At 40.9% G+C, this 144179-nt stretch overlaps 5 protein-coding genes across 10 annotated transcripts in view; 2 read left to right on the top strand and 3 right to left on the bottom strand.

The window, feature by feature from the left end:
- Positions 1 to 21350, bottom strand: part of usp48 (ubiquitin specific peptidase 48) — a 21566-nt gene extending 216 nt beyond the window's left edge. Inside the window, exons 1-28 of one of the 5 annotated variants that reach the window (XM_079296989.1) lie at positions 21225 to 21350; positions 20599 to 20736; positions 19939 to 20059; positions 19632 to 19773; positions 18798 to 18925; positions 18195 to 18319; positions 16871 to 16979; positions 16405 to 16538; positions 16203 to 16288; positions 15669 to 15848; positions 15242 to 15379; positions 14877 to 15026; positions 13484 to 13684; positions 10430 to 10541; positions 7754 to 7893; positions 6374 to 6448; positions 6116 to 6240; positions 5536 to 5658; positions 3908 to 3969; positions 2899 to 3009; positions 2536 to 2666; positions 2227 to 2333; positions 2041 to 2148; positions 1438 to 1611; positions 1178 to 1303; positions 1012 to 1060; positions 891 to 917; positions 1 to 441 (exon numbers count right to left, since the gene is read on the bottom strand). The exon at positions 1 to 441 is cut by the window's left edge and continues 216 nt beyond it. In XM_079296989.1, the coding sequence (XP_079153115.1) occupies positions 419 to 441; positions 891 to 917; positions 1012 to 1060; positions 1178 to 1303; positions 1438 to 1611; positions 2041 to 2148; positions 2227 to 2333; positions 2536 to 2666; positions 2899 to 3009; positions 3908 to 3969; positions 5536 to 5658; positions 6116 to 6240; positions 6374 to 6448; positions 7754 to 7893; positions 10430 to 10541; positions 13484 to 13684; positions 14877 to 15026; positions 15242 to 15379; positions 15669 to 15848; positions 16203 to 16288; positions 16405 to 16538; positions 16871 to 16979; positions 18195 to 18319; positions 18798 to 18925; positions 19632 to 19773; positions 19939 to 20059; positions 20599 to 20732 (3141 nt within the window). In that variant the 5' untranslated portion in view covers positions 20733 to 20736; positions 21225 to 21350 and the 3' untranslated portion in view covers positions 1 to 418. Of the gene's footprint in view, positions 442 to 890; positions 918 to 1011; positions 1061 to 1177; positions 1304 to 1437; positions 1612 to 2040; positions 2149 to 2226; positions 2334 to 2535; positions 2667 to 2898; positions 3010 to 3907; positions 3970 to 5535; positions 5659 to 6115; positions 6241 to 6373; positions 6449 to 7753; positions 7894 to 10429; positions 10542 to 13483; positions 13685 to 14872; positions 15027 to 15241; positions 15380 to 15668; positions 15849 to 16202; positions 16289 to 16404; positions 16539 to 16870; positions 16980 to 18194; positions 18320 to 18797; positions 18926 to 19631; positions 19774 to 19938; positions 20060 to 20598; positions 21069 to 21224 lie in introns of those variants that run through there. The other 4 variants (XM_079296988.1, XM_079296987.1, XM_079296990.1 and 1 more) reach the window with 4 other exon arrangements.
- Positions 21351 to 25756: 4406 nt separating this feature from the next.
- Positions 25757 to 38226, top strand: camk1ga (calcium/calmodulin-dependent protein kinase IGa; the record flags this gene model as incomplete). Its single annotated transcript, XM_079266299.1, has 11 exons — positions 25757 to 25863; positions 29639 to 29764; positions 30038 to 30112; positions 30526 to 30664; positions 31122 to 31245; positions 32328 to 32403; positions 32695 to 32807; positions 35910 to 35988; positions 36113 to 36200; positions 37179 to 37525; positions 38163 to 38226. The coding sequence occupies exons 1-11, from the start codon at positions 25778 to 25780 to the stop codon at positions 38224 to 38226; spliced, it is 1317 nt and encodes a 438-aa protein (XP_079122425.1). The 5' UTR covers positions 25757 to 25777.
- Positions 38227 to 40441: 2215 nt separating this feature from the next.
- Positions 40442 to 67388, bottom strand: lamb3 (laminin subunit beta 3). The gene is made up of 23 exons (XM_079265889.1): positions 67287 to 67388; positions 67149 to 67197; positions 64546 to 64700; positions 59160 to 59274; positions 56739 to 56812; positions 56386 to 56577; positions 54899 to 54962; positions 54633 to 54823; positions 53816 to 53936; positions 53140 to 53328; positions 52858 to 53013; positions 50611 to 50804; positions 50369 to 50465; positions 49228 to 49603; positions 48903 to 49063; positions 47189 to 47400; positions 46703 to 46909; positions 46447 to 46591; positions 45908 to 46115; positions 43186 to 43327; positions 42903 to 43079; positions 42241 to 42403; positions 40442 to 41939 (listed from the first exon to the last, which is right to left on the bottom strand). Exons 2-23 carry the CDS (start codon positions 67171 to 67173, stop codon positions 41800 to 41802), a joined length of 3504 nt encoding a protein of 1167 aa, XP_079122015.1. The 5' UTR covers positions 67174 to 67197; positions 67287 to 67388; the 3' UTR covers positions 40442 to 41799.
- Positions 67389 to 71171: 3783 nt separating this feature from the next.
- LOC306797814 (G0/G1 switch protein 2-like) lies at positions 71172 to 72712 on the top strand. Its single transcript, XM_079297248.1, has 2 exons — positions 71172 to 71231; positions 71513 to 72712. Exon 2 carries the CDS (start codon positions 71554 to 71556, stop codon positions 71923 to 71925), a length of 372 nt encoding a protein of 123 aa, XP_079153374.1. The 5' UTR covers positions 71172 to 71231; positions 71513 to 71553; the 3' UTR covers positions 71926 to 72712.
- A 21181-nt stretch (positions 72713 to 93893) lies between these two features.
- On the bottom strand, positions 93894 to 125445 carry ldlrad2 (low density lipoprotein receptor class A domain containing 2). 2 transcript variants are annotated; one of them, XM_079265246.1, is made up of 5 exons: positions 125359 to 125445; positions 117590 to 118075; positions 99519 to 99668; positions 99155 to 99295; positions 93894 to 94860 (listed from the first exon to the last, which is right to left on the bottom strand). In XM_079265246.1, the coding sequence occupies exons 1-5, from the start codon at positions 125387 to 125389 to the stop codon at positions 94556 to 94558; spliced, it is 1113 nt and encodes a 370-aa protein (XP_079121372.1). In that variant the 5' UTR covers positions 125390 to 125445; the 3' UTR covers positions 93894 to 94555. The 2 variants fall into 2 exon arrangements, with proteins under 2 accessions (XP_079121372.1, XP_079121373.1); XM_079265247.1 differs by having other exon boundaries at positions 99155 to 99292.
- Positions 125446 to 144179: the final 18734 nt, after the last annotated feature.

Here is a 144179-nt window from a genome sequence, read left to right as displayed (position 1 = left end):
AGAGCAGTTATATTTGTAATAGTTGACAGTTACTCGTGCATTCTTTTGACAAACCCGAAAACTCTGCAGTGAGAACACAGCTTCAAAAGCTTCCACAGAATGGAAAGAAAAAACATCAATTTGTCTTCTGCCATAATTTAAAAGTCAAAAACAAAGCCCATTTCATTGAGCAACAGTAGACTGAAGATCAGATTCACTACCACACAGTCCTTCAGAATGATTAGGAGTCTTAAATATCAAAGGCCAGCTAACGTTATGTAGAGAAAAACAGCGGCTTTGCAACAGTCAGTTTTATTAAAGAAAGCCTACTCAAAACGTAAAAAAAAAATGAAAGCACTTATTTATATATGCACACTTGACAAATTCAAGCCTTTTTGTTTTAAAATGTCATCTGTCAGCTGTCCAATTCAAGCTTTCCTCAGTGCCCCAGAAGCCCAGTGCCTGCAGAGAGGAGCAAAAATGATGAGATCAAATCAGAACACAAACACACTTTCCACCGAAACATAAATAGATTTAATTTACCACATAATCTGATTATGAATAATCAACTTCCTGTGCTTGTGTTATCAAAACTCAGCCCTACACAGTCAGTATTCAAAAAGTGTTTGGGTTCAAGGCCAAGGCCTAAAAATAAGGATCAAATGATATGATGTGTGATCCACAACAACACTATGTTAAAGGTGTATTGCCTGTCGCTCGGTTTCAGACCTCCAGATGGGTGCCTACATCTCATTTTTTTCAGCCAATAGAGTCATAAGGTGAATTTAGTCTCATTATTGCAGTAGTCCCTCTAAGTTAAACGCATTAGAGGGGATCATAGAGATCTTCATTTCCTGCTGGGTGGAAAAAAACCAAATGGTTCAAAACAATTGTAGAAAAAGCGTGCTCACCTTTAAATCCCTCTTCAGGCATTCTCACTGTTAAGGAAGACGAAGAGAAACATGTTTATCATAATCTATCTTTTCTCAAAGTAAACATAATATAAAAGGAGGTGAAGAAAAGAGCATTTACCCTGATAGACATCGTCCATTGCAGCGTAGTCTGCTATTGGCTCATCGGCCTGTCAAGAAATAATATTGAAATTTAAGGGGAAATGTCTGTAATCACCATGAAAAGATGTGATGGGAGATGTGATGGGATTAAATCTGCAGTGGTTAAGATTTCTATGTCAAAGTACCTTTAGACAGATGATGCTTTCGGGGATGACGCCCAGACTCCCCAGTGTGGCCGAGTCGTCCGTCAGACTCTTTCCATCAATGGAGAGGTTCTGGTCAAACGGCGCCACGGAGAAGGCGTGCATAATCTACAGGGTCAGAAGCACAGCACAGTCAGCTCTGTGAATAACGACTACTCCCTGTAGAGTACAGTAATTACATTACTTCTATCTCAATCACATGTGGTTCTAAAGGCTTCCGGCTAGTCATCTAGAGCTCTTACCTGTATTTTTAGCTCTTTGAGTGTCTGATTAGCTGAAACGATGAGGGCTTTCTCCCCTCTGAGTTTCCTGTGCCGGGTGCTTCTCCTGATTCCGCCTAGTTTGGTCATGTTGGTCACAGGAGCTGCTGCTGTACTGTCGTCACTCAACTTGAGCCGCTTCGCACCATCTTGTGACTGTAGAAAGCAGTGTGATAGAGCTTGATGTTAGCTATTGGGGCTAACAGTGCTCGGTTATCATCTTTGCTAACTCAAAAAAAGTCAAGACAAAATTTTTCAAAGTTTAAAACCAAGAATGATCAAAGATGAAGCGAAGCTGTGTGTACTGCTAATTTTATTAGTTTTACTGTCAGCCATTACCCCGGTAATGGGCTATTGATACTCCTCACCCTACTAGTATTATTAATACTTATTCACACAGGAACATAAGTATAACTAAAGGAAACAGAAATTGTGGTAAGAGAGAAAAGACAGAAATAAAAAAGGAGGCAACACACGCAGTCATGTGATATTTTAGGCAGTTGATGCAGGACAGGGTGAAGTCTGTACTTTTTTTTACACTTTTCTTTTACTTTCACTATAGCAACAGCATGGTCATGGATTTACCTGACTGAAATCTGGGTCTCTCTCTCCTTCTACCTTTGGAATTTCTTCCTTCTCCTCCTCTGCCTCAGAGCTGCTGGCGTTCAGCTCCGGAGCAGCCTCCTTTGTCATCTGTGCAGAGGACAACAATGTTCATTCTGTGGATCTAATTTCAGACATTGTGTGGAAAAATACAGTTCTTGTTCATACCCTCTGGTCTTCGATGACTTTGCGGATGTAGATGGTGGCTTGGGTGTACTCTCTGAGGTCCCTCTGCTGCTGGAAGAGGAAGCTCTCTCTGCACTCCCAACAGATATCTGAACACATGAACACCACCACATCAGTATCAAAGAAACCAAGGATGCTGAGAAGCCAAAAAAGGTCAAAGCATCACTCAAAATATCAAACTGTCGGAGTGTTTTGATTTTTAATCAGCGTTAAACTAGTGGAAGCCGTGAATATGTGAGGTGAACCATGTTATATACCTCTGGTAAGAGGTATATAACTTTTACCTCTTACCAGGCTGAGTAGTGTACTGCGTGGTGGGACCAGTCAGTGTGGTCTCTTTGAAGCAGTGGATGGAGATTGGCTGGTCCACAATGAAGAGCCTGCTGATCACTTCCCATTCGCTGGGCCAGAGCAGAGCTACACTGTGCAGGACAAACAGCACAACACGAGACCACAGCAGCATCCAATCACAAACACACCAGTTCAGCTTTTCAGGGTTTACATGACATCCACATTAGAACTTTGACTTATAATGGACAGCAAAGTTTAATTGCTGTTCTATTTGTATACACTGTTAGAAGTATAACTATCATGCAAATACAATTTAGGTGAACAGCAACTATTAAATATAGTATATAAATAAGCAGAACTCACTGTTGTCCATCTCCGTTGATGAGCGAGTCATAGGTGAACATGAAGCCTCCGTGGGGACACAGCAGCAATGTGTTGCCAACATTAGACACTGGAGAGGATTTAGTGGGCCTCCTTCCAAATACACACACACAGATGGGAGAAAAACGACAATTTGAAAGTTTAACATTTCTGCCAGAAAGAGTTTATTTGAATCCCAGACTCACTAAACCTAGGAAGATTTCTGGCAGAAAGCCCTGAAAGCAATCTTCTCCCATGTGCTATTTTACTGCCAGTCATATTTCAACATCATTCGGGACTGGACAACTCAAAAAACAAACAGGGCCACCTTAATGCGACTGTATGAGGTACTTCTCCATAGTCGGTGTATTACCGACAGCAGATGGAGTTTGTAGAAACAGACAGGAGTACCAGTACATGAGCAAAGCAATGTACTCCTGTGGACTGGGGCAGCAGCAAAATGTATGTTAGACATCCCAAAGAAAGACCCACCTCAAAAAATGTGGATCCGTTTAAGTGTGTGCTACATTTGAATACTTTCACTGCTTTATCTTGCCGTCAGACAGCCCTTTCCGACAGGGATTGGAACTGAAAGTGCTCTATTAAAAGCTACAAGACTGTTGAAAAAGATAGTATAGAAAAGTTTCACTTTCAGTTTAGTTCCATGTTGGAAAATATTTTAAATTGTGCGTACACTTCAACTGATATTGATTCTTTTGGGGGCCTAAAATACCTGCTCTGCTACTTCTGTCTGCTTCTCCAAACTGGGAACGTGCTGACCTCCATCTACTGTCGGTAATGCTAACTCTGGAGAACCTCATACAATCCCACTTCAAAACTCCCAGACTATCAATTTAAGTCACTACTAATGACAGTCCTTTAACTAACTCCTTCTATGGAAGGCTGACCCTGTTCCCTGAGAGCATACAGTCTAACTTCACTCCTTTCATATTATGACAACAAACAGTAATATTACTTTGTTCATTCCAATTGTTTCTTGAAACAAACATACCTGATGAATTTTCTCCACTCATCCACAAAAAATAGAGGGACTATGTAAAGTACATCTGTACCCTAGAGAGACAAACAGAGAGGAGTCAGTTTTTTTGTATATATGTGTATATAAGAACCTGATTCGTTTAGTGTTTGCGAACCAAATGTTATTGCCCTTTTGTTCATATAGCAGTACTTTTAAAATAAAAGTGCGCAATAGACTACTTTTGAATTCATTATTGAACTTTGCGCATAACAATGCATATATATATGCATATATATATATATGCATATATATATATATATATATATATATATATATATATATATATATATATATATATATATATATATATATGCATATATATATGCATATATATATATGCATATATATATGCATATATATATATATATATATATATATATATATATATATATATATATATATATATATATATATATATATATATATATATGCATATATATATATATGCATATATATATATATATATATATATATGCATATATATATATATATATATATGCATATATATATATATATATATATGCATATATATATGCATATATATATGCATATATATATGCATATATATATATATATATATATATATATATATGCATATATATATATATATATGCATATATATATATATATATATATGCATATATATATGCATATATATATGCATATATATATGCATATATATATATATATATATATATATATATATGCATATATATATATATATATATATATATATATATATATATATATGCATATATATATATATATATATATATATATATATATATATATATATATATGCATATATATATATATATATATATATATATATATATATATATATATATATATATATATATGCATATATATATATATATATATATATATATATATATATATATATATATATATATATATATATGCATATATATATGCATATATATATATATATATATATATATATATATGCATATATATATATATATGCATATATATATATATATATGCATATATATATATATATATGCATATATATATATATATATATATATATGCATATATATATATATATATATATATATATATATGCATATATATATATATGCATATATATATATATATATATATATATATATATATATATATGCATATATATATATATATATATATATATATATATATGCATATATATATGCATATATATATATATATATATATATATATGCATATATATATATATATATATATGCATATATATATATATGCATATATATATATATATATATATATATGCATATATATATATATGCATATATATATATATATATATATATATATGCATATATATATATATATATATATATATATATATATATATATGCATATATATATATATATATATATATATATATATATATATATATATATATATATATATATATATATATATATATATATATATATATATATATATATATATATATATATATATATATATATATATATATATATATATATATATATATATATATATATATATATATATATATATATATATATCCATGCAGGTGCTCCATTCAGGTGCTTAGCTTTGTGTCTACCTGAGGCCACTTGTTGAGTATCGGCCGGTTCTTCTCATTGAAGAGGTTGAGCAGTTGGTTCTTCTGGTCCAGGGCCATCATCTTACTCACCGCCTCATTGTCCTTTTCTTCCTGCTCCAATGTCTGTACTCACAAGAAGGAAACATTTTATTCCACAACTAACCCAATGCTTTTGTTTATTGAGAAACATCGACCGACTTTGGATGCCTTGACTCATTCCTCTCTATGCCTGCTGTCTGTCTATAGCTTTCATCCACTTGTGCTGGTTACAGTTCCATGTTTAGGGGTTACAGTGCATCAACAGAGCATACGCACATAGCTGTCATAGCTTCAAATAGTTGCCCACTGTCACTCTGTATCACAAGAGGAGTCACAGATTGTAAACAACGGTTGTCGGTATGGAATTAAAGACTGTCTTTGGATGTCCATCTCGTGTTGCCGTGGCAGCTACACCACTGTGAGCAACTGAAACTTTAATGCAGCTTACTTTTGGGAAAAACAATGGCGACTTGGGGAATAAATAGAAAATTAAAGTGACCAGTGTGGTGCAACACTGGACGGTTTGTCATCACCTACTCACCAGGCACTGCTGACAGGAGTCCTGGTTTTGGGTGAACTCTGGGGCTTTGGGGAAGTATTCTCTCAGCTTGGTCCAAACTTCAGAAGATACCAGCTTTCGTTCGGTCTCCAAAATACTCAGAGCCCCTACAGCAGGAACAAACATACACATTTAAAAGCTAAAATACTAAGAATAAACTATGGGTGGTATGCAATAATGTAATGAAAACCGTTCTTGTTTCAAAATTGTTTATTGTAGATGCTGATGATGGGACAGTACCGTGACAGCAGACAATGTCTTCATTGAAGGTCTTCATCTCGTCCCCGTTGCCCTCCGAGAGCTCTGAGCCGAACTCTACAATCAAACAGTTCACCATAAACAGGAATAACATTCAGCCACTAGATGTCCCACTCTCCCTCCCCTGTTCCATTGCATTCACTGTGGTGGCCAGTTGTGTCCAGGATGTTTGTAGGAGTGTGCCTCTACCTAAAGAACAGCTATACGACATACATACATTGTTTCAGGGACCTATAATCTTTGGTACATTAACTGGGCGTTGACATAGCTCCTCAAGGGTTGAATATGTTCTTTTTCCTATTGACAATCTAACCAGTAACAGAGCATTAGTTAAGGTTTTAAGGACTATGGCTGTCAGTTGATTTAGAAATTTTTTGAAATTGTAATTTCATGGCTTATTCTTGTTCCGACAATTAAGCTAAGATAGCGTTTATGAGCTAACGCCAGTTGTTCCTTGTTGCAGTTGTAATAATTGTAATATATGGAGAGCAATCAGACACCAGTGTCAGAAGCAGCCTCCTTTAGTCGTTGAGAACTTTGTTGTTGGTTGGTACTGGAGTGAAGCTGGGTGCTGACCCTATTGGCTCATTAGCCTGAGACGCAGCAACCAAATGTCACATACCTCCCATAAAGATAAAAATTAATTTGGGACACGTAAAGACTTTTTAAATGATTAATTCACGTAGTTCTTTTTTTCCCAGCACCTTTCTAAAAGCTCTGTGGATGTATTGTTTAAAAAAAGTGTCTCCATAAAAATGTTATCAATACAACATTTAACATTGCAGATGAGATGTTAGTTGAATTTCACACTAAAATACAATGGCACCAAACCAATCAGACAGCGTCTTCTTATTATTTCAAACACATTTTAAAATGCTAGCCCAAGAGATAACAATGTTGGTCAGTTGGTCCACCACTCTGACCTGGACTGAAATGTCATCAATTACTGGAAGGACTGCCATGAAAGTTTGTACAGACATCCATACTGTCCAGAGGAAGGATCTGACTTTGATGATACCATGTCATTTTCTGTAGCACCACCATTTGGTCAAAGTTTTCTACTAGATGGATTGTCATCAAATTTGGTACTCGAGATTTGACCAAATACTTGCAAAACTAACGACATTCCCATCAATCTCAGCTGCACTGAGTTCATCCTCATTCAACTGCTAGAATGACTGTAGTCTTGTTAGTTTTACAATTAGCATTGTGTATGTAGTTTCCTACAAATCACATAAACTAGGTTTCCTCAGATAAACATTATCATACTGACAAAAATCAAGTTGAAATGACGCTGGTTCTAGATGTCACATCACAGATTAAAAAAGAAACTATGAATAAAATCACAGTCATTCCCCCCACCTTTACTGTTGTTGTGTGGTCCCTGTCCATTGGTCTGGCCATTGCTGTGTTTGGTTTCGTGTTCGTCCTCCTCCAGCTGTTCTAGAGCCAGCTGCCTCCAGCTACGCAGAGATGCTTTGCCCACCCAGCAACCCTCACCACTGAGAGAGAGAAACACACAGTGAGAAACACCTGTGATTACATTAGTTAGCAGTTCTGTATGCTCCCTTGAGGACTTCAGTTCTCTCTTATGGAGGAATCACACTGGTTTCTGAAATTGAGTGGTGTATAGTAACGAAGTAGAAATACTTCGTTACTGTACTTAAGTCGTTTTTTTGGATATCTGTACTTTACTATTTATATTTCTGTTTACTTTTACTTCACTACATTTGCAAAGAAAACTGATACTTTTACTCCGATACATTTCCCCTGAAACCTTCGTTACTCGCTACAAAATAAAATCTATCTTTAGAAAAAAATGAATCATGAGACCAACGTCGGGGACTGTGGTGGAACACAGACTGCAAGCAAGCAGGTTTGGTGAATCAGTGGTCCTAGCAGCAAGTTAAATCATTGGTTAATCACGTTAATGCGCAATTGCAAACAACTGCTCTCAAAGCCGCGGTGTTTTGATTCCCAGTGATGCCCAGGATGCTACATGCTATAGCTAGCGAGCGACGACCTTCCACTATACGATGACTGATTTCATGATGGAAGTAGAAATGGAAGCACCTGCTACTCCCGTAACAAACTACGGTGGTGACGAAGACCAACACCCGTGGATCGCTAGCGAGTTAGTGAGCTGAGGAAGTGTTGACAGTTGTGAGATTTTGTTGATTTGAGTCATCTTAGCTATCATCATTGCAGCACTAGTTGGCGAACGTTAGCTAACTTAATGCTAGCTAGCCACCACACCATAGGATTGACAGAGATTGACATTAGGGGAATCCTTCCCAGCTGTGCGCAAGCTGTGTGTGAAGCTGAACACACCTCTACCTGCCTCAGCGGCCTGTGAAAGGATATTTAGCATCGCAGGACTAGTCTTCAGCACAAGAAGAGCGAGACTGAATTCTCGCAATTTTGAAAACCAACTTCTTTTGAAGATGAACAGGACATGTTTCAGTTTCAAGTACCGGTAATGACTGGGTTGTTCCTTTCGGTGCTGCTTTAGTGTTGATCATCTTTTGATATTTGAGTCATGTTGTGGATGATCAGATGGAGTTATGATGGTAGCAGTCGCCCAATTGCAGATTCAGCTTGAGCAAAACCTTTGTGTTCAAATCAGCCCATAGGAGTTTACAAGGCAGGTGTCCTTTCTCATAACACTGACCTGATGCATCAAGTGGATATTTTTTGCTGAACACAATATTATGCATTGGCCTTCTACATCCTCTAGTCGGAATAAGCATACTTATAAACGCACTGTTACAACTCAAAATATTGCTTTTCGGAGAATTATGATGATAAGTTCATAGTAGATGCAAAAGTATACTTATGTACAATATATTATGTTGAACATTGTTGCTCCTGAATGGATCACAGCCAACCCAATTATGTTCAACACAGCTCCATGTCCTTGGTCGTGGTGCCACAGCACTTAAAAGAATAAACTTAATAATTCTGACCCTTTGCTTTTTTATTAACAGCATTTACTTGTACTTTTACTTTCAATACTTAAGTACATTTAATATCAGAAAATTACTTTTGATAGTTAAGTACAATAAATATCAGATACTTTAAGACTTTTACTCAAGTAGTATTCTAAGACGTGACTTTCACTGGAGTCATTTTCCAGTAGGGTATCTTTACTTTTACTCAAGTATGGCTTTTGGGTACTTTATACACCACTGCTGAAATACCCCTCATTGACTTTGGTCACACTGGATCATGTATTGTCAGCTTCAACACAAGGGAATGGAATCTTGTCCCTTTTGAGACATAGCTATTGAAGCGACTTTAACGTAATGTTCCTGTCAAAACAGGCCAAAAATGACGTTGAATATTCGTTCTTAAAAAAGACCCACAGAGAGTCAGAGCCGAGCCGATGTCTGTGTGAAAAGGGACAGCTAGCAGGATGGAAAGGGGGTGACGCTTCATGTGATATTTGTGCGCTCCAACCACTGGGAGATTTCAAAAAACACGAGCAGCAATTAGCAGCTAACCTAAACTGGCAGCAAATTGGGGAGACGACAATGTAAGGGAGCTCCTTACCCTCCGAGCAGAGGACCTTAACACCTCCGCCATTATTGTTTAGAGTGCAAGTCACTGCCTGCCGCAAATGCTAAACATCACAATAGACGCCTAACACTTTTGTGTTAAACTCAACGCCTCTTTTGCTGCTGTGATGCCAGTCTGCTATCTTAAATCACACACTGGTGCGGCATTATGCCGACGTTTGGTTCAGTGTGAGGTAACAGCGGATCTTCTTCATGGCAGTATTGAGGAATCTCTGTGTCAAAGGGGCTGTTGTGTGAACCCCTTCAGTTGGTGCATTCAGTGTGCTCGAGGTAAACAGCCGCAGTAGTGCTGCTGTTTTTTTCACATTTGAATATACATTTTCAGATGGAAATTTTGAAAATTTGCTGACAGCACTAGTTTATGAAAAAAGGCCGGCTATTAAAATATGATTTTATCTAAACTTGACTGGATGCGCAACACCACAATCTAAATAATCCAACTTATAGCGAGTGTGATTACCTGAGCGTGCGTTTGACCAGGTTGGTCACTTCCTTGTAGTCTTCATTGAGCTGGTTCTTCAGTCGCAGCACTCTGCATCGCTGGCTAACGCAATCTCTACACAGAGAAGAGCCTGAACACACACACATAGAGGAGGGATTAGGGCTGGGCGATAAATCGATTTAATCGATTAATTCGAATGTGTGCTTTAAGGCGATGTGTTTTATTGAAAATCGAGAAAATCGCCCCCACCCCTCCCCCCCGTTGGGTTCCCGTAGTAGAGTGCGCGCGCATTGTTTACAAACTAAAACAATGTCACCGCCGCCGCCACCTCACAACAACAACCCAGCATTTTGGAGACATTCACCAACTGTACTCCGCATGAGAAGAAGAGTGCCCGGTGGAAAGCCATCACGGATGCAGTCGCGATGTATATCGCAAAAGATATGGTGCCCATATACACCGTGGAAAAGCCGGGGTTTATTCACCGTCTCAAAGCTTTGGACCCCAGGTACGTGCTACCAAGCCGTAAACATTTTTCTGACGTTGCCTTGCCTCGGCTGTACAATAGTACACGCCAAAGGATCTCTGCGGAGCTGGAGGGGATGTCATTCTACTCCGCAACAACTGACCTGTGGTCCAGCAGGTTGACCCAGACACCGATCCACTTGACTGGTGGAAGCGTCACCAACTTAACTTTCCAAGGCTAAGTACTTTAGCAAAGAAATACCTCTCTGTGCCAGCTACAAGTGCCCCCTCTGAGAGGCTTTTCAGTGTGTGGGGGGGGGGGCATTGTTACATGCCACCGTGCATGCCTGAAGCCAGAGGTAGTAGACAGGCTTGTCTTCCTGGCAAAAAATATTTAGAAAAAACATGCACTACTGTTTAATACTGTTGGTTATGTTGTGAATGCACTTGATTTTGTTTACATGCACTTATTTACTGTGCAAAATATGTTATGTTGATGTTAGATCAGATGTTGCACTTTTGAAAATGTGAATGTTAAAGGGTCATATACATTTTATTTCATGCTGTGTTTGTATCAGTGTATTCAGTTAGAAAAGCTTACTGTAAAAAGTTACATTTGCACAGTTGTTTACAATGGAAGGCTACTATTTAATGCCATTTAATGTTATGTTTAATTTAATTTTATATTTAAATGATTCAGGCAAACAAAAGAGTGACCAAATACTTTTTGTATACTACAGGCACCTTTCTACAATGTTCAGGTTTTGTTTGCACTTTATTTTTATCAACCTACTTGGGAAAATCATCACAAAATAAAAGAAAAAAATGTTTTCAACAGCTTCTGTCATCTGCAAAAAATTTTGGGGGAAAAAAATCGATTTAAATCGTGAATCGGATTTTTTGTAAAAAAATCGGAGATTTTTTTTTTAGGCCATATCGCCCAGCCCTAGGAGGGATATGTTCAAATGTGGAAGACAAACACATTTTGCTTTTAGAAGAAGTCCGGATGGGACACATTTCTAAAGATTGAGATATGTTTTGAGGACAAAGTTGCAATCTGACTGCAAACTAGAGTATTTCCTAAAATGACAAAAATACATGCAAGCAACCACTGCTTTGCTTTCGTGGATCAACTTGTGATGTTGATGATTTTTCAGTGTTTGATTAATCACGGTTAAGAAATTGATTAATCTAGCTAAACAAACTTGCTTTTCAACTAACCACTTCAGTTAGCTGTGGCTGCTGCTTCTTTAAAGAGTATATAGTTTAAATATATGCACATTCTAAAAAAACAACAACAACCTAGGAGTTTTCATTGATAAAGGGATTTGTAGGTGATAAAAGAGCTGGATAAGCTTTGGATAGTGCACATCCTGTTTGCTGTGATGTTATTGATGTGTTACAAGTAGGGCTGCACAATTATGGCCAAAATCATAATCGCGATTATTTTGATCAATATTGCGATCACGATTATTTATCACGATTATTCATTCATTTTAGGGACATATTTTTATTGCACTTTCACATTTTAATGAACAAGAACACTGCTTCCACTTCCATTGTTGTGCTACATTCTGGCTAATGTACAAATCTTTGCATCAGACTGGTCCTGATTACAGTGCATCTCGTAGAATGAAAATATAAATAAAATAGTATCAACACTTTTTACCCAAAATTAAATCAACAGAGCACTGCTTTGACACACGTCTTTGGCCAAATCAAATGCGATTGCATCTGTTATTTCAGCGTGTCTTTGGGAGGTGGATGGATACGCTGTCGCGCTATGCAGGGTCGCTGTTATGGTTTTCTGGGTTGACGTTGGACATGGACGGAGATCCAGGGAGGTAACTTTAGCTTTGGCCTTAATGCATTTGTCGTACTGTGGTTTGTGGTGATTTTTCAGGTGGCTGAACAAGTTAGTTGTATTGCTATGCGGCGCAGACACAACTCAAACGCACTCTGTGCATATGATTTGTTCTTGGTTAACATCACTTGGCCTAAATCCAAAAAACTTCCAGACAACGGACGATGATCCTTTGAGGGGCTAGCTCCTCGCCTTCTGCTCCTGACATTTGATTTAGCTTTCACACGACACCCGTGACCGTCTGTCTCTCTACTCTTCTACTAATAGCGGAGTCTGCAGGGTGCGCGCATGACACCTCCCATCTCGTTCTCCCCCTGGTGGTCGGCTGACTGTTAGTTGAGGAAGTGCTTGATTTGATATGTAGTAGAGCACGCATTTTAAACGTCAATATCGCTGACGATCATGCTCATTTAATCGTGGCAGCCAAAATCGTGATCGCGATTAAAATTTGATTAATTGTGCAGCCCTAGTTACAAGCATAGTGTTTCATTTGATATTACAAAACATGCACATGTCCTATAACACAGGCTCATCCTTTAAGTGTCTCACACACACCTCATACAACTATGAGGAGGTTTAGAGCTACGCAAAGTTGATTACATGCGTAATATTTGGTTTAATGAGTTTCAGAATTAGTTTGTTGTAGAATAGAAATCATTGTGATACCTACTTCTGTGTAACTACTTAATTGGAAGCATGAAGCACATGATTTGAGAAGAGACCAAACCCTCTGTTTGACTGACCGTCCATCCTCGGCCCTCCACTGTAGCGCTCGTAGAGGAGCTGAGCAGCTTGAAGGGAAACCCTCTTGGAATCGGCCACCATGTCTGGGTGCAGTTTGCCGTGAGAACAAAGGAAGAGGGAGTTGTCGATCTCTTTTGTAGCAGTGGAGTCCTCCAGCCACTTCTTCAACCAGTCCAGCGGGATAAACTCATACGGCTCGCCTGAGGGGGGAAAGCAGAGAGACACACCAAACATTAAGAGACACAGGACTTTGGATTTTGATTCATTAAATCCAGGCTCATTCTGCGATAAGGGTGTGCGGTACACCGGTGTAACGTTCGGCCACGATATGTCTTTAGCAATATCGTCTTTACCATGCTAAACACACACGTTTAGGTTTTAGTACAACCACAAGGACGAGCCGCTGCTGCGGCTCAAACATATGTCAGCTTTGCTGCTACTGCCAGCCCTCAGCCGATCATTGTCACGGTCCATTTCTGCTGAGACAAAACAGCTCTAGACGAGCCGCCTGCAGTATCTTTCATACAGTACTGGTCCAACAGAGTTTATGCTGCGTATTTTCAAACTCTGTCTTCATGTGGATTAAGATGTAAAAGGTTATTCTCATTTTGGCTGAGGTGAAAACAACTTTGGAAGAATGGCACAATAGTAAAAATGTGAAATAAAACAAACATTTCTTTCCAAATATGCTGAGATCCAGGTTGCTCAGCAATACAGTTGACTCACAATTCAAAACAACAGCATGGCTGTTGCTACTAACTAAATGAATCACATTACATTTATGTAATACTCCCCCCAAAACACATGTAGGTCTATACCTCATTTTTATTCTCTAAATCCAGATATGTTCCCTTACATTACCAACACAGTAATAAATGGTAGAATCATGTTTTGAGTAGAGTATCTTTTATAATGTTGTAATGCCGTGACGCAATCATCACAAAACCCCCCAAAAATACTGTGATCTAGGTTTTAGGTCATATCGCCCACCTCTACTCTGTGTAACATCTGGCTGTCTGTGTATCACCCCTCACATGTCCATATATTGACACACATTTAGTATGGAAATTGTAGGGAATGTAATTACTAGTTCTGATCAACACCAGACCCCTTTTGTAACTCTGACACTGGAAACTGTTGACATCATTCTAACACTTAACATCAAGACACAGTATTTGCCAAATGGTCCTGGTTCAGTGGCACATTGTGTTGTACTTGTAGTATTACTACAGACAGGGGCGCTGTTGTACAGGTTAAGCAATACCCCCCCCCCCAATCACTTTAACTGCACATTAATTATCCTGTCTGAACTGAAGTCACAACAAACATGTACACTCGCTTTCGTGTTTCTGTTAAGTGGACTGTGGGTGATTCGGGAATGTTTTTACCGACCGTCTGTTGCAGGTAAAAGCTCGTAGAGCTCCTTCACCTCCTCATGCTTGGCTTTGCCCTTATCCACGCTCTGTTTTCTCATGTCGGCCATCTCATTGCACCATTCCTCAAATTTGTGGTTGTCTTGGTCCACCAGCCTCTGAAGGAAGGCTGGACAGAGGTAAAAGAAACCATCAGACAAGGCAATGTGGACCAGACTGTATTTTTACTATAATAACAATGTTCCTCAAGACATGATGAATTCCTTGACGCAAAGCGGAAATGACCACTGCTTCCTTTTCTGGCTGCGATCTTTGTTTGCATCAAGGATTAACGGACACATTAAACAAACAAAAAAGTAAACTAGTTAAAATTCTACTTCTCACCTGGAACCTCGACGTTGGTCCAGGAGGGATCAGTATTCTCCTCTTCCTGGACCTTATACACCAGCATGTAGGCATTTCGGGAGCAGTGGAAGCCTTTACTGCACTTTGGCTTTCGTGTCTGGGACTTCACTGTCTCAGCTAGGGACCATAAACACCAAGAAAAAGAGCAACAACTTTGAGACAGTGTATACATATACAGACATGAACCTCAGGTGGGTAAAAGGTGAGACTCATAATTCATTTTCTTCAAATCTTGGACGGCAGTTGAAAATGTTACCCGATTTACAATATGTTTTTTCAAAGTAAAATAACATTTTTCTACATACAAAATAATGCTGGATAACAAGACTGCTACAACATTACACTACATGATGTAGCTAAGGCTAAAGAAGGTGCAACTATACAGAGTCCATTTAGCACCACTCACCTATGTCCTCCTCAGTGCCAAGCTGCAGCTTCTTGCCTTCCATCTTCTCAATCTCCTCATCATTGAACTTGTACCAGTCGCCTGTACGAGCATCCTTCACATGTGCGATGTAGTGGCCTGAATAGGCACTGATGCCCCGATGGATCAGCACCGCACTCAGTTCATAAACACACTTCTGGTCTGGAAGAACAGTCCGTCCAAAGACGCACAAATATCAACCCGATTACTGTTCAAAGAGTCATCAACAAAAAATGTCTCATAATAAACACATATTAGCAAGCAGTGAACTTGTTGTGACAGCAATCCATCACCCACATGAAGGTACCCTGCTTTGACCCTGAGGACTATCAAAAATGTCCCTCTTCCTTTGTGAATACAAAGGGCATGGTCTTAATTCTTTAAATTAAAAGACACATAAAAAGGGTAGTGTACGCATTTTGTTTCTTCTGTATCGCTAACACATGTCAGTATACATTGGTGGTTAAGGGAACGGGCAGAATGTGTGTGTGTCACAGAGGTTATTACTGCCAATACCTTGTTTTCCTTCCAAGAAGGGCCCCATGTCCAGCTGCTCTGGAAAACTGATAAAGGTGTTGAGCTTCTTCTTGTGGCCTGTTTGTCTGGGGAAGACAACCTGGTTCAGTTAACCCTTCTTCTCGTACAATTAGAGTATGACATGGCTCTGACATATATTCAAAATTGAATGTACTTCTTATTCTGTACTACAATGGCTGACCTATCGAAGACAAAGCGCATGAGCTGCAGGTTGAGGGTTGGAGGAATGCTGTGCAGTCTGATCCTACGGGTTGCATTCTGTTTAGTCTGACAGCTCTCACAGAAGTAGCGGTTCTCCCCATCCAACTTCTCCTCCTGCAAGGTGGAGGGCAGGGCACAACAAAGGTTAACCAGTGTGAAACAACAAATACACGCATCTATGAGAGCTAAAGAGGTCTACATTTATTTAGTGTTCCTTACCATCGCTGAGCTTCAGCAACACAGACAAATTCTTGTTGATCCTACAAAGCTCAATTTGCCATGTGGAGTAACACAGATTTGTTATTTGTTGAAGCAGCTCAGGAAGAAACTAGGTGTGTCTGTTTGGATGCAGCCGATCTACCCGCTGATGAATACAAGCACAGCAGAATAGCTGTCCCATAAACACGAGACGGCGTAGAGGCCTGCATGTAGGGAATGAAAGCTACCTTCAGGAACTCTGTGACACACTCGGTGAGGTTCTTGTTGCCCTGGATGTTCAGCTCCAGCTCGTAGAATCGGGATGGCAGTGCAGATGATCGTCCACACTCGTTACAGCTGGAAAACAGACAAACCAAGATAACCCATTTCACCACCGCATAGAAAACAGCTCTATTGTATGGGCTACAATGATTTTGTCGATGGATACATTTTTGCAGTAATGATGCAATTTCAATATGAATGATTCAAATTGAATGTGGTGTGAGTCCTGAACTGCCATTTGCATCTGGCTTAATACTACATTCTCTTCTTATAAAAATCAAGTCAACAAAAAATAGCTGTATGCCTCTGCATGATTCATCCAAATGAATAAAAACTATAACCTTCATTAAACCAAGCCTTATAAAAATACCCTGTATCCATCTTGCGTCGTTAACATAACAACAAAGCTTCTAAATCCCTCAAGAATGTTAAATAAATGGCTGTTAAGCCTAATTTCCCCTCTGATAAAAGTGTTGCTCAACCAGACAGAGAGCCTTAAAAACATCCTTAAGAAAGAAGAATAGGATGTCTCTCTCTGAGCAACAAGAAAACTCCCTTCCTTCACTCACCCAAAGCCTACACATTCCCCTATTCCATATTATTGTATCTGGCATGACCAAGTCAAATAAACTAACTTGTAACACATCAAAAATGAAATGCCCTTTATCCAAGTTATTATTAAGTCGATGTAAATAAACACTAAAGAAAGGCCAACAGTCCCAGTTATGAGCCCAGACCTGACACCTCACTGACTACTGAGGTTCAGCTGGTGTTTTGTAAGGCTGCCAAAGTGACAGACTATTTATACTTTATACTTCAGTAGAGTAGTGCAACAAGCCAGCACATGTGGTGCATCTGCAACATATGTTGACACCTTCTATTCATCTGTTAAGGTACAGACATCTTCATACAGTACATGGGACATTGCTGAAAAAAACTTGACAAGAATATGGAGGGTGATAGCAGAATGCTCAGAAACATCGATACGTTTCCCTAACTTGACAAGCCAGTAGAATTATTTTATCTCGTACACACCGACTGGCCACTTTCTGCTCGTCTCAATTCTTCCTCAAAACAAAGCTAATTAGTTTCCTCATCTCCAAAAAAAATAGCACACACTCTTTGCGATTTGTTCAGAAATGTGATCAAAAGTCATGTTACTTTGGCCTCTGGTTGCAATAGCACACAGTTCACAAAATACAAGTTTCAACATTTTGAAGAGATCTGATGTCCAACACTTTATCATGGCACTTTTTTGACTTGTGTTAGGTTCAAAACTGAGAGTCTTACACTGTAACGTAGGAGAACTGGCCACAGAACTGCCGCTGGATGACATTCTGCAGGTCGGGGTTCTTCTGCTTGGACAGCGTGTCCTCCAATAGAGACAAGAAGAGCTTTGAAAACTCCTGGGCATCCTTAAAATAAAAGGTTTCAATTCAGGTCAATTGTATTCATACAGCTCAATATCACAAACCACAAATTTGCCCCGGGGGCTTTACAACCTGTACAGTATACAACGCCCTCTCTCCTTGGACCTTTGCAGTGGATAAGGAAACACCCAACCCCCACAAACTTTAATGAGGGGATAGGAATTCAATTGTAGTTTTCAGTTTGAATTAAATGCAGTGTAACAAAGTCTTGAAAACATATCCGCTAATAAACATGCTGTCACTCCCATTCTGTGTAGATTCTGCTGTGTAATACTGAAACTAATAGTTGGTTAATCGTCTACTGTAGTTGATCCCCTGAAAATCTCTTTATACACACTAATACACAGATCTAGTCAGATGTAAGAGAGAAAATTCTGAACACAATTTCCACAGAGGGAAAAAAAACGGGAATTTTCCTGTGAAACCAACCTTGTATTTCTAAATTAAAGTGAGGATGATTTACCTGCTGCTGTCCCGTGTCCAGGTCCAGTGCTTTGACCAGCCCTGAGGGGTCGATGTATTTTCTGTTGCTGTTCTGCATCAGTGTGAACAGATACTGCAGGTGCTCACATATGGACTGAGGCTTGTACTCTGAAAGAGACCGAGATGTCTGTCTGAGACAATGAAATGCTTTCATCATTTAAAAAAGGTCAAACATATGAGTTTGCAGTGTCCCGCTTGCCAGTCATACTCCTTTTTAATAACAATGTTTGAGAAAAACTTTGGATTGCCAATTCCCATGTGCAAACAAATGAATTAAACCAACGTCATAGAGAGCTTTTACTTCCAACAAGACAGCTATTATTGCTCTGTTTTCCTGTCTGTAAGCAAATCAAAAGCATGTGAATGGGTTACAATGTTTCTGTCGAGATAAGCCTGAGGTACAGAGGACAAAAATATAGTCCAACAATCGAATGAATATTATATTGGTTAGAGTGGTGTTATCCTACTCTAGCTGGGTTTAACTTCAAAACTTTCAATATTGCATTACCCGGACTTGTTATGTTATGCATTTTAGGATACAATAAATCATCATTCTGGTAAAGGATTTGATCAATTCTGCATTTGGTTTGTTTAGATAAGTGATGTCTACAACAGTCTTGAATTTGTTTAGACATTTTGCACTCATAAGTACTGAGGAGCAGGTCAGAAAGCTTGAATGTCACTGACTGTGACAGTGAAACACAGAGATAACAGTTAAAGCTGGCGATACATGCACTTCTTAGAGTGTATGTACCAAAAAGTGAAAATACTGGCTAAAACATGCGGATCCTGAGTATTTAGTTTCCAGTTATACCAGACTCAGTATTGTGTTCCTCTGCTCTGGAATTGTGGCACTGATAGAGGCTCCTACGCAGCTCCAGGTTGTGGAACCACACTTGCAGGAATGTGTTGACGTAACATGTTGCACCCAGGTTGGTCAAGCCAACAAATGTGTTCTGAAAGGGGACAGAGACAGAGAGGATTTTCAGATATTCTTTCATCTCTGACATTTTTGATTACTTCCAGGACTTCAGCAGTCCACCAACAACAGATGTGTGATCTTAGAAAAAAAGGAAGGCAAGGAAACAATATGCAGTGTGAGTGGCAGATTAAAGAAATACCTTGTCGCGACGCACTGAATTTGGGTCATCAATATTGTGGAAAGCATTTTCATCAATATCCCCAAGCCAAGCCTGTTCACCAATACCCACAAGACAGTTGGGATTCCCTTTGCAGTTCCTCCTGCAAGAGCAAGTAATGCTTATTAACCTTCATGTTACAATGACTGCCTTAGAAGAATGAAACTGCATATATTTCTTAAATAAAGATAAAGGCCATGTCAAACTCATTCTAAACAAATCATACAGATAGGTATGTCCTGCATGCAAAGCACCCATTTATATAATTACAGCTAGGAGCCACAGAGCAAGCTAAAGTTTAGTAACATTTCAACTGTATGAATAGATGTTAACTGTGATGCCTCATGTCTACCATCATTTACATTAGTAATTTTGTGGTATGCCTAATTAAAAAGGTGCAGTGGATCTTCATGACCTTTCAGATAAAGTCTCCAAAGCTACCCTGCATGCTAGGAAGGCTTGTCCACAAGGAAGCAAACAAATCACACTTGTGATGTACAAAGGCATCCTTCTGTGGAGCTAGCTATTAAGTCATCAACTTTAAAATCAAATTAAACATCTGTTACTGGTATTATTTACTGACACATGCAAGCACAACAAGGATTCGTTGTTCAAACATATGTTTTAATATCGTAACGTTACCTGCAGGTTCCTCTCTTGCAGGCCGGAAGATTAACGCGATATGCTAGCTCGATATGCTCCTGTCTTATTTCTTCTGGTTTCACCGTTTCCACCCAACGCCAAGCCGCTTTCTCCAGCTGTAAACGGGGCGCCATAGTCCTACGATGTAATGTTAACCACACAGTCAGGTATACGAGTCGGAAAATGCAACAATGTTATGGCCTAAGGTTAGCCAAACTGTTTCCAGGTATGCTAACATAGTCGGCTAACAGTGGCTAAATAAGTTCCTACATGTCATAGCTTGGATCTTGCGAAGCAACCTACCGTTAGCTATGTGGTGCTATATAACCTAGCAGCTAATATTAGCTTACTTGTTCCCTCACTACCCTATTGAACTTAAAATATGAGCATATCAAGCCACACATCGCAATAATAAACAGAGCACTGAAAAACAAAAAAACACGACAAACTATTTCCAGGACAACGCCAGGAGTGAGGACTACCCCCGTGCTAATGTTAGCTAACTAGCTAAAATGTAGCCAGCCTGACCGGCAGTGTTAGCAAGTCATTTCCCCTGCATTTTCAATTCAGCGCTACCTGACACTAACGTAACGAGTTTATTGTGTAAAGTTCAAATATTATCGAACCTTTCATGCGTGCAGCTGCTTCACCAAAAATATTTAATGTATTTTCACATTTTATTCACGGTTTATTTTAGATTTAGCGCCCTTGCGTCAATTTATAAATAAATTATTTCTCCGCTCAAAATCTTCTTCTTCTTCTTTAAATTGTGATTGGCGGGTGCAACCAACTTGAATAGGTGCATACCGCCACCTACTGTACCGGAGTGTGCAGTTTCAGGGTAAAAGTTGCATCACTATTCTAACTGATAATAAAATAAAATAATATATATACATATATACACACACATATATATACACACACACACATATATATATATATATATATATATATATATATATATATATATATATATATATATATATATATATATATATATATATATATATATATACATAAACAACGAAGTAAATAAACCGAAACAACACCTACAACTAAATCCTACGGTCTAATCCCGTTTCTTTAAGAAATCGCAACAGTGCCCTGCACCACTCACGCCATTCTTCGTCCGCTGCCAGAACTCCCTCCAAACTCTACCTCCGTCCCAACTGACAATTTTTTTGTTTCAAGATGTACCTGTCTGAATTGTATCTTCGACATTTCAGGATAAATATGCTCCACGTCAGAATCAGAATCAGAACCGAATTGCCATGGTATGTTGAACATACAAGAAATTTAACATGACGGGAGGTTCATAACATTTAACAACAATCAACAACAATTACAAATACAAATAGTGCACTTATCTGAGTCAATTTTTGCCATTAAATACAGAGTTGAGTTAAGTCCTGCATGTCAGAATCTTAACCTTTATATTATGACCTCCTCTCTTCTATACTTCCCTTTGTATGTCTTCACATTTATGGAATTCTGAATGTTATAATAATGTCTTCCTTTGTTATCGTTGTCCCACTTATTCTGCCGTAAATCCCATACTGCCTGCCTCTCTTATTAATGCTTTAGCTTCCCCCTTTCCAAATGGAATATTCAATATCTCCTTTTTTAGTGTTCGTGCTCTCTTTGCAATCATATCCGCTCTCTCATTCCACACCTACATGAGCAGGAATCCAGCAAAATTGAACATTTATTCCTAGTCTTTGAAGTCTCAACATTATCAGAGATATTTCCATCACTAAATCCTCTCTTATTGTTTGTTTTGACTTTAGGCTGCTTAAAGCTGAAGCAGAACCTGAAGATGACCACTCTCTCAGGCCTGGCCCATTGCAGTCCCAAGATTATTGCAATAATTTCAGCTGTAAAGACAGACAGTCTGTCATTAATTCGTTTGCAGGTCACACTGAATTATGGTATGAATACCCCTGCTCCTATGTGTCCATTCCCATTGTCTTTAGATCCATCTGTATAAATGCAGATAGTTATAATAATTATTGTTGATGTCTATTTGAGTCTGATGTCCAATGTTATACAAGTTTCTTTCCATCCATTTTTCCCTCTGTTGAGTGTTAAATCCACATTGTGAACTGTTAGTATCCAAGGAGGAACATTTCCCCACATTACATTGGGACCACACTAGCCTGTTGAGAGTTACCGGGAGCAGATGGTTAAGCTGGTTGGAGAACGTTTTAACGGTATTGACTGTTGTTTGGCGTAGGCTACGGCACACCGCTAATAAAACACCATAAATAAGATAACGTCTCGTAGCTTTCCTTACCAAGGGTCGCTACATTATTAACCTTTGTAATATGGCAACAAATTTGTCAAAACTCAAAGAGGAAATCATATTCCAGTAAGTATGCAGAACATAAAATTTAATATAATAGAATATATTGGCCCCATTATCACCAATATCATATCTTGCTAATGTTGGTTTACTTAAGTGAAACTTTGATTGCAGGACTTTTAATCGACCTTTTTTTGGTACTGCCACACTGGTGCGTTCACACCAAACGCCACGCGAATTATTCGCGCGAGTAGATACAAAGTCTATGCACAGACGCGACTGGAGTGACGCGAATTTGCGTTATTGTGAGTGTTGATGGAGCTGCTACAATGTTACCATTGCCTAGCACCGATCGAGCTCCATTGAGAAGACAAGTTATTTCGGAGTCCCTTTTTGTCGGTTTATTGCCATTAAATCACAGCCAAATCGGTTTATTTTGGGTTCATACAGCTGTAGTAAACAGCCGACGTGTGGCTTGATATACACAGTGAATACACCTCGATAAAATCCACGGAGCTCCTCTGGACAATGTTATGAACCCAGACATCACGGCGTTTAATTTCCAGTGATATCTGGGACTTCCACAACACGCAGAAATAGAGCTTATTTTTTCCGCGGTTGATGGCGGACAGTTGAACGGCTGTCAGGGCGATAAGCCACGCCCCCTCTCCTCTCAGGCACGTCCAGCGCGATTCACGCGAATGAACACAGTCCCCGGCAATGTACACGGGGTCATATACAGTACATTATCACAGATGTCCAATACATGAGGAACAACTAGAAGAGAATCAGTGTGAATTACGGTCAATCGAAAAAAAATGCCCTCAGTTAAAAGACAGAAAAAAATATATTCAGTGGAATATGAATCCATTTGCTGAATCAATAATACAAATGAATTTCTGTGAACAAAATCAATGGCTAAGATTGTGTTTAAGTTTTACAAAAGGAGAACAACTTCGTAACTGGCATGAAGCCGTTTCCACGAGTCTTTAAATGTAGCATGTGGTCTGTTGCTGAGACTGAGGAAGTGAGTGGACGAGGCCCCGCCCTCTGCGCGTGAAGACTCGCAGCCTGCCTGACATATAATAGTCAGCTTCACGCGGACACCTCAGCTCTACCAGCGCTACACCGCTCCTCAGGTAAACAGCTTTACAACTAACGTTATTTTAGGAGTAGGACAAGTTACTTTGTTGACATGTTTAACTTGTATGGATACAAATAAGTCGTTTTTGTTGAGAAACATGCCTTATGCTCACATACTGAGTTGTATAATAGATTCAAATGTAAAAATCAGAGACACCAAACTAGTTTAGCCTATTTGCGCTCGTGCTGTACTTTCATCACAGACTCAGTTTAGAAATCTATGAAAATGACATTTTAACAGGAGCATAAAGCTACCGTTATCACTCACATGAATCCTTAGGAACTGTTGACTTTGGCTGATGAACATACTGTAAGTTTAGACACGCTTTACACGATTGTATGCAGTGTAGTGTGTTTTGGTGTTTGTCTTTTGGAATTACTAAAGCACAATAACAGCCAAAGCTATCTTAAATAAGATTATTGTCCTTTGATCCAAACCACTTAAATTGCTTATGTTATGCCTTAGTTATTTTCTAAATAATGGCTCAACAGTAAAGCTCCTGACAAGCCTTTAGTAACAATTAGAGCAGAAACAAGCAAACCAATACATTCCTGTTCCTCACTTTGTAAAGAGGATGAATACAAGTTGGACTTGTAAGTCTGTACCTTAATTTGTTTTCTGACAAAATTGTAATTGATTTATAAAAATTTAATTCATCATCTATAGTATGCAGAATTCAGTCAAAGTACAATATGTGAAATATCCTGTGGTTATAGCATTCTACTATTTTACGTTTTTGTATAATCAGAATTAATCAAAAAAATGTGACAATGATTTCCTGAGTGTAACTTTCATGAATTTCATAATTTGGCATATCAATGTTTGGATGTACAAATATTGGCGCGTTTCAGCAAATATTATCGGAAGGCCAGTTTAATTAATCCTGACATGCAACAGGACTATGAAAGGATCCAGTTTTTGTCCCGTCAGGGAATCAGCCACTAATCTGTTCCCACAGCAGACACATGGGATGAGCACAGGAGACGAGAAGGAGGGAGGGTTGGAAAGATTAACTCACCACTGCTTTTTACCTTTCTAATCTTGTGTAACTGATATGCACAAATAGGCTTTACCCAGCGGCTAATGATCTCAGTCATGGACATGCAACTGTTTATGTAACCAAGATGCTGCAATTCACAGAATGAGATGAGAGGTGGAGAAGGTTACATTACGCTTAGTTAGCACTTTGATATTTGAGCGACAGAGACATGTCAAAGTGGGTCCACAGTAGACAGTCTTCTCTGTTGAAAAGAGACACATATTTATGTGACAATAATCCAGTCAAAATCATTCCTCAACACTATTGGATTTTCAGTCTTCACTTGATGCATGATGATGGATGGAGGTATTATGTTTTGGGATTGTCTGTCCGTCCCATTCTCATCAACGTGATATCTCAGGAACACCTAGAGGCAATTTCTTCAAATTTGGCCCAAACATCCACTTGTGCTCAAGGATGAACTGATTAGAATTTGGTAGTTGAACGTCACTGTGACCTCACAAAACACGTTTTTGATATAACTCAACAATTCATGTTCTAATTATAACAATGTCTCAAATGTCTAAGAGGATACAATGATGAAGTGATGACATCTTCGACAGACATGAATGTAAACTTCAACTTGACTGGTTGGCGGAGGCACACAACCGCGAGGCGGTAATCCTAGTTTTACTCATAAGAAATGATTGATGTTGTCTGTTCTTCAGGAGTCTACGGCAACGTCAGAGCCAAGATGGGGCGGAAGGAGATCATCTGCAGCTGGAAGAAGACCACCAGTAATATCAAGGACGTGTTTGACTTCAAGGGGAAAATGGGATCGTAAGTGCTGCTGACGATGAAAGTAAAGACAGACAAGAGAAAGAAATGTGTGTTAGAAGACATGGACTAGTGTCAAGGTTCATTCAAGGTTCAACATTTTTTGGGAACTAGTTAAGACAATTTTAGACAAAGCTGCACAAAAAAAAGTTTAGAAGCCTGTCAATTCACTAATACGGATGTTCAGGATCGAAATGTTTCTTGGCTGTTGAACAGATTCGAAAATAATCTCATTTGGCCAGGTGATACAGTGTGAGTTGTAGTCATGAGGAAAAGCATGGAAACCTGCAGCCAATATGGTTGTTTTTCCACATGTCATGGTTTGGGTGGGTGGGATAGTCATCTGTCTACGTGCACCAAGACACACCAAACTGCTATTTGACAACAGTTTGTAAATCAGAGAAGATTACTGTGTCACACTAGGATGCCATTTAATGGAGCCTTATTGGAATCAGGACTGGTGAGGATAACTGGCAGGCAGGAGGTAGGCTTGCTTCAGCAGCTTGTGGGATTGAATAGTTGTCGGTCAGAAAATCCTGAAGATACAGAACGATATGTTCTGCTTACTGAAAACAGCAGGCACAGTTCACGTCCACAAAAGCATCTTTTGAGCTTTTGTGTTGGAGACAGGGAACATGCGGGTATTATGAGTAAATACAATGAACCCTCATCCAAGGGTGGGACACACGTCTTTGTTGCAGCCAGCAGCCTGATTCCCGCTCCTGTTTTAGTTACAGTAAGTAATTTCCCAAGTTCAGAGGGCTGTCTCTGGACTAATCAGATGGAAGGAGGTACTGCCGTCTGTCTCCCAGTTACCAGGCTCACTTTGACCTCTGGGCTGAGGGTAATCCCTTCCAGCTTCCATTAAAATTAATCAGGTGCAATGTTAATGTTGACATTTTGTGTTGAGTGCCTGCAAAACATCAGAGCTTATTTAAATTTTAAGAAACACTATACCTGATTCTACAGTAGCTCCAAACAGCTGTTTTTATACCTCTGCCCCTCACTACTAATACCAAATGATGCTTACCTTATACCTTAGTTTGCTGAGTATAAACCTAGTTTTTACCAGAAAGCTCTTTTCTGGTTTTACAATTGAAAGGGCCACTGCACTCATTGTGTGTGTTAAAGTCAGTTTACCAGTCATGGCAAACATCAGCCAGTGAAAACAGGTGTATAATGTCTTCTGATATGGCACAGACGAGCCTAACAAAAGACACTATCCAGCTGCATCATGGGAAACGTAGGATGCAACATTTTTGGAGCATGACCCACACTTGGGGATAAAAGTCATCTTTGCCTCTGCCTCATCAATTTTGAAGTCCCGCAACTTTATAAAAGAGCAATACTCAATCGCTTGGTTGCCCTTTTAACAAAACAATCAAAACGTTTAACACAAGCAACTTTACATCACCTTTAAACACATTCATTACAGCATAACATTACCATTATGATATAAATCACAACATATTTCATCAAAGAATAAGTAAACATGACTAAACAAGAATTTGGTGCACTCTCATATTGAGGTTCCACACAATAATATGGGATTATTACCAAGTGCCCTAGAACTTCCAAAGACACTGTGGTTAAAGCAAACTATATTTCTCTCATGTCCTGTTATTTGCTTTATCTGCATCAATTCCAGAAATGTAGCAAGACCAGGTTGGCTCCACATCACCTGTCAGAACAGTGACCAATAACAAATGGCTGTTCAGTTAACTGCAGGTGTTGCTTCCTTAGAGTTGTCCTGCAGCCTCAAAGCTGCTTAAAGCCCTCCTCCCTCGACTGGCTGTGAATGAGTTAGTCTCCTGTGTGTGTGTGTGTGTGTGTGTCTGAAGTTCTTGAGCACTGACGTCAGAGCAGCAGTGCTAGAACATCCTAGCACCACTTCGTTATAGGATTAAGAGTCTGACTGACTATATTGGTGGAGGAGGTGTAAGCAGGAGCAGGTGTGTGTTTGTGCCAACAGGAAACAGAAACGCGTTACCCTGCACACCAATCAGTGATGGACTTAAACCGCTTTGCAACAGTGCATTCAGTTTTCAGATTAAAGATTTTTTAATGTCTCTGGTGAATCTCAAATGATTCGTTTTTTTTAAGGTGGGGAAAAAGTGTGAAACAGCATGTTCACAGGAAAGTCAACATCTCCACTGAAGGCTAATTAAAGACTATTAATAGTTATAGGGTATGATGGGCTCCAGTGACGTTCCTAGTCTAGGTTATGAAAGTTGATCAGATGATTTAATTGTGTCGATATGTATCGAATGAAACATGCTCCATTCAGTAAGGGCTAATATCCTGCTCTAACAATACAGACTCAGATGTAACTTTCAATCAATGGCAAGTATCAGTAGGCCAAATGAGTCGAACCCTAATGCACAGTGCACACAAAATATGATGGCAACACTGCATTCATAAGGTGTGTTTCTAAGTCTCCCTTATTGGGTTTGAGGCCTCTTAGGTCACAACTGCTATATCACCTGAACAGATGCTTGAGTCAGTGGCCAAAATCAGGGATTAAACCCTGGCTATCATCTGACTGTGAGTTTAACGAAAATAGCTGCCATGCTGAAACCCAGCCAAGGCCGACCAGCCTCCATTTGTCTCTGGGCTGGGACTGGATGGAGCACACTTTATGTGGTCTCGGCAGTAAAAGGGATAATACTTAAAGACAGGATACACTTGTTTCCTTCAAAATACATCTGTAAAAAAAGATGTCTTAGCTTCCTTATTCATTCTAAACCACCAATATTGACAGTACTGAAAGCAATTTCTGGGTTGTGAAGAAAACTTGGGGAGGAGTGGAGATGTGTGGAAATAATAGGGACCCATTCCAAGAGAAAGAGAATACATGCACTGTCACATTCAGAAAGTAGATCAGCTTATCACTCCACTCAAAATTCAAAACTCATGAGAGTGGTATTTACTGATGCATTTTATGAAGAACAAAACATTAAAATCTCTTGAACTTGTAACCACATACCTTATTTCAAAAAACCCATTGACTTTGAGACGATGGAACCAGAAGTGCAAAAATGCTGACTCATTTCTGGGCTTTAGGACTCATTCCTGCAAAACTGTATTAAACCAAAGCCTGCTTGAATGTGATTAGTCACCACTACTAGGACTACAAATGAAAACCACAATGCTTCAGTGGCAAAATAGAATGTGTTTACAGAGATTACATTAATGCTAAAGTCATGAGCAGAGAAACTCCAGTCCGTCGGCATCGGCCTGGTGCTGGCAGTCAGGGCGCTTATGATGCCAATCAAAATAAAACATAAACTCTCAGTGTGCCGAGGTTTAGCCTCGAGGAGGTAAACCAATAGCAAAGTACTTTCGAGAGCGTACGTAATAGAACTTGTGAACGTTTTCAAATAAGGTTAAAAAAGTGAAAATAAACAGAAGTGATGCATCTTACATCTGGGGACCCTAAAGCAAGTGACCCGTCTCATGTCTGGGGACCCGACTGTCTTTCCACTGGTGTCCACTTAAGAGGTCCACAGTTGTTTCAAGGGTGTAAAGTTTAATAGTACACCCATCTAGGGTGACTGGATTATTGTTTTTTAAAAAGTAGTTGCAGGTAATTGTTGATGTCTTGATGTAAAGGAATATTAAACCAGAACAAAAACCAGTACTTTGAGCTTAAATTCTAATGAAGGAATAGTATTGTGCCCTTTACAGTTTGATATGTTTGAGCATTTCCACAAACTGATTGCACTCCATTAACCATCACTTCAATGGTTGTATCTCTGTCCTGTCTGTTTTTGTGTAGGGGTTCTTTTTCAGAGGTGTATATGGTGAGAGAGAAGACAACAGGAAAACTGTCTGCCCTGAAGTGTCTGAAGAAAAAACACCTCGCTCATAGCAACCTCGAAAATGAAATCAATGTACTGAGAAGGTAAAACACACACACGTACACCCACACTCACACACACACACGCACACACATTCATACAGGTGATTTCCATTGTGTTCGAGTTAACAAAGAGCAGCGCAGCAGCACTTTTCTGTTCCTGTTGTATGAAGTCAACACTGTGTTGCTATTTAAATGTATTGAATTGCATGTGTACCACTTCTTACCTTTGTCTATAAACAATCTGTTTTGAGTCAGAAGTTAACTAGGGCCCAGTTCAGAGGACAACAGTGATGCCTCTACCTCTTACCATTTCAGGATACAGCATGAGAACGTGGTGGGACTGGAGGATTTCTATGAGAGTCCAACGCACTATTACCTGGTCATGCAACTGTAAGTGGATTTTTTATTATCATCAAGTATTACCTTGGTGGAACAAAATATTGACAGGTCTCATCGTGAGTGGAATTAAATCTGACAATAACAATACATTGCAAGTATATTTTATTTTGAATGCCATAACATTATCACCAAAAATATACCAACAGAATGACATCTGCTTGTTAATCTTCTTAGCATACAGTTTTCACCTTTGGTTTCCCCTGTAGCTTTAAGACTGGAAAAATCCTTCTTATTCCACACTTTAACTGCGGGATCTCCCTTAACTGAGGTTTTACAGACCTGCAACAAAACCTTTTTGTCTAACAGAAGTCTTTGTCCACGTCGCAGGTCAAAGGTGTAGCAAGAAGAAGGCAATAAGATCCCGAATAAAATAAAGATGATTTCCTTTGTGTGTGTGTGCATAGAGTGTCAGGCGGGGAGCTGTTTGATCGCATTATAGACAAGGGGGTTTACACTGAGAAGGACGCCAGCACTGTGATCAAACAGGTGCTGCAGGCTGTCAGCTACCTGCACGAAAACAGCATCGTACACAGGGACCTGAAGGTAAGACACACACACACACACACACACACACACACACACACACAAACACACACGCACACAAACACACACACACACACACACGCACACACACACACACACTATTGTCCCCCATTGGATACAACACCAAAACAACACCAAAACACATCACAATAAAATACTTTTCAAACAGAGATGTTTCCAAAGTACTGTGTGCTTAAATTACTTAAAACTTACATTTACATAATTGTCTCTCTCTGTCTCTCTCTCTATGTTTCTCTCTGTCTCTGTTTATCTCTGTCTCTGTCTGTCTCTCTCTCTCTCTGTTTCTCTCTGTCTCTCTCTCTATGTTTATCTCTGTCTCTCTCTCTCTCTCTCTCTGTTTCTCTCTCTCTCTGTTTCTCTCTGTCTCTGTTTATCTCTGTCTCTGTCTCTCTTTCTCTCTCTCTGTCTCTCTCTTTCTCTCTCTGATTCTGAGCAGCCTGAGAACCTGCTGTACTATAGTGCAGATAAGAATGCTAAGATCATGGTCAGTGACTTTGGTCTGTCTAAGACGATGGAGCACGGTGTGATGTCCACAGCCTGTGGTACACCAGGATATGTTGGTGAGTTATTGTACATACACAACACATTTTTTGCAACCCTCCCTTGAAAATTGTTAATTTAAATGACACGTCTAAAAAGGGTATATGACTCAAAAGTAAATTACAATCCACTGTTACTTAAGTGGTCTATCTGTGGTGATGAGGAATCATAGAAAAGTTATATTATACGGTGTGCATGCATATTGAATAGTTATTAGAAGCCCGGGTAGTCTGTTCAGTATATAAGCACAATCAACATTCAGAGCCTTCCTCTCAGTGGCCAACACAGCAGCGTTCACACAGGAGTTTAGTTCTAGACCCGGTGCCTTGCGTTGAGGAGTGCTCAACTATATCCAGTTGGTACCGCTCCACCTCCCGCACTAGCGCTGGTTCCTTCCCCGCCAGAGATGTGACGTTCCACGTCCCTAGAACCAGTCTACGATGCCAGGGGTCAGCACACCTGGGTACTTGCCTTTGCCCGTCTTCATGTGGTTCATCCGGGCTCCAGGAAGGGGTCCCAGTTTCCCTGTTCCGGATGAAGTGCTGCAATTCTGTTGTGGCCGTTTTATGTGGGGTCGCTCTTAGTCCGGCTACTCCCCTAAAACCACTTTGTCTTGGGAGACCCGGCCAGGAGCTGTTGGTCCTGACAACTCAGCTCTCAGGTTCCTTCACCAGGAGAAGGAGGCGATTCTTGGAGGGGCAGGGCAATGTCAGTGCAAACAGAAAATATCATCCTATGTTAAAATGTTTCAAATGCTTAAATGTATTAGCAGCTAGTGAGTACACATCGTCATAATGACACGTTAAAGTCAGTCGTGTTTAAACTGTAAAACTTCTATGGGAGGTGTTAAAGATTAATACTATCGTCTATGACATAATCATTTGCCATTGGTGGGATTTATACAGGTAAAGATATTAAGATGTTCAAGACTAAATCATCTCGTAGTTTCCAGAAAACGTTGATCAGAGCAGTCTTATTCACAGTGTAATCATACTGTTGCATTTTGCAGCTGGTAGTTAGTAGAAACATAAATATTAGAGGGCATCCATGGTAAAAGTAAAAGAATTCTGTTAACCTGCATCATTAGTGTGTCATTCTACAGCCCCTGAGGTTTTGGCCCAGAAGCCCTACAGCAAAGCAGTGGACTGCTGGTCCATTGGAGTTATCACTTACATCCTGTGAGTACATTTCTGTCCTCCCACAAGCACATTACATGGCTGTTCATAATTTGTCATTACAGGCTGGACAACTGAGGGGAACTGAGGGAAAAGCTTACATTTGAAAGTTTACTTTCAATTGTAAGCCTGAGGTTATGCAGCAAAGACATACACTTTTTTTGGTAGATAAATCATAATTCTTTCATTAGTTTGATACAACCGGAGTTATAGCATATCAAAAATGTATAAAGGATTTACAAAGGGTGGATGTCATTGGATTAGCTGAGTCAGCTGCTTGTGTCTGTGTTGCAGGCTCTGCGGCTATCCTCCATTCTTTGAAGATAATGAGACTCGTCTGTTTTCAAAGATCATGAGAGCTGAGTACGCCTTCCATTCCCCTTTCTGGGATGACATATCTGAGTCAGGTAAGGAAACAACAGAAAAAAATTCACTTCTCAGTCTTCAGAAATGTTTTGACATCTGATACCGTTGGACTTTTTTTGGGGGGGGAATTGTACTCAATTTTATTTGTTGCTTTGACGCTGTTACAAATGACTGGGACTTGGTCTAGGACCTAGGCCAGACCTAAAGCAGCTTTAATCAATATTTGTATTCCAAAATCAAATGCAAACACTGCTGCAATGTGAAAGGGGTCGCTTGTAGTGCTGAATTTACAGAGAGTTATCAGCTGATTCTGCAGCTCCCCTCGGCTTTACAAAGTAGTGCGTTCCAGCTCATTAGCTCTCAGGCTTCATTTTCAGATACAGCAGGCAGATGCAGTCAGCAAAAAAATAACAGAAGGCACACACAGTTAGAGACATGTTGTGTGTGACTCCCTGTCATGTAAAAACCACGACAACTTCAAGACTCCTCATTACAAGACAGCAGGTCGGGTAGTGTGACCTCAGCTGAAGACACTGTACTGCCTTAAAACTTGATTTGAATTTAGATGTGACTGCTTGATGAGTTGAAAGTTCAAAAAGGTAGGGCATGTTATACCACCAAGTTTTTCTTGCAAAATTCTGAGCTTCTGTAGTCTTTGTAATACATATGAGGTTAATGTTTGAGTAACTAGTTTTATATTTATTCTGTTACTTTACAGCACATTATTTGCTATAAAAGTTTCATGAAGTGCACTGTTGGATTATTAAAAAGTGAGAGTGTCTTAAAGAAAGTGTCATCTTACCATATACAGTCAGCATGCATCTGGACTTGAAATATTCTTTGAGTCTAAAAGACTCAAATCCAGCTGTGGTTGTTTAATGTGACAAAACCAGTGTCACTACTATAATTAATCTCAGTGTTAACTAAGTATAGATCAGAATGTGTTTAGAGCTTAACCTAATACAGACCAGCATACCTACTTAACAGTGGCGGGCTATCAGGGCCTGCAAGGCCTTCTCTGCTGGCCTATACAGAATCACAAAGCTATATATATTTAAAAAAAAAAAAAAAATCTATTTTATAATTTAATAATTTTTCTTAAAATTATTGACATGTATTATAATTTATAAAAATATTTTTCCCATTATCTTATTTTGTCATTGCACAGCTACTGTCTTCCTCAGTTGCTCTGCTTCCAGTGCAGCTTGTTTTAAGTAGAGCTTTTATCCAATCAGATCTCACCTCTGTGTCTCCAGGTAAGAAGAGAGGCAGAGGCCTGCAGACTCACACCTGCAGCCAGTGCAGATTAAAGTACATGGGGACGATATTGTTGATTGTCATAGTGTTCAACCAATCAGATCTTTAGTTTGACATGTTGGGCGTATTCTTTGACGTGTCAGCGCCTGCTAGCCGGCCTATAATGACGTCAGCATTACATGCCGCTCAGTGTTCGTCTGTAGCTAGGTGCAGAGTGTGCTGTGATTGGTCAGTGGGCGAGCACGTGACTATCGTGAAATGAAACTTAACAGCCAGCAGAGGCTGATGGGTAGTGAATCACATCACGTGACGCAGCACAGCCAATCAAAATACATTCTGACTGAGTTGAGCTGCACCATGACAGAGAGTGCTGAGAGGAGGAAAGACACTGCAGTGCAGTACATTCCGTATTCAAGTTGTGAAAGTAAAATTCTATGTAATTTCTTGACAGTGGATCCCACAGCTAGACCAGCTGAGAACATTATATTTTCCTGAATTTAGGCTTTTGCATTCTCTAAATGCTCGAGCGTTATTAAAATGACTCCTACGAAGACGTACATAGTTACAGCCTTAAAAATGAGCTGTGGTGCCACAAGGTGGTATTTCAGCTGCAGGACCAGCAGTGAAGGCCCAGGTATAAAATGCACAGCCCGCCACTGCTACTTAAATCACACTTACCTCCCCCGCTGCTACAGAGGTTTGACCTGTTTGCATTAGAGCAGATATAATTGAGCTAAAGATACTAAATGGGCAAGGACAGTTCTCGCTCGCCTGAGGGATTCAGAGAGCTTGCATTAAGAAACATGTCAGACGTCCTTATAACCTAATGAGTAAATGTAGGAGAAAAAATAAATAGATTCGGTATTTTAAAACAGTACATAAACCATAAACTATACATTGCAGGATATGCTTTCCTTTCTTATTCTACTTCCAGTTGTGAAGCATAAGTATCAGCATAGTGGTGTCACCTACCTCCACTCCTGCAGAACGACTAACACATAAAAATGGCTGGAAACACTGGGACAGTGCAAACTAATAAATTGATAAGTAATTCATTTGCAAAAGTAAATGCCATGTAAGGTGTGAAGAAGCAATATAAATATTATTTTATTGTTGTCGATGACTTGACTTTTGTAAGAACTTTAAACTAAACTAAAATTTCAGAAGGTCATCTCATCCACACATTCAAATTGTGTTGCATTTTCAACTCAGTTGGTACACAGTGCCATAGTTTTGCTCCTTTAACAGAGAAGACTGATTGTCCAAATGAGGTTTTGCGTAATGCAATGCAACAGTTCCCGTTTACTGAGGCCCGTGTGTTCACTCTGCTGGTGTGCTGGTGTCTTGTAACAAATTCATTAAGCAGGGAAGGAGCATGACCATGTAGGCATTTAAAAATAAGCTTTAGGTTGGAATAACCTATGAAGCTTTCAAAGCTGAACATATTATGTTGAAGTACAACAATACACAACACCATACAACAATAAAGTCTCCTTTATACACCAGCTGTTATCCAAGCCTCAACATCCCTTAAACACACAAGCATGAGATTCGTTCTGCAACTACCCTCAGCATGGGGCGACCGTGGTTCACTGGGTTAAGAGGGTTGTCTGGGAATCAGAAGGTCAACGGTTCGATCAAATGCAGTCAGATTATAAGTGTCATATATAAATACAATTTATTTTAACAAGTTGAGTTAGAGGAGAGTCACAGGTGCTCTGTTGTTGCCGTCTCTTGTTGCAGCCTGAAAGTTCAAATTGCATAATAATGCAAATTTAGATTATAAATAGGAATTAATAGGAATTATGTGTATTATTGTATGCTTGCAGCAGCAGTTGCTGCATTGTAATCAGACACTAACAGATGAGCATGCCATGTCTCAACAGCCAAAGACTTCATCAGGAATATGATGGAGAAAAACCCTACGAAACGCTTCCTCACCGAGCAGGCACTCAGACACCCATGGTGAGTCCTTTCTCTTGTTGCACACGCGCACACACACACATGCACACACACACACACACACACACACACACACATGCACGTCTTTTTTTTTCCAAATGAACTAATGTCAGTGACTTGATTGCAGGATTGCTGAAAACACAGCTAAAGACCTGGACATTTATCAGTCTGTCTGTGAACAGCTGGAGAGAAGCTTTTCCAAATCCAAATGGAAGGTAAGAGACACTGCTGTCGGCTCATGGACTACTTTATATTGCAACCACATTTGCTTTTATGGGCAACCAACATAAGCTGAGCTAACCACGCAACATACAAACAAATACAGTGTATGCAGCCATATTTTAACTAAACATGAGCATTTGAAACATATTGAGCCGATTGACAAGTGTCAAGGTGGATTATTTTGCATTTTTGTGAGTTTGGGACTTTGCTTCCTTAACAAGATAGCATTAGCGAATGCCTCAGTTGCAAATTTAGACATAACATTTCAGAAAAAATTGTCTGAATGTAAATAATCAACTGGGGAAGTTTCACGTTGATGTCTAATGTTTTTACTCACTCACCTTTAGTGTCTTCAAAATGTATATCTTTAAAAGGCCGTTTTCTCAAAATTTCTGAGCCAGAAGTCTCCACTTCAGTAGTTCTTACATACACCAAACTTTCCAGTTTCATTCCTCTCTGTGTTCTGAAGGGTTTTACAGAGGGATTTGTTCATATATCATTCATAAGATGATTTATACAACATTGTATTACTAAAAACATGGAAAAAATTAATTTTTTATATGGCTGATGTCAGTTGATATCTGTTAATTTTGAACCAAGCTTCATTCAATGTTCACATTTCGGTTTGCATATTTTAAAAGACAATGCATCATTTGCATATTCAAACATACATTTTCAGAAAACTTAATATAAGAAATAATTGTCTCAATGTAATAAATCAACAGGGGATGTTTGATGATGATATCTATTAGTTACATGTTTTACCCTATTTAACTTGAGTCTACAAACTGTTTACAAACTGTACCAATTGAATTGAGGTCAAGTCAATGATTAGTGACACAGTCACTTTTTATATAAAGCCAACCATGACATGTTCATGACAGGTTGTCCTTACTGATTCAAGACAGAAGTGTCATGTACGTAGGCAGCACCATTATAACCCTCTTCCTTTGTATGGGCATTTTCAACAGCAAGTCTTCAACGCAGCCTCAGTAATCCACCACATGAAGAAACTACAGTCATCCCTCACTGAGCCGTCCCCCTCACACCTCATGCCCAACATCATAGTACAGGCCTCCCAGAATGACGAGGAGGCGCTGGGACCATGCCACCATGGGGCTGATGCCCTCGACCCAAACGGGAATCTGCTTCATGCAGCCAATCATATATCCTGCAGTAGTCCTGAGTCTGGCAGATGTCTCTGTCCACCACTGAGAGCCGGTCACAGTGAGCCTGGCAACGCCCTCACTGTTGATGGATCAAGAGAGGTCAATAACTTCCTTTCAGAGATTGACACTCCTTTCAGGCCATCTGAGAGGTGAGAGCTACCGCCCTGCTCCAGCTGCTAGAAAATCGGGCAACTTTACCAGAATTCTGAGAAAAAAGTCTATGACAATATTTCTCCATATATATTTTTTATTTCGACATAAATATGCCTATTTCATGGTGAAACTATGAGATTAATATTATCTGTGAAAAGTATTGGCAATATTTTATCTGTTGCATTTTGGAGATAAGTTATGTAAATTAGATCCTAGAATAGAGCCTTGAGGTAATTATTACTCTGTGTCAGAGGTATGCGATATTGAATTGCCTATAGTATAACAATTCCACAAACATTACCTTTTGGTAAAAAAAACACTCTTCAATCTATAGATGTAACGCCTAGCCCAGTGGTTCTGAGTGTTTATCAAGAAATATTAGAGTAAATAAAGAGGTTATATTATTTTCATATTATTTGTATTTTTGTTAAATGCAGTGGATAATATACCTCCAGTATGAGTTGTTTTACTGTCATAGAGGTTGAATAATGTTGAAGAGAACTGTGCTGACATTATATAATTATTGTTCAAATTCTTTTCAAGTCTGTTTATATGTTGAGATATTTTGACAGTTGTATTTTGTGCGTTTATGTGTGTGTGTCTATAATTCTGGTTGTGTGTGATGTGTCACAGCATGGATGCTGTGTCTCAGAGGAAGGACCAGCCGCTTCAGTCTGGAGTGTGTTCTGTCATGTGACTAACCAGCGATGAATCTCATGCAGGTAAAGTGTCATCTCTCTCAGTCAGAATTTAGATGTTGGCGATACAAATTGCTGACTCAGACTTGCATCTAATTGATAACACATTTTCAAAAATCTCTCTATTTTTTAGTTTGTCTCTTGAGTTGACGACGCTCACTGGCATCCCTCTGGATATGAAGGTGTTGACACATCTGCTACTCAGCTTTTTCATGTCTGCTGTGGTTCTCTGCTGCAGAACACATCGACAGACACACACATAAAAACATATCTGCACTATAAAAACACTTTAACATGGAATGACTGCATATCTGTAATTAACACCACATTAAACAGGAATTCATTGATTCATATAAACTGTGTCACACTAATGACATTTATTCACTTCTATCTATTGTCAACATGTCACTAAATACCATTCAAATGTATTTGTTTTGAATAGATTTAGGGTACATATGCAATGTGAAAGCTTTTGAATGTTTTCATCGTATTTGACTGACATGGCTGTACCTTGAATTCCGATGGCGTATAGGTTTTTATAAAGCTGATAAGCTTTTTAAAACTTTTTAAAGACACGGAATGTATACCGGTATTCACCACTGGAGACTATAACCAAATCAGGGAATGCACCTTTAACTGTAGTGTTTGGACTGTTGAACCTGACTGAAGATTTTTGGACATGTATTATGGACATGTATTATTACACCAAGATGTATTACACCAAGATGAAGGATGGTTGTTATTGTTCATGAGATTAAAATTTACTTTGGCGTCATGGAGGTGGAGTCATTGACTCCCAGTGTTTTCTGTGACATATACATAAGCTGCTCTCTTGTGCTCATCAAGTGCCACAAGCTGGTGTAAAGATGCTGTCAACACTAATGATGCCATAGAGCAGCGGTTCCCAAACTTTTTAGGCCACGCACCCCCTTCTACATCCCGACCGGGTTCGCGCACCCCCCCCCCCTTAATAAAAAAAAAAAAAAAGAAGCAACAGAGCCTTTTAAGCCTTCATAGCCGCATAAGAATCGGACCAATGAGAGAACAGTTTGCTCGCGCGTGGCATTTGTTTACAAGATTTAGTCCGCTGTTAAATGTTGCAGTGTGAACACAAACCGAACAAAGGAGCAACTGCAACAAAGCAAACGAACTGAAGGTGTGAAAACACCCTGAAACACTACAACAAAGTTTCAATAACTTTCAGTGACACAAGGCGTCACTTTTAAAGAGCAATACGGATGCGAGGACACACGCACAGGCTCAGAGGCAGATTATCACATTTAATTTACAATTAATGAGCGACTAATGTAGCCAGGATGTCTTCGGACAAAGCATCGATGCGGCGACACAGTGTTGTTGGACACCGGGATCATGTCCAACTTTTTTGCTTCTTTCTCCCCAATCATACATTCCACCATCTCTCTGGCAGCTGGCGAGCTCACGTCTTCGGCGATTGTGTGCGGTAGCCCCTTTCTCGCTATTCTGTAACCAGATATGAAGCCCGTAGTGCGTCATTTATAGACCAACACATGAATGAGACTGCAGTTGTTTTTGGCTGTTTTGTAACTCCTCCAATTTCGATTTAAAATATGTAAGGGGCTTTTGACTTGCACTGGCATGCTTGGTGTTCAGGTGGTGACGTAAATAAGAGCTTCAGACTGTTAGCCAGAACCTCACTGCACACCACGCACTGTGGCTTTGGGGAATCTGCGTTGCCAATCCAAGTGAAGCCCAGACACAGATACTTTTCATCATATTTCCTCTTTTTTTCCCAGTCTGATGCTCACTCTCGTTTCCTCTTTTTTCACCTTGACTCCGCGATGGGCCGATGTGCTCCCGATTTGTCTGTGCTGCACCTCTCCGTTCCCCTCGCCTCCGATTCCTCTCTCTCTCTCTGTCCCTCTCCTCTTTTACGACTGATAGCTTCAGAGTTTTTAAATTAAAATTACATTTTTTTTTTTATATTTAATATTATTACACCATCAGACCGCCATTACACTTTTCCTCTCGCGCACCCCTAGAGGCAGCTCGAGCACCCCCAGGGGTGCGCGCACCCCACTTTGGGAATCCCTGCATAGAGGATTCTGAGTTCACAAATGTAGTAACATATTTGTTTCTTTTTGTATTATTTTCTCAGCAAGTATGTAGTAATTACTCGTCATGCTTCTTGTGTTGAATGGATCTCCAATGAAGCTTACAAAGTATTAACAGGCTTTTATTTCAATACTGTGAATCCTGCACAAACAACGGATAAAAAACAGACAATAAATAATGTAACTTTTTTAATTCAACCATTTTTCAGCTGTGAAAAACACAATAATTGTGGTGCAATGCAGTGGAGTGTATTGCTGCTGACAAATAAAAGTTTGTGTTTTCTCTTTGCTGTCAGAAAGTCAGAAGCTGTGGTCTTTTTCTATAATGCTTATATTGACAAAATCACGATGTCACTTGTCAAATATTGATGATATTCTATCATATATACTGTATATATGAATGTATGTATATATGTATGTAAATATTTATATACAGTATGTATGAATGTATATATATATATATATATATATATATATATATATACATATATATATATATATATATATATATATATATATGTATATATTGGTACATTCAAAAGGTATTTACACACATTGTGGATTTCTGATTGTAAATGTAACCTACAGCAGCCCCCCTTTTAACTTTCAATATATTCCAGGAGTTCTTTTATGACAAGGAGAAACAACGCAGTCACCAAAAAAGATGTTGGAATTGTACGTTTCTGCAAATCACGGGATATGTTGAATGTGGATGTTTCTGAACCAAAAATAGGATTTAGAAATAGGTTTCTTGTCAGCACTGTATCGCGCTTGCTGAAACGCACAATGTCACCTGGTTAACATTATGAAACATTGGTTAGGTTTAGGAAATAAAACTACTTGGTTAAGGCTACAAAAATATGGTTTGTGTTAAACTAATAATGTAATGTTACGTATTATTGTAACTAGCGTACATAAAAAACAGCTTTTATCAGACTTTCCTACATTACATTACAAGCGTGAAGTCAAGGTTTTACTTTTGGTTTCACACAGGACACAAACATGTTTGTTCATCCACCACCCCTTCCACGCACCCTTAACAGACTTTCTCTCTTGTTATGTTCTATACATTATACCACGTAGTTACGTGGTATAATGTATAGAACATATACTTATATAGACTTGCATATACTTATATAGAAGATGTACTTGCTCACTTGCTCTGACCAAATGCAAAAACAAACATTGACATTCAATGTATTTGCAGAAACATACAATGACAACTTTTTTTTCCTGGAGACTGGGCTGAGAGTAGTTCCACTCTGAACCCCTCTCTCTTCAACCCCAGATTATAACTTCCTACATCTCCCACAATTCTTTGACAACTGCTGGAGAAGAGGACAGAATTCCCTCTTTAGTAAAGTGAGTAGAGTTTTTCTTCCAGTAGAAGGAGTGAATGGTGTGGGAGACTGGTATGAAATGTTGCAGTGACAGCAGTAGTAGACGCTGCTCTGCTCGGAGACAGCGGCTCAGGGACTTTCAACCTATGCAGGTGCTGAGGTCGTTGGCTTTTCCTCGAAGTGTTTTCAAATATCCTCGAAGCTCATCCTCAAGTCCTTCAAGCGTTGCAGACTTCGTTTCGAACTCGTCCTTCAGCCCCCGGAGGGAATCTGCTTTACCTGGGAAAAGATCAGACAATGGAGTGAGCTGGTATTTAACGAAGACACCGATCATCCTGTCACATGACTATTGCTCCAGCTGATGTCACAAAGGTCACCTCCTCTGTGCTAAATAAAAATTACTTTTTTTTATCATATTTGCTCAGACTGACTATCCTGACAGTATTACATGACTCAGATAATTTGTGAAGAAATCAGGTTCCTCTGCCTTCTTTTAGTGCTCCTAACAAGAACACTTATTTATGAAGCCTTCTCATTAGACAGTCAATGGAATTCATCGAGTGTGGTTTTGCTCTATTACCTTCCAGAGCCTTCATCATGTTGTCAGTGGTGTTGGCCAGAACTCCAGCATCCTTCTGCAGCTTTGCCAGTCGATCCCCCAATGGCGCCGCCACTCCACCTGACCCACTGGCTGGAGCCTCGTCTTTAAGACGATCCAGTTGCTTCTCCAAAGACAACAGGTCCTACAAACACACACACACGCACGCACGCACGCACACACACACACACACACACACACACACACACACACACACACACACACACACACACACACACACACACACACACACACACACACACACACACACACACACACACACACACACACTATTTTAAATCTCTGCCTCTATCAAGCAACTTCAATAGAGTTGAGATGAGTTGAGATGTTTGAACAAATCGTTTTCCAGGACACTTTCAGTTACTTGCAGATATTTGCAATTGAAATACGCTGCAAAAAGGACATGACTTACTGTCCTTTATATTCAATCATAAACATAATTCACCAGTCTTAAACGTTCAGCTATTTAAATATTTATTGTATATGTATATTAATTTACTAGTTCTTGTAACTTTACATTGCAGTATAAGACACTGAAGAATACCAACAGCTATAATCAATCTAAATTGGCTCCTTGTTAAAGTAAATGTTCATATTTCAAACTAGTACAGCAGGTCTCCCACCTTATTTGCAGCAGCTGCTTCATCATCAGCATTGTCTGCATTATCCTGAGCATCCTGGGCCAACAGGCCTCCATCCTGCAGCAGGTCTTTGAGCTCGTCCAGCTGAGGCTTCATTGGCTTTATCAGTTTTGATACATCATCCAGAGCCTTCTCAGCTGGGCTAAGCTGGTTTTTGGCCTGCATGAGGAGAACCACGACAGCTCAGTAATGCTTGGCAAGCAGCTTAAATATGAAGGAATGGACCACTGTGTTTTCCATCGCCTGATGTATCCATGCTTCCTACCTCAGTCAGGTTGTTGTTCAAGTTGTCTATGAGATCCATGCTGTTCTGCAATTTGTCCTCCAGGTCAGAGAGGGAGCCCTCCACTGAGTTGAAGCCTGCCAGCAACCTGTTCACATCAGCTTTTACTCCCAGTGCTGTATCCCTGTGGATGTGCAGCCAGAGAAAAACATCTTTAACATAATTTGGACCTTTATCATCACGACAGAGACATCACAGATGTGTCATCGTCAAGAGGAGAGAAAGGCTGACGGAGCGCACCATACACCTCCAAAAAAAACATAAACTCAAAGTCTATTCCTGATAATAAATGTCTGGAAAAATATCATATTATAAAATCTATTATAAAAAGTGTGTGAGTGTACTGAAGAATTGAGATGTATCTGTAATGCCCAGAATTATTTTACTATTCACCCTGGGATTTATAGAAACACTAGTTTTGCTACCCTGGCTGTTTCAAATGCTGTTAATGTGCAAAGCTGATGTTGGGGTCTGACCATATGGCTTCAACATGTGCTGTGAACAAAGAGAATCAGGCCTTCCCTTTTTCAAGCAAAGGTTTCATCCTGATTTGTAGTTTGATGAGAGCAAACCTCCTCTGAAGGAATTTCACACTAGGGTGTGAATTCCCCCCCCCCCCAAAAAAACTATGGTTCCTGAAGTCACCTGAATGCACCGCTGCAATCTCATTGGCCGAAGGCCAAGAGACCCCAGGACCCCTGTGGTTCAACCACTGTCCAACAAAACTGCCTGCAACTCACACCTCATTGCTTTTTCCCTTCGACCTCCGTCGAACAGGGAGCACACATAACGCTCTCTTCGCCCTGGGACCCGTCCTTGGACATATGAAGATCCAGCTTTCCCCGCCAGCGCGACGCTGGCCACGCAGGCCACGAGGAAGCAACGGCCTTCTCCCCTCCTCAAACCCTGACAGGTCACAAGCCACTTCGCTGGTCGAAACGACAGTGTTCCACGCTGAATAAAGGCCCACTCAGCCCACGATAACGAATCCGCTTCAGCGATCCCTTTTCCGCTTTTTGCTTTTCTTTTTCTTTTTGTGCACACAACCCGGCGAAGGAGCACGACGAAGCCTCCCTCCTTCTCCGACGATTACCGGAAAGACGGACGGACCACGCCGTCTTAGCCGAAGTTAAACGATCCTCCTCCCTGCAGCGAGGAGAGATCACATCTGCGTTTGCTCCAGAGCCACGCCAATGGACCGAAGCCGCACCAGCAAAAGCCGTGCGAGACACAGCGCCCGCTGCAAGGCCGCGCTGCAAGCTCCCCCTGCCCCTTCCTGACGAGGAAAAAGGACAACTTCCCCACAAACACTTCAACGTTGCAACGAAGCATCGACAAGTAAGGTTCATGGTATCTGGGCGTAGCTTAGCTTAAATTAACTTAAATTTAATTCAAGCCATTCATTTATATGTTGATATTCCTGTGTGTTTGTGTGTTTAAGTTACTGTCGCGTGATATCGAGGTATTGCGCAACACCTCGCGGATCATAAGACCCGCTCTATGGTACATCCCCGTATTCTGTTTGTGTTAAGACACTGTCGCATTATACAGAGGTATTTACGCAATCATTACGGACCAGAGAAGCTCCGCTGTATTTGTGTATGAACTGCTATGACTGTTTATTTGGGGATTATTTTCATTCATTGTATTCCACTCCGTGTGGAAGTTCTCTCTTCATTAACTCGACTCTGTGAGTGAGCTGAGGGTCGTGGCTTATCACGGCATATGTTACCGGCAGTTCAAAGACGACAGCGGCATACTTATGCGTGATAGAACCAGCAAACTCAGGCTCCCTACAACATCGCACGCCGAAGTGTGATTCACGTCGCGTTCTCGCTCCTTTTTCCTTTTCTTCCTCCTCTCACGTAACACGCACACACACACACACACACAGCTCCTATCTCTGCCCCTGGGGGAAACCCCGTTCAAACGATCGCCTCACAACACACGTGTGCATCGGCACACGTGATTACATACAGCAGTCTCACCGCCAATTTGTCCGAGTCACTCGACTCCGCCATCTGGTGGTAGTTTAGCTGTAGTATCTTAAGGCCCCTCCCCTTTTGGCCACGTCACTTGACGCCGCCATCTTTGTAGTCTTTAGCCGTAGCTTTAAGACTCCCCTTTCTTTACACACACACACACACACACACACACACACACACACACACACACACACACACACACACACACACACACACACACACACAGACATACACCCTCATCCATTTTATTCATTCTTTAGTTTAGGCATATAAAATTGTATGATAACGTTTGTTGGTTGCAATATTAATTGATTTGATCATTTATTATTTTGATTTAATAAACTCTGTTATACTTTAAGGATCAGTCGTCTGTGATTACTTGTGCATATGTATTTGATAAGACTTAAACTTAAAACCTTCACTGTCACTGAATGTATAGTCATACGCAGACTATTGACATTATGAGTGACTACTAATTATGAGACTTAGTTTTATCGTTTGGTTATTGGTCCCTGTTCGCAGGGTGGTGCCCCGTTGTTATTAATAATCATTAATAATTGTTACATACATCAATAATTCTATTGATGTCAAGAATTCAGTTTCTTAAATGCTGATAACCCAAACACGCTCCTTTACGTTCCCAACACTGATAATTATCTGAGACAAACATGCATAAAGCATCAGTGACAGAAAACCGGTCCTGGAGTGTGAAGGCCCACCTCGCGTCTTGGGCCTCCTGTAGCTGTTTCCTGGCTGTGTCCAGCTGCGGCTCGGACTCCTTCAACACGGACGTGCTATCTGGTAAACTTGCCGCCAGATTCTTCAGCTCATCCAGCTTCCTCTTCAGAGCTGCCAAGCTGAGAGGCAGTTTGGCTTTCAGAATCCAGTCGCTCACCTCCTGGATGTGGGTTAGGTTGGAGGACGGGTCTGCAGACAGAAACAGGAAAAGTTGGAGGCCAAATGGCAAAGGAACAACCATGGTGTCACTTTTTTTCTTTTTTCTTTAATTAAAAGGGACCATGTACAATTTAAACATAAATGTCACCATTCGATGCACTGTACCAGAATGTAGCTTCAGCTAATTTGCATCTGCAGTCCCTTGGCAGGTCAACAAGGACAAGACAATAACACAGTAAAAGGAAAAGACATAATACAAAGATAAGATTCTCATGAATCCATTTAAAATCAGCCATTTTTACTGGAACCAAGTGAACCTTCCTTTCATTTATCAGTCCCCTCAGCAGAGCACCATCTTTACCTGACAGGAAATCTTTGAGCTCCTTCACAACGTCGCGCGTCTCTTTCAAGTCGTCTTCTAGCTCGTCTCTGGCCTGCTTTATCTTATTGGACAGCTTCTCTGTAGACTGTCTCACCTGGTTGGTTGTCTCCTGTGTTTGCTGGAGCTGTAAGGAATTGTTTCAGAGCTCTATTTTGTTTTCATAGTTTGAGAATACCCTGTACTGTTCTGAAAGCATAAAAAATAGGAGTCAAAAGAGATCACAGCATGTGTGTACCTTCTCCACAGCATCTGTGATCTTCCCTGTGAGCTTGTCCAGCCGGTCTTTCACATCCTTGGCATCAGCGTCAGCCCTCTTGCTCAGAGGCAGGGCGCCCACACACACCTCACCCTTCTCACAAGGTGGGCTTCCGTCCGGTGGACACAGATCTCCGCCCGCACACTGCAGAGGGGTGCAGGGCTCTAAGCGAACACTGCCACAGACCTGGAGAAAAAGTCACAGATGGATATTTAAAGAGGACATACACAAGCTAGGGTCCAATTTAACAAAATAATCATTAGATATCAGGGGTTGATACAATTCTCAATCATTTGCAATAGTATCTAAATATGAACCTATCCCAACAAATTACATCCAGGAGATGTTTGTGTCTGAAACACATTTCAAAGCTGTAGTTTTCATCCTGCCACATAAGACACTATAATCTCCCTGATAAATGATATGTTGCAGCATCAGGTCGGAGAACTGAGGCCTGGCAGTTACCTGTTTGGCAACAGGAGTGAGATTGGGTCGGGAGGCCATGCTCTGGTCCAGTTTGTCCAGGTCTCTGGTGTTGCCTGGCTGTACTTTGTTTTGGAGGTCCTTAGTATCTTCTCTAATATCAGCTGACTCCTTCAGCGGCTTTCCGCTGGCATCGACTTTCTTAGCTGCATCTGTGGACTCATCGTAGGCGTTCTTGATGGCAGATAACGATCCTGAATGAGACAGAAAAACTCAACATGAGTATATTTTATCATGACACCATTTCAGAAGGTCTCTTTGAGAAACATAGTCAAGATCTGTCCTTTACAGACATTTCCACTTAATGATAATCACATGCACTCTGGGGCAGTTATTTGCATGCAGAATAAATGTGTTATTAATGCCCAATTTAAAAATAGTGTATTTGAATATTTCTGCATCAATCCTTAAACGGTCTTGGAACTGCATAAATTAGATTTCACTGAAAACCTGAGACTCTTGTGGATCTAATGAGCTCATTTGTATTCATGTGTGATTATGTTATTCTGTATAAACCAACCTGTTGTGACCTCTAGGATAATCACAGCCTCATAAAACTTTATAACTACAAACTTGAAACCTGGGGCATTCAGAGGATGAACACTGTTCTCATCAACTATGTTGACAATAAGGAGGTTTCTGAGAAGTGCTTGCCAAAAAATGCCCTTCTTGCAGAAATCTCCAAATATCAAAAGTTTTTTATACCAAATCACAGCTTGGATTTTCTCAATGGTGCTCTTGATGAGCTCTTGATGTTTTAATGTGGTAATTTCTTATCAATTTTGAAGTGGTCAAAAGTGTAAAATTTAGCACCAAATCTGTGTAACAAATGGTATAAGCCCCAAAATGTATGAGACATAATTGAGCTAGGTATGTCATCATACTTCCATCATAATGTTCTCAGACCTTTTACACTCTATTGTGACGACTTGTATGGACTCTTGTTAATTTCACTTCCTGTTTTATTTTGTATTCATTTGCCCGTGTTTCCTAGATTGCTTCATTTCCTGCCATTGTTTAGTTTTCCGCCAGTTTTGTTGCTCACCTGTGTTCCATTAGCTCATCAGACCTCCCAGTACTTAGACCGCTGTTCACTACCCATTTGCCAGATATTCTCAGTTCGTTGCACAAGACTAGCACTCCAGCGTTTGTTTGTTCCGAGTGATTTACCACAGCCTGTTTCTGGATTTTGATTGGAGCTTGCTTCTTTGTTTTTCCTTATTCTTAGTGAGTTATTTAAGGTTTTTTGTATATTCCTTTTTGTATGCAGCGTGACTATTCCGATGCAAGTGATCCTTGCAACTGTGTCTTTTGTATTGTATTGGACTATCAACATTTTAATAGAAACACAATATTAATTACAGATTTATGACATAACAATTTTACACACACTGCTGAGAAGTATCTAAAATGAATCATCAGGTTCACTTCTTTCAAACGATTTACACCACTTTAATGTGTCTTCTACTGTGGACCCGCTGTCTCCCCCTAAAGATGTGTCAGTGGGTCTCTAATGTGTGCTTGCACCATATTTTGTCTTATTAGAAATATATATATATTTCTAATAAGACTTAAAATTTAGAGGTACTTGAGGGTGATGCTACTTGAAGGTGATGCACCAAAGTAACAGTTGCAATCAATGATCCATCACTAAAAGTCAGTGTGTAGCAGTGATTGGTGTGTTTTTCTCTCTGACCTGAATTGTTTTGACTGACAGAGTTGTCTTTTGCATCATTCTTGGCTTTGTAGTCCAGAGTAAGACGGTCTAGCAGAGCCTGCAGTCTGATCAGCTCTGAGTCCAGACCAGGAGCTTTCTCCAGGGGTGAAAGGTCATTGTTAATCTTGTCCACCTGGTCCCTGTGTTCAATTAGGCATCATTGAGAGAAAAAAACTCTAAATTAGCTAGTTTCCATCCAAGAATAGGGAGAAGACAATAACATTCATGAATATCAGAAAACATTTCAACGACAATGATGGGAGGCTTATGAAGATGATTAGTGTTTTTAATTTCAGCCCCTCACCTCAGCTTGTCCAGTTGGGACAGAGTATCATTGATCTGTATAGCAGCACTGGGTGGAAGGGAGATGGAGTTCTGGATCAGGGTCAGGCTGGTCTGCAGGACGCGGATGCGAGGTCCGAAGTTCCCAAGATCCCCATCACCTACAGGATGAGAAGGTAATCTGAGGGACAGTCGCTCCAGAGCGAGGCTGAGGTTCTGTCTTTGGGCGTCCAGGGTGAAGAAGCAGGAGGGACATGTCTCGCAGCCAGGGAAGGAGTCACAGTGTCCTCGATTGCAGGAGTCACAGCGAGTTCCAGTGACCCCGGGCTGACACAAACAGGCTCCCGTCTGCTTGTCACAAACTTCTGGAAGTGTTCCTTCAGCATCACAGCGGCACGCTGTGGAGGAAGAGACGAGAAGATGAGTAGAAAATAAATCTAAACTAGGGCCAAGAGACATTTGTAACATTAACCTGCCAACTGTGGATCAACATATGACTGATACAACTTTTTTTTACACATTTGTTGTCCATCCTATAGGTCACTTTTAGAATTTGCTGCATGTCCTCCCCCCTCTTTCTCTTTCTCTCTGTCCTTTTCCTGCCAATCTTCAGCTGTAATAATTACAGACTCTTTCTCTCTCTCCACATCCATACGCTTGTATTTTGAGTCTAATTAATTTACTTAAAAAGGGAGAAAAAGGACAATTAACAAAGCAATTAACAAGTATTTATACTTAAAAAAAACCCCTGTAATCTTAGTGATGACATTTTCGGTTTATTTTTTCATTTATCGCTGAAATGAATGTCCAATTACCCAATTACAGTACTTATAAAGAGGCCCACTTTAGAGTTGAATGAAATCACCATGCAGCAGACTGGGGTCATAATAGAGGTATCCTGTGAATGCAACTGGTTCAAACAGGTTTAATGAGATGTCAATAGACTGTGCTAAACTGGGATTTGTGTGTGAACCTGTGGTATTTACAAACCAGGTTCAATTGTACATACCAAATTCATAAACCACATGATAAAAATTACACAAGGTCAATTTTTCTTTAGCATGTCTGAGACAGCAAACTAAACTACGACCTCCAGTGGAGGTAAAGGTATTGCATCCCACCAATCCAACAATAAACGGAGTAATCAGAGAGAGCTGACTCACATCGGCAGCCTATGAGAGGGTCTCCGTATGCGTTCTCTGGACACTCGGTACATGTCAGGCCTCCAAAGTCTGGTCTGCACTGACACTGACCTGTCACCTGGAAACATGGAAGTAACAGTTTACTTTCATCGAAGTACGTTTTTGCCTCATTCTATTTTTCATCATTTTAATAATCTATTCGAAGAAATTTGACTTGTCCTTGAGTAAAATATTCCAGCACGCTTTCTGGGTCGAGGTCATACCTGGTCACAGGTATCACTGTATGACCTGGTGGGGTCACAGCCGCAGGGTTGGCAGCGTCCTGACAAGGATGGTTTCCAGTAGCCTTTTGAACACACTTCACAGTTCACGCCGTGGAAGTGGGAGCGACAGGGACACTGGCCGGTAATTGGGTCACAAATATTTGACAGGGACCCGTCTGGAGAACAGGAGCACTCTGGACAGCAGGGGTAACATCAGAGTTAGGAAGATGAACCGGACACAGACACTTCAGATTCCACACAAGTATGCATAACTATGTTATTAATGACAGTAACAGTGGTAGTGTAGAGAAAGGTCCAGTACGGAGACACAGAAAGGTCTCACATAGAATTACTTGAATTTTAGGAATTAAAGGGCCAGTGTGTAGGGCGACCAAAGCAATTACAATTAACTTTCACAAACTGATAACTCCCAGACTGGACAACGCTGTGCTAACAACCTGTCAATCACAAGGTAGCCCCGCCCTAAAGCATTCCCTGCTTTATGGTCTGTTTGACTCTGACTCGACCATAATTTACTGAATGAACATCATGCTGTATTGAAGACTTGAAACTAGAGATTGAGACCATAAACCAGGGGTCACTAATAGGTGGATCCGGACCCAGACGCCAATGTATCTGGACCCTGGACCTACAACCAATAGATAATTGAAAATTATTACATTTTGACGGATCGCTTCTGTTTTAACCGGAGCAGCTTTTCCAGCCTTTACAGCACTCGTTCAGTGGTCCGGGAATCACACCGACCAGTTACATGCATTGTAAATCATCCCACGGACAGTTTAACACCAGTATGTCTCATATGTTCAGAGAACATGAGGATTATTAAAAACTTATTAAAAAAAAAGATTGTTAAAGATTATTAAAAAGACACAAATCTTTTGACACTGACACATCTTTAGGGGGAAATAGCGGGTCCACAGTTGAAGACTGTGTGTGTGTATCTACATAACAAAAAACAATCATAAGAGCCCAATATGATCAGAATCCTAACACATGAATTCACTGTCCAACAATGATGTTAACAGAGAGGAATAGAGCTGAAACAAGTGGTTTAATAACCACAGAGAAAGTCCATGCTCACTAATGTCTCTTTTTAGAAGATGAGAAAAATACAATGTTTTCTTGGTTGACATCACTTCTCCCTGAATGAACTGAATTTAAAGCTGCAGGGCAATTCAGTGAAATACATTTTTCTAAAATGAAGTACTTAAATACAGCCCTTATTTTACTTGAAGTAAGATAAGAACATTGATTTATTGTCAGATTATGTATCATTTAAAATTCCTCCAGTTCAATTTGAAAGCTGACAATAAATATTATAGATATTGTACAATTCAACTTTCTTTATTTGATTTCACAGTCAGTTGTTGACTATGTACAGGCGTGAATACAACTGCTGGCTACTCCAATATATATGAAACTAAATCATAGCGCAAGTTAAACAGGACTTTTGGATGAGGAAATTCTCTCTAACTGGACCTCGTTGAATTTGAATTGAATACCGCTGCCATAAAAGGTCTGTACACAATGTAGAATTCATCCTCTGGGCTGTGTATAGAGTGCTAACATCATGACTTTCCACCGCATAAAAGTCACTATTGTTCATTGTACAACGTGAACGATGGCAAATTAATTATTCTTCATGCACGGACCCATAAAATCATGTTCACAAAGTTTACCGAGGTGATAAATCAAGTGAGAAGTAGAGTTATTTTCTCATCGACTTCTATACAACTAGAAGAGTCGCCCCCTGATGGACATTATAGAGAATGCAGCTTTAACACATGAAGCATTGGCTTCACTTTTAAAACCTGGAAATTGCCACCTGGAAGCAACGTAGTGGACTCTGTGAAGAAGACCTGCTCTGTATGTTTAACACAACGATTCTTATTTTCAGGTGATTATACTATAAAGAAGACAGAGATAACATTTTTGCAGATAAAGCCCCTAAATGCTACACACTGTTCCTTTAAAAACATCAAAACCAAATCTTCAAAAGCACATAAAGATCAACTTTAATATGACATTTTACTCAGTCCACTTTCACCACAGAAGGATCAGTGACCTACATGCCCCGGGGTACTGGTGTATGTATTTAACATCTAGGAGCATGCGGGGAACACATTTCCCTGATCAAGCTAAGATGTAATAGTTTAGCTTGATCAGCAAAAACAGAAATCTTTGGTGTTCCAAAGTAAGATGTGATGGAGGTGTTAGATAACTCACTGGAGCAGCCCAGAGGGTTGGAGGGGCTGAGGTCGTAGTAGCCTCTCTTACAGCGGTCACAGCGGGGACCTTCAACATTCACTTTACACAGACAGGAGCCTGTGCTATCGTCACACCGGCCCCCATTCACCGTCCCCTCAGTGCTGCAGACACAGCCTGGCACCAACACAAACATCCATCAAAGATTGTATCTACATCAAAATACTTTGCACTTTTTTGAAGTTCCACCTTGCATGCCACAGTTAGATTGTTAATGGACCCAACTTCAGATGAACCACTTACGTATGCAGGCATCGGGGCGGTCTATTCGGCTGCGGGGGTTTGGCTGGTAGCCCGGGGCACACTTGTCACACTTTGGCCCTGTGGTGTGGTCCATGCAGCCCTCACACAGACCTCCACTCCTCAGCCCACTGGCCTCATACACCGCCTGGTCAAAACGGCAGCGCTGGGCGTGGTTGTTACACTCACAGCCTGAGGAGGGGGCATGGGTCATGATTTAAATCAATTCACACATTTGACTTAAAGTGACTTTCTTTCATTTATCCCAAGGACATTTTATATATAAAAAACAATCAAACATTGCTTTCACTATATATTTTTTACTAATAAATCAGATTGCCAATATTGTTGGTAAGTTTTGGAAACGTCTCTATTGTGAAGCTCTGCCACAATGGAGGCTCCAAAACAGTCAGGGATATCTGCATTTTTTAAACATTTGACTACTCAATTTCATTGTATGTGTGCACAGCTGTCTTATAAAAAAGCAAGTGTTGCCAGACCATATATAATAGACCACTTATATTATTTATTTTGACAATGGGGAAAATAGGATTGGCATTAGATATTTTGTCTGACAGATGCTACCTCCATGTTTTTTCTACAGTCTGTGGAGTACCATGACATAATGCTGATCACCGTTGTTTAGAGAGATCTTTAACGGGTGTGGGTGAAGTCTTACGTTTGCAGGTATGGGCGTTGCCCTCCTCCGCAGGTCTCCAGGGCAGATCATCGAAGAGGTCAGCACAGCGCTCACAGTTCACACCTGCTGTGTTGTGCTGGCAGTCACACTGAGGGTGAACCTGCACAGACACAGAAGAGAGGCTCATAAAGAGATGTTTGATCAAAGGTCAGCTGATTCACTCAGGCTGGGATCAGCTGGGTATCACATCACCGAGATATCCCAGCAAGCATTTTCAAGTGAAGTTTGGAAGGAAATTTGGTTCAAACGGCAAACAAATATGTTTCAATATGATATTGGGTGAGAGGTGAGGTTTCATCACAGGGCTGACACATAGAGACAGACAACCATTCACACTCACGTGCACACCTAGAGCCAATGCAACTAACAAGCATTTGTATATATGTACTGCCTCTCTCATGCAACTATTGAAGAGTTCTCTGCTGAATTTTTTCTTCGATTCTGAATTTGAGCATACATGAAGATCAATAATGTCCTGGTAGACCAGTATAGATAATAGATACCGGTAAATAGATAGACAAATAGATTTGTGGACAGTTTTGCAGAGATCCATCATTGTAACAACTGGCAACTGACATTTTGGAAAGTCCTTTTGCTTGCAACAAGACTCCAATACTAAGACCAATAACTGTCTCATATCTGAGTCCAATACAGAGTACGCTGTAGGTCCAGGATGGGTTACACCTAGTTTAGGATATAAACTGGAAGCAGCATGAAACAACTAGCTGTATAAAGCAAAACATGTGTCTATCTATCAACTACTCCACAACTGCCCCCCCAACACCTGCACACATACCTGTATGCTGTCTGACGGCAGGTTGTTGCTGGTGTCGGGCAGGCATCGGTTGGCGTGTCCGTGGCACATACACCTGCCCATCACCCTCATCTCCTTCAGGGCGTAAAACCTACTGAGAGCTCTGCCTGGAGCACGTGGCACATCTCCCAGCTCGGTGAACCTCACCCTCAGCCCCGTTAACACAGACGCATCTGTGGGTGAGACAGTTGTCAATCAGTGGCCAACCTTTAACTGGATGAAGTCATTTATGATGGACAGAGACTTACCTTCTATTTTTTGGCTTTTGGTAGCTGGGACATAAGCATACTGACGCAGAGGACTGAATTGGATCTGGAGAGGAAAAATGTACACAATGTTATACTGTATATAAATCAGTTTTCTCCACCACAGAATGTTTTGCTCTTACCTGCACAGCACTGCAATCTTTTATTTCCCAAAACCTCTTTGTTGATGCATTCTCACTCAGAGGTTCGAACTGCCATGTGTGTTATGTGTTGTGTATCTGTACTATACATTATGTCTGTCTTCAAAGTGATATATTATAATAATCGATATATAAAGATAAATATAGAGCATTTATACTTTTTAAATTACAAAACTGAAAAAAATAAAACCCAGGTTTCAGAAAAAACATCATATGCAAATTATTCAGTATATATTAGGTCAAAATGACATCTAAAGTATCCAACAAAAGATTTGATGACAAAACTAAAGTTGAAAAGAAAAGATTAATTGTTGTTTTGATTTTTACTTAAAATAATTAGATCATTTTTTAGAGGATCGGTGTATCTTAAAATGAAATATATGCCCACAAGCAGCAAAAAAAGACAAATTTTAACTGGTGCTGGGCAACGATTACAATTTTTATGCGATTAATCGCATTGTTATGCGCAAAGTTCAATAATGAATTCAAAAGTAGTGTATTGCGCACTTTTATTTTAAAAGTACTGCTATATGAACAAAAGTGCAATAACATTTGGTTTGCAAACACTAAAACAAATAAGGTTATTTGGGTGGTAGGGTGGGTCCCTCCAGGTTTCCCCAATACAGACCGGCACAATCGGTAATGATCCTTCCGCAGGTTCACCTACTGTCCCTCCAGGTAAGAAGCTGTACCTGGAGGGACTTAGGACCCAGGGGAATGTAGGTGAAGCAAGAGAACCTGTAGTCTGTACCATGGCAGTAACCGGCATGAGGAAGTTATGCTAATAAAGAGTTGCAGTTAAGAGCAGTTTTTTCTCACGTCGTGTTTTTAAATATTGTCGTATTTAAAAACACGACAATATGTATTTTGATATTGTCACGTTTGATCCTGTAATGAGACGATCACGCACGTGTGCATGTGTGTGTGTGAGAGAGAGACAGGAGGGACCGACGGTGACGGAGTGAAGGGGGGTTCCAGACCGGGCGTGTCACCCGGTGGGGGGGAGAACAGCAGCAGAAGGAAGTGACGCCACACATATACAGCTGTTCACCACTCGCTGCCCGGTTTTTGTGTTAAAAATGTCCGCTTAATAATAAAAAAATAAAACAGTTAACGCGCGATAATATAATTGTCGGCGTTAATTAATGAATGCGTTAATGCGATAATAACGCATTAACTTGCCCAGAACTAATTTTAACACAATTTTAACAGTATTAGCAGTGAAGTGATTCGTCATGTAGATATTACTTCACAAATGTTTTGAACAATAATCATTGACTGAAAAAGGGTAAAGCAGTTGTTTTCTGACAGCAGACCCTAAGTGCTTACTATGTGATCTTGGTAGGGGTCTGCTCCAGTAGGGGGCAGTGTGTAGCAGTATGTGTCATCCAGGGTTAGCGGTGTTGTTGTGGAGATGCCAGGAAAAGTTCTTTGACAGTCAGTAGCCAAGTAGAGGGCGGGCTGCCACGACCGGCCTTTATCCAGTGTCCTCTCTATGACAAAGGCACTGGGACGAGGACCCTGCACAGTAAAAACACAAATGCTCTGTTTGTACTGAGATGTGCTTCATCAACTGTAAAATAATGATTTAAAAAAAGTAGATGCATCAAAACAGAAATTATAGAAATGACCAGACTGGGGCTGTTCATGTGATCCAGAAGTGATTGCAAACTCTGTCCTACCTTGAAGCTGAGCACCAGGTTGTCAAGCTGAAACAGGTTGTCCATGTCCAACTGGAGAGAGACTGGGTTCACCTCTACAGGACAAACAAGCAGAATGGCATTCACATGACAGATGAATTGAAATGAGATTATTTTTCACATTCATTTTATGTTGTTTTGTTTCCTGCTAAGCTGTCTGGCTATCTGTAATGACCACAATCAATATTTTGCTTATACCCTAGCCCATCACTGCCTTATGAATCCAGATTGAATGTATTCAGGGTCATATTTCCTCACCACATGATTTGGAGGAGCAGGGTTGTCTCCAACATCACTTTTTCAAAAACCTTTTCATTTAGACAGCTGAGGGTTAGTTTGTCTCTACCTGATGATGAGTGGTGATTGGCGTGGTGAAATGCAAACCTAAGAGGTCTTTGAAATTATGCTTTGTTTGAATTAACAGTTTTTAATGTATTTATATGAATTCTTGCGCACATTTAGATATCAAAATAACTAGCTTTGTAAATTACCCCCAAAAATATACTCTTTAAAACCTCTTAAACACTGCCCCTATTTTTAGGCCTCTGCTCGAAAATTGCATACCCATACTAAAGAGAGTGTATTTCTGCAACTACAAGGTCTATTTTAATAATTTTTTGATTGTATAATACAGGTAACACTTGTGAGATGTGCTGGTATCTGTACAATTGTGTATATGTTACTGGTTAATAACAAATACACATATGGCACAGCTCAAATTGAAAACGTTTTTAGGTTCGCCTGAAAAAAAGCACTTGTGTCTAAAATATTACTTGAAATAAAGCCTAAAAATTTCAATGACATACCCACAGTCATAGCACAACCGGTTTTACAGTCTCTAAAACTGATTTGACTTTGATTGAGTGATGCAGGCCAGCATAAACCAAGCAAAGGCATGCTAAATTATCATTTTTGGAAGCATTTGGTTGCATTGCTGTATTCAAATTTGATATAGTATATAACTAGATATTAACTATATAGTCACTTTTCTTATCACTAAGAGTGTTCAATAATCCTAATAAAGCAGTTTGACACCATTTGGAATAATTTTGAGCAGTTATGAATGTCGTATCTGTCAATCATAAAAATATATGAATCATAATTTGTGTCTGTGTGATTGTAAAATGGACTGTGAAATGGGCTGTTCCTGCTGGATTTTCACAATAAACACATTTTTCGATGTGGGATAGTCCAACGGGAGACATGCAGGGGTGTTTGACAATCTCGTTGTCTGTTTACTGACTAAAAATCAGAAAATGCTGGGCGAACCTGGATTGGTCCAGCTCACAGTTTCGCCTGTCATTTCCTCATTCAGTGTGCCAGCCCATTGATACCACTCACAGACACACATCACAACATGGTGCACCAAAATCCGCTGGAAAAGATCAGTTTTTCGTCCATTAAATCATCAAAATGTAAGTTTTTTCACCCAATATTTTTTTTTGTGACCTGTGGCTGATATTGGCATATATCCCCATAACTTTTGAACGGTTTGAAAGAGAGTAATTTCGAAAACGATACGCGAAGCGGGGTCGAAGCACGGCCCTCTGGATGTGCTCATTCGCCAAAATCGCTCTGTGCTTTCTCGTCAGAGAGCAAAACAAAGAGCACTGTAGTTTTTTGGCCAGAAAAACGTGGTTTTGTGGTAAAACCTGTTGTATGTCTTTGTTACACAGGTATTTTTTATTTTTTTTATTTTTTTAAAATTCGTATCGCAAAAGTGAATTGTACACAAGTACACCACCCCCCTACCCCCCTCTAGCCCCCTTTAAAGGGGGCTGTCGTGTTCAAGAGGTTTAAACTCTTTTAGATGACATCACATCGTCATATTGTGCACTGATTAACAATATAGGCACATTTCCTTGTATCTTTATATCTAGGACCAACCAATTTCAACCAATAATATCATGACATCCATCAATCAATGTGTAACTTTTAGAAACAACAGAGGTGTATGTTGAGCCAAAGTCGTCTGTGGCTACATTCTAAACCCGCACACTTTTTCTTGGTCCAATCGAATGCAAAGGATTTGATTTAAATCCCAATTCTTACTACACTGCTCAAATATTCAGTTTCACTGGGTGAAATGAAATTGACTTCATATTACTTTAATTAAACCATTTGGCAGTACCTCTACCTCCCACCAAACAGTGTTGGCCCCGGATGAATAGCTGCAAGAGGACACTCAGAATATATGAAGACAAAAATGTTCTGATAACTAAATACATATCTATAAAACAAGGTATACTTTGATATATATATATATATATATATATATATATATATATATATATATATATATATATATATATATATATATATATATATATATATATATATATATATATATTATTTCACTCCTGCCAATAGAAAAGCATTCTCTTTCTTTCGTTCTTTGCCCACCTTTCCTGGACTGCCACCATCTATCTGGTCCAGAGGTGGACAGGGCGTCCTGCACAGTGTGGGCCAGCTGACTGTTTGGGTTCCTGGAGTCACATGGACAACACTTCATCCTACTCTAAGGAACAAAAAGCAAACAAATTAGTAACAATGGTCTTTCCTGCAGAGTTACATAATAGCATGTGGTGTGTGCATGTGAGTAAATGTGTCACTGTGCGTGTCACTGCTGTTTGTCCTGAAGCTGATCGAAGGACCAAAGACCAACTTTCAAATCTAGTCTCTTTTCATCCCTGCTGTGCCAGTTTGATAAGCTGTGTCACTGAGCAGGTCACACAGAAAATCAATGAGCTTCAGATAACTGGCAGCTTTACATTGTGCTAAAGAACGCTTTGATTCCTCTGGTCAACAACATGGAAACTTTGCCCTAGTTTCAGTTAAGGAAGGAACAACAGGAAGTGCTGCCCGTTTTGTACACATGAATTTTCGTGACACCTGTGGAACTTGACTTTTGAACACAGGGAAAACAAATTAATTGTGAAATACAAACAGACTCCTTGCACCAACACAATTAATTAACAATTGTAGACATCTAATACAGCTTTAAAGAAATAATCATCAGAATTCATCCAAAAGAATGTTTTAGATGAAGTGTTGTCTACCCTGACTCAGTCAAAGCAGCTGTGCATGTACAAACACACAAACTTTGTCAATGTATTTGATAAAATAAAAAAGAGCAGATAATATTTTCCCGCTCTAATGAGCCAAGTGCTGTTTATGAAGACACCCAGTATGTTTGGGAAGGTATGTACATGAATAATTCCCAACAGAGTGCTCTCATCACTGACAGCTTTCTCCAGTCAACATCCAGTAGCCCCTCCTCCGTTCTGGGTACTCTGGACATGGCTGCTCTCCCTGTAGGGAAAAGTTCCCTCTGGTTTGCTGATTGTTACAACATGAAGGCCTCACTAATCTTTTCCACTCTAGCTCCGTGTCTCGTCTCACTCCCCCGCATAAGGAAACTAATTTACGATAAAAGTTGCTCAGATTTGTTTTCCACTGAGGACTAGGCAGAGATCAGGTCTTGGCTAAAAGACAATATAACACTGAAAAAGCTCAGCCCAAGTGTTCTTGAGAGAGACACTGAACCACAAGTTGTTCCCCAGGCTGCACTGCTCCTTATTCTTATGAGTTAAATGCAGAGGTCAAACTCTATGTATGCATGTATGTATGTGACAATTAAAGTAAAGTTGAACTTTTTTAAATGAAAATCATTACACGGGACTGAGGAATTCTGTGGTGCTATTGATGGCTTTAAAGCGATAAAATGGAAGGCTTTCATGATGTAAATGAGACAATATTAAACCATGATCTGATAACCTGGAGGTGTCAGATTTCAGCTGGTAGCTTCTCCTACTTGTTAGGAGGTATGACAAAAATAACATTAAACAAGCAGTGCTTCCAAATATGACTAAATTTATGAGGATTAATGGAATCATCAATTAATCAATTAACCTTTATGTTGTGTGTTATTATTTGCCTTTAACAAAAGGCAAACAATTCCTTGTTATACTATCCCTTACATAGTATACGTGTAAATATGAAAGCCGTTTTTTCCTCCTTTGGGAAAAACCAGCTATCATTTTTCCCTTTGTGCTAAGCTAGTCTAAACTAACCGGATGCACAATTAGCAAACTGATATCAGATTGATGGGAAGCAAAAGCATTTCCTAAAATGAAAGAGAGTAAGGAGTGATTGTCTTCTTTTTACATCAACGTGTAGCAGAATGCTGCTGACATGAGTCGAACACACTTTGCTTTGAATAAATGGTTCAAAAGAGAAACTTTTTCTTTGAGTTATCACCCTGTCTCTTCACCAACATGTCAGTCAGATAAACATTGTCCCCCCATTACCTACACATAGTAGCCTCAATGTACCCCAGTTACATTATATAATAACTGTCATATATTCTCTGGATGGGCACTATTCAGTGACCTCCCTTCAACTTAAATGCATTCAATTTAAAGTGTGTGAATCTCTTATCGTTGCAACCGGTGAACCTTATCTTATCTCAGGTTATAAGGACTTCACCCTCTCAAAGACTCAGATGTGCCCAATTCATGTTTAACACCTCTTCACCTGAGATACCCCGCTTCAACATGACAGGGAGGTTCTTCTTAACTCGGTTAAAAGTGTGTCAACTTGTTATTGTTTTTTTCACAGGATTGTGTATTTTGGCTCCGTATACGTGTGCAAATACACGCTCGCTGCCAGATGATTGGTTATTAGTTATGGTTTAAAGTCTACAGCAGACATGATTATATGATGAGTTTAACTAAATATGTGTCTGTACTGGCACCAAGGTTACATTTTGCATGTGCAGTTACTTTAGTAACGGCACTACTTCATGTTATAGTGTACGAAAAGACAACTGGGATGACATCATTGATGTCGGTTACAGGTAAAGGTGCATGGTCATATTATCAGTGTCTGACATTAATAGCATAAAGAATATTTAGTTTGTATGTGTTTCACGATTGATGTCAAAACCTGAACTGTCAGGATATGGTATATAGTATAACAATTTTTTATTTAAAATAAGTTGACGAAACTTTGTTCCCTCGACTTGAAGTCAATGTGTTTTTAGATGTCTGAAATAAGGTCTTGCTGAAGAGATTTTAGCATTTTGTTCTGCAAAATATAATACATCAGTAAATATCCCTCTGGTGAATTTAGAAGCTTTTACGTGTCTTAAAAAAGGCAGTCGCTAACACGTGGCTAAAAGTCTTCACTAGAAAATGTGACCGTGGTGTAAAATGTAGAGTTTTCTGCAGTAAACCAAAAAAAACATTGTCTTTTTGTTGAGATGCTTACTTCCAGGTTAGCCTACAAAAAGACGTCATCCCTGCAGAACTTTATAAAGAAGCGATAGCGCTCTGTGCAGTAGCGGGGGCTTCAGGGCTCAGCAGAATGCATGTGGTCCACAGCGGTTGACTGCAGTTCATTTTTGCTGCTGAACATACTGAGCTCTATCATCACATAAATGGGAGACCTGCTGAGTCAGTCTCAGAGATGATGTCCCATCACACCAAATCGTTATTACACATTATTCATGACAAAATCTGGTACTTGCAGCAGTGGTGACGCATAGACAACAAGATCTGACTGGTTTTCTATGATGGCAGGGATCTTCATCATTGTTAGCCTTTAGAGGCAGTCATGCATGCATGTGTTTATGTCAGATCTGAGATACAGCTGAGGGTTCTTGCCCCTCCCAGTCTGGACGAGGTGCGGCTCAGGTATTAAAAAAAACAAAAGGGAATGTTGATCAATGAGAGAGTTCACGCCTAACACAGCTATCCATTCCCTGAGGCAGATTCAACACATACTCTGAAAGGTATGAAGGTTACGGAACACCAACACAAACATTAGTCTTTCTGTGCTCCTCTGTCTTTTTAGGTTTAGATTAGTGAAGATCAGAATGAAAATCACTGAACGTTGAAATATGAGGTAACTTTTACTTAGTCACTAAGTGACCTCCACTGCATTTCTGAGGAAATATTGTACTTTATCCTCCACTATTCTTATTATAGTTGCACTACTACAAATCTAAAATACTGCACCTGTAAAATGTCTTTCAGAACATGTCGTTATCCACAATATCACATTTAAACATCAAACTTTAGCATTACACCTTTACGAAAGAAAAAGTTCCTGTATTGTAAACAAAGGATTTTATCTCACATTGGCGCTGCTTTTCTCCATCTGAGCAAAAATAAAAAATTGCAACATAGCAAGCTTGACTCTTGCTCACTGGATGTCTCTCTTATTACAAAATCAGCGTTTGAATTCAGTAATGAGCTGTTTGTGCTGAGCCAGCAGATGGGCTGGTAAGTGCTTATTCAGACGGTCGGTCAAAGAGTACAGTTGCAACATGATACTCTGGCACTGAAATCAGACTCTTTCACAAATGGACCGTGGGCAGTCTGGCAAAAAAACCCACCACAGCTTCCATCCTGTCTGTCTGCTCACCATGACCTCTGCACTGCTCGCCTCCCGACAGAGCAAACCTCACGTAGAGACCCATGCATGGCCAGAGACAACACAGTGGCCGTGCATGTGCTCTGGTTTGACTGGTGTGAGGAATTTAAGTTTTAAAGCGCTCCTAATTATGGATTTTATGTGATACAGTGTATTTACTTGTAAAGGTCTTAAACCAAGGAGTGGTCATTTCATGCAGTGTCTGTAAGAGAAGGGATTTAAGGAATGTGCTGAGAGCAGGGGATGGGCGAAAGTGGCTGTGTGAGGTGTTAGAGGTGTCAACAGGTCAAGAGCCAAGGAGGGGCTTGTTGGAGTTCAGCCAATCGATGAGCTGAGAGATGTAACTTTGGAGGGACAAAGGATCTTGGAATTGCAGGAGATCCTCAGACCTCCGCCTGACCATGGGGTAGACACAACTGTCTGTCGTGTGGCCCGGATGGGGCCTCACTTTCATTATATACAGTGTAGATGTTTGTTTTGTTATTAATAGTGTGATTCGGTTTGTGACTGTTTTTATGTTTGTATGGATAATAAATCCATGTGATTATGACTTAAACCTGCTGTTGTGTTTTGGAGGCGATTGAGAGCACATGGCTGCAGGGAGGGGGGCGATTTCTCTCTGTATTCAAAAGTTCGGCCCTAACAAAATTTGGCAAACCACGAAGGGCCTTGACGAACTCTGAGACGGCTACGGGGATGTGGAACCGCGGATACTTTCGGAGTGTACACGAACAAAAGGTGAGCAGAGCCGTTTTAATAAAAATCTGTTTAGGTAGACTATAGGAACCTTAGACGAAAGTACCTACGGCCCGCGTGGACCCTGAAGGCCTCATCCGGGCACAGGGAGAGACCGCAAAGTAACCTGAAGCTGGAAAAGTGCATTCTCCTGAAATTTGAGGTAAATCAAGAAGGTACGTGAAGACAGTTACAAACTGAATACGAATACGAGTATGTGATGTTAATTTGGTAGTCTAAACGAAGTTAAGACGAGTGTGCAGCTAATATTAATAGTGTGTTCAGTTTGCAACTGTTTAGCTTCTGTAGTTATTAAATATCTTTTGATTTGATTGTAACCTGCACCAGCTGTCTTTTTGGCCTTGCCTTGCCGAAGGACAAAACAGCACATGGGGAGGGCCGGTCTTTCTCTTTGTTCAAACCCTAACACTGGCACAGGCTTTTATAAAGCCAATAACCAATATTTTCGATCAATATTTTAACCAAGTCTTACTATGTAAGACTTGATCACAGTGGCATTTTAGAGATTGATACTAATTTAGTGCAAAAGTGCAACACAAGACTCCTTTGATCCGCAGAGATGTAATGTGGTTTAAACACAAGACTGTGCTCCTACCTGTTGGTACGGGGTGCAGTAGACCTCTGAGCCTGTGAGGCCGCATGTTGAGGAGGCATGGAGCTGATGAGCTCTGCCCAACAGCAGGTCATTGCTGGGTGGGTAACAAGCCCCCCGAGAGCAGTCATTCTGGGCCTGTGATACTGCAGCTATGGCTGTCAGGAGGAAGGCAGCACAACAAGACATGAAATGTTACAATGTGTTGTAAACACGTATAGGACCAATATCAGTCTTCAATAACATGAATATCCCAGTTTAACAGTCCAAAACCAATCCTTTAAGAAAAGGGAAGTTCAACTCAAATTTTTCCTGCACACAACACTTGAACCACAGTGCAAGCAGATATTTTTTTAATGATTAACACAAAATTTGTATTCATGACACTAATTCGCTGAAAAAAAAAACATTTTCTTCTTTTGTAAAGATTGTTTATGTAAACCTAAAACACACCAGAAACACATTTTAAATGTTGTGTAATCTGGATTAAACATGTTGCTTTATTAACTATTCTACCTTAGGATAGCTATAGTACCAGAAGGTTTTAAAGTAACTCTGTTATGTTGTTCATTCTGTACACAAGACATCTATCACACTTCTGTCCATCCTGATAGAGGATCCCTCCTCTGTTGCTCTCCCTAAGGTCTCTTCCTCTTTTCTCCCCATTCAGTTTATTTTGTTCTGATATGAGGGTCCTGGGACAGAGGATGTCGTATGTGTACAGATTGTAAAGCCCTCTGAGGCAAAATTGTGATTTGTGATTTTGGGCTATACAAAATAAAATTGAATTGAAACCTTAAGAGAAATTTAAAATGTTCACAACACTATTTGTTTCTACTGATCAATAAAATGATTAATATCAATAGGATTATGACCTGGGATCAGGGACCAATAACCAAACTGTGATTTAAGTCTCAAAGTGGTGTTCACTCAAAATGTCAATAGTTAAAGTACTATTCCACATTTATAGCGTGAACAGTGAAGGGTTGAATCTGAGCACTGACTACAACAACCATCTATTACTACAACACATATGTACAAAATAATAACAGAAAGCTGTTCTTTAAAACTATAACAGAGTTTATTTATCTTACCAATACTGATCAAAAATCGATAATACTATAAATCAACAAAACATCTACAATTACAAGCATACTACCTAAAAGCAACAAATACGGTAAGCATGGGGCGAGGTGTGTGTGTGTGTGTGTGTGTATGTAGGAGGGGGAGAGAGAGAGAAGGAGAGAGCAAGATGGCGTACGTGAGTGGTATTGTAACACAAGATTTCACAATCCGCCGCGATTATTTAAAGGGGGAATGAGACTCACAATGGAGGCAGCATTTAACAAACAATGTGTGCATAAATGAGTGTAACGGCGTATGTATGTGTGTGTGGGTTAGTAGGACAATAAGAGTAAAGCACTCAAAGTAAAGTAGATCCTCACCGCAGCAGTAAAGTAGCCTACAATAACTGTAACTTTACCACACAGGAGCCCACACAGGAGCCCTGCTGGAGAACTCAACCTCAGCAGCCGCAGCACTGGACCTTTAACTAATTAAGTACAGTTTACCAACTTTACTCGCTGTGGCGGATTTAAACACAACAAGGCTCAGCAGTGTGAAACAACACTATCATAGCGGCAACAAGCAAAACAGTTGTGTTACTCAGCACTAAACGAGACTTGGCGGTCTAAAAAATACGCACTACATCATACCTAAACCTCAGCCGGGCGATTTGTCACCACAAGTGGAAACAGGTGTCAGGAGTGTTTTAACATGTTCAACTTGTTCAAACAAACAAGACAAAAAACATACTATGATATCGCTGCCCAGACAATAGCCGCTTACTTGAGATCGCTTGTGATCAGCCTGTTTCTTATTTTCTTTCTTCTCTGTTATTATTAATCTATGTTAATAATCCTATTGATATTAACAATTTTACTCATAACAATAATTACATTTTTATACTTACTAATAACCAAACCCAGTCCTGCCAGATCGCAACACTTTTTCACAAAAGATTAAAAAAACAGAGACATGACAGAGACTATTGTCCAAATTAACTTGATTATAAAATGAAACCATGTAGATACATCACGATCACCTTAATCACATCACATTTTTACCAAACCATCTCTAAACTTAACCTGAGCATAAACATGTTTTTAATCTATAGCCTGACTCCAAAAGAAAAAGCCTAAAAAGGAAGCATGGGGAAAAACCACAGTTCCAAAAAAGGACGCTTTTTTAAGGTTTAGAGTATGGTGTCTACAACTTTGCATTTAATATGTGAATTGAAGACTAATATTAACAAGCTGTAAACTATATATATTATATAGTATTGATAGTTATATATATATATATAACTATACTAAAATGCTTATTTCCTCCTCTTTGCTTGAAAGAATTGGAGAGATAAGTGTACCGGTAATCGGCTGCTGCAGTGTTTCGCCGGATGAAAAACCTGCATGCTGTTGAAACCCTATGAATGTGGTTTGGAAAGTTTAAGGTGAAAGTTTCAGGACAAACTTGAAACAGAAAGGGGAGAAAGTTCAAATATTCGTTAAAATATTAAAGCGAAAGGAAAAAAGAGACCGAAATCTTACCAGCTAGAAGTAAAAGTATTCTCATGTTGCGTCCCTCCTATGAAACAGTCTGGAACAGATGACAAAAAAAGAAAGAAAATATCAGCAAGCAGAAACGACCAAATACAATCAGTCTGTATTTCCTGATGTGAGACTCACCTGGCAGTCTGTATTCTATCAGCTCTGTTATTTGCTGTATTAAACTGCGCGTTGCTGCCAAGCTGCTGCTTTATAAACCCTGCCTCACCTGGATGGTATGATACAGTGTGTGTCAGAGTCACACCCTTCCCCTCCACTCCCTTCTCTCCATGAATCAACACACACACACACACACACACACACACACACACACACACACACACACACACACACACACACAGACAGACAGACAGACAGACAGACAGACAGACAGACAGACAGACAGACAGACAGACAGACAGACAGACAGACAGACAGACACGCAGGCAGGCAGACGGAGAGACATAGTCAACACAAAGACACCAAGGAGCTACAAACAAGGTGTAATAAAACACTAAGACTATAAAGCTGAGCTGAAATTATTCCATACTTGCAGAAGTAATTTTAAAAACCCATCAAATTCCTTCTTGTTATGTGCAGACTGAAAAAATGCCTTTATAAAATCTTTCAGGGTCCCAGAGGATAATAACTAAAATTCTCTGACTTTTCATGCAACACCATCACCAGGTCAAAATGTGAATATGTCCAATACTTTGGTTTGTGACCAAATACCTGCAGAATTAATGACATTCCCATCAGCTCTAGTTGTACTTCTTGTCAACTGATAATTTGCCAATGTTAGCATGCTAACACAGTGAACTAAGATGGTGACCATGGTAAACATTTTAGCGTGCTAATGTTAGCGTTTAGCTCAAAGGACACCGTTATGTCCAAGTAGCTACATATTGCTAGCATGTTCAAAATAAATAGAGTAGCCTATACTCAAAGCAGTAGAGTTGAAAGTATGCACACCAAAATAAGTTGATTTTTGAGTGTGCTGTTGATGCACACTGAAACTGACAAAATGAAGTACTCATGAATCTGAAATACAAATTGCTCAGTTTAAGAGAGCGGGGTTGATGGAGGCTGTTGGTCCCATGATGCAATGCACAATGGAAATGGGGGATGGGCTGATAGAATGTGATGTCAAGCACCACACACCTTGTATCATTCATACAGAATATCAAAGTACATTCAGTTATTGTGTACTTACTGCCAAAACTGTCAATATTTGTAGTGTGTGTTAGTGCCAATGTGTAGGCTTACTACAGAACGTGATCCGGCTGTGTGGATGTTTGGCTCAGTTCCGGATGACAGGCAGAGTGAAATTCCTTAAATGCCAGAATTTTGAACTAGCATGTCTCGACAAAGTCAAACCATGTCAAAGATATGATGTCGAAGTATTGCTCTGTAAGAATTTACTTATTTGTCTTTTATAAAAATGTATATCATTAAACTGTTACGACACTGGTTCGTAGTCTTTTCCATTCAGAAAACAGTACAAGTCTCGGAGGGGGGGAGGGACCCGGTCACACAGAGAAGGCCACTCCTCCCTCCCCAGACACAATTCATGCCCTGTAGGCATTGTTTAAGCTTTACCAGGCTGTGTGGTAACTGTGTTGTGTGCTGGAGCGCCGCTGATCATCACCTGTGTCTACAGAAACAGTAGCCCCGGGGGCCAGCTGTACACGCATGTATGTTTTTCTCCGTTCTCCTCAGACACACTGACTAAGTCCAAGTACAGGGTGTGTCTTCTGACTCGACTTACACAAACACGCTCAGAGGCTACTGTGCACATACAGTTTCAGACAAGTACTGTCACGCCTTCAATCACTGGGGATAGTAGTTGTAGCTGTGATTTATTTCTTGGTAACAGCTTGGTGTTTCCTCTCCGGCAGCACTGGCCCCTTGGTTACAGTGAAATGGAGCAGCAGCTGCTTTATGGAAGTTATTGGTATCACAAGGTGATACACATCAATGCAGAGCAGATAAGCAAGAAGCACCTAAGACAGTGGGGAAAAGAAGCTGGTCTAAACACAATCACATAATACCTTTCAAATAAATGTGTGTGCTTGAACATGTATCTGTAAACGTAAAAAATCCCCAAAGAAGTTATATCTAGTCACTACTTTGATTTGTCCCACACACAAGTGTGAGTAATACTGATGATTACAATGATGGATCCATTTAATTTAGGTGTGCCAGTAAGTCATCCCTGTGACCAGCATCCACAGAAGCAGGGCTCTGAGAGGTGAAATATCTGTTATTACTTACATCTGTGTCAATCTGCAATGAAAATAGTCTATTATAGATTCGAAGATATTTGATTGGCTAAACTAAAAGGCTCGGTCTAGAAAGGACTGAAAAGTTTAAGTTTAAAAGTTGATTTTCATTGCCAGTTCAGAACAGAAACTGGCAGGTTTGTCTTAATTTTGAATTATTTTAATAACGATCAAACAATAACACCTTCCTGTTTGTGTTTTAATAAAAATGTGAAGGTCATGTAATCACTTACTGTCTGCTCTTCGTGGTGCCGTCACGTCTCTGCACTTCCTGTGCTGCTCCATGTTAATCAGCAACATGCTCTGTGTGCTGTTCTGTGTGGTTCCACTCTGACCACAGGTCACAGCAGCAGCAGCAGCAGAAAGGATGCAGGGGGACTGGGTTTACACAAATTTCCCCCTGATTTGGTGAAACTTAATGTTGAAGATTCACATGGACTTCCATGTCACCTAGGGCGACAACTGACAACAAACAACTGAGGAACATTATGTGTTCATTCCTCTTTCTTTTTTTAGTTTTTTGATATAATCTTCCCCCATGACTGAATAGAGACCTTTTTCTAGTGTCCATCATGTGTCATTGTTTATAGTAGTCCTTAAACATGATCTGAAAAGCATGAATCAATGACTTAGTGTTACTTCTCTGAGGCAGAAATAATGTCAGCTGGGAACTTTGATACTATCGATAAAAGGTTATGGAACCTTTTGAGCTAACACTATAATGAGCTGTGCTCAGGAAAAACTGAGAGGCTTGGCTTATGTCGTTAAACAAGAAACATTATAGGAGATAAATTGTGTTGATTATGGCAGTGAAGTCATAAGCGCTCTCCAGCTTATTTAAAATTCATGCAAATAGACAAAACACAAGTTAATATAAGAAAACAGCTTCACCAAACAGCATGCTGCAACTAAATAGAACATTAGCAAAGGAAGGCATTCAACCATTAACACATTGACAGCACAAATGAAGCCTATAGCTGCTCCGAGTCGTACAGGGCAGGTAAAACCGGAGGACACAAAAAAATACCCTTGTCAGAGATGATCGGAAATAAGATACTGGTAATATTGTTTTCTAGGGACGCTGGTATTGTTTTTACCTTGTTTGTCTGTGTGTGTGTCTCATCATGGCAACATGTGTTCCTGGAGACACCTATGGCAGGAACAACCACAGAAGAGGTTTCGAGTACTTCACCAGGTATTCAAATTTCTTGTTGCTGCCATGGATTCGCAACCGTAAAAGATGCATACACAAAACTTTACAGATGCGTAGTTGTCATTCATTTTAGTGTCCTATCCTACAGTGTCTTATTTTTTTCAAAGTGAATGTTTGTGGAAATGTTTCTTTATTTTGCTTGTTTCTTAACAATTCTCAACATTTGGGTATGATGCTGTCTATAGTATGGCACAGATCTTAAAGGTATGGTACTAATAAGATCTCATCTACTTCACTAGTTAAGAGGCTACAATACACACCCACATACATTCTGAGAATGTTACAGTGACACTTTCAAAGTACAGCAGCCACTGTAAACTCACGTTTGAACACAACAGATGCTCTGATAGAATATAAGCAGGAATATTAGTGACAGTGCAATAAGTGTAATAAGCCTACACTCGACTGGGTGAAAGTTTCTGGCTCAGAGATCCTCCGTGCTTCATGAATATTCAGCAGCTGTCACTGTGTGGGTGGAGAGAGTGGTGCTATAAATGATTGCAGTATCCAGCAAAGGTGTGTTCTTGCCACAAACTGGAGCTCATGAGTAGGATCAGCCTGTGACTGGAACAAACTACAAAGTACATCACAGTAAGTCCTTTTGAAATATCAGCAGTTAAAGTGTTTAAGCCAAATGCCGTAATGGGATATTAAACTATTAATGAGTGTATTTTCAAAAAGCAGTTTCTTCTTGCCTAACTTGTGTTGAGTTGATACCTGGTCTAATGGCTGCAGTTCCCAAAACCCAAAGCATTGTGTTAAATTGTAGTTTTTTCAGCACAGTTTGAATAGCCAAAGGTATTACATTTAAGATGATTGTGAAAAATGGTATATCTGCACATCTGGATCCATCTAATGTTAATTTTTAACAGGTCTTCATACAACCTTCATCAGTGCGTCTCGGCCATTGGAAATGGAAAGCATGCAGGAGTTGATCCCCTTCGCCAAAGAGATGCTGAGTCAGAAACCAAGCTGTGGTTTGCTGAAGGTTTACCTGGTGGGTTCGGTGTTTGCAGTGTTGGGGACGCTAATTAACCTGGTCGAGACTGTGTGTCACCCTTTCTCCTCTGGTGAACCCATGGACGCAGACATGGTCCTCATGTTTTCCCAGGAGCAGAAAATTGCTGAGGCCGAGATACAGATCGATGTGGGGGGTCAGGAAGAGGACGAGGAAGAGGAGGAGAAGCTAACTCATGAAAATGTGGCCGTGACCATGAGCACCAACCTCCACAAGACCCATAAACTCAGCCAGCGGAGCATGGCCAACCGGCTGCACGCTTCCTAAAGCCAAAGGGGTCAGCACCTAGTGACTTGAGATATTTATCAGGGAACTGCTCCTGCCACACCACCAACTTGTGCAACACTTACATAATCTGAAGCTCTAGAGACAGAAGTGTCTGAGTTGCATGCCACTCTGTGCTGCTTGTTATTGATGCCTACAAGTGCTGTCGGAAATGTTATGCCTTTATGCATTGGATGCACATAAAAGACCCCCGAGGTCTCCAGTAGCAGCCTACATGGGAGAGTTAATACTTTTGACAGGCCTCATGTCAATAATACTATATATAGTTTAAAAGAAGTGTACATTCACTCAGTTAGACAGGGATTGGGCTCCTCCGATTGGATCCCTGTGTCTTCAGCAATTGTAAGAATTGTTCAATGTCACAATAAGTTTACTTGAAAAACAGTAATTTCTCTCTTATTCATCCCTTGAGTAATGTTTCTTTATTGAATGTTGGTCTGGATATGAATCTAATCAGGGTTACAAGATATGAAAACCTCAAATGAGCCTTGAAATATATGTGTGCTACAAAAAAAAACTTTTTTTATTCTGCTGCTGGAACACAGACTTTAGTTTCTACGAAAAAAGGAAGACACCAGACAAAAAAAAACTTATCAGGTCCCTTTTTTAATGTTTTACAATCCAAGTTGGGAGGCTGAAGTTAGGAGTTTATGAGCAGCACCTGAAGGCAGCGTGGTGTTGAGGGTCTGCCTGGCTGCGGTAAGCTGCTGTGTAGCGCCGCCTGTCGTCTGGTGGATGTATATGATTTGCCAATCCACTCACTCACTGTGTGAGGACAGCAGCGTTATGTTATGTGTATAAACTGTAAATATACAATCTTTTTCATACCAATAAAGTTGATTTTATTCATAAAGTCCCTCTGGTTTGACTCCCTCAAACATTTGCTGCACATTTTGTTCACCAGCATACTAGGAGTTGGCACAGATGGATTTATGCTTGTCAAGACAAATAAGATCACTGCAGAAATATCGGTCTTATGTATTTTTATAACCTTATTGAGTTTGAACAATCTTTTAATGGAGAGTGAGATAGAGTTTAATTACAAATTAACAGTCAACACAGACTCACAGCTGTAGCATTTTATCCTTAACATTTCACTTCAGCATAGTTTGTCCTCACAGTCAGTCACCTAAATGAAAACCATTAACTGAAGTTTAAAAGAATGATAAGTAAAGCTTGTGCCCAAAATATACCAATTGTGACCTCCTGTTGAGGACCAAGCTTGGGTGGTACAGCTAAGTATGGTTAAAGTCTAAAACTACAAAGCTGTGTCATGTAGGAACTATGGTTGAAAGAAAATAAGTTCCTATATGGAACCACTCACAACAAGGCCTGTTGATTATCTTGAGCAACCCAGTCATGATTTCAGGAAAGAGACGTTGCTGTTGAGTTTTTCAAATGTATTTTTTTGTGGCAATACAAGCTGAGTGCCATAAAGTCCCATTATACTGGAAAGAAGGCAAACGTCTTTCAAGCCGATATCTCCTAAACTAGAATTAAATCAATCCATATTGGTAAATAGCACTACAGGTAAGCGGTAAAATAATGTACTTTTAATTTTGGGGTAAACTATCCATTTAACTATCCATAAGATGCCCTTTTGACGGTTTGCCCTGAACCCCCGGTGATTTTATGGCGCCTGCAGGTTTTGTAGGGATACAGGATGGTTCAGCTCCGTCACCAACAGATCCAGCAGCATGGTTCACTGATATAGCACAGCCAACAAAGGGACAATGCTGCCTGACACGTGCACAGTCTGCAGTGAGTGGGTGGTCAATATAACCCTGATTCAAGATGATACTCTTTGGTCTCAGAATAGCTTGAGTGATGGCCTATGTCAGGGCTGAAACTCATGACCCTCAAATCTCTGAACACAGTTGACCTAAACTGACTGTCAGTCCTCTATACAATTGTATATAACTGTGTGTGAATCACCTTCAAAGCAGTGATATAATGTAAATGGGGAATAGTTCAAGGTGCATCAGGACCAGAATTCTAGTTGAAAACATTCAAAATATGAGCTAATGTTATCAGCAGAATGTGAAGAAGTTAGAGTGTTGACGTTATGTCAAAAATGTCTATGTATTGTGTTGCAGAGATATCTACTGAAATGAGCATGCTAACCAGCTAGCCCCGGCCCATCCTGTCTTGCAATACAACTTGAGTCTTGCAGTACCTGGAGAGGCAAAAGTGAGTTACTGGAGTCAGGATAGATCCAGCCTGCTGTGACTCCTGGTGCTGGGGTTTGTGCTGGCTGAATTCTAGTTGCCGCAGCCGCTGGCATCCGTGTCCCAGAGCTGCCAACCGCTCTCCCCCTGGTGGAGTGGTCTCCTGGCTGCGGCAGGGACCAGATGAAGGTGCGAGTGGTTTTGTCGTTTCTGTCGCTTTGGATTTAATACAATAAATAAACTGGCAATGCATACACATTATACATAAAGAATGTTGTCGTGTCAATGCTCATTTCAATTTCTATTAAAATGATAAAGAATAAATCATTTTATTTCTTATCATTTTGTCTGTGTGACGACCTCTCCCTTCCACCAGGGGTCTGTGTCTGTTTCCTCTCAGGTTGTCTTGCAGGATGTTGATCGACAGCTAACGAGCCCCACCTGAGCCTGCTGGGTTGGTCCCAGCTATAAAGGCTGCCCCTCTTCTTTGGCTGGGTCCCTCTCGTTACATCTCCTCTCTGCCTCCTGTTTGGAGGACCTGGCTCGTTGTTTGTTTGTTTGTTTGTTTGTTTGTTTGTTTAGTTTAGTTTAGTTCTGTTAGTTGGTTCATTAAATAAATGTCTATTTATTACTTTTATCACTCGTCTTGTCTCCCTCATGTTGCGGCCTTTTGAGCCGGGTCGTGACATGTCATGTATAAACCAGATGATATAAAATGCATTTTGAGATTTAAACAGCATCAGAAATAAGCAAATTAAAAATATTTTTCTCTAATTAAACCAAATAATTACTTAAATATATAACATACACAAAATACATTTTTTTTAAATGTAATAAATATGTATATACTGAATAAAAGAGACATAAAATAAGAAATGTATTTAATTCTAAAAAAAGGAACATTTCATGTTAACCCTCACTCTAGCTTTGGAGACCAGTCATAGAACTGAACTCGACTAGAAATTAAATGGTGAATGCTTTAATGATTAAGGCAAAGGCAGACTAACACAGGCAGCATTTAAGGGCTTCATTGTGGTCTGTTAAGGATCAATTACAGTTGTTTAGCCTGTCAAGGTTTCTTCTCTTACATCTCAGTTTGACAGAATTTAGGGTTCTCTTTACTAGTGCACATTTGTGACAAGTTCATCACATAGATTGATGAGACTATGCAGGTGGTTAAGTCTATTTGGCAAATGAAAAACAGTTTTTCTGCAGAGTTGAAGTGAAGTCTGCGTCAGAGTCAAAACACCAGAAAAAGTCGCTAGATGTGTCGCTAGTAGCTTTTGACAAAAAAAGTCGCCAAGAGGGTTTGGAAAGTCGCCAGGTTGGCAACACTGGCACCGACTAAATGTGTCCCCAGCGCAACATAGGACGTAATAATAGTTCCTATCACATATAAAACCAAACAAAAATCCATCTTCATAAAAACAAGTTGTACAAATAATATCTAAACAAGCATATTAAAGCTACTGCAGATGTAAAAACAAAAGCAGTTCACTTACCAGAGCTGCTGTTCACTATTTAAAGACAAAGTCATCCTCCTTTCTTTTTTCTATAGCCCTATGCTTCCTAGTCCTATTTTTAGGCCTCTGCTCGACAACTGCATTCCCATACTCAAGAGAGTCCCCAGCTCTAACTACAAGGTCTATTTTAATAATTTTGATGCCAGAATACAGGTAACACTTGTGAGATGTGTTCAATTATGTAATTATTGTGTATATGTTACTGGTTAATAACTGATACACTTATGGCACAGCTCAAACTGAAAAGGTTTCATGTTCGCCTGAAAAAAAGCACCTGCATTGAACTTTACGTTTTTGAAATAATTCCTAATGAACCCTAAAATCACTCCACAGTCATAGCACAACAGGTTTGTGGTCTGTCCAAGCTAATTTTACTTAGCAGGCCAGCATAAAATGAGGTCTGAGTACAGAATTTCAAACAAAATTCTGATTTTCGGAACCAGATTTTGCCCTGCTCTATTCTAATTTTATATACTATATAACTACATATTAACTATATATTCACTTTCTTTATCACTAAGAGAGTGTTCAATGCATCGTAATAAAGCAGTTTGCAATTATTTTCAGTCATGTTCAGTTATTTCCAGATGTCAGATGTCTCATCCTTGAAAAAAATCTGCTGCGACTCAGTGTCTATGTGGGATTTTTAAGGCCTGTGATTGGTGGATTTAGTCGTATTCACGTTGTTAGGTCCGGAATAGTCCATTGAAACCGTCAGGGGTGTTATTTGGAACATTGAGGGCGATTAGTCAGTAAAAATCTTGATAAAGTGGGCTTGACCCCCATGCGAAAAACAAGTTGTTAGGTCCGGAATAGTCCATTGAAACCGTCAGGGGTGTTATTTGGAACATTGAGGGCGATTAGTCAGTAAAAATCTTGATAAAGCGGGCTTGACCCCCATGCGAAAAACAAGTTGGTGCAGTCGAAAGATCCGCCCTGTTCCCACATGGAACGTCTCAGCACATTCATTCCAATGCAGGCACACAAAGCAGGAAATGGCGCAGAGAGCGTTACCAACTGTTTTTTTCTGGACGAAAATCGCCAAAAGGTATGGAGATTTTCAATTTTATTTCTGCAGAGCAGCGTGAGCTTTCTTGGGCTTTGTGCTGTAAGTTTTGAATGCTTTGTCCGTGGTCAGTTTGGACACGCTGGTTCGACGCGGTTTCGAGCGCGCATGCGGAATGATGTATCCTTGAAAGATGAATTTCGGGTGCATAGCTGGCGGATTTTTTGGCCAAAAATCCTGATATTGTGATAAATCTTCGAGTGTATTGAATTAGTTTGTATATAACCGTGTATAATTGCGTAAAATGACTTGCATGGTGATTTTGCCCGGACAATTTCTTTTTCAATATTTTACATGTATGGACCAATTTTCATATTTCTTGATGATAAGTCCATTCAGAACCTCGGAAACGGTACCAGTGCCATTTGGGGCACTCTCGGGCTTAAAAGGTCAAAGACTTTAATCTCACGGTTGTTCAGTACATCCGTGCATTTTAGTTCCAGTAAGAAGTCCTTCTCGATTCATGGACGCCAGTGAAGACAGTCGAGCCTCCCCAGTTGTATTTCTTGAATACGTTTTAATGCGTTTGATGGCTGAAAATGTCTGCTCGATAGAGGCAGCAGATATTGGGATTGTCACCGCCCAACATGTCACGCTAGTCCACTGACCAATCACGTATGACTAGGCCAGCTAGCAGGCTCTGACATGTCAAAGAATACACCCAATATGTCAAACTAAAGATCTGATTGGTTGAAACTATGACAATCAACAATATCGTCCCCATTTACTTAACCTTTGGGTACCGAGCGAGGACCATTTGCGGTTCCAGCGAGAAAGTTTAGCGAAGAAAGTGTCATAGAAAACACAATCCAAATCCATTCTACACAACTACTACAATCAACTGGAAGTTGTACCACAATATCACGTATTTTTCACCATGACTCGGCGAGCTACGCTCTCCGGACAAAGCCAAAGGCTAACATGGACAACCAATACATCAGAAAGCACGAGGATTCGACACAGATTCCAGAAATATCTTCAGAATTTCTCTCCGTGAAACCATTACAGAGCTATGAGCAAACAAGGACCAGAACCACAAACCACTTTATCAATAATAATCATAAATGCTTAAAACCGTGAGCTGATATCGCCAAGAGAACGGATAAATTCCCGCTTATTTCTATTCACATATGTGTTCGACGTATATCTTGTTTGTCATTGAACTGTTTCTGTGAAGAAAGGGGGGGCAATCTAACTTAGGGGAGCTGGGGGAAGGCATTTGACTCTCGGCGTATCGGATTTTACGCTTTGATCCTGACTGGCTAATGATTCTGTCAATCAATCACATTGTCCCAGCTCAATTCTATAGACTCTGACGCGTCGAAGGAGGTTCATTCACTGAAATCGACTAATGGGCTGCTGAGCTAGGTCCCCATAGACACAGAGAAACTGCAGTCAGACGAGACAGCTCCATGGATCACAGACACAAAACAGGGCTCAGAGATGGCTCTCAAAATGAAGCCAAACTCCAAGCTGTTTTTGGAAAGATTGATGATAGATTGTTTTAGTGATAAAACAAGTGAAATATGTAGTTATATAGTATATACAATTACAATGGAACAAGCTGGTTGAGAATTCCGTGACCTCTCTATACTAAAACCTCTCTAATTTTGTTCTGCTTCACTTTATCAAAGTCAAAATTTGCAGAGAGACTGTTCACATGTGCTATGATTTGGGAGCGTTTTAAACTTTCGTTAGCATGATTCAAAAGAGATAATCATGCTTTCAGTGTTTTTTTTCAGGCGAACCTGAAACTTTTCAATTTGAGCTGTAACATATACACTGATATTTACACATCTGAACAAATCTCACAAGTGTTACCTTTTATTATAACATCAAAATTTGTCAAATAGACCTTGTAGTTGCAGAAATACACTCTTTTTTAGTAAGGGTATATAATTTTCGAGCAGAGGCCTAAAAATAGGGCTAGAGTTAGAAAGGGTCTGCATAGGGATTCACTTGTAATTCTGCAGGCCTCGGGCCTCTCTTCTTAGCTAGAGACACAGGGGTGAAATCTGATTGGATAAAAGCTCTACTTAAAACAAGCTGCAGGCTGGAAGCGGAGCAACTGAAGAACTGCAATGAGAAAATAAGATAATGGGAAAAAAAATGATAATACGTACAGTGTATTTATGAAAAATGATTAAAGTATGAAATAGCTAACTTTGTGATTCTGTCTAGGCCAGCAGAGAAGGCCTTGCTGGCCCTGACGGCCCACCACTGGTAGAAAGTGACAAAAGGTTTTTTTCCCCTGACTTTTATAGAAAAAGGGATTTGACTTGAAAGGTTGCCAGTGGATACCAGAAGCAAGACACACAGAGTGGAGCTGCTGACTCTTTGCTAAGCACTCCACAATGTCAACCAAGAAGCCTCTGAGTCCCATAGAGAACAAATGGCTGACAGCGCTGCAGAGGAAGAAGTGATCACATCCTGGTTTGAACTGTGAGCTTTTTAACCAGTTCAACACGAACTGACCTGCAAGTGGAACAAACACTGCTTCTGAAATCCTGAATTTCAGATGCAATGTAATAAATGTAAAGAATGACTTGACATATACCTTTCAAACAAATCAAATCAATATATTTAATATTAGTGCTGGGCAACGATTCAAATTTTTAATCGCATGATTTGTTTTGCGATTAATCACATTGTTATGGCAAAGTTCAATAATTAATTCAAAAGTAGTGTATTGCGCACTTTATTTTAAAAGTACTGCTATATGAACAAAAGTGCAATAACATTTGGTTTGCAAACACTTAGGTGCTTTTTAACGGCAGTATTCTCTTTACACAGCAGTTATATTTTTTGCACTATCTGTGCTCAGTGTGCTGACATTTTGTGAAATGTTCCACTGCTGTGCAACATGAATAAAATGTTTCAGCACGATTCAGCAAATTGTCGTCTGTTTTCATGACAGTCAGAGCATGTGAATGCAGCTCTACTCTTGCCGAAGTCTGCCGAGGACTTCCTCCACCACTGCCAGTGACTTTCAAAATAATGTAACAGACTGTCTCACCCAGCCGAGGAAACTCTGGAAACGAAGCAGGCAGGTCCACATGGCTATCCCTGCTGGCCGACCGTCTGCCGAACAACCCTGAGCTGGGCTTCAACGGGTCTTCATCTCCAACCTACATCCTGTACTTGAACCAGCAGCGCTTTTCTCTTATGCAAATTCATCGTGCCGCGTATTTGCGTCATAACGAGCCACACCTGAGCCTGGTTTGGTGATGTCTATAAACGCTGGCTGCTCTTCTTTTCTGCGTCTTCGTTGGCTGACATGGCTGCTTATTTGTTTTTTTAGTTTAGTTTATGTTCCTTAAATAAATGTATATGCATTACTTTTACCACTTGTCTTGTCTCCCTTATGTTACAGCCTTTGAGCCAGGTTGCAACACTGCATTAATTGACTTTTTTGGCCACGTGGTGAAAATGGAAACACTGCAAACACAATACTGACATATTTGTTACGGTCGGTTTATTCTGGACCCAAACGCAGACACCGGGACAGCAGAGTAGGTGAGAAAAAAGGGTTTTATTTTGGCTTGTCTGTGGAGCCGGTTCATCATGCAGGTGGAGCAGCGAGGCGATGTGTGCGGCGGCGGCTGGCGGGCGACGTGGCATGGGAATCGCTGATGCAGAGGGAAAACACAAGTTAGATTTACATCAAAAAGCTAACTTGCTCTTAGAGACTACAACTCAAAAAGGGCCGAGGTTGTAGCTACCCCTGAGCTGAAGGAACAATCTGGCGATGAGACTGAAGGAAGCTGGGGTATTTGAGTTGTCTGTGATGATGGTCTGATGACAATGCATTGGTCGGTGTGCAGGAAAAACACCGACCAATGCATTGTGAATCACATGTGATGCAGCTCAGCCAATCAAATATGGGTATTCTGACAAGTTTCCTGACTTGAGTGCGATGTACACACACCGTGACACACGGGGGAGAGACGAGGATATAGAAGGCAGAGCAGGGATATTGAAGTGTGAGTTGAGTAAATCAAATTATAGGACGATTTCCAAAAGAGAGAAATGGCCATAGAGACCAGAGTCATTAGACTCTGACTGGACAGACTGTGAATTCTTGAAACACCAATTTCTCTTTTTCGAAGATGAGAAAAATATAATATTGTGTCTTTTTCACTTGACCCTGAATGACCTGAGTTTAAAGCTGCAGAGCAATTCAGTGAAAATAATTTTTCTGAAATGAATTTTGTTACGTAATACATTTTTTAATCCATCTGTTATTTTACTTGAAATGAGAAGAACATTTATTCATGTATTTCTATGTATTATTTATAATCCATCCAGTTCAATTTGAAAACAGAATAATAATTGTTAAAATATAATTGATGTGTACTTTCTCTATTTGATTTGGCAGTTGTTTACTACACAGAGACGTTACTACTACTAGACTTCCTGAATATAGATATACTCAAATTATATATATATATATATATATATATATATATATATATATATATATATATATATATATATATATATATATATATATATATATATATATATATATATATATATTAATTTGAGACTATATATATATTAATTTGAGACTATATATATATATATATATATATATATATATATAATTTGGGTCGTGGGTCGCAGCTTGTCATTAAGGGGTGATGGTGGGTCCCGCAGCCAGACCAGTTGAGAACCACCAATGGGTGAGAACCACCCATTGGTATGTGGACTACTGTTCTGAAGCCTCAAGTTCTGTATTTTGGCCATTGTCATCTGTTTTCTTTGGAGCCAGAAGTGACAAATATGTCAAAAAAGTACTTATATGTACCTTCGGACATATAAGTACAACTCAGCGCTACAACCGAATAAGACAATTTTGGTCATCCAAAATGTTACAATTAACATCCATGACCTCAAACACACTCTGAAAGGGTTAAAGTTCTAAGACATTGGCCCAATCCCAATGTCTCCCCTAAACCCTCAAACCGTGAACCTTCGGGACCTACTTGACATCTTCTGGTAAATGTTTGAGTGTGAGAGACTGTGAGGGCTTGAAATGGTGTAAATAGGAATGGGACAGCACTTTGCTGCAACATATCACGTTACCATGAAAACGACAAAAAATATGATGTACAATTGTGGGTATTTATTTTATACTTTGTACTCCCTGATTTGAACGTCTTCCTGGCTCTTTCCTCACAAGATGAGAGGTAATTTCATGTAACCTATTTACTCGTTTTTGTCAAAACAGCTTCAATGACAATATCAAATATTTGATGAATAAATAAATAAATATTCTCTGATTTCGTGTTTATTTTTTGTTCCATCTTTAACCCTTAATGTTTCAGAGTAAATGTAATACTCCACACATGAGCTGTTCTCTTTGTTTACCTCTTTTTAACGTCTCCATGCGTCCACTGGTTACTTTGTTTAACGTCTCATTGCAATGATTTGTGGGTAATTCCGTTAGGTATGCTGATTTACGGTAAGGGTTCGTAAAGGGCTCAAAATGTCAGCATGAGAGCCCTCAAAACACTTGATGATTTGAACGTATTGAAGACCAAAATGTACTAAATGAACAGCATGCTGTATTGAAGAAGAATTGAAACTAGAGATTTAGACCATAAACTCATGTTTACAATGTTTACTGAGGTAATACATCAAGAGAGAAGTAGAGTAATTTTCTCATAGACCAGAGGAGTCACCCCTGATGAACATTAGAGAGAATGCAAGTTTAAGGCAAATGCAAAAATTGCTTGATAATTCTTTTGGGGATTCGTGACCCCTTCCACTTTGCACATTTATGATAAATGTTTTGACTTGTGCAGCATTAAGGTTCGGATGAGATTTATACGACAATCTCAACTTTAATCATATTGACTTCCAGAGATTCTTACAGTGTTAATCAAACACAGATCCGATAAAATCAGCCAGTATCAATAGGATTTATCAATAAAACAATGTGACAAAATAGTTTAATGCTAAATGTTAGCTTACAGTAAAATTAGAAAAGTCTTGCTGGCAGGAACATTCAGCTGGAGTGTTGACCTTCTCCACACCGTCTGAGCGTGTGTGAGTTGAAAGGATGGATACTGTACTTATATGTGTTGTCTGTGTGTGTGTGTGTGTGTGTGTGTGTGTGTGTGTGTTGTTGTTATGACTTAGAGCAGGGATTCCCAAAGTGGGGTGCGCGAGCTGCCTCTAGGGGTGCGGGAGAGGAAAAGTGTAATGGCGGTCTGATGGTGTAATAATATTAAATATTAAAAAAAAATGTAATTTTAATTTAAAAACTGTCAGGTGGGACATCTGAAGCTAGTCGTAAAAGAGGAGAGGGACAGAGAGAGAGAGGAATCGGAGGCGAGGGGAACGGAGAGGTGCGTTGGGGAGAGACCGGGAGAAGAAATCGAGCCAGAGTCAGAGGAAGATGAGACGGAGGAGACCGAAAAGGAGGAAGGGATAGCACAGACAAATCGGGAGCACATCGGCCCATCGCGGAGTCAAGGTGAAAAAAGAGGAAACGAGAGTGAGCATCAGACTGGGAAAAAAAAGAGGAAATATGATGAAAAGTATCTGTGTCTGGGCTTCACTTGGATTGGCAATGCAGATTCCCCAAAGCCGCAGTGCGTGGTGTGCAGTGAGGTTCTGGCTAACAGTCTGAAGCTCTTATTTACGTCGCCACCTGAACACCAAGCATGCCAGTGCAAGTCAAAAGCCCCTTACATTGTTTATATCGAAATTGGAGGAGTTACAAAACAGCCAAAAACAACTGGAGTCTCATTCATGTGTTGGGTCTATAAATGACGCACTATGGGCTTCATATCTGGTTACAGAATAGCGAGAAAGGGGCTACCGCACACAATCACTGAAGACGTGAGCTTGCCAGCTGCCAGAGAGATGGTGGAATGTATGATTGCGGAGAAAGAAGCAAAAAACGTTGGACATGATCCCGGTGTCCAACAACACTGTGTCGCGCCGCATCGATGCTTTGTCCGAAGACATCCTGGCTACATTAGTCGGTCATTAATTGTAAATTAAATGTGATAATCTGCCTCTGAGCCTGTGCGTGTGTGCTCACATCCGTATTGCTCTTTAAAAGTGACGCCTTGTGTCACTGAAAGTTATTGAAACTTTGTTGCAGTGTTTCAGGGCGTTTTCACACCTTCAGTTCGTTTGCTTTGTTGCAGTTGCTCCTTTGTTCGGTTTGTGTTCACACTGCAACATTTAACAGCGGACTAAATCTTGTAAACAAATGCCACGCGCGAGCAAACTGTTCTCTCATTGGTCCGATTCTTATGCGGCTATGAAGGCTTAAAATAGAAGGCAATAAAATAGAAATACTCAAGCAAAGTACCTTGAATTTGTACATAAGTACAGTACTTAAGCAAATATACCAGTTACATTCCACCATTGATGATAACATTTACTCTTACCACTCACAGCTCATCAAAACCATACAATGTACTGCTTTTTATAAAGAGGTGGAATAATATTGAGCAGGATTGAGTTCAGTCTATTGGTCCAGCTCTCCACAACAGTCCCTGTTTCTCATGTGGCCCCTTGGGAAAAATAATTGCCCACCCTTGATCTAGAGCAGGGGTCTCCAAATGGCGGACCACGGTCCGGACCCAGACGCAGTTGCATCTGGACCCAGGACCTAAAATCGGTATTTCGGAATCATACATATTAGGCAGCAAGTTTGTAATTTAACTGGCGCATCTTATTCAGCCGTTACGGTACTTGTTAAGCGGTGCAGGACACACGGACCAATGCGTTGTAAATCACATCACGTGCTAAAGCTCAGCCAATCAAATAGCAGTATTCTGACTCGAGCGAGGTTTTCACACACCGTGACACACGGGGGAGAGACGAGGAAATAGAAAGAACAGCTGGAAAATTGCGCTGACCAGAGAAGTTATCTCACATGACGTTCTCCAAAAAGAGACACGTGTTCAGAGAGAACATCATTTATAAGCAAGAATGAACAGAATGTGTTAATTCTTACCACAGGCAGTTAAATCCAGCATGTCTCATTTGTCCAGAAAACGTAACTGTTGATAAAAGCGGTAAATGAAGCGCACTACCAGACAAAGCACAACTCTGTTGAACAAACGTACCCACTCACATCTGAAATGAAGACACAGTATGATCAGAGTCCTAACACATGAATTCACTGTCCAACAATGATGTTAACAGAGAGAATAGAGCTGAAACAAGTGGTTTAATAGCCACAGACAAAGTCCATGCTCACTGATTTCTCTTTTTGGAAGACAAAATATAATATTGTGACTTTTTGATTCACATCACTTCACACCTGAATGAACTGAATTTAAAGCTGCAGGACAATTCAGTGAAATTCGTTTTTCTAAAATGAATTACTTTCTTTTAAGATGCACATTTTTGAAAAGCTTTCTGTTGTAGTTATTCTTTAATCCAGACATTATTGTACTTGAAATGAGAAGAACATTTATTTATGTATTTCTATGTATTATTTATAATCCATCCAGTTAAATTTGTAAACTGAGAATAATAATTTGTTCAAATATAATTGATGTGTACTTTCTTTATTTGATTTGACAGTTATTGACGACACAGAGACATTGTTACTACTACTAGACTTCTTGAATATATATCTATATATATATATCTATATATATATATGAACAGAATCGACATCTTTAAATAATAATAATAATTAAAGCTGTGAGCAGCATTGACCGGGCCCTCGCAATCTGCAGTGCGTCGGGGGTGCCGGCGGGACTCTGGCCTGCGCAGCCGAGAACGTCTGCGACCGTCTGCGACTTTTATTTCAGTCCATATGTGATACATGTTCCTACCAAATTTCATACATCTAGGTCAGCGGTTCCCAAACTTTTTAGGCCGCGCACCCCCTTCTACATCCCGACCGGGTTCGCGCACCCCCCCCCCCCCTTAATAATAAAAAAAAAGAAGCAACAGAGCCTTTTAAGCCTTCATAGCCGCATAAGAATCGGACCAATGAGAGAACAGTTTGCTCGCGCGTGGCATTTGTTTACAAGATTTAGTCCGCTGTTAAATGTTGCAGTGTGAACACAAACCGAACAAAGGAGCAACTGCAACAAAGCAAACGAACTGAAGGTGTGAAAACGCCCTGAAACACTGCAACAAAGTTTCAATAACTTTCAGTGACACAAGGCGTCACTTTTAAAGAGCAATACGGATGCGAGCACACACGCACAGGCACAGAGGCAGATTATCACATTTAATTTACAATTAATGAGCGACTAATGTAGCCAGGATGTCTTCGGACAAAGCATCGATGCGGCGCGACACAGTGTTGTTGGACACCGTGATCATGTCCAACTTTTTTGCTTCTTTCTCCCCAATCATACATTCCACCATCTCTCTGGCAGCTGGCAAGCACACGTCTTCGGCGATTGTGTGCGGTAACCCCTTTCTTGCTATTCTGTAACCAGATATGAAGCCCGTAGTGCGTCATTTATAGACCCAACACATGAATGAGACTCCAGTTGTTTTTGGCTGTTTTGTAACTCCTCCAATTTCGATATAAAGAATGTAAGGGGCTTTTGACTTGCACTGGCATGCTTGGTGTTCAGGTGGCGACGTAAATAAGAGCTTCAGACTGTTAGCCAGAACCTCACTGCACACCACGCACTGTGGCTTTGGGGAATCTGCGTTGCCAATCCAAGTGAAGCCCAGACACAGATACTTTTCATCATATTTCCTCTTTTTTTCCCAGTCTGCGCCGTCTCATCTTCCTCTGACTCTGGCTCGATTTCTTCTCCCGGTCTCTCCCCAACGCACCTCTCCGTTCCCCTCGCCTCCGATTCCTCTCTCTCTCTCTGTCCCTCTCCTCTTTTACGACTGATAGCTTCAGATGTCCCACCTGACAGTTTTAAAATTAAAATTACATTTTGTTTTTATATTTAATATTATTACACCATCAGACCGCCATTACACTTTTCCTCTCGCGCACCCCCTAGAGGCAGCTCGCGCACCCCCAGGGGTGCGCGCACCCCACTTTGGGAATCCCTGATCTAGGTCAAACATACTGCGAGGGCTGCTTCATCAAAATTTTGTAGGGGGCGCTATTGAGCTGACTTGACACTTTGAAGCATTAAAATCACATTAGATAACTACATTAAGGATTTTTTATGTGTTTGGCAAGTTTGCTTATGTTATAAAACATTGGCTTGAGAGTAATTTAATTGGTACACTTACTTTTGAATCATTTTAGAGGCAACTTAAAAACGGACATATTTTTTAGGCCTCTGCTCGAAAATACCCATACTAAAAAGAGTATACAGAGTCACGGATCTCTGTTTGATGATCTGACACGGCTTAAAACAGAACTGACTGTAATGTATGCCATGACTGGCTTTGAAGGAAAAAGCCCTGCTGATCTACTGGCTTTCAGCAGAAAGATCTGGTGGTGAGCATGCGTCAACTTTACGCACTGGCATGTTTGGCGGTGACGATACCGATATCCACTGCCTCTGTCGAGCGGACATTTTCAGCCCTAAAACGGATCAAAACCTATTCCAGAAACGCAACTGGGGAGGTTATTATTAATGAGGTTATTAGGTTATTCAACTGTAGTGAGAAGCGCAGAAGGAGCACAGAAGGCCCAGGTAGAAAATGCACTGCCCGCCACTGCATTATATTCGTCCGTGATAAGTGCATTTTTTCCGACGGTATGCTAAACTTTCTCCACAGCACCCAAAAGAGGGGGCGCTCGGGCTTAAGTGAATTTTAAGACAAGTGAGCTAGCTAGTGTGGCTGTACTGTACAGCCATGCTTTGAGCTAAATGCTCAAAGTCTACATGCTAGCATGCTCTCAATGAGAACCAACATTCTGATATTTGGTAGAACTTTTACCATGTTCACCATCTTTGTTCGCCATGTTAGCATGCTATCATATCTTAATTAGCAGTAAACACAAAGCACAGCTGCGACTGATGGGAATGGGATTACTTTTGCAGGTATTTGATCATAAATAAAGGAATTGGACAAAATAAAATTTTACTTGATGATGGCGCTATAAGAAAAGTCAGAGGATCACCAAAGTGATTATAGTTTATCCTGAGCATATGAGTGCAACCTGACCCAAATAGTTCTGTTCCACAGAATGAAAGTTACAAATGTAACTACGGTTCTATGAATCCTGGATGACCGCCAAAGGCAGTGCTGGATATCACTGGATATCTTCTGACACCCAAGCCATCTAAGTTCCATCTCAGACATGATTCACTCAGCTCGCCTACATGTTTAGCTGAAGTGTTGGCAAGGAGAAAAAACGGTTTGGCCGATAGCCATCTCGGCTCCGCCTGTGCCAGGGGTTCAAAAGGAGGCAAGCATGGGGTGTCCAGTACCAAGGGTAGGTCCCATGCAGGGGCCTTCGGGGCACTCGGGGGACGCAATCGTAGAGCACCTTTTTAGGAAAAGGGACACCAGTTTGTGGCTCTCTACTGTGTCATTGTCGACCTTAGTATGCTGCCCCGAAATATCGGCCACGTATACTCCAAGGGTAGAGGGAGACCGGCCCTTATCTAGGAGGGACTGTAGAAACTTAAGTACAGCAGGTTGGGCTGGATTCAGCTGCCCTGACAAGGGGAGCTCGACCTCATGGATCAGGTGTTCCACTTCAGCCAGCCTAGCAGACCTTACTGCTCAAGGCGCGATGCCGCAGTTCCTGCCTGGGTTCTCCGAGAGGCCCTCCCTCAGATGCTCGAGGCTAAGGCAAGAGGGGTAGAAGTCATGGCCGTCCTCAGGTTGAAGAGGAGCCATCAGGAGCGGGCTGGCCATAGGGCAGTGATTCTTAACCATGGGGCCACAACTGGCGCCTAGAGGGCCGCAAAAAACTTTCAGTTTTCCACCTGTGGGCCGCGAGGGCCGCATAGGTTATCAATTGAAGACACCAGATGTTACTGTTATCCATGAGACGCTCAGTTACAATATAGTTTCCCACCACCTGGTGGCGGTAATGCGTCAGTCAGTTGTTTAACAAGCTACAATAAGCAGAAGAAGATACTCAGCTAGCCGCTAGCCTGTAGCGAAAGTTATGGATATGTTTTTAAAAATAATGCAAAAAATGAAGATGACAGTGGTGCCATACCCACCAAAACAGTCTAAATGTGTGTGCAAGTACAACCCTGACTTTCTTAAGTACGGCTTTGTGAACGGAGGCAACGAGGCAGAGCCGAGGGCTCAGTGTGTGGAATGTGGGCTAATGCTATCAAACGAAGCACTGAAGCCTTCGAAAATAAAGCGACACCTGGCGACGAAACATCCAATGCTCGTGGGAACGCCTGTTGGGCTTCTTGTTGTGTATGTAGGTTTACAAACACATGATAAATAAATGTCTTTGTGATCATCACATTCTATCATCTCAGTTATTTGACAAGGGTTTTGCCTGTTCAGCTCCGCGAGGAGTCCTCGATCCCCTCCCCTTCCGTTCCTACGGCTTGCTTGCGCAAACTACGTCACAAACCATGGCCATGATTGGTATCCCAGCATGCCCAAAATCCTAATCTTTGCAAAGAAATCATCGATTTTCTTTAATTTCTTATGGATTTTTCACATAAGGAGCCTAAACACATACTGTCCAAAGTCGCCATAGTCGGATCTTGCAGCATTTCGATGGAAAAAGACACATTACAGACCCGACAATGTGCTAGCAGATGTTAACATGGAGCTAGTGGCTTCAGAAAACGCTAGTACTTATAGTACAAACCTTATGTTCCTCTTACATAAGCCGTCAACCAACGTGTAACCTTGCGTAACTGAGTTACCCGCATACTCGATCGTGCGCTCGGTCGCAGCCATTACGCACAGCAAGTCCGCTACTCACACACCACGTCTTCGACCATATATATATAGTTTTTGCAAAGGCTAAAAATAAAAGGAAAATAATATAATATCAAAATATAAAGGGAGAAACACCTTTAGTGTGTCAGAATATCATTTGGTTACCATGTGTCCATTTGGGTCTCCAAATGTCCTTTTAGAGCTCCGCCTGGATCTCTTCATGGAAGAAACACTGTAGAATGGTCATACTTTGTCCAATCTTCTTCAGATTTGAGGCAGTTGTTCACTGATAGTGTAGTTACAGCCCTATACTGTCATATACCTGTACATATATAGCCACAGGCAGTTATTTATACTGAAAGATACTTTTTTATTTTATGCGGACAAAAACCTGACATTTTTACTGACTCCAAAGGCCCACTGCTCTGTTTCTGTATGACCTACAGGTGTTCTGACACTTGTGATGCATATAGTCAGAGTAGTTCAGAAGCTACAGCCATTTTAATTTGGGTATGTCATTTTAGGCAGTTTTTCTCCAAAATAGGGGTGGAGTTGAACAGGTAACAATATAGTTATTGAATACAAATCAAACCAAGAGTGAGATCAATTAGTTAAACTAATAGTGTTAATATTTGAATGGGCCCCGGGACACTTTGTACTTGAAAAGTTGGGCCCCGAGGTCAAAAAGGTTAAGAACCGGCCCACCTCCATCACTAACCGGCCCTCACTCTGAGATCGCCGACCCCGACTATATTCTATGCTTCACAGAACACGTTAAATTGACTCAAATACTTAAAGTCAAGAATCGCTGACTGAGATTTATACTACTCCTCGCAATCTGTATTCAAACTCATGGTTTCCATCTGTGAGCCAGCAGCACCCCTACACACACACACCCAGCATGCAATATGCCACAAAGAGACGGGTCTATGAAGCAGTTTAGCCAATGATGCTTTAATGCTGATTAAAGATATAAATGAGTGACATACAATTTAGCCAATCAGCGTCCTCAAATAGATTCAGCTTGGGGCAGAATCGATTCTGCCCCAAGCTGCGCGTTTCCGTCCAGACTAGTCTCTACAGGCCAGCGCAAGCACTGCTCCTCCAAGAGCCGTTTGAGAGGAGAACTTTGGCGGAGAAACTGCACAATCAGACAGCAGACTAGCGGGAAAGGGAAGCAGTACATGCGAAGCTTCTCCACTAGCTGAACACCAGACAGGTTTGGCTAGCAAGATGACATCATGCTAATAACTTATTTAGCTTTTTAAAACAACGGGGACAGATCCAGCACGGACAGTTAGGGAGTGAGGGACATGAAGCACCTGCTGAGACATGATATATAGTTATAAATAAATAATTATATATATGTGTATGTGTGTTTTATATTATAGTGAATATTATTATATGATACATATATTATTATATTATTATATGATATATATGTTAGTATTATATTACACAGCATATTATTATATGATTTATATATTATATTATACTGAATTCCCTGTGTGGGTGACACAAATAAGATGTCCTGATGTGTTTGTCAAAGTGTTATTTACTGCTTTTTTCATGTTGAATAAAAGTTAAATATTTAACTGCAAAGTAGTAATACGTGTTTGATACCTTAATTGTTTTGCATTAAATCATTCTGGGATGTTTGCTGAAATTGATTGGATGTGGCACAGCCCTACCTAGAACATTTTCCACCAGCCGCCACTGTGTATAACCATCTGATACTAGCCCAGAGTTAAGCATATTCATCTAGCAAACTATACCTACCTTGGAGTGTTACAATAGCGAGTATTATTTCATTCAATGTGTCCATCAGGCAAACTGGTGGATCTAAATGTTGTAAAAACAAAACATATATGATATAATTTCTTTGTAATCATCCAAAATAATGTTCAGTGTATGGGTATTTTTCCAAGTAGGCCACTGACTGGTCGATACGTGCGATGCATTGAGTGGGCAACGAGCCGTGTATTGAGTGGGCAACGCGTACGGGCTGATCTGACAGTAAACTCCCGGGCCACTTTTTCCCCCCAGTCCGCCCCTAGGAGCCATACAGGTCCTACAGCCGGGAGAGTTAAACATGGCCGCGATTCTGGAGGAACCCTTGTCCCAGTAGTTGATGCGGTATTCTAAGTCAGTCTGAGCGGGAGCACTCTGCTGAATGTTGAGAGAACAGGCAGGGGGCAGTCAGAGGGGAGTGATCTCTTCGGACACTCTCTTCACTTGGACAGCCGCTGCAGATATTGGTGTCCCACCTAGCTGCTTGAGCGAGAGCACTCTGCCACTGTGGAAACAGGCCAAAGAACAGTCCTTACAGTGAGAGGGGAGCAAGGACACACTCTTCACTAGGACAGTCGCTGTAACTAGTGGTGTTCCACCAGTTAGCCCGAGCGAGGACACTCTGCTAACTGTGACAGCCGTAATGTTACAAAATCAATGGACACAATCCCAGTATTAACTTAGTCTAGTTAGAGTCCCACCAGGTTAGCCTGAGCGAGGACACTGCCAACTGCGACAGCCGTAATGCGTAAAAGCATCAATGGGCACAACATCAATGTCGATTTAGTCTAACTAGCATCTCACCGAGTTTGCCTGAGCGAGGTCACTCTGCTAACTGTGATAGTCGTAATGCTACAAAGTCAATGGACACAGTCCCATTATCAGTTTTGTCTAGCTAGCTTCCCACTGAGTTAGCCTGAGCGAGTACGCTCTGTTAACTGTGACAGCCGTAAGGTTACAAAGTTAATGGACACAGTCCCAGTATCAGCTTTGTCTAGCTAGCATCTCACCAAGACAGCCTGAGCGAGGACACTACTAATTGTGAAATCCGTCAGGTATCGAAATAAGTCTCAATGGACACAATGTCAATGTTGATCTAGTCGAACTAGCATCTCACCAAGTTAGCCTGAGCGAGGACACTCTGCTAACTGTGAAGGGCGGGCCGACAGCGTATATTCTACGCTCTCGTTAGCACGCCACTCGATTAGCTAGAGCGGAAGCGCTCTGCCAACCGTGGAAAACGAACAACGGTTATAGAACGATTGATGTCTTCACGACTTAGGTGGCCCTTATCAGACTGGTGATGACCGATGATAGGGGTGTCCGCCAGTCCGGGGCTCGATGGTCCGAACGGCAAAACACGCCGTTCCCTCCTAAGAGGGACAGCTTGTCGCAGCCTTTGGAGGGCGAGAGATCCGCAACTCCAACCGGTGGTAACAAGGCTACAGCGACAAGCTCCAATATGTCTTGATCGTAGACACATCTTTGTTTAACCTCATGCTACCATAGTAGCGAGAAAATGAAAAAGGACTGATCTCAGGATGACACCGGAACTTATAGACGACAGGGGTCATCCGAGGTCACAGATGACTTTGTTGATATAAAGACTCGACCTGCGAGACAGAAGATATCCAGTGTTAAGCACTGCCTCTGGCAGTCAGTAAGGATGAAATAGAACTGTCTGAGAAGCCGCCATAGGAAATGGTTTGAAAAAGGTCAGGCACTTTCAAAGAATACGTGGCAGGTGATTGGATGAACCATCTGTCAATCAAACTCTTGGTGAAGCTGGTCGGGAGTAAAGCAAAAACATTTTTCCATGTAGAAAAGCTTTCATTGTTCAGTGTTCTTTGCTCTTCTTTTAATAAAGAAACTCTCTCCAGTTCTGATAGAACTGATGCTGTTGCGGCATTCATGCTAACCTCTTCAGGAGCCGCCATTGTTGTTTGGAATAAACCGCTTCTTCTCTGGGTTGTCTCCCTCACACCTAAACCACACTCTTGGCTGCCACTAGCTCCTGATTGGTCGCATTACTTGAAACTTGATGGATTTTTGTGTGCATGTGATCCTGCGATTGTAGGAAATTTGGGTTTAGAAGTGTGTTTTAAGAAATTATAATAGAAGTGTTTGATTCATAATTAAGAATTCATAATTAGTCATAATTAGAAGTGTTTTGGAATTCATAATTAGTCATAATTATAAGAGTGCTTTAGAATTTATAGTTAGAAATGTTTCTTAGTAGAATTAGTAGCGCCTCTTACAGGTGGGGAATAATATGATAGCAAGTACTTGGGAGTCCCATTTATGCATGTAAAACTTGTGAAGTTTTTGCCAAAAGTTGCAAATCCTTATCTTTATTATAGTATGTTAAGAGTAAGGCGTAGGGACAGAGAGATTTCTAGACAGGCGGACGCAGAAGGAGCATCACCCGAGCCAGGGGTCCTAGCCAGTCGAAGTTAGCCAATAGGAATTGAGAGACAGTATGGGAGGGGGTTTCAAACTGTATGAGGAAGGGCTTCGGAAAGTTGTTCGCGCTCTTCTTGTTTTGTTTATTTCTTGTTTATTTCACACACAATATTCCCGCTATACACTGGACGACTTTGTGCTCTATCCACAAAGTCCACATTGGCTTCTATGTGGAGCAACAGCGTACTGCTGGGAGGAGAGTGGAAAGTTTGGAGGAATTTCTCCAGCTGAGAACAGCTGTTGTCACCAGGTGGGTGACTTTATAGTTCTGGGGCTGTTTCCTCAGCATGTGTCCGTGGCACACTTTGGGTCAAAGCTGTGGACTGGAAGTGTGGTTTCACTGTGGGACTAAATTGTTTCCTCTAAGGCAGAGCAGAACACTATGATTATATACAAACAAACGTATGACTCAAACTGAACACTCATTGTGCCCTCTGAAAACCGGCCAAGTAACAGATAACTTGGGCAAAATGTGTTGTAAACAAAAACGTTTCTTGAGTAATTGTAAGAACCCTTACTCCTATCCATTTCAGATACATTCATACTTTATACACAATCCGTAGTCATACAGTACCCTGCTTCACCTTCTCATAACAACATAAACACAGCATCACTTGCATCATCATCACATTTAAAGCACACAAACCACAGTATAATTTGCAAACTGGACCACATTGGTCTGACCTTCACTATAAATATGTCGCGCTGCCTAATGCAGTAACTCTTCATGTTCACTACTGATCACAGCTCAGTACCTGCACACTGTTCCCAAGTCTCAGTATGTGACAACTGATCAAGCTGATCATCCTCCTGCTCTAAACAGCTGCCGTGGTAACATTTTCATCAGCACTGTTGGCGGTGTCCGCCGTGCCTGTCGGGTCCCCGTTAGATGGTGTGTGTGGGGTGACCTTTGCCAGTCGGTGCTCCTTGCTGTGGGTGCAGCTGCGGGCGCAGAGCTGGCAGGAGGCACAGGCTGAGTTGCAGCAGGGCAAGAAGCGGCAGATGCTGACACGCCACAGGAACCAGCCGGGCGACCAGCAGCACCAGCAGAGCACCACGCCGCCGGCCACCACACCCAGGATGATGTAGAGAACCAGCAGGGACAGGGAGGCAGGGGAGTCTAGGGATCATACAAAAATAAAATTATTGTTTTTCACATGGCAGCAGTATTTAATTTAAGTTATAATGCAGGTGGGAAGCACTCATATAACTTATATGTTATTAACCAAACTACTTCTGGAATTTTTTTTAGGGTTTGAACTTTTCAGTGTGTATACTGTCACCACGAGCTGCAACAGACTGAGGAGGCTCAGGAACCAAATCTTCCAGAGGCTCCTCTCCTCTGTGTAGGCTTGACTACAAATGATAAAATAATAAGAAATATAAAACTTACACAAGCTCATAAGAGCACTAAATGTGGAAATGTGGATCCCCTGCTGAAAATAGTCCCTCAACAAATGCACTTTTACTCCTGTGTGAGTAAAGCTAGCTAAAAACTGCGTTTAGATTTACAGATTTACGTCTTCAGAAAGGATGAATGGGTTTGGGGATGAGAGTGACAGGTCTCACAGTGTTTATAAACCATAAAATCAGAAAGTATTCAGAGATGGACAAACAAATAGTGGTTCTATGGGGGTCATGTGGTCTATTAAGTCTGGTCCCCCCGTCTGGTCCCCCTAACTGTGGTAAATATTTTCAAAAGAAACAAAAATTAAAGAAATACTCAACCAAAAAAAAAAATAATAACGCTGTGTAGTAGGATTATTTTAGGTGACGGACCCACTAGATTTTGATTTGAATTCATTTTGCACCGGTTTTGCAAGAAAAGAATGGAATACAGAGGACCTCTGATTCGTAGAGCAAACGCTGTTCATCAAACCATGGAAAGAAATCCTCTTTGAGCTTTTCAGTTCCAACACCAGTAATCACTGCTTCATGAGTTTTTTTCTTAATCTGCACCAGGCCTGGAGAGAAGTTATGTTTTCAGTTGTGTGTGTGACTGAGTGAGTGTGCACCTCTGTGTCTGTCCACAGCTAATCCCGCATTCTGCTGCATGCTCGCAGCACCCTCATAGTTGCAGTGACTCACACTTTGTCAGAGGACCTTTTAATACCTGTTTTATACTGCCACTGACCGCCTGCTGACTCCTAACTCACCACTCTTAAGTGTCCCTCTCCATGTGACGGAAACACTTTACACATTGTGATGGTTTTGGACAGTGTGTTTGGCTAACCGCTAACAGCTAACAGAATACCTTGTCACCACTCAGCTTGGTGAGTTTACCTTTGTGTCTGGCACGGTTGTATGAAGTGTATTATACAAGGACTTCGAGTATAACGTTAATCATTACAGAGACACCTGGGTCTCATTAATAAAACAGTTCGTAGGATTCACACTAAATGTTTTGTACTAAAAATCAAACTTATCAAACCTTGCCAGTGTGCAATTTCGTTTTATAAATCCCAAATCAACATGTAAATGTGAGCAGCTGGTTCAGCGTCACATCCCGCCCTCTACACGCACACATTCAACCATGAATGGTCAAAGCAAAGCACCTCATGAAAGTTGATGCATTGAAAGAAGAAGAAGAAACCATTTTTATTGTCATATACACATACACGAAGTTCGAATACTGCATTTGACCCAGCCCTGTATATAGGGAGCAGTAGGCTGTCATTGATTGGCGCCGGGGAGCCGGGGGATTCAGTGTATTGCTCAGGTACACTTCGACACGTGACACGTCCCAGTCGGGGATTGAACCGTTGACCTTCTGGTTCCCAGACGACCCTCTTAAGCCAGTGAGCCACGGTCGCCCCAAATGAGCTGCTGATCAGTGTTTACGGTGAATCACGGACATTACCGAGAGGAAGAACACTCGCTCACTCCAAATTCTACCATTTACGCAGTTCTAACAGTGCCAGAGTATCTATCATGCAACACAACATGAGTGTCACCGCAGTATTTATGTTTACAGCAATCACACTGATTGATTCCAAAATGATCGCAACAAGCATTGGTATCCACCACTCTGATTGAAAAAGGAAGTTTGATAGGTGAACACAATTTATTTATTCATGTTTTCTTTTGGCATTATGATTAGGACTGGTAATGAGGATATGGAGTGATGGTACGAGAACCGCCACACTCTGCTAATTTACATAATCCTTATCTTTAGGTGGGGAAGATTTGCCAGGTGAGGTGAAAGTGTGTGACAGTCACCATGGCTACTCCTCTTCTCCAGTGAGCTATGATACTCTCATCAGATAGCTGTTTACAGTTTGTCTTTATATTTCTACTCCACTATATCCCGGAGGCAAAGACTATTTTTTACGATTACTACTATTTACCTGACAGCTTTAGTTACTAGTTACTTTGCAGATTCACATTAAAAATACAAAATATAATAAATTAATTGTTGGGATTGTTTCACAAACAATTTTTCTGTTTTTAAAAACACCCAGTCATCTGAGAACACGACATGTGCTTTGAGACAAAGAAATCAGGCCTTCCTGTTTGCAGAGCAACCTGGAGCTTGATATGAGTTTGTGATAAGAGGAATGTTTAGATGCAAAAGCAATACAACATCAACACTGCGATCTAATTGGCTGAGAGCCAGACACCCCATGACCAATTTTGGGGTTAAGTGTCTTGCTCAACGACACATCGACATGTGACTAGCCTGAGCCGGGAATCGAACCGCCGATCCTCCACTTAGCCACAGTGTCCTCTATTGCGCCGCATGGAGCCGCGTTGCCTAAGTTCCACCGACAAACTCAGGAGGACCACATCTTCAACCACACCATCACCTCCTAGTAAGGCTACTTACGGTGTCTGGGCTAGATTTAGGTTATTGTGTTATTATCTTGTTTGTGTTGAAGTTACTGTGTCATTTTTATAACGTGGTGTGTATGCTCAATAATCATATCAACATCGAGATCGTTAATGTCGCATAGAAGTTACTGTGTATTTCATACTACTGCAATCATGTTGAGATGGTTCACCGCAAGTTGGTTCTCATCAGTTCAGAGGTCAGAACCGCGGCTGTGCGAAATCAAAGAGTCGTCAGCTGTGTTTCTGTAGATGAGAGAACAATCTTCCGTGCTCCACCGCGGTGGGGAGGATCTTTTGTTTTTGGAGGATTTATTTACTTTTGTTTGCTTTCTCTCTTCTTTTCTAACCCACACACACATATAGCTTTAAGCTAATGTAGCTCCGGGGTTGCGGTAACTGCTTTAGGCAGATGTTGATAACGAGAGCTCTATTGTCCGCCATTTTAGAGTCTCGTGCCATCTTGTGGTCTCGCGAGAGACGCCATCACGTTTTAGATTACGTCACACGTGGTCTGAGCTGTTCTCTCGCCTCCCCCCCTACACACACACACACACACTGCATGCACACACGTACACACATACACTCCCCCCCTCACCACAGTTTGTTGATTTTAGATAGCATGCTCATAAATGTATAGTTGTTAGTTTTAGATATTAGTTGACTAGATCATTATTATTGGAACTTAATAAACTGTTATATTTTAACGAGCAGCTGTCTGTGATTACTTTGTGCATGTATTGTGATAATAGCTGGATATGTGGTCCGTTGCTCGAACTTAAACCTTCACTTTCACTCTGAATGTGGAACAGTACTTTGACTATCAAACATCAAATTCAATTCAATCTTTATGCCCAATTCAGAGATACAGGTCCAACTCCCAAACTGCAAACCTGTCTGACCGTCTTGACAAAAGTTGACTGTAACTGTCATTTAAGTTACTCACTGTGCAGTCAATAACCATACATATTGATATGCCTGGAGCCCACTTACTGTTCAGTATTTACACTCTTAAAAAATGAAAGAAATTCAACCACAGCTAACAAGTCTGTTCGTCCAGCCTATGGTCCCTCACGGTGGGCTGACCAGGGTGCATTGAAATGGATCTCAGCTAGTAAATAGCTGGCAATTTGCACAGCAGGCTAATGTGGATCCCCCTCTCCTACTCTCAATGGAACAGTCAGATGGAACAGTCAGAAGGGAAGAAGCTGTTTTCTTAGGCCAGACTTGGCTGAGCCTTAAAAGCAATCAGAAGCTGACAGGTGGGCCCAGACAGTCCGTGTTTGCACCTCTGACGCTCGAATAAAGACAGATCACTCAAAAGGCTACTCCTCGTTGTGAGAATCCAACACTGTTTATTGGTTTACAAGGCTTCAGTGAAATTAACTACTCAATGTTCACCTCAATTAGTTGTATGCCCAGTCATCAGGACTCTTTGCATCCGAATGGGCACTTATTTAATTTGTATGCCAACCAACCAACTATCGGACATAAGCTTAGTGCATTACACTTTGATTGATTCCTGGTATAGAGTGTTTCTACTAGTTGAATTAATAGACATCTACTGTGTCAAAGTTGCAACTCACCTGTTACAGACTCATGACTGGGAGCACTGTCTGGCACGCCATAGTTGTTATGAGTAGAAATCGGCACTGTGGGTGGATTCACAAAAGGTGGGGGTGGGGTTGCTATTGGCGGCGGAGGTTCAGGAGGTAAAAGCTGACCTGCTGATGAAGGTCAGATTAGGGTCAGATTGTAAATGGTGGGAAAAGCTATGTTGTTGAACCGTAAAGATACCCCCATATATTTGCTGTCGTGCTCCAAAATCCAAAAATCTTCCCAACACATAGTTGTGAAGCATCAACTATGACATTTTGAGCATGTTGTAATAAAATCAGGGACTATATCTCTACATATCAGCATCACCTGTCACCTCATCACTTAACTGACCTTTACAACCTGTGGTCAGGTTTTCCTCCAGGTCACTTGCATCCCCACAGTTGTCAATGCCTTTATCGTCACACACCAGACTGAGAGGGATACACTTCCCATTTCTGCAGGTGAAATAGGGCTCATTGCTGCACTCTGATTGGTTGAAACCTGTAGGGGAAGAAAACAATTATGGGATTGGGGCACGACAGAAAGGATCTGAGTGAACCATAAAAACCTAAGGCCTGCAAGTTGAGTTTGACAGTTTCTTTGATTGAGAGTTAAAGAAAAAGTAAATACGGTTGTTTATAGAGTTTTCTTGTGAATAAAAACAGTTACCCTTTTAGGGTTAGCAAACATGTTGAATGCAGTTTCATCTTCAAAAAGCATTTTCAAAGCTATTTTTCACGTTAGTAGTAACTCAGGCGCAGTGGCGGCCAATAGAGGGCCATAATAATAATGAATTCTACAAATTGTCAATATTTGTGTTTTTGAAATATGGACTGTACCCAGTAATATTTGTAAAATATGATATCTGCGCAAAATATATACTTTTCCTGCACGTCCTCTCCCCCTGTCTGCATGTCTCAGCAGCACTGGGGCCATGGACAAATGGCCCACAGGAGGCGAGTCTATGAAGCAGTTTAGCCAATTGCTGATTCAAGATATAAATCAGTGACATACAATTTAGCCAATCAGCTAAATCAAATAGATTAAGCTTGGGGCCAAAGTCCCGAGCTTGCGCGTCCTCGTCAGGAGAAGTCTCTACAGGCGAGCGTGAGCGCCAGCGTGAGCATTACTCCTCCAAGACCCGTTTGAGAGGAGAACTTTGGCGGAGAAACTGCATGCCAAATAGCTGATCCCAGATCAGCCTGACCTCACAATCAGACAGCAGACTAACGGGAAAGGGAAGCAGTACATGCGATGCTTCTCGAGTAGCTGTACACCAGAAAGGTTTGGCTAGCTGGATGCAGTCATGGTAATGATGTATTTAGCTTTACAACGGGGACAGATCCAGCATGGACAGTTACGGGAATTAGGAAATAAGGAAACATGAGAACTCTGTCAAGCTACCATATGAACCAAGCTACCAAAGTTAACATCTTTTCTTGTACATAGTTGTCCTCAGTCTCATCTGATTAACTTGGTCATGGAGGCATCAACATTTAATTGAGATGGTAAACAGTGAAAACTCATAGCTTAATTTAACACCAGTACTCCTAAATTCACTTAATGTTTACTTCTCCTGATCTTTACCTCCCTTTGACAAGGTCCATAGGGACATCTCAATAAACAAATAATGTTTTATTATATTATATTATTATTTTTTGAAGAAAATCTTTGAAACCGTTTACTTTCACAAATCCACTTTTTGAAGAACATTTTTGAAACTTTACTTTCACAAATCCACTTTTTGAAGAAAATCTTTGAAAGTATTTTTACTTTCACAAAATCCACTTTTTTGAAGATAATCTTTGAAGCCATGTTTACTTTCACAAAATCCACTTTTTTGAAGATAATCTTTGAAACTATGTTTACGGTACTTTCACAAAATACACTTTTTTGAAGATAATCTTTGAAACTATGTTTACTTTCACAAAATCCACTTTTTTGAAGATAATCTTTGAAGCTATGTTTACTTTCACAAAATCCACTTTTGGCCTCTTCCAGGCCTGAAACGTCTTTTAAGAGCATAAAAGGCTGAGAATGTACCTTAAACCCAGTGGTGGGCTGTCAGGGCCTGCAAAGCCTTCTCTGCTGGCCTAAACAGAATCACAAAGTTATAGCTATTTTATAATTTAATCTTTTCTTAAATACACTACATGTATTGTAATTTATAAAACTATTTTCCCCATTATCTTATTTTCTCATTGCACAGCTGGTGTCTTCCTCAGTTGCTCTGCTTCCAGTGCAGCTCGTTTTAAGTAGAGCTTTTATCCAATCAGATTTCACCTCTGTGTCTCTAACAAGAGAGGCCCCAGGCCTGCAGGCTCACAAGTGCATCCATGTGCAGTTTAAGTGAATGGGGACGATATTGTTGATTGTCATAATCTTCAACCAATCAGATCTTTAGTTTGACATGTTGGGCATATTCTTTGATGTGTCAGAGCCTGCTAGCTGTCCTACGACTACGTCAGCATTACGTGCAGCTCAGTTTCCATGTGCAGCTCTGCAGTGAAGTACAGCCTGTGCTGTGATTGGTCAGTCGGCGAGCACGTGACTATCGTGAAACGATCACGTGGCAGCTCAGCCAATCAAATATGGGCATTCTGACAAGTTTCCTGACCCCAGTGAGATGTACACACACCATGACACAGGGGGCTGAGACGAGGAAAGACTTGGCAGAGCAGTACCTCTCTCATTGTTGGAATTCTGTTAAGCATTCCAACTATTGTTATCCTGTTTCTTTATACCACTATTTCTTCTGTCCCCCATTTTTTGCAACGCTTCTTCTTCCACATTTTTTAAGCTACAGAAACCGTTCAACTGTCAAAAATATTCAGCTCTTTCAGCTCATGTCTGCTGTATCTCTTCATATTTCTAATCTTACCGCTAGAGTGAAGAGCAGCTTGAGATTCTTGTGAAAAAAAGATTTGTGTTTTGCCACTGTGTCCACAATCTTCACTCTTCATGCATAATTTCTGGATTTAAAAGTAGCTAATCTTGTCTTAATCACAGAGAAATGACTGTGGAATCCCACAGATTTCCACATATTGGCACAGAAGCCACTAATTGAGAGGAAAACCAACTTTCTGCTCCATAAAGACCAATGTTAAATTTTGCTTCAAAAACATCTTCCACAGAAGACGGTACCCCATTTCTAGATCGCCAGTTCAGCCACATTTTTTACACTACAGATAGAAATTTTACAGGATCTGTTCTTCAACTCATCCTTCCTCTCATTTATTAATATCAGAGCAATAGGAGCTACGGTTATGGGAGTTTTGAGGATTGTTTGAGAGGTGTTTCCCTGTTTAATCTCCATGAAAAGGCTGCAAGGACACAGGTGTTTCTGCTTAAGCTAATTCGTGACATTGATAAACACACAGACTCACAGACACATGCACTCCTCTCCCTCTATCTCTGTATGTCTCGCTCTCTCTCTCATACTCTCATTCAGGTTCTTAGAGATCTTTAGAGGATCCCCCCCCACACACACACCATTTTAAAATAAGTGTTTGTCTAACATTATAAGTCCATCTCCTCCCCCCCCCCCACACGCCATTTCAAAATAAAAGCCCCACAGAATGAAATATAACTGAAATGCTTTTGATGAAGCCTGTCATTTAATAACCTCTGTTTATGTGTCAAACATTATGATTATGTCTCCTCTCTCCCCCACCCAGTCCCACCCTTTCAAAATAAAAGCCCCATGGATTAACTATATTTAAACGTTAAGCTCAAAATTAGGCTTTTTTTGTTGAAATAATGAATGCTCTTACTAATACTGCAACAACTACGACTACTGCTGCTAATATTTCAAGTATTACTACTACTACTGCTACTACTATTACTACTACAACTTTTGCTGTTGCTACTATTACTACTACTACTACTGCTACTGCTATTACTGCTACCACCAATATTATTACTACCACTCCTGCTATTACTACCACTACCACTATTAGTTGTACTACAACTGCTATTCATGCTACTACTAGTACCAGTGGCGGGCCGTGGATTTTATACCTGGGCCTTCAGTGCTGTCCTACTACAGTTGAATTACCTCCTAATAACCTCATTATGAAGCATCAATCCAGCAAACCTGCAGCGGATCCACGCATTCCACCACACAAGAGCACGAGCCAGTCAAATATTATTCATGAAAACGACACGATAGACAAATGAACAGTCGTAACGTTACCATGTAAAAAAACAAACACAGTTTGTCACTTACCGAAACTTAAAGATTTAATCCCAGTACATCGTTTCGGTTCCAGAAAGAAGTCCTTCTCGATTCATGGACACCAGTGACAGTCGAGCCTCCCCAGTTATATTTCGCCGGTCTGCTGCGGCAGGTTCGCAGCGGGGCCAGGATCAGGTTTGCAGCGGGGCCGGGATCCCACCTCCGCCGGCGCAGACCTCACGCCAGGCTGCGTTTGTGGAGCAGTTTCCTACTACAGTTGCTGTCAGCACGAAATACCATTCATACAAATCCTTTTCCTGGCTGAGTCAGGCTGCTAGCTGTGGGGTTGACTGACCATTTCGTCAAGCTTTTCCTGAAATGTCCTTTTCTTGAGAAAGGGTTGTCAGTAACTCCGCCACTAAATCCGTTTCTCCTCCTTCAGCCATTGAGTGTTACAAAAACAAAGCTTGGTAAAACAATATATATATATACACCAGGCAAAACCCTAAAGATGTTATAATTTCTTCAATATCTTTCAATTTGAAGTCTTACTCCTCCAACTAAGCTCTGCTGGCAAGTTAAGTTTCGATTCACGATAGTCACATGCTCGCCCACTGACCAAACACAGCACACTCTGCATCGCGGCAGCGCGTGCACCTGGACACGAGCGACACGTAATGCTGAAGTCATTGTAGGCCGCTAGCGGCCGCTGACACGTCAAAGAATACGCCCAACATGTCAAACTAATGATCTGATTGGTTGAACACTATGACAATCAACAATATCGTCCCCATGTACTTTAATCTGCACAGGCGGCAGAGCCGAGTCTGCAGGCCTCGGCTCTGTTCTTACATAGACACACAGAGGTGAGATCTGAGAGCAACTGAGAGCAACTGAGGAAGACAGTAGCTGTGCAATGAGAAAATATGATAATGGGAAAAATATTTTTATAAATTATAATACATGTAGTGCATTTAAGAAAAAATATTAAATTATAAAATAAATTATACATTTTTTATTTATAAAAATATATATAAATAGCTTTGTGATTCTGTTTAGGCCAGCAGAGAAGGCCTTGCAGGCCCTGATGGCCCGCCACTGACCAGTACTAATATTAGTACTACAGCTATTAGTACGACTGCTACTAGTACTACTACTCCTGCTATTACTGCTCCTTCAAATACTGCCATTACTATTACTACTAGCCTACTGCTACTACTACTACTACTACTACTGTTATATTAAATACTACGGCCACTACTACAGCTATTACTACGACTACTGATACTACTACTTCTACTACTTCTTCTAAATACTAATACTTCTACTACTAATAATACTTCTACTACAACTCCAACTTCTAATACTACGACTACAAATATCACTGCTGCTGACATTTTTAAGCCACAGAAACCGTTCGAATATTAAAATGTTCAGCTCTTTCAGGAGAGGAGTGATATGAATTTTCATATTTGTAATCTTTAATTTTTTTTAAATATTAAGCTATTTGCAATTTCTTTTGAATGGGATCTCTATGGAGAAAATATTCAAATCCTGTTAAACTTCTTCAACTTTCAAAGCCTTCTTCTTCCTCATACTTTCAGCTACAGACACCATATAATCGTTTTCAGCAGTGCAGTTTAAACGCTTTCAGGCTTCAACATTTTTCAGACGGGTCGTCTCCCATTTCTCAATTTTCAGCAATTCTTTTACAATTCCTTTCAGCATTCCAACGCATTTTCAGCAGGAAATGCATTTTCTAGTTGAAGTTGTGAATGTAAAATCATAAGATGGACTCCAATAGAGAAGAATTGGTCGCGGCTTGTCATTAAGGGGTGATGGTGGACCCTGCAGCCAGACCAGTTGAGGACCACTGACCTACATCAGCACAGAAAAAAAAATATTTCCCTCAATTTAAGCTTCTGCATTTTCCTGATGCACTAGTATTATTCAAACATATTGTTCGGTTCGTAAGCCTCCTACCGAACGGTTTAATACGTAAATAGTTATAGTCCCAGAAACAAAAAATAGCGGTGGCACCGTCATGTGGTCATAAGGTGGTATTTCAACTGCAGGACAGCAGTGAAGGCCCAGGTATAAAATGAACGGCCCGCCACTGATTAAACCAGTAAAAGTGTGTAAGTATCAGGTTCTAATGAAAACATCATGAAACTGTGAAATCAACTGTCCTGAGACACTTTTTTGAAGAAAATCTTTGAAACTATCTTTACTTTCACAAAATCCACTTTTTTGAAGATAATCTTTGAAACACTTTTTTGAAGAAAATCCACTTTTTTGAAGAAAGAATCGTTCATTCATCTATTCTCGGACTTCAAAAACAAAGGGGAAATTGTTCAAAAAATCTGAGATATGCCTCTCTCTGCAAAGACCGTTAAGGACAGGGCAAACATCACCAGTCCGCAAATTGAGGACATCAATTCAGCTGCAGCATTCTCAATCGCCTGCAATGAGTCAAGAGATGTAAACGACATTGAGCAGACGGCACTGTTAAGCAGATATATGAACTCTGATGGGCCGCAGGAAGAAATCATTGAATTAATACCGCTAAAAGGGCAAACACGAGCGGAGGACATTTGTGAGGCTGTTGTGAATTGTTTAAAAGCTAAAGAAATAAACACGACCCGCTTAGTGTCAGTGGCTACTGATGGGGCACCCAGTATGAGAGGAGCACAGAAGGGATTTGTGACTTTACTTCAGAAGTCACTGGATCGAAAGCTGCTGTCGTTTCACTGCATCTTACACCAAGAAGCACTGTTCGCTCAAACATTTCCCCCGGAATGTATGGAGGTGATGAATCTTGTTATTCAGACAGTGAACAAAATAATGGCGAAGGGGTTAAACCACCAACAGTTCTGTTCATTGTTGGAAGAGGTGGGCAGCGCATATTCAGATCTCCTGCTGCATAACAAAGTCCGGTGGCTGTCCAGGGGAGAGGTGCTGAAACGGTTTGCTGCTTGCCTGGAACATGTGAAAACCTTCCCGGAAAGCAAAGACCTCACCTATCCTGAGCTGGGAGATCCAGATTGGCTGAAAAAGTTGCACTTCATGGTAGATATGACAAGTCATGCTGAACAAAAGTCACCAGGGAAAGGGAGGCACGGCTCTGCAGATGCTGGAGGATGTTTTGGCGTTTGAGCGCAAGATGACAGTGTTTGCCAGAGATGTACAGAGAGGCACGCTCTCTCACCTCCCCTCCCCGAGAGAGTTCAGAGAAACAAATACTCACATAAATTGTCAGTATTTACAGGATGCAATTATCGAAGTGCAAACTGCATTTGGGAAAAGATTCAGGGAGGAAAAAAGCACATTATCCTTCCCCGTCACACCCCTGGACATCGACGTCACACCCCTGGACATCGACCCATACCAGCTGAACATGTCTGCATTCCCGGGAGTAAGTCAACCTGATCTGGAAATCGAACTCGGGAGCTGATAAAGACTTATGGGTGTCCAAGTTCAAAAGCCTGACAGCTGATCTTGAAGATGTCGCCCGTCAGAAGGCCGTCCTTGCTAGAGAGCATAAATGGAGCGATATTGAAAACCTCCCCAAACCCGTTTGAAACATGGAATGCCATTCCCGACACTTACATGAACATGAAGACTTATGCATTTCGAGTCATATCCATCTTTGGATCAACGTACTTATGCGAGCAGATTTTCTCAAGCATGAACGACATCAAATCTAAATATCGCTCCCGCCTCACAGATGACAGCCTGCAGTCCTGTTTGAAGCTCAAAGTCACATCTTACAGCCCTGACATAGAGAAACTCTGCAGCGATGTTCAGAAACAAAAGTTACATTAAACAGGTGAGAACGCTATCATTTAATAGGCTATTATCTTGGAGAAAAATATTTATTTTAGATCCTGAACTGATGTAGTTGTGTTTTTATGTTCAGGCGCGACGGTTGATGGCTGTATGTGGCTGAGGGAAAAAAAAGAAGAGGATGACAGCTCACTGAAATGGACTTTAGTCTTACTTAAATACAAACTGCCTATTTTTTAGTTTTAAGCTGCAGCTATATGTTATATTTATTTCAAAGTAGGCTACTTTTTATTTTATATTTTTTTCCACAAACACGGGGAGGACCCAAATAAACTTGAATTATTCCGTATTTGATTCACTTCTGCAGCTATATGTTAAATTTATTTCTAAGTTATTTCCCACAACTATGGGGAGGACTCAAGGCCTGCATAGTTTTGTGTTTAATTGACCTCAATGTAGGCCTACACATGCCAGTGTATTTTTTTTCTCTTCATAAATGTTAAAATAGCAATAAAATGTCAATAATTGTCTTTATTCTTGTTCTATTATTTCATAAATACAACAAACTATAGTTTTTGTATGTATAATATAACTATATATACAACTTATATAAGCTGTGATATGAATAGCTTTTGCGGCTCCAGACAAATTTTATTTGGTGGAAAATAGAGCAAAATGGCTCTTTGGACAGTAAAGGTTGCTGACCCCTGATTTAGACCTTACAGTTTTTCTCGATTGCTAAGACACATTTCTTGAAACGGTCACCCATTCTCTCAAAACTGTAAACACAAAACCTCATCTTCAAGCACTATTTACAAAACCTCTGAATCCTCTTGCAAAATGAAACTTTCGCCTCAAAACAGTTTTACCTGTGCTCAAAGTCAAACACTGCTCTCAAATCATAAACAAAGTGATCAAAATAATATACACCATCAAGCAGTCAGTAAACAATACACCAATAAATAGAAAGCACATTGTTCAAAACATATAGTTCTCAGGGAGAAGTCGATTTTTAATCTCAAAACAAATTTCATATGAACGAAAACATGTTCGATTACAGTAGCTCAAAATTGATCAGAAATGACTACTGTGCTTTGCTCTTTGCAATTTATTTTGTTCTTCCTCCTCCTTGTACCCCTATTTTTACAGTACTGTACCCTGCATCTCACAAACGTGTCCTTTGTCTCTGTGACACTGTAATTCTTGTTCTTTCTTGATATGAACCTGCAACCAGTCAACATCTATTGAGCAGTCAGTACTGTTACTGTAACAAATAGAAAGCACGATGTTCAAGGCCATACAATTTGTTTATTGTACATTATACAGCCTACAATGCACTGTAGGCCTACTACAGTATACAATACCACAGTAAAAGGGACAAAAATCTAAGGAGTCAACATGTCATCAATGTGCTTCTTCTTGTCTTTGGGCTGGGTCAGGCCAGAGCACTTTGTCGACATCACCTTCAACCACCTGTTTGCGCTCTGAACTGGCTTATATTGGTTGTGTCACATCATTTGATACAAATGAAATCAATTTTGAGTGATTGTGTTTAATCAATGACATGTGTTCTCTATTTGTATTTGATCGTTGCCACTTGTGTTTACCAGTGTGGATGACATGTGCATTAGAGTGCAGAATGTGTTTTGAGACTGAGAATGTGTTTAGAGTTTTGCTGAAAAGTCTAAGTGAGATCTGCAAATTGTGTTTTACCATGTGACATAGTTTAAGGTATTGACAACAGACTGCACAATTAGCTAAATGAGTTCAGGCAACTGAGAACTTTGCTCAGCCAATGGGTTTTAGTGTTTTAGCAATTGAGAAAAACTGTAAAGCAGAGTATGCTGTAGGGCGGGGGCAACCTTGTGATTGACAGGTCTGGGAGTTGAGTGTTATCGTCTTAGCACTTTAACCCTTTCCCAGTGGGTTTTTAGTTAATGAACTTTAATTGTAACATTTTGTACACCTAAAAATGATTCAGTTGGAAAGAAAACAAGATGACGGCCAAAATAAAAAGATTTTCCGTGAAATTGCTACTTGTGCGTTTTCCTTAATAGACTGCCCATGATGACTTACAGTTAGCATATTATGAATGATATGATGTGTATAGTTCTGCTATGCCTTTGGGGTAGTGAATGATGAAAACCTTTGTGAAGGATATTTGCACTAAATGCTGTCAAAGCTAAATCGATGCACATGGTTTGGCAGAGGTCTGCAACCGCAGACTGCCGACCTCTTCAGCCCCTCTGTTGCGGCGCCCTGAGTCTACATCAGGGGTCACCAACTGGCGGACCGGATCCGGACCAAGGACCTAAATCCGATTGATAATTCGGAATTATACATATTAGGCACTGAGTTTATACTTTAACTGGCGCCTCTTATTCAGCCGTTACGGCACTTGTTCGGCGGTGCAGGAAACACACCGACCAATGCATTGTAAATCACATCAGGTGATGCAGCTCAGCCAATAAAATATGGGTATTCTGACAAGTTTCCTGACTCGAGCGAGGTTTACACACACCGTGACACACGGGGCTAAGACGAGGAAATATAAAGAAGAGCAGGGAAATTGTGCTGATTGAAGAAGATATCTCGCAAGACATTCTCCAAAAAGAGAAACATGTTCAGAGAGAATATAATTTATGAGCAAGAATGAACAGAATGTTAATTCTTCCCACAGGCAGTCAAATCCTCTACCTCTGTCAAGCGCTTTTCCCCCGCGAACGGCTAATCATGATTTTCAGACCCACGCCCTCGGTAAACTATCAATGGATAAATCCAAAAAAAGAAAAGTCATGGAGGAAAATAGTTTGACTCTGCATGGACATATTAATTTGCTTTCACTGCCAACGATGCTGACTTACCTCTATGCTTCCAGAACAAACACACAGCATGTGCTGAAAAGTGTCACGCTGGAGATGAGCGAAAAAGAGCGATTCCTCAACTGCTGCAGCAAACTGAGCTCTTCCTAAGAGTTTGATATTGTTATAACAGGTAAAATTGCAGTAAAATGTGAAGAATTGTATTTATACTTGTTCTATATTTTCAAAATACAACAAACTATAGTTTTTGTATGTATAATATAACTATATATACAACTTTTTAAGCTGTGATATCAAATAGCTTTTGTGGCTCCAGACACATTTTATTTGGTGGAAAATAGGACAAAATGGCTCTTTGGATAGTAAAGGTTGCCGACCCCTGGGCTACAGGAAGGGGTTAATATAAAATTGAATTGTCACCTGAATCTCATTTTTAGCATGAAGTTTATTAAAATAAAAAGCTGAAGTTCAGAGTTCAGCTTTTTAGTAAGACAGAAATCTTCTATTCATTTAGAGACTAATAAAGAATTTAGTCATGTTTTTACCAAGGATTGGATATTGTAAAATGTCATACAGCAAAAACCCGTTGAGATGGGGGGCAGGAGATCTGTAGGGGGAGAGAGCAGGACAACAGTAGGCTATATGGAAGTGGTATGGTTATTAAAGAACAATGTGAGATACAGCTCAACATTTTGCATCAAGTTATTCTTCACATAAATCTGGAATGAACATTGTGTTTTGATTGGGCCAATTTGGTAAGTCATATTCAAATGTTGATAGTTTAGAGCAGGGGTGTTAAACTCATCTTCACTCTCATTCTCACTCATTTCTGTTATTATAACTTAAATCCTTTTAATTTAGGGTTAAGAAACCCACATTACTCTATCAAATATCAACATTTTTAAAAAATGGCTGAAAATTGAGAAATGGGAGACTACCCGTCTGAAAAATGTTGAAGCCCGAAAGCATTTAAACTGCACTGCTGAAAAACACATCTAGTTGAAATGTCTAACTATGGTGTCTGTAGCTGAAAGTATGAGGAAGAAGAAGGCTTTGAAAGTTGAAGAAGTTTAACAGGATTTGAATGTTTTCTCCATAGAGATCCCATTCAAGACAAAATTGAAAATGGCTTAATATTTCAAAGAATTTAAAGATTACAACTATGAAAATTCATATCACCCCTCTCCTGAAAGAGCTGAACATTTTGATATTCGAATGGTTTCTGTGGCTTAAAAAACGTCAGCAGTAGTGATATTTGTAGTAGTAGTACTAGAAGTTGTAGTTGTAGTAGAAGTATTAGTAGTAGTGGAAGTATTAGTAATGAGAAGAAGTAGTAGAAGTAGTCGTACTAGCTGTAGTAGTGGTCATAGTATTTAACAGTATTTAACAGTAGTAGTAGTAACAGTGGCGGGCCGTCAGGGCCTGCAAGGCCTTCTCTGCTGGCCTAAACAGAATCACAAAGCTATTTATATTTAAAAAAAATAATAATAATAATTCTTTCATAATTTAATATTTTTTCTTAAATTATCTTATTTTGTCATTGCACAGCTACTGTCTTCCAAAGTTGCTCTGCTTCCAGTGCAGCTTGTTTTAAGTAGAGCTTTTATCCAATCAGATCTCACCTCTGTGTCTCTAGGTTAGAAGAGAGGCCAGAGGCCTGCAGTCTCACCTGCAGCCAGTGCAGATTAAAGTAAATGGGGACGATATTGTTGATTGTCAGAGTGTTCAACCAATCAGATCTTTAGTTTGACAAGTTGGGCGTATTCTTTGACATGCCAGAGCCTTCTAGCTGGCCTACAAGTACGTGATTGGTCAGTGGGCTAGCCTGACTTGTGGGGCGGTGACAATCCCAAAATCTGCTGCATCTGTCGAGCAGACATTTTCAGCCTCAAACGCATTAAAACATGTTCAAGAAATACAACTGGGGAGGCTCGACTGTCTTCACTAGCGTCCATGAATCGAGAAGGACTTCTTACTGGAACTAAAATGCACGGATGTACTGAACAACCGTGGGATTAAACTCTTTATTAACAAAGAAAGGAGGATGCACTTTGTCTTTAAATAGTGAACAGCAGCTCTGGTAAGTTAAATGCGTTTGTTTTTACATCTGCAGTAGCTTTAATATGCTTGTTTATATATTATTATTTGTACAACTTGTTTTTATGAACATTTTTGTTTGGTTTAATATGTGATAGGAACCATTGTTGCGTCCAGTGTTGTTCTGGGGACATATTTAGCCGCTGCCAACTTGACAACTCTCTCGCTAAATCTGGAGACTTTCCAAACCCTCATGGCGACTTGTTTTGTCAAAAGCTACTAGTGACAAATCTAGCGACTTGTTCTGGTGTTCTTGGAGACTTTTCTGGTGTTTTGACGTTAAAGCACGTACGTTCTGCACTGTCATGAACGAGCAGCGGGAGCTGCCGTGAGCACCTCCGCTGCCCCAAAGCACACAGGCGCAGCAGTCCCAGCTGCAGTCAGAGCAGAGAGGAGACGCACTATATCTACAGGTGTTGGCTTCATTTTGACACGAAACAAATAATAACCGTAGCTGTGTTTCAGCTGCAGGACAGCAGTGAAGGCTCAGGTATAAAATGCACGGCCCGCCACTGAGTAGTAATAGTAATGGCAGTATTTGAAGTAGCAGTAATAGCAGTAGTAGTAGTACGAGTAGCAGTCGTACTAATAGCTGTAGTAATATTAGTACTGGTAGTAATAGGCGATAATATTGATGGTAGCAGTAATAGCAGTAGAAGTAGTAGTAGTAATGGTAGCAACAGCAAAAGTTGTAGTATAAGTAGTAGTAGTAGCAGCAGTAGTAGTAATACGAGAAATATTAGCAGCAGTAGTAGTAATTGTCGCAGTATTAGTAAGAGCATCCATTATTTCAACAAAAACGCCTAATTTGAGCTTAACGTTTGAATACAGTTAATCCATGGGGCTTTTATTTCGAAAGGGTGAGGCTGGGTGGGGGAGAGAGGAGGAGGAGACAGAATCAGAAAGTATGAAACACACAAACAGAGGTTATTAAATGACAGGCTTCATCACAAGCATTCCAGTTAGAATTCACTCTGTGGGGCTTTTATTTTGAAATGGGGTGTGGGGGGGGAGAGATTGACTTATGATGTTAGATAAACACAAACAGGTTATTAAATGTCAGGCTTCATCATAAGCATTTCAGTTATAATTAATTTTGTGGGGCTTTACTGTATACTTAAACCTTAAACTTCTTCAACTTTCAAAGCCTTCTTCTTCCTCATACTTTCAGCTACAGACACCATAGTTAGATATTTCAACTAGAAGGGCTTTCGGGCGTCAACATTTTTCAGACGGGTAGTCTCCCATTTCTTAATTTTCAGCAATTATGTGACAATTAATTTCAGCTTTCAGCATTCCAACACATTTTCAGCAGGAAATGCATTTTCTAGTTCTTTCCACTCCAGAGCTGCTTCTTGCTTAAAATCCTTACAAGGGTGCATTTGCTCAGTACAACCACAATGTGGTGTCCTTGATAACTATGATCTGACTCAGCATGTGACAGGACCCACCCACAACAGGGGGTACACTCTGGACCTAATCATCACCAAAGGTGTAAACATTTCCAAGGTTGCTGTGACTGATGTTGCACTCGCTGATCATTTCTGTGTTTTCTTTGAGAGTGCAATCTCCTTGCACACAAATGTCCAAACCAAGGTTGTGACAAAGCGTTACATCTCTGAAAACACCAGTGAACTATTTATTCAGAAGTTCTCCTCCACACCAGCCCTCTCTTGCCTCTCAGTCAATGAGCTTGTAGATGGCTTCAATTTTAAAGTTAAAAATATTATTGATGCCATTGCACCCACTAAAGTGAAGGTTGTCTCGGGTAAGCAAAGATCTCCTTGGAGAAATGCTACGCTGGTCAAAATAGAGAAACGAGAGTGTCGGAAAGCTGAGCGCAGGTGGCGAAAAACTAATCTCCAGGTTCACTGTGACATCTATAAAGGGTTAGGGTTAGGGACTTCGCAATTATAATTTGGAACTTAGAAATGCAAGGCAGTCATTCTTCTCTGACATCATAACCAAAAACAAGAACAATACACGCGCCTTATTTGCTACGTCGACAGGCTAACAAACCCTCCAGTGTCGGTAGCTGCTGAGCTCCAATCCACCTGGGCATGCAATCAATTTGCCTCCTTTTTTACTGACAAAATTCAGAAAATTAGACAAGCAGTCAGTGCCTCCACACCAACCACAGGATATGTGTTGTCCCGATCTCTGAATAACATCCATTCAAATATCATGACACAATTTCATTCAATCGACCGTAGAAGCCTAGAAGACATTATACAACATCTGAAGTCATCCTCCTGCTGCTTGGATATTCTACCAACACACTTTTTCAAAAATATTTCAAACTGCATGACCACTGATCTCTTACATATTGTAAACACATCCCTTCTCTCAGGTGTCTTCCCACAAGCCCTAAAAACTGCAGTTATTAAACCGCTCCTAAAGAAGGCTAGTTTAGACTCCGCAACGATGAAAAATGATTGGCCAATATCAAACCTCCCATTTTTAAGTAAAATAATTGAAAAAGCGGTTTTCCAACAGCTGACCAACTTCTTGGCCGTAAATAACTGCTTCAATATAACTGTTTTCCAGTCACGCTTTCGACAGCACCACAGTACTGAAACTGCTCTTGTTAAGGTTTTCAACGACATCCACTTAAACATAGACAATGGCAGAAGTTCAGTCTTAGTGTTACTGGATCTCAGTGCTGCATTCGACACGGTCGACCATGCCATACTCCTAGAAAGACTAAACATCTGGGTGGGACTCTCTGGCACAGCACTTAACTGGTTTGAATCCTACTTGAAGGACCGAGAATACTTTGTCTGTGGCTGATTACACATCAGAGCTGACTAAAATGACATGTGGTGTTCCCCAAGGTTCAATACTGGGGCCTCTTCTGTTCAACATCTACATGCTTCCACTAGCTCAGATTATGGAAAGCAACAAAGTGTCTTATCATAATTATGCAGACGACACACAAATCGACATAACTATGTCACCAGGGGACTATAATCCCATACAAGGGCTGGGTAACTGCATTGAACAAACCAACAACTGGATGTGCCAGAATTTTCTTCAATTAAACAAAGATAAAACAGAAGTAATTGTTTTTGGTACCAAGGATGAACAATTGAAAATCACCGCTCAGCTTCAGTCACTGATGTTAAAACCAACAAACCAAGCCAGAAATCTAGGTGTAGTTATGGATTCAGACCTCAACCTGAACAGCCATATCAAGACAATTACAAAATCAGCCTACTATCACCTGAAGAATATATCAAGGATTAGAGGACTTATGTCTCAACAGGATTTGGAAAAACTTGTCCACGCATTTATCTTCAGCAGACTGGACTACTGTAATGGTGTGTTTACAGGTCTCTGTAAAAAGTCCGTCAAAGCTGCAGCTGATTCAGAACGCTGCAGCTCGAGTCCTCACTAAGACCAGGAGGGTGGATCATATCACCCCAGTTCTGATGTCTTTGCACTGGCTTCCTGTCCAACAAAGAATTGACTTTAAAATCCTACTGTTGGTTTACAAAGCACTGAATGGTTTGGGGCCAAAATACATCTCTGATCTGCTGCTACCTTATGAACCATCCCGACCCCTCAGGTCATCTGGGACCGGTCTACTATCTGTTCCCAGAGTCAGAACTAAACATGGAGAAGCAGCGTTCAGTTTTTCTGCTCCACATATCTGGAACAAAGTCCCAGAAAGCTGCAGGTCTACTGAGACCCTCAGCTCATTTAAATGAAGATTGAAGACTTTTCTGTTTGCTGCTGCCTTTAATTGAACCACATTAAATTAATATATTAATCAATTTCCTGCATTTCTGCATTTTACTACTGTATTTTATTTCTTACACTGTTCTTAATTGCTGTTAAATCTCCTTTTCTTTTGCCGTATGTTTTGATGCTTTTAATGGTTTTAAAAGGACTGCACAATATATCGCCATTTCCTCCGGGACCGAGTTTGTGCAAGGCGTACACTATAAAACGCAGATCGGCAGAGATCTTTTCCAGACGTGGTTTGTGTGCGAGTAATTGCAGAACTGCGGCAGTGTATGGTTGATTGCGTGCAGCGCAATGTCTCAGGGAGACATCGATTCAAATTTAGAAAGTGCACAATATATCGCCATTTCCTCCGGGACCGAGTTCGTGCACAGTTTTCAAGGTATATATTTCAAATTATATCTATTACACACATGAAGATAAAGTTGTGAACACCGGCTGAATATCTATTATCTGTCAGGATCCAGGATCCCTGTCTGACCCGGTGTGTGTTTCCCCTGATCTCCTCTCCTCGTGTGTCCTGTCATTCCCCTGTTTGTTGTGGTGTGCCATGTGCTCTGTTTGTCCTCTGCCTCCAGACACCTCCCATGGCTGCACCCTTGATTGTGCACAGCTGAGGACACTCCAGCCGATCACCTCCTGCAGCCTGACACACCAGACTCAGGGCCCACTAATGAGTCTCCTGTCACTACATAAGCTCTGGTCCTGCAGTCTGGGGTTGTCAGGTCGTACCGTCTTTCAGCCGCTGAAACCCCGTGGCATCCTCTGCCCTTGTGGATTACACTCCGCCGCTCTGCCCGCCTGGTGTTAAACGGACTACACTCGCCGTCAAGCTGCCAGCCCTCCGGTGTCGAGCCACGGGACTCACACCGTCGATCTGGCTACTCTCTGGTATCGAGCCACGGGACGTCACGCCGCCAACCCACCAGCCCGCCGGTGTCGAGCCACGGGCCTCACACCGTCGATCTGCCGCTCGGGTGTTGGACCACGGGCTCCACACCTGCACGCACAGTCTAAATAAAACCTGTTAATATTCACTTCTGTCTCCTGTGGTCTTGCGTTTGGGTCCTACCTGTGAACTCCCGTGACATTATCAGAATTATTATAACTGCTACTGTGTAAAGAGACCACTGCTGTTAAAAATAACCTTATCTGTTTAAAGTGTTTTGTTCATATAGCAGTACTTTTAAATAAAATTGTGCAGTACACTACTTTTGAATTCATTGTTGAACTTTGCGCATAACAATGCGATTAATCGCGATTAAACATTTTAATCGTTGCCCAGTACTAATATTTTTACATCAAATCCAATAATTTTCTCTCCCTGTAAGCTAGTACCAACCCATTTCAACCAATAGTATCGTGACATCCATCCATCAATATATGTGCACTTTAAGAACAAGCACCTAAAAAAAGCTCACAGTCAACAGTTTAATCACAAATCTCAATCATTATGTCGGTAACCATAGAGACAATACTGATGCTAACCCACACCAAGAAAAACGAGTACAGAAAACCTGCTTAGCAATAAACCAGGGTCTGACATCAGTAATGATGTTTCCTGCTACATTACCAGTTCACTTTCACTGGAAAAGCATGGGATGGAACTGGCTACAGACACAATTTGATGGAAGACAAGTAGCTATTGTATGAGAGAGATAATACACCCCATAGATTACGTAAAATAACAGACCTCGTCCATTATTTTCTGATTTCAGATCCTTACACCATCATATTATCGTATGAATAGTGAGCATCTGTAGGATGGATGGACATGTTTGTGTCTTTCTTACCCAGTCTGAAGGACGTGAAGTCCCCCACAAAGTCGACTCGGGGCTGAGTCCCCCGGGTCACCAGCCTCAGGGTCAGGTTGTTCCCTGTGGACAATACTGGCCGGGGCGGGCTTTTCCCACACAGAGGGGGCCCGAGGGGAGGCGAGTTCCTGTCCCGTCCATCATAGAACTGAACGTATGAGCCGGCGTAACACGGGTCACCCGGGCTTTCACCAGAGGTGGGATCCAGTCTGGGGTTGAGAGGGGCGGAGCCACGAGGGGACTCTGGAAAGAGAGGGGCCGGGCTCAGAGGGGCCACCCGGAGCAGACTGTAGACAAGGAAGAAGCGGAAGTGGAACTGGACCTTGTCCTTAGGGGAGCTGGCCTGCATGGTGAGGTGGCAGTCAGTTGCCATTGTCACAAAGTAGTACTTCTTGGATTCCTGGTGCGAGTTGACGATCATGCCGTCGCCACGGATCGTCTGGCCACAGAAGTCCACCACGTTTACTGACAAGACAAAGACACATGAGACAGAGTCCACAGGGACAAGCTGACAAATGGAGCACGTCAGTAATGAAATGAGTCTAACTCCAAACAGACAGCTGTGTATGTTTGGCTTTTAAAGAAACATGTTATATTACTGATCACAAAAGGGATTGAGTCTTTAGGAATCTGATTCTTGGCAGAGAAGAGAAGGCTGTTGTTAAGTTAATTAGACATTTTAGTTGTGTAGAGATGTATAGATCAGTGGCGGGCCGTGCATTTTATACCTGGGCCTTCACTGCTGTCCTGCAGTTGAAATACCACCTTATGACCACATGATGGCGCCACCGCTATTATTGTTGGAATGCTGTTAAGCATTCCAACTATTGTTATCCTGTTTCTTTATTCCACTATTTGTGTCAGAGCCTGCTAGCTGTCCTACGACTACATCAGCATTACGTGCAGCTCAGTTTCCATGTGCAGCTCTGCAGTGAGGTACAGCCTGTGGTGTGATTGGTCAGTCGGCGAGCACGTGACTATCGTGAAACGATCACGTGGCAGCTCAGCCAATCAAATATGGGCATTCTGACAAGTTTCCTGACCCCAGTGAGATGTACACACACCATGACACAGGGGGCTGAGACGAGGAAAGACTTGGCAGAGCAGTACCTCTCTCATTGTTGGAATTCTGTTAAGCATTCCAACTATTGTTATCCTGTTTCTTTATTCCACTATTTCTTCCGTCCCCCGTTTTGTCGCAACGCTTCTTCTTCTTCATTTTTTAAGCTACAGAAACCGTTCAACGATCAAAATGTTCAGCTCCTTCAGCTCATGTCTGCTATGACTTTTTCTATTTCTAACCTTTAAACTTTTTGAATTATTAAGCTTTTTGCAACTTTTTTTTGAATGGGTTTCTATGGAGAAGATTTTCAAATCCTTCAAAAACTTCAAAGACTTCTTCAACTTTCAAATCCTTCAACTTCCTCATACTTTCAGCGACAGACACCATTTCAACTTTCAAATGTTGAGAAAACCCTCAACTATTGCCAACATGATTCAGCTTTTTGATATCTTTTAAACTTTTTGAACTGCAGCAATTTAACTTTCATGATTTTTCAGCCCTTTTCTGACTTTATAATGGGTGTGTATTGCGCAGCTTAGAGTGCGTGATGTCACCGCTAGAGTGAAGAGCAGCTTGAGATTCTTGTGAAAAAAACATTTGTATTTTGCCACTGTGTCCACAATCTTCACTCTTCATGCATAATTTCTGGATGTAGAAGTAGCTAATAGTGTCCTTGTCGTGGAAAAATTACTGTGGAATCCCACAGATTTCCACATTTGACACAGAAGCCGTTAATTGAGAGGAAAACCAACTTTCTGCTCCATAGAGACCAATGTTAAATTTTGCTTCAAAAACATCTTCCACAGAACACGGTACCCCATTTCTAGATCGCCAGTTAAGCCACATTTTTTACACTACAGACACAATTTTTACAGGATCTGTTCTTCAACTCATTCTTCCCCTCAATTATTAATATGGGAGCAATAGGAGCTACGGTTATGGGAGTTTTGATGATTTGTTTGGGAGGTGTTTTCCTGTTTTATCTCCATGAAATGGCTTCAGGCACACAGGTGTTTGCGATTGAGCCAATTAGTGATGTTGATAAACACACAGACTCAGACACACGTGCACATACACTCCTCTCCCTCTATCTCTCTGTGTCTCTCATACAGTCATTCAGGTCTTAGGGATCTTTAGAGGTATTTTGCCCCCACCTCTACCCCCCCCCCCCGCACACACACACACATACACACACACGCCATTTTTAAATAAAAGCCCCACAGAATGAATCCTAACTGAAATGCTTGTGATGACCCTGTCATTTAATAACCGGTTTGTGTTTATCTAACATTATGATTCTGTCTCTTCTCCCCTTCTCCCCCACACCCCATTTCAAAATAAAAGCCCCAGAGAGTGAATTCTAACTGAACTGCTTGTGATGAAGCCTGTAATTTAATAACCTCTGTTTATGTGTCAAACATGATGATTATGTCTCCTCTCCCCCTCCCTCCCCCACCCAGTCCCACCCTTTCAAAATAAAAGCCTCATGGATTAACTGTATTTAAACGTTTCGCTCAAAATTAGGCTTTTTTGTTGAAATAATGAATGCTCTTACTAATACTGCGACAACTACTACTACTGCTAATATTTCTAGTATTACCACTACTACTACAACTTTTGCTGTTGCTACTATTACTACTACTGCTACTGCTATTACTGCTACCATGAATGTTATTACTACCACTACTGCTATTACTACCACTACCACTACTATTATTACTGATACCACAACTGCTAATACTGCTATTCCTGCTACTACCAGTACTAATAACCAGTACTAATACTACTACAGCTATTAGTACGACTGCTGATACTACTACTTCTACTACTTCTTCTAATTACAAATACTTCGACGACAACTTCTACTACTACTGCTACTACAAATATCACTACTGCTACAACTAGTACTTATTCAAATGCTACTCATACTTATACTGCGAATAATACTTCTACTACTACTACAACAAATATCACTACTGCTGGAATTCTTTTAAGCTACAGAAACCGTTCGAATATCAAAATGTTCAGCTCTTTCAGGAGAGGGGTGACATAACTTCATATTTGTAATCTTTCAACTTTTTGAATTATTCAGCTTTTTGCAATTTTTTTTAAATTGGATATCTATTTTCAGCAATGTTTTTGAGATTCATTTCAGCTTTCAGCATTCCAACGCATTTTCAGCAGGAAATGCATTTTCTAGTTTGTTTCTAGGACTGTAACTATTTACGTATTCATATTAAACCGTTCGGTACGAGGCTTACGAACCGAACAATACGTTTGAATAATACTAGTGCATCAGGAAAATGCAGAAGCTTAAATTGAGGGAAATATATTTTTTATCTGATGTATCGCTGATGTAGGACAGTGGTTCTCAACTGGTCTGGCTGCAGGGTCCACCATCACCCCTTAATGACAAGCCGCGACCAATTCTTCTCTTTTGGAGTCCATCTTATGATTTTACTTTCACAACTTCCATGAGAGAGGTACTGCTCTGCTACGTCTTTCCTCGTCTCAGCCCCCTGTGTTATGGTGTGTTTACATCTCACTGGGGTCTGGAAACTTGCCAGAATGCCCATATTTGATTGGCTGAGCTGCATCACGTGATCGTTTCACGATAGTCACGTGCTCGCCCACTGACCAATCACAGCACACGCTGTACCTCACTGCAGAGCTGCACATGGAAACTGAGCTGCACATAATGCTGACGTAGTTGTAGGCCAGCTAGCAGGCTCTGACACGTCAAAGAATATGCCCAACATGTCAAACTAAAGATCTGATTGGTTGAAGACTATGACAATCAACAATATCGTCCCCATTCACTTAAACTGCACATGGATGCACTTTTGAGTCTGCAGGCCTCGAGCCTCTCTTCTTACCTAGAGACATAGAGGTATAGATATAATTGAAATTACATGAAATCATTATCTGAGGAATGTGAGGAACATACAAGATTTGGGGCTTATTGATACTACTGTATGCCATTAAGTATGACAGCACAAAGTGCCTAAAGTGAATGTTTTACTATGAAATTCAATAAAGATATATAAAAAAGGATGGGTTCAGTCAGTGTGATGAAGAGCCACGTTCACTCAGGTTTAGTTCCATCATTGTTCATACTAAAATGATGATGGAGAAGATGTATGAAACAATACTACATAACATTAAGGAGCAGTTTTTGTTTTTTATGCTGATGTGTTGCTAAGAAGACACCCCAGAAGATGGGTCACTCAGGTATAGTTCCATCATTGTTCAAAGTCAAAGAATAACTTTATGATGTTAGTTGTAATGAATACATATATTTTAAAATCAAGTACATTTCTCTGGCATTTATAGTTTTCTACTGTACCGAAACGTACCGAACCGTGGCTCCACTGTATCGTACCGAACCGTGAATTTTGTGAACCGTTACACCCCGCTACACCCCTAATATATATTAGGGCACTAAATAGCACGAGTTAGATATTATTGTAATGCATATTATTGTAATGTTCTGGACCTTTGCCCGAGGACATTTTCTCAATCTGGACCTTTTGGAATTTTAGTTGAATACCCCTGCAATAGCCTATCATACTTAGCGATATAAACCCCAGGCACTAGGATTCAACCAATCTATGAACTGTCTGAAACAATGGATATCTGCGGCCCCAAATGGGCCCCAAAAACATTTGCCGCCAATATGCCACTCCTCTTGGGGCTAAGCCCCCCCTTTCTTTGAATCCTAGAAACGCCCCTGCTCTTGACTAAGTTTTGCAAATATAAATTTTTATTGAGCCAAGGATTATATGTTCAGCACATCGTTGTCAATTCCATTTGTATGTATATCACAAAAAGACTTTCATTTCCATTCACAAATATGAAACGGATAATATAAAAGATTGCATCAGGGTAAACCTGGTCGGCTAAATCATCCACAAGCTGGACCAGGACAGATGGGTGGGCAGATCCGGCTCCAGCAGCCCCCACCCGGCCACCCACCGCCCCCTGCCTCTGGGCCACAAGCCAAATATGAGAAAATTTACGACCAACCCCGGAGTTTATTAGCTTGGTTTCCCTGGGAGACAACTAGATCCTCCTGCACTGACCTCCAGGAATGTCCCAAAGCCCGGGAGCCCCTGTTGGTGGGAAACAGCTCATCCTCTCTGCACCGCACAAGTAAACACAAAGCCTCGGGGGACACTGTCCAAAACATGGAGGACCAGAGGACATCAAGTCCCCAGTAAAGATTTTTGCAGGCTGAACATTCAACTCTTTAAAATGCTGTCATTGTAAATGGACTCTGTTTCAGAGAGCAAAGCCAGAGTGTGAAGTTGCGTGTGACACACTGTAGTGAGAAATGTGACTGAGACAGCATTGTGTGGAAAAGGGCAGCAGCCTCACTGTCCATCATGTGTTATCCAAACACTGGTTACTCACCATAGCCTAGCATTCTGTCACTTTGCACTGAACAGATTCAGTCATCTGTGGACCTACACACATAAACAGTGAATCAGCACGAACATAACTGGCTACAGCAGGGGTCTTTTATCATATCATATGGAATTCTATATCAATACACATCATAATCTGTATATTTTTTGTAGATAAAAAAACTAAACCTTTATACAAAGGCTGCTGTTAAGCACCCAGGGAGCAACTTGGGGTTCAGGGTCTCATTCAAAGAAAGTTTGACATGCAGACAGAAGGAGCCGGGGATCAAACCTGGACAAATTAGTAATTATAGACAAAAACACAGGACTATTTGTATTATGACCCACGTCGTGTTCTGTGTAACTAGAGTTTTTTTTCCCTCATTTCCTGATTTTGTATCTCTTTGATTCCTTTCCTTGCTCCTTGAGATGCATTTTAGGAACCGGGAAGTCCTTCAGGATGGAGCGCTGAGGTAGTATCCGGGTCTCAAGCCGGAGGATCGAGGAAATGAGAAACACTTTTGTTTTCAGGAAGCTCCCAATCAGTCGTCCTATCCAATCAGCACCACTTGGTCCACCTACAAAAGGCCCTTCTTCCTCCTCCTCCTCCCTTCCTCGCCCTCTCTCTCATCCAGCATAAACCCTGCAGATCTTTTTCATTCATTTTTATTTTGACCTTCAATTAACCAGATAAGTCGATTGAGAATCAATTCTCATTACGATGTCGACCTGGCCTGCAGGGGCAGAGTCTCTCCTCACCACTTTGCTTACTCTTCATTATATTTGACATTACCTAAGAATATTAAATTGTATTTATCCAACTTTGTTTCCCTCTTACTGTTGCTTTTTCCCTGGCTGTAATTTGTCTTACATACTTTGAAAATAATTACCTTCATCACATCATAGTAATGCAACAGGTTTAAAATACGATATGCTCATTGATTTGCAACATTGCCCACAATGGTATATTAAAGAGCTACTTCAATATAAACACTACAGAAAGTTATTTTGATTGAAATTAGTCTTATTACTTACTCGCTGATCAAACCGCTTGATAAATAACTTCAACATCATTCGAAATCCATCACAATATAATAAAATCAACTTTTGACCAAACAAATTAATAAAAACATAGTTCATTTTAAAGGACCATACCTGGCTCCCTCACTGCAAATCACAGACTTTACACAGCAGTTATCCATTTTGCCCACCTCTTCTGTTCCAGGGGTCTCTTGGTTTCCATTAATTTCCATAAGATATGACAATATATTATCAGACAATTTTGTGGCATTGGGCTATTTTAGTCTTCAACCATAAAAAACTTGTAATAAAAAAAATAATTGTCTCAATGTAAGTATTAACCTGGGGAAGTTTAATGGTTTTCTTTTTTAAGTGTAATTTAACTAAACATCTCTTTAAAGGCCGTTTTCTCAAAATTAGTTTTTTCTCAGACTCTGATCCAGAAATCTCCACTTCAGCAGCTCTTACATACACCAAACTTTACAGTTTCATTGCTCTCTATATTCTGAATGTTTCTACAGAGGGGTTTGTTCACATATCATTCATAGCTTACAACTATGAATGATATGTACAACATTTTGTCCCTAAAAACATGCTGAAAATTGAATTTATTTTCATAGCTGTTGACAGTATTTTATGATGTATGGAGCGACACAAAGCGATATCCAAAATTCCCTCTCTAAAAACTTTAGATTCTAATATCTCAACAACATGAAACAATAATTCTGTACCTGGTTCACATTTATGTTCTGGAAAATGTATGGAAGCTAGCTAATATTTCATCAGATAATGCCTCATTTTCATATAAAAAAATAACAAAACTTGTAATACAAAAAATAATTGTCCTAATATGAGTAATCTACTGCGGAAGTTTCATGGTGCCATCTGTTAGTTAAGATGTTTACACACTTCACCTGTAGCGTCTCTTATACTGCATCACAAAACAATTGTTTGACTTGCATTGTTAAGTCAGAACTCACATCTCATGAGTTCTGAATGATCAGAAACAATGTGTGCGATGAGTGGAATACATCTTTAGCATCACAGAAAAAATACAATTCAAGAAACAGAAATACGAGGTACATTTTGGTTACAGTGAATATGAAACTTTGCTGCTTACTTTAGAAACAATAGCTGTGCCACTGTCCCCGCCATGACAGCGTTACACACAGACTAAGAGGAGCTGTGCTCCTGCGTCACCTTTTAACGCGGCCCTAACGTCATCCATCAGTGAGTGAGAAGTGTGTCTGAGGTCTTACCGGTCTCGATGGCAGAGCTGTGGAGGGCCATGAAGCCGAGCAGGAGGAGCAGCCTGATCAGCCGCTGCCGGCAGCTCTCCACCTCTGCCTCCTTCATCACTGGGCTGAGGCACAAGTGCGCGGAGGAGAGCTCACAGAGGAGACACCGGACTCATTCCTACTGCTGCACGTCACGTCATACGCGGTCAGTGAAGGAAAAGATAGTGTATGGTATCTACACTGTAAAAAAAGGCAGTCGATTTTGCAGTGAAACACTGTCAAATCACAACAGCAAGAGACCGTATATTGTAAACAGGTTGTTTTCAGTTTCTATGACAGTGAAACACCAGAAATATATATGTCAGCCGTAAACAAAAAACAGTTGGAAAAAAAACATACCATGATGTCTTATACACTGTCACTATATTTTTTACGGTGAAGTCCTGGCAACCACAGCTGCCGGTAATTTACCGTTGAGTTGCACTTTTCAATAAAGTGCCGTAATATATCATACAGTTGTACTTTGTTTTTTATGAGAAAAACTGTAATTAGGTTCACAGTATAGTTGCTGTTTTTAAAATGATTTAGCATAAACACATTTATAACATAGCTGCTATTTCTAAAGCAAATTACCATAAACAGGTTTATGATATCAAAAATAACAAAAAACAATTCTCAACTGTGAAATCTACGGTTGCAGAAAAAACATACCGGGATGTCTTATACATTGTCACTTTATTTTTTACGGTGAAGTTCTGGCAACCACAGCTGCCGGTATTTTACTGTATATTACACAGATTTTTCTTTTTTTACAGTGTAGCTGTGAGTTGAGCCCAGTGCTGCTCTCTATCATAATAGCCTCCTCTTCTGGCTTTTATTCCAGTTGAACCTCCTCTCGGTACCGTCCATTCATGTGTCCCTTCGTCTCCATGACAACGCCCAACCAATCAGCTGGCAAGCCAGGAATAAACAAAAGTTGCCCCTCCTGATGTAAACTTCCACAATTGTGTTTATGTTAAGTGAGCTTGCATGCCCTGTAGGCTCCTTCTTCCTCATGAGTGTTACTTACACTCGTGTCAAATACACGTTTAAAGGTCCACTGTGTAGCATTTATGGAGATCTACTGGATCTATTGGAATATGATATTATTATGTTTTCTCTGTAGTATATTCACCTGGAACTATGAACCGTTGTATTTTTTTGTTAGCCCAGAATGAGCGTTTATATCTCCATCATGGATGTGTAGAGAGAAGTGGATACACCACATTCATTCTTGTGACCGTTGTTCAGTGGTGCGTAAATGAAAATAAGTTAGACAATTGACTATAACGTTCATATAAAATGATCCCTAGAACTTCCAGCTATTTTCTGCATCAATGCAGAAGGAGCACTAGCATTTATTTAAGCCCCGCCTCCCAGCCCTCAGCCCAGCCTCGTTCTCATTCACATGAATGGCAGAAGGAAAATAACTCTGGATTAAGCTAGCAGTGCATTTTACAACTTTTAAGACCTAATGATTTAAATAAGGGCTATCTAAGTGTTCCTACTTGGAAGTTGATTTACCTAAAATATATATATATATATCTATAAATATATATATATTCATTTATTTATTATCTGCTTATTCACAGACGTCTAGGTCCCAATGTAAGTCAATGGGAAAAGGTTTGTAATTCCACCTCTTGGACACTATGTGAAATTAGCTTCAAAGGCTAGCGCTCTTCCTAGGGGATCTACACACCGCCATGTTTCTACAGTAGCCCAGAAGGGACAAACCAAACACTATATAGGGTAATTTGCATTTTCGTGTTGACGTGCGGGCCACCATAGTTCTCCGACATGTTTGGCACATGGGAGAAGTTTCCTTTGGTTGTAATTGCAACCTCACCGCTAGATGCCACCAGAACTTACACAGTGGCCTTTTAATGGTTCTCAACTGATCATTTCAAATATATATCTTAATTTATTTGTTTGTTTCCAAACTATTTTTTTTAAAGCATCAGAAAACATTCGTCATGAATCAATAAACAGAAGGGAATAGTGGGGACTATTTGTTTTCTACAGTATGTGTGTTCATGTTGATGAAGGAACATGAGACTCACTGATGTGTATTAATTGAGCTCTATGGGACAGAGGAAGAATCTGGCTTTGTTACACACACACAATACTTAATGTTAATAGATACATTTGTTGTAAGTTTGGGTATTTTCTTGGGATTTGGTTACAATAGAAAATACATTATTACCAGACAGATTACCAGATCTTTTAAATCAGTCTGATTGGTTGTGCTACGACACTTCTTAGGAAATTAAAATCTCTTCACTTGTGAGATTTCAGAAGGACTCGGGAGGCTGTGGCCAACCTGCTTCTAAGTTGCATTTTGTGAAGGGAAAACTATTGACTTCATTTCTAGCACAAAACAAAAACAGTTGTGTGACTTAAATTCAGACAGCAATGATAAGAAGGAGTGAGTGTTCAGACGGGGATCAGGTAAAACTATTGTCATTCAAGCTCTCATTCACTATGGACGATTAACCTGAGAAGAAGCTGCAGAAAGCCCACGCACACCCAAGGAGAACATGAACACTCCAACCAGAAGAACCCAGAACTCTGCTGCAGGCAACAGTGTTAACCCCTGCACTACCACTCTGACACAGATATTCACATCACAGGTTTTTTCTTTGGGGGACTGGACCCTTTAAGTCAAGTTCAGGTGGCCCGACTCCTTTTTTTTAGTTCCCTGGTTCTCTTCATCCACACCAGACAAAAAGTACCAACACGTTGTTTAAGATTCTTCTCAAAGTGAAACTCAGCTGCTCCTGTAATACTGAGCTCTCACCTCTGAGAACAAACCAGCTGTGTTTGACTCTGCTTCCCTCTAGTGGATCCAAAGAAATGAACAAACAGAGATGAGAAGTCGTCTTACTATATATAAGGATAAAGAGGTGTCTTTATCGAACAGTGGAAGTCAGTGAAATTGGAAGCATACTGAATGTTCTTTCAAATCATTCTGATAACTCTTGTTTGTAGAAAAATTAAACTATTGGGGTTAAAATGTAGCATGCCCCGTATTCTAATACGGGGCATTAAAGACTTGAACATCTTGAAAAATTACATCATACATGAAGGAGATTTAGCCCCGTTCAGTGGCCTCTGGAAAAGAGGTGTACACCTTCAGTATGTTGCAACGCCTGGCTTCTATCCTCTGGTCACTCTGTAACAATAACACTCTGCCTCTCTAGTGTTATGAACAACTCAATTTTTACTTTAGAAAAAGAACTCGCTTGTGGAGGAAAAATCTCCTAACGAAGAGAGTGGAGCAGGCCAGCACACGTGGACTGTTAGCTTTACAGTCACACGGCGCTAAAAATGTTACCGAAACTGGTTTACCGTCAAAATGGATTTTAATCCTGCTGATGCAATTCCAGTTTCAGCATGGTGTACATTAATCTCATGAAATATTACACTATTAACCCACTTTGGAAAAAACTCTTCCCTGATCCAGGAGACACGTCTTTCCCAGGATCCTATCTAACAGAAGAGAAAAACTCTTTCTATATCCCACCCACATATCCGTTCGCAACTCCTCCCCTTCCGTCTATCTCAATTTCTATTGGCTAACTTCTCTATGCACTTCTGTAAACGCCTGTCTCCACGACTCTCTTTCCCTGAGTTCCTAACACATTCAATGACTGTCAGTTATTGCTTAATCCCTTCTATGATAATCCTTCAGTATAACTGTTAAACTTCTGCAACTTTGGCAGAAGCTTCATGTCTTATTAGCTACTAATCCTACATCACTTTATGTTCATCTTAATTATGCATTCCCAATACACTTATGATTATGACTAATTATGAATTCTTAATTCTTAATTATTAAACACTTTTATTATATCTACTAAACAGTTCTTTGCTCAAATTTCTTACAACTCCCCCCGAACCCACAGTTCACTGTGGGTTAGTTAACCCCAATATCCCTGGAGACCCCTCCCCTACTCGATCCAGGGAGAGGCTCCCTATCTATCTAAACAGTGACAAACAATTCATGCATCCAGATATCATTTCAAGTATTCCTATCCGGTCTGTTTCACCCTACGCTTGCCTCGCTAACGCAAAAAAGAGTCGTATCCGTTGACGTTCACTGCCTTCCATGTCTTGGGGCTGGCAGGATCAGGAGACAGTCTGTAGGCTAGAGAAAACATACTGAGAAGCCTTGACTGTTCTTTTACACTTGACAAAATTACATTTCTTAATCCTTACACCCTAAAATCCCATTATAACCCAATTAAACAAAAAAAATCTCAAAATACTCATCCAAAACAATCCGTCTATTTCCCAAATTTCCAGTATCTCCCCGGATGTTTTAGGAGTCCATTTGGGCCTTATCAGGTCCTTCAGTATCTCCGAGAGGATGGTCTGGAACTGCTTGTGAAGTTCCGCTATGGCACCGCTGGTGGCCTCATGTCTGTGGTCATCAGAAGCTCCAATTCGTCCTCATCCTCGACACATAACTGGTTGCCCTGGACTGGTGTCTGGCTCATCGTTGAAGCAATAAACCCCTGTAGAAGTCCACGGATGCAAGGGAACCCACATCCACAGACGACTAGGAGGCCTATGACGACAACACACAGAGTAATTACGATTGACACAAATGTATGTTTCCACTTGCCAAACATACTTTCCAACCAGTCGGAGAATGGATTCGTGACACCAGAGTTCTCCGCTAGCTCTTGGCTGAGTGCTGTCAGTCCCTCCAGAGTCCTGGTCACCGATCCATCAGGAGCTGTGTTATTTGGAATGAAAGTACAGCAAGCAGTCCCAAACATCTGGCAAACGCCACCTTTCTCTGCTAATATCATATCTAATGCCATTCTGTTCTGCAAGGTCATTAAACTAGTCTTCGCCAGCTGTGCATGCAGTCCTGATATGGCGTCCCTGGTGAAGTTTACAAAACGCTGTTGGTTATAGTAAATGTAGTTGATCCAATCGACATTTTTATTAATTGTTACCCACCAGAGTAATGCAGATTCAAAACCGGCAGCTATTTGATTTCTTGCTTTGAATTAATTTGGCACCCCCCTTGGCACTCCTATGCCATCTATGTACACTTGGTCATCAAAAGCTCCCTTCGGGCTATCGGCATCTCTTTTGGATCTTCTGTTAGCATGTGGGCGTGGAGAAATTAGTTCCCCATAAGTTGCGTCATTGACAGGCAAGATATAGAATGGCAATATAAGTTGCACCAACGCACATCCACCTGTCCAATCTTTAGGCAGGATCGGATATATGGTTCTTCCTCCACACCACCACCATAAATCAGCTCTGGGTGTTGTCTGTCTTAACACACTGTTATATAGATAGTCGCTAGCATTGTGACTGTTGCTACAATTTGCTTCAATAATACTACCTACATTGGGCCCCTTAGCTGTATCTGAGACTATACAATCAAATGGACCCTCTGAAATCTTGAACAGAGGTGGGGTATTATATTCTACAGGTGGGTAATCCCAGTGTAGCCCCTGACAAGTGTGATGAAGGGGCAAAGTGTCATCAGTGTTGGGAACTAAAGGAGCGTGTTTGGGTTATGAGCATTTAAGAAACTGAATTCTTGACATCAATAGAATTATTGATGTATGTAACAATTATTAATGATTATTAATAAAAACGGGGCACCACCCTGCGAACAGGGACCAATAACCAAACGATAAAACTAAGTCTCATAATTAGTAGTCACTCATAATGTCAATAGTCTGCGTATGACTATACATTCAGTGACAGTGAAGGTTTTAAGTTCGAGCACAGGCTACTACATACAGTCTTATCAAATACATATGCACAAGTAATCACAGACGACTGATCCTTAAAGTATAACAGAGTTTATTAAATCAAAATAATAAATGATCAGATCAATTACTATTGCAACCAACAAACGTTATCATACAATTTTATATGCCTAAACTAAAGAATGAATAAAATGGATGAGAGTGTATGTCTGTGTGTGTGTGTGTGTATGTGTGTGTGTGTGTGTGTGTGGGTCTGTGGGTGAAAAGGAGGGGGAGTCTTACAGCTACAGCTAGAGACTACAAAGATGGCGGCGTCGAGTGACGCGGCCAAAAGGGGAGGGGCCTTAAGAACTACAGCTAAAAACTACTAAGATGGCGGAGTCGAGTGACGCGGGCCAAAATGGCAGAATGGGACTGCTGTATGTAATCACATGTGCCTGGGCAGCACGTGATGTGAGGCGCTCGTTTGAATGGGGTTTTCCCAGGGGTAGAGCTAGGAGCTGTGTGTGTGCGTGTTACGTGAGAGGAGGAAAGAGAAAAAAGGTGGGGGCTCATGAATCAAACGTCTGCGTGCGGTCCGCGTTGTAGTGAGAATGGGGAAGTTGGCCGTATCGTACACAACGTGCCGTTGTCCGTAGAACTGCCAGCAGTTATGTACGATAGCCGAGATTCCACACTTCACTCACAGAGCTGATTTAATGAGGAGAGAATACTACACGAAGTGTAATAAAACAAATGAAAAGAAATCAAATAAATCCCAAGCAAACAGTCACAGTTAATACACGAATACAGCGGAGCTTCTCTCGTCCGCGAGGAGTTGCGCCATATCTCAATATCACGCGACAGTAACTTAAACACACAAAAACACGGGAATATCAACATATAAATGAATGACCTGAATTAAACTTACGTTAATTTAAGCTAAGCTATGCCCAAATGCCAAGAATCTTACTTGTCGATGCTTCGTTGCAACGTTGAAGTGTTCGTGAGCAAAGTGGTCCGTTTTCCTCGTCGGGAAGGGGGACAGGGGGGAGCTTGCGGGTCGGCGCGGCTTTGCAGCGGGCGCTGTGTGTCGCACGGCGTTTGCTGGTGCGGCTTCGGTCCGTCAGCGTGGCTCTGGAGCAAACGCAGGTCCGATCTGTACTCGCTGCAGGGAGGACAGTTAACTTCGGATGAGACGACGTGTCTGCGCGTCTTGCCGGGAATCCTCGGTCACGAGAGGAGCGAGGCTTCGTCGGGCTCCTCTGTGCCGGTTTGTGCACAAAATAAAAATAAAAGCGGAGAACGGATCGCTGATGCAGATTCGTTATCGCGGGCTGTTTCGTCCAGCGAAATGGCTCGTGACCTGTCAGGGTTTGAGGAGGGGGTGAAGGGCCGTGCTTCCTCGTGGCCGGCGTCGCGCTGGCGGGGAAAGCTGGATTCTCTGTGGCCTGGACCGGGGTCCGAGGGAAGAGAGCGGTTGCGTGCCTCCTGTTAACCCCGGAGGGAAAGGTGGAAAAAGCATGGAGGTGGGGGAAGGAGACAGTTTTATAGAACAGTGGCTGAACCACAGGGGGTCCCGGAGCCCCTTGGCTCTCGGCCAATGAGACTGCAGCGGTGCATGGGGGGGGGGGGGGGGAATTCACACCCGAGTGTGAAATTCCTTTGCTCTCCTCAAACTACAAATCAGGATGAAACCTTTGCTTGACAAAGTGAAGGCCTGATTCTCTTTGTCCACAGCACATATTGAAGCCATATGGTCAGACCCCAACATCAGTAAACAGAGTTAAAATACAACTAAATTCAGGGCTTAGGGCTCTAAATCTTGAAGGAACTGGTGTTGCTAGGGGTCTAGGTCCTGAACACACAATACAATCTGTACTTCTCTGACTTGAAGCCGTATATTGTACCCACCGGAGCCATAAATTCCCATCTGCCATTCCAGTTTCCACCCCCGGTACCTCATTCTCTGCGTCAGTCGTATGTTGAACCTGATCATCCATGATCTTTTTGGCAGGCTTAACAATAATACTAATGAGCCCTTGTGGGGCAGGACTATCAGTAGTTGCCTTACCCTGTACTACGTAAAGTCCTCCGTCAGTCAATTTTGGGTTTGTTAAGGTAAGTCTTAAAGGATTACATCTACCCACCCCCTTTCTACACATGTGATAAGAAGATGGGGCATTTAACATCTTTAGTCGGTCTTTAAGGCCTGGGTTGGGGTATTTTCCTAAACCCTCGCCGCCTGTGTTCATCGTTGCCCATCCCCAGTCTTCACAATCACAGTCATAATATGATAACAGCTTACCATACTTATTTGTGGCGGGCCCACACTGGTCAGTTATGATGCACAAGGTTTTGGTCATCCAACCGTAGGTGTGTTCATACTTGGGACAGGAAACTACTTCACAGAAGTCGAACTGGACCGTTGATGTTGTACCTTCTTTGAACGTAAGAGTGAGAGTTACATTTTCATAGGTGAGTGTCGTCAGAGAAGCCTCTCTACGTGGTCGGAGATCGGTTTGATTAGCTACTGAGGCTAAATGTCAAATCTTGATGTTGTCATGCATATGTTCTGGTTCCTATCTGTGTTTAATTCCCCATACTAAGAGGGAAACTGCTGAAATCAGGAAGAAAATAATTACAGACTTCCACAACCCACTGAACCTAGAGTCTCCTAATGGAAACCCTCGCTTAAACTGTGGGGGAAACGTCATTCTCAGTACTGTCTAACCCCTCTTTTGAGGTATCTTTAGCTTCAAATTTTGCCTGTTTGATGTTCAACCCTGTCTCTGCGAGTGTCTTACTAGTTACCTTCACTGCTGCACAGTGAGTGAGGTGGTGCCAAGTAGCTCCCGGTTTACCTTTTACCTTTACTGCATGTGAGGTTGCCAATACTACCTCCCATGGACCGGTCCACCTTGGTTCACTCCACTTGCGCTTGTGGACTTTTATCCACACCAGACTGCCTGGTGACACGACAGGTGGCTTCCTTTCGTCCGCTGCTGCTTCTGCGTTTGTCACCTGAGAAAACAAAACTCGGCTCATGTTAGTTAGCGCTCTTGTGTATTCCTCAATTTCTAGAGTTAGCAAATCTAGGCTAGGACCATGACTGCTGGTCCGTGGTGGGCCAGACATAGGTCTTCCTGTGAGTAGCTCATGTGGTGTTAAGTGTGTGCTATTGTGTTCTGTATTTTTCATGGACATTAGTGCCAAAGGCAAGGCGTCTGGCCATTTGATAGATGTGGTGTGACAGATTTTAGCAATTTTCCTTTTTAAAGTTTGATTAGCTCTCTCCACTATTCCCTCCGCTAGATGCCTTTGGGTGTAGTGAGTAAGGTGTTCTCTCCACATGGCATCAGTCATGTTACTCAATCCCACTACTCCACGCAGCGCTGTTTGTACTGTTGGGGGCAGGCCCTGCTGTACAGTGTGTCGCCATACTACAGTGGTGGCTTCATTGCTGTCATGTCTCCCCCCTGTGGCCATAAACCAGTCTACTTCAGCTCTTTTCAGATACTGATGAGTTTTGTAAGAAATTTGAGCAAAACACTGTAGTTAGTAGATATAATAAAAGTGTTTAATAGTTCATAATTCATAATTAGTCATAATCATACGGGTTTTGGGAATGCATAATTAAGATAAACATAAAGTGATGTAGGAATAGTAGCTAAAAGACATGAAGCGTCTGCCAAGTTGCAGAAGTTTAACTTTCACACTGAAGGATTATTATAGACGGGATTAAACAATAACTGACAATCATTGAATGTGTTAGAAACTCAGGGAAAGAGAGTCATGGAGACAGGCGTTGCAGTGCATAGAGAAGTTAGCCAATAGCAATTGAGATAGACGGAAGGGGAGGAGTCGCGAACGAATGTGTGGGAGGTTTGAATTAAAGTCTTTTTCTCTCTCGCGTGATGGCCCTCAGACGACGGACGTGTTTTTCACCTGAGGAGCTGAGTTGAGTTTTTTGCAAATGGGGTTTTATTGTTTTAATATTTCATAGGAGTATGTACTCCAATGTTTAACTGTAATCGTACTTGCATCAGTGGAATTAAATTCCTTATAATTGTAAACCAGTTTTGGTAGCGTTATTATTGCAGCGTGTCGTCTGCACAAAGCAGCGGACACACGTGTGCTCCAGCCTTCTCTCTGTGGGGGTTGAGATTCAGCCTCGACAGTTTCTTCCTCTGATTTTATCTTCAGTCCAGAAAGAGAGTTCATATTGGGTTTTGTGGCCCAGATGCCCCTCAAAGCTGACCAGAAAACTCCTCGAAAGTTGTCAAATGAGGTTTCATCCCCCCTATTGGTCGTTCCTGTACTTACTTCCAAAATATTCAGTTGGGCTGTTCCTTCTGTGCGGATTATCATGGCACGGATGTCTCCCAATGCCAATTTATCCGCTGCTGTGAGTTTTTCAAAGACACGGATCCACGGATTTGCTCCACCTGCCAGCGGTGGCAGCGCCTTTTCCAGTGCGTCCATGTCTCGATGTCCCCATGGCACAAACTCAGCTTGTCCGTTGGATTTTACCAGCAGGGGGTACTGTTGGGTCTGGGCTAATGGTGGCATCTCACCTCTTACAGGATTCATATGATCTCCATAGCGCTCTGGTTGCCTCCTGTTCCTGCTGGGTCGTCTGGCAGGTGAGCAACCTCCAGCTTCTCCTCTTACCCTCTCTCTTCTGTCCTCATCGCCACTGGTGATTGCTATCTGTTGGTTCTTGGGGGTGAGGAACAAGTAACCTTTTGCTTTATACTCACCCATCCTCAGATTCCCTTCCTTTTCCTCTTCACTTTTTTCCTGTCTTCCTTTCTTGCCTGATGTCAATTCTTGATGGTTTCTAAACCACTCTTGTTCCCAGATAAGCTGTTTGTCCACTGTTTGTCCACTCGTTGGCCAACGTTGTTCCAGGGGCAACATCTCTGGATCTTGGGCAACATTGGAGGGCCATGAGGTCTCTCCTTCAACTTCGCCCCCCATTGCCCCTGACTGGTCATGGCAACTCTCTGGAGTACTTACCTTCACTTCTGTCCCGTCCGTCTATGGGCTGACACTTTCAGTCTCGTCCCCAGAACTGCTTCCCTCTTCACTCTCCACATCCATATCCAAGGTTCCCCCCTTGACTCCGTACATAGGTGCTTGGATTGAGGGATAGATTGTTCTCTTTACTTTCACATATGGCGGGGGAGGTGAGGAAAGCGCAGTCTGCCCGTGTGCTTCTGTCAGCACTGACGGGTATACTGGTGTGTAGCCAGGGGTGTCAGGTCTGGGAGTGGTAGTGAGTTTGAAGTCAGTCCCCTTCAGGACCTCAGGTAGTCCTACTGCATCTGGAAGGCTGTTCGGGTCGACCGCCTTCCAGTACGTGAGCAGACGCTTGGTATCTGCACACCTCTTTTCTTCCATATTGCGGGCCCTGCTCCTGCCTAATTTGTTCAGGCGACTGGCTCCCACATGATCTGCAACGGCGTTGTTCCTAGCCTTTGCAGCTTCTCTCCACACTTTGCATCTGTGTTCAGCCGTGGGTGCCGTCACCGTTGGAAACCACCCGTTCCTCTGCCACTTCTTCAGATATTTTCTCATCCTCTCCCATTCCTTTCCCCTCTCTTTGGGCACCGTTTGGTCCTCCATCCTTTCTCTGGCTCTTCCCTACATTTCCTGAGTAGTTAACACGGCCATTCTATCGCCTAGGAGAGTTCAACGATCTCTCACCTATTGTATCAAGATTGAAATCAAGTTCCTAATTCGAATTCAAAAGGTTTAAACGACGTTTCAGCCAGAGAGGAGGCCAAAAGTGGATTTTGTGAAAGTAAACATAGTTTCAAAAATTTTCTTCAGAAAAGTGGCTCAGGACAGTTGATGTCACAGTCTGATGTCATTTTCATGAATATCTGCAGCTTTCAGCACTTTACTGGCCAGAGATGCATTGTCACTTTTTTATGGTCTTAAACAACGTTTCAGCCAGAGAGGAGGCCAAAAGTGGATTTTGTGAAAGTAAACATAGTTTCAAAGATTTTCTTCAGAAAAGTTGCTCAGGACAGTTGATTTCACAGTCTGATGTCATTTTCATGAATATCTGCAGCTTTCAGCACTTTACTGGCCAGAGATGCATTGTCACTTTTTTATGGTCTTAAACAACGTTTCAGCCAGAGAGGAGGCCAAAAGTGGATTTTGTGAAAGTAAACATAGTTTCAACGATTTTCTTCAGAAAAGTGGCTCAGGACAGCTGATTTCACAGTCTGATGTCATTTTCATGAATATCTGCAGCTTTCAGCACTTTACTGGCCAGAGATGCATTGTCACTTTTTTATGGTCTTAAACAACGTTTCAGCCAGAGAGGAGGCCAAAAGTGGATTTTGTGAAAGTAAACATAGTTTCAACGATTTTCTTCAGAAAAGTGGCTCAGGACAGTTGATGTCACAGTCTGATGTCATTTTCATGAATATCTGCAGCTTTCAGCACTTTACTGGCCAGAGGTGCATTGTCACTTTTTTTATGGTCTTAAACTACGTTTCAGACAGAGAGGAGGCCAAAAGTGGATTTTGTGAAAGTAAACATAGTTTCAAAGATTTTCTTCAGAAAAGTTGCTCAGGACAGTTGATTTCACAGTCTGATGTCATTTTCATGAATATCTGCAGCTTTCAGCACTTTACTGGCCAGAGATGCATTGTCACTTTTTTATTGTCTTAAATGACGTTTCAGCCAGAGAGGAGGCCAAAAGTGGATTTTGTGAAAGTAAACATAGTTTCAAAGATTTTCTTCAGAAAAGTTGCTCAGGACAGTTGATGTCACAGTCTGATGTCATTTTCATGAATATCTGCAGCTTTCAGCACTTTACTGGCCAGAGATGCATTGTCACTTTTTTATGGATGCCTAGGGTCCCCTTTTAAGGGGACCCTAGGCACTTTTCGCCGTTCGTTTTCATCGTCATCACAAGAAAGGTATGATTGTCTTGTAAATATTATATTTATTGATCAATTTATTGGTCGATTTGTTGATTTATTGGTGTCGAATTTTCTATCTATCTAGATTTCTCAGGCCAAAATTCTGTCGTGTGAGAGTATACAAGTGTGTCTGTGTGTCCACGTGTTTTTGCTCATAACGTGCTTTTTTTGTGTGTGTGAGAGTGTACTGTTTGAGTGTCTGTGCTCCAGCATCCACTTGTGTTTTTGCTCATAACATGTGCTTTTATTGTGTGTGTGTGTGTGTGTGTGTGTGTGTGTGTGTGTGTGTGTGTGTGTGTGTGTGTGTGTGTGAATGCTTACATGTATTACAATTTCAGAACCAAACTACTGAATGCACATGTTTATTTTTCTTCCATATTCTGGTTTACAGTGATTAGGAATACCAGCCCCCCATGCCAGTGTGCCAGGCACTTCAATTTACTCACAGCCAGCACGACGAGGACAAAAGACGGCTCAACGATCGGCTCGAGGACAAAAGAAAGGTCAACGATCGGCTCGAGGACAAAGGAAATGTAGCTCAAGCGCAAGTTCAATCAGGAAGACACTCACTAGTAATCGCTGTCTTTCCTCTCCTTGTAAGTACTCTATCAGCTGATTGGGGGCGTGCACTTTTAAGTAACCAACCAGATTCGGCACACCGGGTCCTCAAGCCAACCATATCGTTGCTGTCAATCTTTAAATAGTGTTCTCCTCTCTGCTGCTGTCAGGTGTCATTTCAGCTAAGCAGATGAAACCCTCCAGTCGCCTCCAGTCAGCAGCGACTCCTGTCATCACCACCACCAGTGTCTGGACTCCAAGGGGGGATTAGGCCTGTTGGACCTCAGTATCCCTACCATCGGTGATAGTACTTCAGGATGGAGTCCAATCGCCAAAGACTTTGCACTTTTTCATATTTGACGCTTGTATAATAAATCATTGTTAAACTTATGAAACAAGTCTCTCCTGATTGAAATGTCCACAGCCTCAGCCAGCCGCATCACCTCCCCCCATGGCTCAACAGAAGAGACTGCGCGCCTCTCTGGGCGCTTCTGCACCAGCATCCAAGCATGTAAAACAAAGTTCAGACAGTGAGGAGGACGCCGACAGGTGGCACAACAGGTTTTTCGAAACAGGGCAGAGGAAACATTGCAAGAGGTGCACTGAACATGGAATACCGAGGGTGAAGACATCCACTACTATTGCATGATGTGTGATGTTCCCTGTGGCACATTAGGCAATAACCCCCCCCCCCCCCCCCCCAGACCTTCAGGGATACTCTAGTGCAGTGATTCTTAACCATAGGGCCGCGGCCCAATCATGGGCCGCGAAAAACTTTCAGTTTTACACCTGTGGGCCGCGGGACCGCATAGGTTATCAATTGAAGACACCAGAGATATCACTGTTATCCATGAGACGCTCAGTTACAATATAGCTTCCCACCACCTGGTGGCGGTAATGCGTCAGTCAGTTGTTTAACAAGCTGCAATAAGCAGAAGAAGACACTCAGCTAGCCGCTAGCCTGTAGCGAAAGTTATGGATAAGTTATTAAAAAGAAAAAATGAAGACGACAGTGGTGCCATACCCCCCAAAAGTCTAAATGTGTGCGCAAGTACAACCCTGACTTTCTCAAGTACGGCTTTGTGAACAGAGGCAACGAGGCAGAGCCGAGGGCTCAGTGTGTGGAATGTGAGCTAATGCTATCAAACGAAGCACTGGAGTCTTCAAAAATACAGAGACACATAGCGACGAAACATCCAACGCTCGTGGGAAAGTCTGTTGGGCTTCTTGTTGTGTATGCAGGTCAGGGGCGGACTGGGGGGAAAAAGTGGCCCGGGAGTTACTGTCAGACCGGCCCACTCAATACACGGCGCGCTGCCCACTCAATGCTCGGTTTTTGCAGCAGCTCACTCTTTTATGCAACACTGTCTATGATTTTCTCACTGTCCAGCATCTGCAAAACATCTGTCTGAGTAGCCATCAACATAAAAGCCTCCAGGTGCTGTTGAGAGAGCGAGCTCCTGAGCCTGTTTTTGATATATTTCAGCGTCGAAAAGCTTCGCTCGCATGCTACCTGTGTGACAGAGAGGGTCATCAGGAACCTGTATGCAAGGCCTATGATGTGGTATGCATCTGTCAGGAGGTTGTACTGCTTCAGAACTCGGTAGCAACAGATTGGACAGTCCTTGCAAGATGAGCACTTTTTGTAAACCATCTCTGCCTCATCTTCAGCCTCATCTTCAGCATCCTCCGGCCCGGCTTCTGTTGTCTTGGTTGTGTACTCCTCAAATACTGATGCCTTCAGCCTATCCCACTGTCGTGCCAGACGTTTGAGCTCGCTTTGTAACTCGCAAAGTCAAATCAACGTAATTAACACAAGGACAGCCACAAAGTCATAAGAACCAGTCACATATATTCATATGACAACAAAGCACATCAATCCAGCAGACCTGCAGCGGATCCACGCATTCCACCACACAAGAGCACCAGCCATCAAATATTATTCATAAAAACGTTACTGCGGATGTAAAAAAACAAACGCAGTTTGTCACTTACCAAATTCTTTGTTGACAAAGAATTTAATCCCAGTACATCGTTTCAGTTCCAGTAAGAAGTCCTTCTCGATTCATGGACGCCGTGACAGTCGAGCCGCCCCTGTATTTCGCCGGTCTACGGCGGCCATTCGCACCTCCGCGGCCCCGCCCCGACCGTCGCCCGGCACGAGCGCACGGCGCAGACCGCGGTTATGGAGAAAAGTTTTTAAAAGCACCGTAGTGTCCAGCCGTGCTATGGCGTCCTCAGATCGCGAGGAGTAGTATAATGTCAGTCTATACTGTTGATACAGTTTTCACTGATTATTGACTTTCGGTATTAGAGTCAATTGAACGTGTTCTGTGAAGCATATAATATAGTCGGGGCCGGCGCTGTCAGAGACCGGCCCAAACCCCGTCGGCCTACCGGGGATTCCCCCGGTATCCCCGATGGCCAGTCCGCCCCTGATGCAGGTTTACATACACATGATAATAAATGTCTTTGTGATCATCACATTGTATCATCTCATTTATTTAACAAGGGTTTTGCCTGTTCAACACCGGCATCCTCGATCCCCTCCCCTTCCGTTCCTACGGCTTGTTTGCGCAAATACGTGACAAAACATGTCCGTGTTTGGTATCCCAGCATGCCCAAAATCCTCATCTTTGCAAAGAAATCATCGATTTTCTTTCATTTCTTATAGTTTCTCCACAAAAGGAGCTCACACACACACACACTGTCCAAAGTCGCCATAACCGCTGCAAGTCGTATCTTGCAGCATTTCGACGGAAAAAGACACATTACAGACCCGACAACGTGCTAGCGGATGTTACCATGGAGCTACTGCCTTCAGAAAACGCTAGTACTTATAGTACAAACCTTATCCTCCTCTTCCATAAGCCGTCAACCAACGTTTGCGTAACTGAGCTATTCTCATACTCGTTCGTGCGCTCGGTCGCAGCCATTAAGCACAGCAAGTCCGCTACTCACACACCATGTCTTCGACCATATATACATAGTTTTACATAGTTGGATCTCTTCATGAAGAAACACTGTAGAATGGTCATACTTTCTCCAATCTTCTTCAAATTTGAGGCAGTTGTTCACTGATAGTGTAGTTACAGCCCTATACTGTCCTTTACCTGTACAGATACAGCCACCGGCAGTTATTTATACTGAAAGATACTTTTTTATTTTATGCGGACAAAAATCTTACATTTTTATTGACTCCAAAGGCCCACTGCTCTGTTTCTGTATGACCTACAGGTTGTCTGACACTTTTGATGCATATAGTCAGAGTGGGCCCCGGGACACTTTGTACTTGAAAAGTTGGGCCCCGAGGTCAAAAAGGTTAAGAACCCCTGCTCTAGTGCATTGACCGCTCAGTATCGTGTAAATAGTTTTTTGTTTTTTTGTGTAGTTTTTTGATTTTTACAGTTTGTTTCAAGTGTTTACAGTAAAAATAAATATTTCATTTGGATTCAGTTGAGTTGTGTGTTATTTTGAATGGGAAAATATATATATATTTTTTTTTTTCTCCAAAAAAAGCCAGAAATTGCTGCATTTGGATGTATTTAACACCATTAGTAATTTATAAGTGAAATATGTAGCTTAGTACATGAGGAAATTCAAATGGCACACATGGTGCCCAAATGGCACACATGGTGCCCAAATGCACATTTTGGAAATTTCGCCGAAACTTTCTGTACTAAAATTTCTCTCATTTTGTTCTGCTTCACTTTATCAAAGTAAAACTTTGCAGAGAGACTGTTCACATATGTGCTATGATTTGGGAGATGATTTTAGGCTGGGGGCTGCATCATGTCAATGAAATAATAACAATAAAGTGGCTTTTTTTTCAGGCGAACCTGAAACTTTTCAATTTGAGCTGTGTGCCATGTTCATTTACTCTTAACCAGTAACTTATACACTGATATTTACACATCTGAACAAATCTCACAAGTGTTATGATTATTACAACACACCAATTATTCAAACAGAACTTGTGCTTGCAAAGATGCACTCTTTTGAGTATAGGTATGCAATTTTCGAGCAGAGGCCTAAAAATAGGGCTAGGGCTTAAATGATTATTAATTAAGAGCATAAAAAAGTGACAATGCATCTCTGGCCAGTAAAGTGCTGAAAGCTGCAGATATTCATGAAAATTACATCAGACTGTGAAATCAACTGTCCTGAGCAACTTTTCTGAAGAAAATCTTTGAAACTATGTTTACTTTCACAAAATCCACTTTTGGCCTCCTCTCTGGCTGAAACGTCATTTAAGACAATAAAAAAGTGACAATGCATCTCTGGCCAGTAAAGTGCTGAAAGCTGCAGATATTCATGAAAATGACATCAGACTGTGAAATCAACTGTCCTGAGCAACTTTTCTGAAGAAAATATTTGAAACTATGTTTACTTTCACAAAATCCACTTTTGGCCTCCTCTCTGGCTGAAACGTCATTTAAGACAATAAAAAAGTGACAATGCATCTCTGGCCAGTAAAGTGCTGAAAGCTGCAGATATTCATGAAAATGACATCAGACTGTGAAATCAACTGTCCTGAGCAACTTTTCTGAAGAAAATATTTGAAACTATGTTTACTTTCACAAAATCCACTTTTGGCCTCCTCTCTGGCTGAAACGTCATTTAAGATCATAAAAAAGTGACAATGCATCTCTAGCCAGTAAAGTGCTGAAAGCTGCAGATATTCATGAAAATGACATCAGACTGTGACATCAACTGTCCTGAGCCACTTTTCTGAAGAAAATCTTTGAAACTATGTTTACTTCACAAAATCCACTTTTGGCCTCCTCTCTGCCTAAAAAACGTAGTTTAAGACCATAAAAAAGTGACAATGCCAGTAAAGTGCTGAAAGCTGAAGATATTCATGAAAATGACATCAGACTGTGAAATCAACTGTCCTGAGCCACTTTTCTGAAGAAAATCTTTGAAACTATGTTTACTTTCACAAAATCCACTTTTGGCCTCCTCTCTGCCTAAAAAACGTCGTTTAAGACCATAAAAAAGTGACAATGCCAGTAAAGTGCTGAAAGCTGCAGATATTCATGACAATGACATCAGACTGTGAAATCAATTGTCCTGAGCAACTTATCTGAAGAAAATCTTTGAAACTATGTTTACTTTCACAAAATCCACTTTTGGCCTCCTCTCTGGCTGAAACGTCGTTTAAGACCATAAAAAAGTGACAATGCGTCTCTGGCCAGTAAAGTGCATAAAGCTGCAGATATTCATGAAAATGACATCAGACTGTGAAATCAACTGTCCTAGCCACTTTTCTGAAGAAAATCTTTGAAACTATGTTTACTTTCACAAAATCCACTTTTGGCCTCCTCTCTGGCTGAAACGTCATTTAAGACCATAAAAAAGTGACAATGCATCTCTGGCCAGTAAAGTGCTGAAAGCTGCAGATATTCATGAAAATGACATCAGACTGTGAAGTCAACTGTCCTGAGCCACTTTTCTGAAGAAAATCTTTGAAACTATGTTTACTTTCAGAAAATCAACTTTTGGCCTCCTCTCTGCCTGAATCTTCGTATAAGAGCATAAAAAAGTGACAATGCCAGTAAAGTGTTGAAAGCTGCAG

The sequence above is a fragment of the Melanostigma gelatinosum genome (assembly GCF_949748355.1).
Source record: "Melanostigma gelatinosum genome assembly, chromosome: 3".
NCBI lineage: Eukaryota > Metazoa > Chordata > Actinopteri > Perciformes > Zoarcidae > Melanostigma > Melanostigma gelatinosum.
The sequence above is the reverse complement of the archived record's forward strand: the minus strand, read 5'-3'. Positions and strand labels throughout refer to the sequence as shown.

Coding starts and splice junctions, on each gene's coding strand:
- LOC306797814 (XM_079297248.1), top strand. CDS start 71,554: ATGGAAAGCATGCAGGAGTTGATCCCCTTCGCCAAAGAGATGCTGAGT.
- ldlrad2 (XM_079265246.1), bottom strand. CDS start 125,389: ATGGCCCTCCACAGCTCTGCCATCGAGACCG. Junction 99,669..117,589: donor CTTCACGTCCTTCAGACTGG/GTAAGAAAGACA, acceptor CTTCCCCTACAG/GTTTCAACCAATCAGAGTGC. Junction 94,861..99,154: donor CAGTCATGAGTCTGTAACAG/GTGAGTTGCAAC, acceptor TATGATCCCTAG/ACTCCCCTGCCTCCCTGTCC.
- lamb3 (XM_079265889.1), bottom strand. CDS start 67,173: ATGAGAATACTTTTACTTCTAGCTG. Junction 50,805..52,857: donor CAACCCTCTGGGCTGCTCCA/GTGAGTTATCTA, acceptor CCTGCTGTCCAG/AGTGCTCCTGTTCTCCAGAC. Junction 47,401..48,902: donor TGTCAGTCAAAACAATTCAG/GTCAGAGAGAAA, acceptor TGTCTCATTCAG/GATCGTTATCTGCCATCAAG.